Source organism: Pan paniscus, chromosome 11 (genome assembly GCF_029289425.2).
Source record: "Pan paniscus chromosome 11, NHGRI_mPanPan1-v2.0_pri, whole genome shotgun sequence".
Classification (NCBI taxonomy): domain Eukaryota; kingdom Metazoa; phylum Chordata; class Mammalia; order Primates; family Hominidae; genus Pan; species Pan paniscus.
This window is the reverse complement of record NC_073260.2, coordinates 122,076,145-122,220,323: the sequence shown is the minus strand read 5'-3', so window position 1 is coordinate 122,220,323 and position 144,179 is coordinate 122,076,145. Positions and strand designations below refer to the sequence as shown.

The 144,179-nt window shown below is 38.8% G+C and overlaps 1 long non-coding RNA gene across 4 annotated transcripts; it reads right to left on the bottom strand.

Moving 5' to 3' along the window:
* Positions 1-58,398: 58,398 nt before the first annotated feature.
* LOC106635092 (uncharacterized) lies at positions 58,399-143,317 on the bottom strand. 4 transcript variants are annotated; one of them, XR_008619804.2, is made up of 8 exons: positions 143,194-143,311; positions 133,238-133,357; positions 130,926-131,048; positions 129,840-129,945; positions 89,817-89,859; positions 65,035-65,164; positions 62,416-62,559; positions 58,399-61,529 (listed from the first exon to the last, which is right to left on the bottom strand). It is a non-coding gene; the product is annotated as an uncharacterized LOC106635092 (long non-coding RNA). The 4 variants fall into 4 exon arrangements; XR_008619801.2 differs by lacking the exons at positions 65,035-65,164; positions 89,817-89,859; XR_008619802.1 differs by lacking the exons at positions 65,035-65,164; positions 89,817-89,859; positions 133,238-133,357 and having other exon boundaries at positions 143,194-143,317.
* Between the last annotated feature and the right edge of the window lie 862 nt (positions 143,318-144,179).

Genomic DNA, 144,179 nt, shown 5'->3' with positions numbered 1-144,179 from the left:
GGTGACGTTCGTTTTTATTTTCAGGATGGGAAATTGCGGAACTTGTGAGAAGAAGGGCTGTCGACAACTGTTAGAATGTACACTCTCATTCTCATAGCTCAGTTAGTAATATTTGACTATTTATTAAGCAGTACAGTTTTCACAGTTTTCATTCCGAGAATATTCTATGTTAGAGTTGTGCCGATGCTGAGCATTGTGACTGAAGAGTGCTAAATCAACAGAACAGCCCTGGCTCGTAGGTTCCACCTCCCTCCTCTGTGGAACACTAGCCTCCTCCTTGGAGCACTTTCCACAGAGGAGGGAGGTGGGACCTAAGAGCCAGGACTGTTCTCTTATCCACTATCTTATCCACTTGTTAGTGAGTAAGGAGAACAGTCCTTATCCACTATCCTTGCCTTGCTTAGCTGACAAGGATGATGTGAGGGTTAAATGAGAAGACAATGCTTAAAGTGCTTTAAAAACTCAAAAGTTTTGTAAAGATATAAGTTGTTGCCTTTAGCAAGGATTTTTAAGACCTAGTACAATCAAGCCAAACTCCTTAGAGTTGGAATTCACCTGATAATCAGTTTTGCTTAAGGATTTTGTAGGCATTGCTGAGCTCTACCAAAAGAAAGGGACAAAGCATGATTCCTACATTCTGAGAGAAATGTAGCATTTGGGGAGGCAGAAGGCGGCCTTATGGATTTCAAGCCTGACAAGTGGGTCCCAAAATAATATCCCCTGGCCATGTTAGGATCTATCATTTCAGAGGCTCAACCATATTGTATGGGACACCCCCAAAACATTCATACAGATATACATACACACACATACATGCATAGATGTGATTTTGAGAATGGAAAATTAAGTTATGTAAAACAAAACTTTAAGTAAAAGCAATTTAATTTTTTAAAAAATCTTTAAAATATCAAACAGGTCACATGATAAAAATGAACTACAGTCTAAGTGAAAATAGAACTTGGGAAATTAAGAAGAACCCGAACGAGTTTTATATACCATGTTCTCTGACACGTTGCAATTAATCTAGAAATCAATAGCAAAAAGAAAATTAGAAAATTCTTGTTAATATAGAAACTAGGAAATCTACTTCCAAATAATCTATAGGTCAGAGAACAAATTATAAAATGAAAATAGAAAATATTTTTAATTGAGCAATGAAAATGACTTTATTGCCTTTCTGTAAGGGGAGAAAAGTGGCAGCATTTGGAGATTTGTAATTGTAAATTCTTCTTTTAGAAAAAAATAAAGGCTGCAAGTTAATGAAATATAATTTATCTGAAGAAATCAGAATAAAAGCTAAATAAACTCAAAGAAAGAAATGAAGATAAGATTAGAAACACTTTAACAGTTACACACAAAATAAAAAGAATCCACAAAGTTAAAAGTTGGATTTTTGAAAAGATTAATAAAATTGAGAAATTTCAGGCAAGACTGATAAAAAAGAAACAAAGAACACAAATCGTGAGTATCAGAAATGAAAAAATAAATATTTAAAAGGTGTTGCAAACATTTAAAAATGTAATAAGTGGATACTTGTTATGTAAATAAGTAAATAATTTATATAAGCAAATAACTTTATATAAACTGGAAACACTTAACAAAATGATCAAATTCCTTAAAAATGTCATTTATCATTATTGTCTTAAGGAGAAATAGAAAAGCTGAACAATTCTAGAACCATTAATGAAATGGAATCAGAAGTCATATATCTTCTTACCAAGAAAGCCATTGGTGGATTCCACCTCAAGTCTTAAAAAAATAAGTTTTAAAATATAATACAAATTCTTTTTTACAAGATAATAGAAAAAGATGGAACACACTCTAGGGGTAATTCATACTATACCCCACTGCTTCTCTGTCTTGGAATTATACCATCTGGAATGCAAATGGCCTACAAGAGAAAATATGGAGAAGGTGCAACCACTCTTATAGGACGTAGGCTATAAGCGCATATTCTTTGTACCCATATTTCTATTGGTTAACATAACTGCAATGGAAGTTGAAAAATACTGTCTCATATATAAAAAATGTCAAAATGGTATGGTATAAACATAACATGTTTTCATCACATGATACTTACATTTTATGAAAATAACTCTCTTACTAGAGCTTTACAAGGACAGTAATAAGAAAGGAACACTACAGGCCAACCTCCCTCACTAATATAGTTGCCAAAATCCTAAACAAAATACTAGCAAACTGAATCTAGTAATATATAAAAAAGATAATGCATTAGGACCAAATTTGGTTTATTCCAGAAAAGCAAGGTAAGTTTCAAGATTGGTTTGGAATTAATGTAATTAGCCACCCTAAGATATTAATTTTAAAAATCAAATAATCATATCAATGAATAAAGAAAAAGCTTATGATAAAATGCAATATCACTTGTGATTTTTTAACAAATCTTTTAACAAATGAGTAGTAAGAAAGGAACTACCTAATTCAGAAAGAGCATATAGAACACTGTTCAGCAGATACCATGCTTAATTGTAAAATGCTTTATTTCCCTTTGAAATCAGAAGCAAGAAAGTAACTGTTATGACTACTGTTATTTCAAATTGTACTGAAGATCCTAGTCAGTGCACTAAGTCAGAAAAAGAAAGTTTTAACAGTTGAAAACAAATCTCCCACCATTGTGGGTGTTATAATCTTTATCTCTAAAATAAAAAGATACATAGAAAATTTCTAGAATTAACTTGAGACTCTGGCAAGTGTCTAGATACACAATTTAACACAGAATCATTTATAGTCCTATAAATCAGCATCCAAGATAAATTTTTAAAAAGTAAACCAGAATAACAACATACACATAGCACCTATAATGAGAAAGGAATTAAGCTTTATTGAAAAATTTTAAAGATGATAATAAATATAGACATACTATGATCATGGAGTGAATGACTCAATACTGTAAAAACTGTCAAATCTCCCCAAATTGATTCATAAATTTAATAGAACTTGTGGAAGTTGGCACGTCAATTATAAAATTTATATGCAAGTACAAATAGCCAAAAATAGTCAAATAGACTCTTGAAGAAGAAGAACAATGGAAGGTGTTTTTCTTCAAGAATGGGAAGAATTGTTTTATTAGTTTTCACAACTTATTTTACACTTATTAAGACAGTATTATATTGGTGTGGAGATATACACACCAATAATACCGATATGGTGATTCTGTGCCAATGGAACAAAATAGACAACCTAGAAAGCACATCCGTGCACACATGATCCCTACATATATGAAAGAGGGGCCCTGAAGAAAAACAGGAAGGAAAGTATTGTCAGTAAATTCTGTTGGGACGAATGGGTAGCAGTACTGAAAAATAAATGATTGGATCCCTATGTCACAACATACACAAATAAATTCTAGTTGAAGACCTAGTACGAAAGTCAAAGCTATAATGCTTTAAGGAGATAATATAGGAGAGTGTCCTCAGGGTAGGGGAGAACTTAAGACACAGTAAAGCACTAATCATAAAATAAAAGACTGATAAATTTGACTACCTTAAAAATCAAGAACTTTTCTTCATCAAAAGGCAATATAAAAGGCGTGAAAACAAAAGCCATAGAATGAGAGATGTGATTTGCCTTACACATAACTAACAAAAGGCTAGTAACCAGAATTTATAAAGAACTAGAAATCAATAAGAAAAACATAAATTGTTAGGAAAAAGGGTAAGAACTTCAGATAATAAGAAAATTCAAGTGGACAATAGGCATATGAAAAAGTCCTCAATCTGTAATTACGAAAACACAAGTTAAACCACAGTGAGATAAGTTTACCTCCAGGCATCCTTAACAAACTGGCAAATAAAACCTCATATATTTGACAGTATCAATGTTGATGAGAATGTGGACCAACAGTTGGAGTATAAGTCTATAAAACCTTCTGGAGACAATAGATAGAGTGATGTCAACAAGAAGGTTTACTCGAGATGCCTGGCATTTGTCCCTCTCATAACAAAGCAGCAAGGCAATGAATAAATAGCTAAGCTTTGACTGGAGTGTTGATGCCAGGCTGCTGGAGTGCATCAGGTGAGTAGAGACACACCTGTGGTGATCAGAAGTCCAGGACAGCAGTATGGAAGCACCTGAACTGTGTAGCCCCATCTCCCTCACCTAGATCAAATCTGCCTAGAGTTAGGAGGCACTTTCCTTTGGGAGGTGTGGAGGAAGGTAAGCAGAAGATCTCCACCAGCCCACATTACCACCACAAACACCTACAGTCCTTACGACAGGAGAATCCCACAGTCGCCCAGTTTGAAGAGGTGCTGAGGATTCATGCAGCTGCATTACCCTGGATTGGGAGGTCAAGGTTTAACTTCTCTACCCCTCCACCCATTCCCTGTGGGCCATGCTGCTGCAGCATGGTGCTATCTTGAGACCAGAGCCACCTCTGGAGTGTGCCCTGCTCTGGAGACCAGTAGGCACTGTACTTCTCCAGCACTGGAATCCTATCCTCATACTACTGTGCCTATACCAATAGCTGAACACCACAATCCCAGCAGTGTGGAGCCTAGGCCCAGGATTGAGTATGAGGCTGATCCTACACAGCAGAGAAACCAACTCCTGCCACACTTACTTCCAGCCAGAGGAACAGACTGGCAATCCTGCCCAGAGTAAGGCTGCCTTTGGGCAAGAGAGGCTCTCAAGCCTCCAAGCGGCTGACATGCTCCCAGGCCAGCAGAATGGTAATGCACCTGGGCCCAGAGCCTGAGAAACAGCCCTGAGGTACCCCAAACCCTGCAGACAGGCCTATGAACAGTCCATCAGCCCTGCATCTACAATCAGTCTGAGAAACAGATCTGTGGGCTGCCTCTACCAGAAACTCCCTTAGGCTGGCCAAGGAGCTGTGCACACACACCCTAGGACTGAGAAATAACTCCACAGGCTGCCCCTGGTGGTCAAGGCCCCAGGCCAACCAAGCAGTGATACACCAGCATCCTGGACCCATGAAACAGCTGGGTGGGCCACCACCCACAGACAAACCCCCTAGACCAGCCAAGTAGTCATGCAGCTATGTCCTGGGCTTTAGAAACAGTCTCGTAGGTTGCCCCCAGCAGACAAGACCCCAGGTTAGCTGAGCAGATGTATGCCTGCATACCAGGCCTGAGGAACAGTCCCACAGGCCACTCCTGGTGGGCATTCCCTTAGGATGGCCAAACAACCATGGACCTGTGCTCCCAGTCAGTGTAACATGCCCATGGCCACAACTCCAGTGAGCCAGACCCCAAATTGGCTGATGCATCATGTGCACACCTGTGCTCCTAACCTGAGAAACAGCCTAGTGAGCCTACCCTTGGAAAAGCCACACCACTTCCATCACAGATGCTCTCAGCCTAGGTCACTGAGAAACTCACAAACATCACTACTGTCGATTACAACTAAAGACACTACTTGAAGACTAAACTACTGAGTCTACCTAAAACCAAGACCAACACATGCCACCAAACTGACACCCCAAGACCCACTCATCTGAGTAAGTCATTCCCTATGAAAACTCCTCTGCAAAATTGGAAGAGGTGACTTTTCTCTTAGATGTGTAGAAATCAGTGTAGCAATATGTCAACCATGAAGAAGCAAGGAAGCATGTAACCTTCAAAGGAAAACAGTAATTCTCCAGTAATAGACCTCAATCATAAGAAAATATATGAAATTCCAGAAAAAGAATTCAAAATAATAATCTTAAGAAAGCTCAGTGAGATACAAAAGAATTCAGAATTCAGATAAACAATTCAATTAAATCAAGAAAATAATTCATGATTTGAATGAGAAATTTAGCAAAGAGATAGATGTCATAAAAAAGAACCAAACAAAAATTCTAGAACTGAAGAATTTAGGGAATAAAAATAAAAAATACAATCAAGCACCTCAACAATAGATTATACCAAGCAGAAGAATTTCTGAACTTGCAGACAGGTTTGAAATAACACAGAGAAAAATAAGTAAATAAATGAATGAAAAGAATGAAGAAAGCCTATGAGATTTATGCAGCACTATTTAGCAAATAAATATTCATATTATGAGTATTCCAGAAGAAGAAGAGAAGAAATAAAGGTGAGAAAAACATATGTAATGAAATAATAGCAGAAAACTTCCCAAGGTTTGGAGAGAGATAGACATCCAGGTCTAGGGAGCTCAAAAAAACCCAAATAAATTCAACCCAAAGAGGTCATCTCTGGGACACATTATAGTCAAATTATCAAAAGTCAGAAAGAAACAAGGAATTTTGATCCAGTAAGGCCAGATTTTTTTTTAACAAAAAAAAAAAAAAAAAAAAAAGAAGAAACAAAGATTTTTAAGAGCAGCAAGAGAAAAGTTTCAGGTCACAAATAAAAGAATCCTCATTAAACTAACAGAGGACTTCTCAGCAGAAACCTTAAAGGCCAGGAGAAAATAGGATAATATATTCAAAGTACTGAAATAAATAAACTACCAGGCAAGAATATTATACTTAGCAAAATTATCCTTCAGAAATGAAGAACAAAATCTTTTGCAGACAAGCAAAAACTGAGAGAATTCATCATCACTGAAACAGCCTTATGGAAAATGCTCAAGGTAGTCTTACATCTGGAAGTACAAACACCATCATGAAAACATGTAAAACTGTAAAATTCACTGGTAGAGTTGACACACAAAGGAGAAAGAGAATCTAACCTTATCACTGCAGAAAAGACCCAATAACAAAAGCAAACAATAAGAGGAAGTAAGGAACAAGCGATTAATAAAATATCCAGAAAATAATCAATAAAATGACAGAAGTAAGTGCTCATCTATCAAATTTTGAATGAAAATTTGAAGATATAGATTGGCTGAGTGGATTAAAAAAAGAAGAACCAACTATAAGCTGTCTATAAGAACTTATCCCACCTGTAAAGACACATATGCTGCAAATGAAGGAATAGAAAAAGATATTCCATGCAGATGGACACCAAAAACAAGTCAGAGTAGCTGTCCTTATAGCAGATAAAACAGACCTCAAGTTAAAAGCTGGAAAGAGACAAATAAAGACATTATATGATAATACAGTGATAAATTCAACAAAAGAACATTTCAATTATAAATATGCATACAACCAACACTGGAATGCCCAGGTATATAAAGCAAATATTATTAGATCTAAAGGGAGAGATAGACCTCAATACAATAATATTTGGGGACTTCAGCATCCCAACAGATCATCTAGACAGAAAATCAACAAGAAACACTGAACTGAAACTGCACCATAGACCAAATCAACCTAACAGACATTTACAGAACATTTCACCCAATAGCTGAAAAATACATATTCTTTTCATCAGCACACAAAACATTCTTCAGGATTGACCATATGTTAGGACACAAAACAGGTCTCAAAAAATTTTTCAAAATCAAAATCATATGAAGTATCTTATCTGACCACAATGGAATAAAACTAGACATCAGTAACAAGAGAAACATTCAAAACTACACAAATATGTGGACATTAAACAACAAGCTCCTGAGTGATCAATAAGTGGAAAAAGAAATTGAGAATAAAATTTGAAAATTCCTTGAAACAAATGAGAATAGAAACACCACATACCAAAATCTATGGGGGCAAAGCAAAACCATTATTAACAGGCAAGCTTTTGGCATTTAATGTCTATATCAAAAGCCTAGAAATATTTCAAATAAACAACTTAATGAAGCGCCTTGACTAACTAGAAAAGCAGGAACAAAACAAACCTAAAGTTAGTAGAAGAAAAGAAATAATGAAGATTAAAGGAGCAGAAATAAAATTGAGACTAAAAATTGCAAAAGATCAATAAAACAATAAACTGTTTTTTAAAAAAGATAAAGTAAACAAACCATTAGCTAGACTAAGAAAAATTAAAGAAGGCCTAAAAATCAGTAACAAAAAGGAGATGGCATACTGAATGGCAAAATGAATACTACAGAAATACAAAGAACCATTAGAGAGTACTATGAATGTACATACCAATCAATTTGAAAATCTAGAGAAAATGGATAAATTCCTGGACACATACAACCTACAAAAATTGAACTAAGAAGAAACAGGAAACCTGAACAGACCAATCACAATTAACAACATTGAGTCAGTAATAAAAAGTCTTCCAACAAAGAAACATACATGAATGGATGGCTTCACCATTGAATTCTACTGAAACTTTAAAAAAGGATTAGTACCAGTTCTCAAACTACTCCAAAAAATTGAAGCAGAGTGATTTTTTTTCCAAACTTATTCTATGAGGCCATCCTAACTTTATTATCAAAAGAAGACAATGATGCAACAACCAAAAAAAGGTCCAATATCCCTGACAAACATAGATACAAAAATCCTCAACAAAATAATAGCAAACCAAATCCAACAACATATCAGAATGATAATAACCATGATCAGATGGGACTTATCCCAGGAATGCAAGGATAATTCAACATTTGCAAATCAATAAACATCATACATTACACCAATACAATAAGGGACAAAACCCATAATCATCTCAATAAATACAGAAAAAGCCTTTGATAATATTTAACATCACTTTATGATAAAAACTGATAATAAATTACATATAGAAGAAAAGTACCTCAATATAATAAAGTTCATATATGATAAATTCACAGCTAACATCATACTAAAAGGAGAAAAATTGAAAGTTTTTCCTCTAAGAACTGGAAAAAGACATATTGCCCACTCTCACCACTCTTGATCAACACAGTGCTGGAAGTCCTAATCAGAGCAATTAGGCAAGAAAAAGAAATAAAAGATATCCAAATTGAAAAGGAAAAAATCAAATTGTACCTTCCACAAATAACATTGTCTTATATATAGAAAAATGGAAAGATTCTACCAAAAAACTCTTAGAAAAGATAAATGAATTCAGGAAAGTTGCAGGATACAAAACTAGCATACAAAAATCTGTAGCATTTCTATACATGAACCACACAATGGCTGAAAAAGAAATCAAGAAGGCAATTCCATTTACAATAGCTATAGAAACAATAAAATACCTGGGAATAAATTTAACCAGGAAGGTGAAAGACCTCTATAAGAAAAACTACAAAACACTGATGAAAGAAGTTGAAGAGCATATAAAGAAAATACTCATAAACTGAATCCAGCAGCACATCAAAAAGCTAATCCATCTTGATCAAGTAGGCTTCATCTCTGGGATGCAAGGTTGGTTCAACAAATGTAAATCAATAAATGTGATTCATCACATAAATAGAACTAAAGACAAAAACCACATGATTATCTCGATGCAAAAAAGACTTTCGATAAAATTCAACATCTCTTCCTGTTAAAAACTCTCAATAAACTAGGTATTGAAGGAATATACCTCAAAATAAAAGCCATCTATGACAAACCCACATCCAACATTATGCTTACTGGGCAAAAGCTGGAAGCATTCCCCTTTAAAACTGACATAAGACAAGGATGCCCTCTCTTACCACTCCTATTCAACATAGTATTGGAAGTCCTGGCCAGAGCAATAGGCAGGAGAAAGAAATATAGGGCATCTGAAGAGAAAAAGAGGAAGTCAAACTATCCCTCTTTGCTGATGACATGATCCTATGTCTAGAAAACCTCATAGTCTCAGCTCAAACGATCCTTCAGCTGATAAACAACTTTAACAAAGTCTCAGGATACAAAATCAATACACAAAAATCACTAGCATTTCTGTACACCAACAACAGCCAAGCCAAGATCCAAATCAGGAATACAATCCCACTCACAACAGCCACAAAAAGAATAAAATACCTAGGAATACAGCTAGCCAGGGAAGTAAAAGATGTCTACAATGAAAATTACAAAACATTGTTCAAAGAAATCAGCGATGACACAAACAAACAGAAAAACATTCCAAGCTCACGGATAGGAAGAATCAGTATCATTAAAATGGTCATACTGCCTAAAGCAATTTACAGATTTAACGCTATTCCTATCAAACTATCAATGACATTCTTCAAAGAACTAGAAAAAACTATTTTAAAATTCATACAGAACTGAAAAAGAGCCTTAATAGTCAAGGCAATCCTAAACAAAAGAAGAAAGCTGGAGGCGTCACGTTACCTGACTTCAAACTATTAATGTACCGCAGGGCTACGGTAACCAAAACACCATGGTACTGGTACAAAAACAGATGCCTAGACCAATGGAACAGAATGGGGAGCCCAGAAATAAGTTCAATATTACCGATTTTTAGAGAAATGCAAATGAAAACCACAATGAGATACTATCTCACATCAGTCAGAATGGCTGTTATTAAAACGTCAAGAAATAACAGATGCTGACAAGTTTGCAGAGAAAAGGGAATGTGCATACACTGTTGGTGGGAGTCTAAATTAGTTCAACCATAGTGAAAAGTAGTGTGGTGATACTTCAAAGAGCTAAAAACAGAACTACCATTCTACCCAACAATCTCACTCCTGGGTATACCACCAATGGAATATACATTATTGTACCATAAAGACACACGAAAACATATGTTCATTGCAGCACTACTCAAAATAGCAAAGACATGGAATCAACCTAAATGTCCATCAACAGCAGATTGGATAAAGAGAATGTGGTACATATACGCCATGGAATACTATGCAGCCATAAAAAGAATGAGATCATGTCCTTTGTAGGAACATGGATAGAGCTAGAGACTATTTCCTTAGCAAATTAATTCAGGAACAAAAAATCAAATACACGTGTTTTCATTTAAAGTGGGAGCTAAATGATGAGAACACATGGACATAAAGAGGGGAACAACAGACATTGGGGCCTACTTGAAGGTAGAGGGTGGGAAGAGGAAGGGTATCAGAAAAAATAACTATCCAGTACTAGGCTTAGTACCTGGGTGATGAAATAATCTGTACAACAAACCCCTGTGATATAAATTTACCTGTACAACAAACCTGCACTTGTACTCCTGAACCTAAAATAAAAGCTTAAAAATATAAAATAAATAAATAAATAATATAAAAGAAATTGAAGAGGACAAAAGCAAGTAGAAGGACGTCTCTTGCTCATGAATCAGAAGAATTAATGTTAAAAATGTACACCTTCAGCAGGTAAGAAGGGGGAGGATTTATTGGGGAATAAACCTGGGTAATACTGATTATTAAAAAATAGAAAAAAAAATATAAAATGACCATACTACTCAAAGCAATCTACAGATTCAATGCAATCCCTATCCAAATACCAATGACATCTTTCACAGCAATAGAAAAATTTAATTCTAAAATTTGTATGGAACCACAACACCTTGAATAGCCAAAGCAATCCTGAGCAAAAAGAACAAAGCTGGAGGTATCACACTTCCATACCTCAAAATATATGATAAAGTGGTAGTAATCAAAACAGCATAGTACTAGACTAAAAACAGACACATAGAATAATAGAATAGAACAGAGAGCTCAGAGATAAATTTATGCACCTCCAGCCAACTGATTTTTGATAAGAGCACCAAGAACACACATTGTAGAAAGGATGGTCTCTTCAATAAATGGTGCTGGGAAAACTGGATGTCTATATGCAGAATAATAAAACTAGAACACCAGCTCTCACCCTATACAAAAATCAACTTAAGATGTATCAGAGACCTGAAACAATAAAACTACTAAAAGAAAACATAGGGAAAACGCTTTAGGACACTAGTCTGGGGAAATATTTTATGATTAATGCCTCAAAAACTCAGGCAACAAAGGCAAAATAAACCAATGGGATTATATCAAACTAAAACCTCTGCACAGCAAAGAAAACAATCAACAATCAACAAAGACAATCTACAGAATGGGAGAAAATATTTGCAGACTATTCATTTGACAGGGTATTGATACCCAGAATATATAAGCAACTCAAACAGAACTCAACAGAAAAAAAATCCCAAAAAATACAATTAAAAAATGGACAAACGATCTGAATAAACATTTCTCAAAAGACATACAAATGGCCAACAAGTATATTAAAAATGCTCAACATCATTAATCATCAGGAAAGTGCAATCAAAACTACTACGAAAGAACATCTCACCCCAGTGATGTTTAGTATCAAAAAGACAAAAAATAACAAATGCTGCCCAGGGTGCGGAGAAATGCAAAGGCTTATACACTGTTGATGGAAATGCTAACTAATACAATTACTGTGGAGAATATGGAGAACAGTATGGGAGTGTCTCAAAAAACTACAAATAATTCTACCATATAATCTAGTAATCTCACCACTTAGAATTTATCCAAAGGAAAGAAAATCATAATATTGAAGAGATATCTGCCCTCCCATGTTTATTGCAGCAGCAGCACTACTCACAATAGCCAAGTTATGGAAGCAACCTAGATGTCTAACAAGAGAAAAATGGATAAAGAAAATGTGATATATACACAATAAAATACTATTCAGTCATAAAAAATGAGTGAAATCCTGCCATTTGCATCAACATGGATGGAGCTAGAGGACATCATATTAAGTGGAATAAGTCAGGAACAGAAAGATAAACACTGAATATTCTCACTCCTATGTGGAAGCTAAAATAAGTTGATCCCAGAAGTAAAAAGTAAAGAAGAGGATACTAGAGGCTGGGAAGGGAAAGGAGAAGGGAGGGATAGGGAGAGATCTGTTAAAGCAGGGCTTCCCAACCTTTTTGGCACCAGGTACTGGTTTTGGGGACAACAGTTTTCCACAGATGGTGGGTGGGAGATGATTTCAGGATGAAACTGTTCCACCTCAGATCATCAGGCATTAGATTCTCATAAGGCACACACAACCAAGATCCCTTGCATGTGCAGTTCATAGAGGTTGTGCTTCTATGGGAATCTAATACCACCACTGATCTGACAGGGTGGAGGTCTGTTGGTAATGCTTGCTCACCCACTGCTCACCTCCTGTGTGAAGCCCGGTTCCTAACAGGCCACGGATTGGTACCAGTCAGTGGCCCAGGGGATGGGGACCCCTATTTAAGGACAGAAAATGACAACTAGATAAAAAGAATGTGTTCTACGCCACTGTAGGATGACTATAGTCAACATAATATATGTTTTCAAACAGCTATGACGATAGGAGGATATTGCATATTTCCAGCAGAAATAAATGATAAATGTTTGAGATGATGGATACGCTAATTGTCCTGATCTGATTACCATACATTATATGTATCAAAATGTCATTATGTACCCCATGAATAGGTATGACTACTGTCAATTAAAACAAACAAACAAACAAAAAAACAGACGAACAAAAACCCTTTGGAAACAAACCTGGAATGATCTATTAAAGTTGAAGATAACACATATCCTATGACCCAGCAAGTCTATTCTTACATATATACCCAACAGAAACCCATGTAAATGTGCAACAGGACACTTGGACAAGTAATCTATTATAATTCTTTCTTATACAGTAAAAAAAAGAGGCAAATCTAAACTATACTGTTTAACAACATGTAGGAGAAAAAGAAAATAAGGACCACAAAAGGCAGGATAGTGGTTACTGATGGAGAAGAGAGATGAGGTTATCAGCAGGAAAGGCATAGGGGAGACTTCCAGGATGCTGCCAATGTTCCTTTTCTCATCTAGGTTGGGGCCAGCATATCAGTCAGCGTTCTCCAGATAAATGGAAATAATAGAATATCTATCTATCTATCTATCTATCTATCTATCTATCTATCTATCTATCTATCTATCGTCTATCTAACTAGATATGGAGAGAGATTTATTATGAGGGAATGGCTCACACATTTATGGAGCGTGAGAAGTTCCACAATATGCTGTCTGCAAGCTGGAAATCTAGGAAAGCCAGTGATGCAATTCCAGTTTTAATCAGAAGGCCTAAGAAGCAAAGAAACTAATGATGTAAGCATCAGTTCAAGGATAAGTGAAGATGGATGTCCCATCTCAAGCAGGCAAGCAGGAAGAAAAAGGAACAAATTCCTCCTTCCTCTGCCTTTTCTGTTCTATTCAGGCTCTCAGGAGATTGGATGATGGCCACTCCCATTGGAGAGACCATCTACTCCTCTGAGTCCACTGATTCAAATGCCAATCTCATCTGGAAGCTCCCTCACAGATACACCCAGAAACAATGTTTAATCTGGACACCCTGTGGCACACTGAAGTTGACACATAAAATTAACCATCACAGTCAGCAAATTTCTTCTGAAAAGGGTGAGGCGGTAGTTATTTTAGGCTTTATAGGCCATATGGTTTCTGTCACAACTACCCAACTCTGCCATAATAGCCTGAAAGTAGACATAGACATTATGCAAAAGTATTGGCATGGGTGTATTCCAATAAAATTCACTCACAAAAAATGGCGGTGGGGTGCATTCAGCCCATGGGCCATATTTGTCAACCCCTGTTAAAGGTAATGTGGGTGTGCTCTATGCAATTTGTATATGTCATATGTCACAAAAAGAAATGAAGGACTCAGATCTAAGAAAGAAATTTAGCCCAAGTGCTACGTTTGAGGGTTGTAGAGTCAGAAAGCCAGAGTGTGACTTGTGCCTTATCTACTCACAAAGTACTGGGCCTTGGGCATAATGTACACCTGTGAACTAGAGTCATGGTAGCACCCATCTGTTTTGAGGATTAACTGATGGATAAGGTTAGGTGTTTAGTAAAACTCCTAGCACATATTAGCTCAAGATTTTTTTTTTCCTCTCAGATAAGAGGGTCATTAAAGTATGTTCAACCATACTTACCAAGACTTTAAGGACGTACTAGTTTCTTGCTGTAGGCAAAAATTAGCTCTTACAGAAGAAATTTATGGGAGAATAGAAAATATACATAATCCCTTCTATACATAATGTGGAAAAATCACAAGTAAACATAGTATGCTGCCTACTATTTCTTGGAAAGCATTTTTTCCTTAGCATACTTTGGGTGCTAAGCAAAGGACTTGTAAAAAAATATTAAAATGTATTCCATATGTAAATTATAAGAGGAGAAAATAGTGTGAAGGGAAAAGTTCACTCCTGATTCTCAAACCAGAATGACTATGCTTTATTCCTCAGGGAAGTCTTATTGAAGGGGTAAAACCTGACCATTTACAAAAGGGTAGGCTTTCATAGTAGGCAGAATAATGGTCCCTGGGGTTTCCACATCCTAATTCCCTGAAGCTATGAATATGTTACCTTACGTGGTAAAAGCTGTAATTAAGCTAAGGATCTTGAAATGGGGAGAATAGTCTGGATTACCCAGGTGTTTTCAATGTAATCATAAGGTTCTTTATAGGTGAAAGAGTGACGCAGAATGGTTGGAGCCAGAGAGAAATTTGAAGATGCTATGCTGCTGGCTTTAAAGATGGAGAAAGGGACTCCAAGCCAAGGAACATAAGGCCTTTAGAAGCTGGAAAAGGCCAGAAATGGATTCTCTCCTACAGCCTGCATAAGAAACACAGTCCTGCAGTCATCTTAACATTAGCCCAGTAAAAATCATTTCAGACTTCTGACCTTCAGAGCTCTACCATAAACATGTGTTGTTTTAAGCCACTAAGTTTATGATAATTTCTTAGAGCAGCAATGAGAAACTAATAGAACTATAAAATGGATAGTGTGTTCAGTTGGGCTAAACGTAGCTCCTTAAACTGCCCTGCCATTTTATTGTGCATTTTTATAATTTATTCAAAAAGTGCTTATTAATGACCTCCTGAGTAACAGGCACTAGAGTTATAAAGATGAATAAACTTAGCCCCAGTCCCCAAAGAGCCTACAATATAGCAGAGTTGGAAAACTGTCTAGAGTTTCTGCACATCTTGTGAGCAGAGGTACTGGTTGCCTTTGTTCAAGACTATTATTTCAAGGATTTCTGTCTGTATAATGAACAACTTTGAATTGTAAAGATAGTATCTCCCTCCAGAGCAAAGGGCAGACATGCTTACAGTTCAATGGGAAAGCTTCAGGATCCCTAAGCTCAAGGTTCCTGTCTTGACAGGCAACCTTGACAAGACTTGTGTGAATATATCATCTTGTCCTCTTTGTGTCACCCTGTGGAAACTGGGATTGGAAAATCATCTCAAGAGATTGCTGACACTCTGGCTGCTGCTATTGCTGCGTAACAAACTTCCTATTTTTCTCTAATCCAGCTATTTCATGTCTTCTTTTAGCATCCATGATGTGTAGTAGGTTAACTTGTTAGTTTGCAAATGGAAAAATCTCACATCCTTCACAGTTCTTAACAAATAGTAAACAAAACAATGCACACATCTTTATGAACATCATGGGTCAGGGTGTCCTAAAAATGTTTATAATAGAAATGGAAAAGAAAGAGGTACTATGTGTATTAGGTACTTTATACATATTCTTATTAAGTTTTCATACTACTCTGTAAGATTTAACAGCCATCTAGATATCCTGTTTACTTATGATTCAGATAAGAATGGCCCACCACACTCCAATTATCTCCCCCATTACATGTCCTTAAGAAAATCCAGGGCACCCAGAAGATTCCAGAGTAGTGGTTCTTTAAGGGAAGTAATTTACCCCCGATATGGTTTGGATGTTTGTCCCCTCCAAATCTCATGTAATGCGATCCCCCATGTTGGAGGAGGGGCTTGGTGGGAGGTGTCTGGATCATGGCAGCTGATCCCTCACGAATGGCTTAGCCATCCCCTTGGTGATGAGTGAATTCCTGCTTTAGTAGTTCATATGAGATCTGGTTGTCTAAAAGAGTGTGGCATCTCCTCCCTCCCTCTCTTGCTTCTGCTCTAGCCATGTGATATGCTGACTCCCCCTTTGCCTTCCACCATGATTGTAAGCTACCTGAGGCCCTCACCAGGGACAAATGCTGGTGCCATGCTTCCTGTACAGCCTGCAGAACCATAAGCCAATTAAACCTCTTTTCTTTATAAATTACCCCATCTCAGGTATTCCTTTATAGTGACACAAAAAAGACAACTACACTGTCCATTTGGCAATGACTGAAGATGTTTTTGATAGTCACAACTTAAGGTAGGGGTATTAGTGGTATCTAGGGTGTCAGGAATACTGCTAAACATCCTACAATAACTATGACAGCCCCCATAAATACTCATCTAGTCTGAAATGCCAGTAATGCTGAGGTTGAGAAACTCTGCCCTGGAGTAATATCATCTCTGACTCTCATTTCTGCCTGCATTGATATCTTTTGCCTGGTTTTTTATCCACCAATGTATTTATCTCATCTTGGCATGTATCCAAATTTCCATTTCTCCCTCCCTAAAATAAGGTCATTACCAATGTAAGCCTATTGCATGGAGGAGAAATTTTACTAAAGATTTATAGGTATGAGGTAGGAGGTTACAAAATTATATCAAAAGAAAATAAATTGAAGAGCATATTAGACAGCCCTGCTGTTAATGTCCTGTTAGTCCCTGCACCTCTGGACTCGGGCTTTCTCACTGCCCATAATAACGGTTGCCCTTGTCAACTCATGCAACGCCTTAGGCTTTCACCATCTTACTGGTTCCAGTCTTCATATATCCCCTTCCTAGGTTGTACCTAGGAACTCCAGGTTCCTCTCACTCTATTATGCAGCAACTATTCAATTCTCTCAATTCTCTGCATCTAAACTCAGCTTGAAGCCTTTCTTTAGGCTGTCCAGTGGTTTTCAAATTTGAGCATGCAACAGTCACACACAGCTTGCGGGCAGGGGCAGATTTGATTCTGTAGGTGTGGTTGAGAATTTGCATAACTTAAAAATTTCCAGGTAGTGTTAATTCCTCTGGTCTGGGACAACACTTTTAGAACCACCATGAAACAAACAAACAAAAAACAAACAACAACTAAACAAAATACACAAACCCATCCAAACAATAGAGCCATTATTTCTGTAGCAGGATAAAAAAACCCTACAGAAAACTTGACATGAACGCCTTTCTCTTACCTTGATCCATGCACTTCAGAAGACAGTAGTAATTCTGTATAGCGTTTGCCACCCTTCTCAGTTATACACAGAAGAGGAATTGGGGGCTCAGAGAGGTTAAGTAACTAGGAAACTATGACCCAGAGCCCAGGTCTGTTGGATTCCGAAACTCCTGCGTTTTGTAAACGAAGATTAGGTGTTTGCAAGTGGTTAAATGGGATGTGAGAAACATTCCCCACTTAGGATCATGCACAATTTGTTCAATGGTATGAAGCAGCTTTTGTGGTACAATTCACAAATATATCTCAGGAGTTTATTTAAAAATAGTTCATATTCAGTAATAGGAATATGAACCTTCACTGCAATGTTTCATTATAAGTAATTTCTCAGGAAAATTATGATAACAATGCCATCAAATGAATGGCACTTGACAAGAAGCTGTGAAGTTGTCCTCAATGACAACCAGTAAATCTATATATGCTATAGCATTCAGAATACCTATAACTAGTAGATCTATAGATGTTAGTGTGTGGGAGAAACCCGGCCTGAGATGATTGATGCCCCTACAAAACCTTTGGGAACTGAGGCATAATTGCCCTCACAATGAAGACTGAAGAAGTTACAAGATGTCGAGACTTCAGGTGTATTTTTCAGAGAAAAGAGCCTACTGATGCTCCTTCCTCTTGTTCCCCGAAGAAACAAAGGTGAAGTTTATGTTTGCTACTGGAGCTTTAAGTTTACTGCTTGGCTAGTGTGGTCTAATCCTGGCTGGGAATGCTGCTGGTGAGATCTCATCTTCACAATTCAGAACACGGTACTTCTTGGAAAGTACTGGTTTCAGAACTGCCTGAGATGTTGCTTGGGGGTTGTTTTGTCTTTATTCCTGACAGGTTGCTGTATCAAATCAAGCTTATACACAATGTTGACTGCTAAGATAAAAAGCAATTCTTGTGATCACAAAAAAGTCTGTCTGCTGGGCAGAAAGTAAAACAAACAGCACAGAGGTGCTTGACGATGGCCAATAAGTGATCATTTGTATGAAGTACAGAATGCAGTGTTATTTGATGAACATGATGTTCTGCATGCATCCGGCCATAATTTAGGAGGTATTTGCTCAGGTATGACTTCGGATGTGCACTATATGCTACATAGAGTCAAACACACTGGCTTTGGTAAGGCCTGAAATATAAATTAAACAAAAACACAATGACTAATAACAGTGATGCTCCCAACAGGCTTTCTTCTTCTTTGGAAATTTCTTAGGGTCTGGCTTATTTCAGTGAACACAGTGACCACATTTTCGACTAACCAATAAAACCCAGAGCAGAGGAGAGGATTATACATGAGTTTCCACGGACAAGAAAAGTCAGAGAGGAAGTAGGGGAAAAAAAGGCATGGAAAGATAAAAATTGAGAAAAGTTCAGGGTAGAGGTGGGGGCGTATTATTTTCCTGTGCTTGCCATAACACAGTACCACAAACTGGGTGGCTGAAGCAACAGAAACTGTCTCACAGTTCTGGCAGCTAGAAGTCTGAAATCTAGGTGTCAGCAAGGGAGGTTCTATCTGAGGGCTGTGAAGGAGAATCTGTTCCATGTCTCTCCTCTAACTTTTTGTGGACCTGGCCATCTCTTGCCCGTTACATGGTGCTTTTCCTGTGTCGTCACATTGTATTCCCTCTGTGCCTATCTCTGTGTCCAAATTTCCCCTTTTAATAAGGATGCCAGTCACATTGGATTAGAGCCTACGCTAAAGACTTTATTTCAACTTGATGAACTCTGTAATGACCCTATCTCCACATAAGGTCACATTCTGAGAGCCTGGGGGTTAGGACTCCAGCATATCTTTTTTTTTTCTGGAAAGTGGTGGAGAATAGAATTCAACCTATCACAGGAAGAAAGAAAGAACTGTGGGTAGGCAAAACTCTGAAGTCACATTGCACCTTTGTGCAGTGCCCAGTCTGCACAACTGAACACTACAGCCCTACCAAAATGGTTCTTTGAACTCCATGTCCCCAGTTTCTTATAAGACAGAATTCTCCTTTTTAAAAGCTGGTAAAATAAATGGAAGTGCCATGAAGAATTTGCTAGGTTTTGGGTTACTAAAGTTATTGACCTCTGCAGATTTTTATTTTGCTCTGTATGTAGCCATAGGGGACACCATTAAATGAGATGAACAGTACTATTTACCCATCAGTCTCATTTCCAAAAGTAAAAAAAATAAGCCAAATTGACAGATTTTTAACACTCATAGGTCCTATCATCTCCTATATGGTAGACATGTGTATTAGGTCATTCTTACATTGTTATAAAACCTAAGACTGCGTAATTTGTTTTTTACAAAAGAGGTTTAATTAGCTCACAGTTCTGCAGGCTGTATAGGAAGCATAGTGGCATTTCCTTCTGGGGATGCCTCAGGAAGCTTCAAGTCATGGTGGAAGGCAAGGGAGAGCAGGCACATCACACAGTGAAAGCAGGAGCAAGAAAATGAGGGAGGAGGAGCTACACACTTTTAAATGACCAGGTCTCATGAGAACTCATTCACTACCATGAAGACAAGCAGGATGGTGCTAAACTATTCCTGAGAAATCCACCCCCATAATCCAATCACCTCCCACCAGGCCCAACATTGGGAATGACATTTCAATATGAGATTTGGGCAGGGACACAGATCCAAACTACATTAACATGTAAAATGAAGAGAAGTCTGGGATTCCAAATTAGCTCTTCTTGGCTCCCTGCTTTTCAACTACACTGCAAAAATGGAGAGAATTTTATGGAAAAATAAATATTTGTTTTTAAAATGTATTTGAAATAATTAAAAGGGTCCATAACCTGACTGAAAGCCCAGACTGAAATGGCAGAGCCACACAACAGAAAAGTCTTCCTCTCTAGGTTCCAAAGGAAACATATGTGAAAGAGTGCAAAGGAAACAGCTGAGACCAACCTAGGTTTGTCAAGCTTTTCTTGTGTTTGTTTTCTTTTCCAATTTCTTTGTAAAAATTACTGAAGTCATAGATATTTGTTGCAAAACATCAAACAGAACACTTGTGTCAATGAAAAAAAAGCAATTTTTCTTCCTCTCTCATTTTTAATCCATCTTCCCAGGAAAAGATCACTTTCCCAGGTTAGTCTAAATACTTCTAAACATTTCCCTGCAAAATCTATATATTATATAGGTATGCAATTTTGTGTTTTACAAGCAAGATCATGATATATGTATCATTTTCTCATGCCTATTTTAGAAAGTATGGCTAACACCCTAAGAAGAAAGTAAGAGTAGGAACCTACCCATCCCCTACACTATGTCCCAGAGAAGACCCAGTAGTGGTGGGTATATTTTCTCATTGTCTATTCTCTGTTCACACACATTTGTTTTGTTTTACTTATTCTTGATGCTCTCAAGTGCTATCCTTTTTTTTCTTGTTGTACAAGTAATATATGCTCATAGGAAAAGTAAAACTTAGAACATGAGCAAAAGAAGAAAATAAAAATCATCTCAAAATCTACCTTTCCTAAACTTTAGTCATTGTTTACATTTTTGTGTATACCACAAAGACATTTTTCAAGTACTTCAATTTAAACAGAAAAGGATAAATACCACGAACACATCTCAATAGATTTGTTAAAAGCTCAATCCAGTTTGGGTTATGTACACAAGACATCTACATGTGGCTTTATTTTTGTCTTGACTCAAGAGGGGAGAAAAGGTAGAGGAGTTTTCACAGCTTAATATTATCACAGAATCAGCATTTAGGGAAATTTGTCATTTTCTTCCCATCTCTTCACTTCCAACTCCATCATCCCCTTCCCCCCACCAAGAGCTTTTCAGAGAATGTGACATTTGCTGCCTTTTCATCCCTCAGAGTTGTTGTTTAGATTTGTTTTTTTTTTTTTTAAATCAGATTAAAGCAAAACGTACTTAATAGCACTTCCAGGTCAGCAGTGCAATTTCTTGCTTGAGAGCAGGGTGTTTGTCCTCACTGACATTTAAGAGGCAGATCTCTGTTGAGCCTCTCTTAACACCCAGAATTACAGTCTTGAATTTTCCACACACATCTTGTCAGGAAAATCTTTCAGGGGCATTAAATAATTACTACTGATTTACACCAACATTTTTCTGGCTATAAATATTTGTTACTTAAACATTTTCGGAAAATAAAGAAAATATAGGAATGAAAATCAAAGTCATCCATAATTCCACTTCCTTGTGATAATCATTGTTACTTAACATTTTAGTGTGTTTCCTGTCAAACTTGTTTTTATGTGTATATATATATACACACACACATTTTAATCACAATCTATACGTGATTTCAACGGCTATATGGACTTTTATGTTATAGCAACTACTATTGTGAATGCTATTGTTTAAATAAAAATTTTAAAACTCAGCCACATTAAAAAAATCTCTCACCAAGTATTAACACGTCTTTCATCAGTTTATTCCTATCCTGATTACCTTGATTCAATTATTCTTATGCTCCTCATCTTGGCTTGTAGCCAAAACCCTAGAGTCCCCAGGTAGGGTTTCAAAGACCTCAATAGACTCTCCCTTCCATCTTTCAGACACAGACTTTGATTTTTTGTTTTTTGTCTTACTCACAGTTTTGGGAGGTTCATTTTGTTTTTCTTCTGCTTTTTAGCAACACCAGCCAATCAAAGGTGTGTTTGCCTTTGCAGGGGTCCCATTAAACTTCTAGTTCCAAAATGAACTGCCTCCCTGCCATGACCTGCAAGGTGGCAGAAAATATGGAAAGCTTAGCTTATCTCTGGTCTCTTTATCTCTCAATTACCTATTTAATCCCAACAAATTTTATTGCGTGTCTATGAACCACAGGTTTCTGTAGGCACAGGGCTACAGCAGTAATTAAGGTCCCTACCAGCCTGGTGCCTCCTGTCCAAAACGCTGTGCTGCTTATTCCACTGTAAGCTGCTTAAAAGCAAGATCTATGACTGTTCCATCTGGGCATCCATCAGCTCCTGGCAAAGTTCCTCTGTCACGGTAGTAACTTAATTCAACAGCAATTGGCCAAATTAGGGAGTGAAAAGCATATTGCTTAAGAAAATAAATCAGTTGGGCTGGTCACAGTGGCTCACGCCTGTAATCCCTGCCCTTTGGGAGTCCGAGGCAGGTGGATCACGTGGTCAAGAGTTCAAGACCAGCCTGGCCAACATAGTCAAACCCCGTTTCTACTAAGAATACAAAAATTAGCCAGGTATCGTGGCGTGTGCCTGTAATCCCAGCTACTTGGGAGGCTAAGGCAGGAGAATCGCTTGAACCCGGGAGGCAGAGGTTGCAGTGAGCCGAGATTGCGCCACTGCAGTCCAGCCTGGGTGACAGAGCAAGACTCCGTCTCAAAAGAAATCAGTTTTGCCACAATCTTCATAGATTTATTTCTTTGAATGTGGGCAAATCAGTTCTGGTAAAAATACAAACCTCTCTAGCAGGAGTAACATATGAAAAACGTCTCAGCCATTAATAGGTTAGTGACAATACATTTTCCGGCCAACTGACTTCCAAATTTGAAATGGGAGAGAAAAAGGAGAGAACATCTGCTTTGGATCATGAAGAGGTGTTTGGGACAAATATGGGAGTAATTTGGGAAACCCAGGGATCAAAATGTGGTGCCTATGAGGGTCAAAGTGAGGGACAAGAGAACTTAGAGAATCAACTTTACAAATTTCACAATTTCTATTCAAAATTCTTACAAAAAGACAGAAACCAGAAAATATGAGATATGTTTTCAAAGAGCTTCCAGCAGTAACTAAGGAAGTGACAGATCACATGCCTGGATCCATTTGGGAGCTGGGAGACAAAGACAAAGTGAATGAAGTTTCTTCCCCTCCAATCCCACTGCAAAGATCCTGCCCTACAAACACTTATCCTCACATTGTAATATATTTGCAGATTTACAGAAAGTAACCTAGTGGGAAATTCTCTTTTAAGCAATATTTAGCTGCTTGAAGTCTTGGTTTTATGAAAGCCAGAATGTTGGCAAACTGAGAAATATGATCAATGGGGTAGAAGCCACAGCTTGGAGGTAAGCTGAAATGTGATGGCCTTTTAAATAGTCCCTGTAATTTCTCCTTAATTGAGATCCTATTTGTTAATCATTCATGTAAACGTTAATGGAAAACATGCAGAATCAATTTGCAAGTACTGGCATTCATTTAAAAATCTATAAAGGTAATTTTACCATAGTGACAAAAACACACAATTCACAATTACAGACCCTAAATATATATAGTTTTTAAATTTGGAACTGAATTGATGTGAGAACTTAGAGTATTTAAAAAACTAGGTAGAACAAATTTCAGGCAGTATCTGGTAAATTTCCAGAGGATTTATTGACTTGCTAACTTAAAACTGGAGTTTCTTAGATTTTACGTTCCTTTTGGAAGTTTTTGACCGTCTTTGGCTGGTTTGTAGCCTATCATTTCAAGTGGCCTTATCTCAGTGTCCAAAGCAAGAAAACAGATAATGAAAGAAAAGTAACATCTAGAATTTTCTAGAAGACATATATGTATGTACATTCATTCACACAGGTATGATAGACAAGCAACACAAATAGTTTTATATTGCATTTATTAAAATAACATAGTTTAAGTAGGGTATCTGTTTAGAGCATCAGACTATCTAAAATTCAAATTTAATTACTTTGTTTCCCTACTTTAAAAATATTATAGGGATCCCCATTGAATTTGGATTAAAGTTTAAATAAATGGCATACTATATCCATCATAATTTATTATTTAGCCTTATCTCCTAGGCAACCACCATCCTTACCATGAGCCCTAGGTGCCCTTCTTTTCCTGGCACAAAGGGCACTTCCTTCAGAAAGTCTACCCTGAATTTCCATATTGGGCCTAGGGCCTCTTCTCTCTATTCCCCCATTACAGTCTGTATAGCTGTCTTATTCATTAATGTTACTAATTATACTATAATAATAGTAATTAATATTATTCAATAGTAATATGGTTCCATGTCAGTCTTTTTCTCCAAACTGTATGTTCTCCAAGTATGTGGACACAGTGGCTCTAGGACATAGCCCCTCACAGTGTAAGTTCAAAATAATTACTTGTTAAACTGAATAGAACTACATTTATTAAAACACTTATTGTATATAAGTGGATAAACACTACCCAAGTGAAGTGGACACTAAGACGATTTTCCCGACACTGGGCAAATTCTCATTTGGATAGGCCACCTGTCAACATGTACACCTGAGCTAGAATAAAGAAGGACTGGGGACAGGGCAGAACTGGAACTGACAGGTGCCATGTTTTTCTGTTTCTTCTCTTGTGTCTTGCCCTTTTATCTCTCCTGCTTCCTGTACCATTTTTCACCTCAACACACATGCACTCTCAGGTACCCACCATGGTAAAATGGTCAACTGCTTATTAGACCAACTCTTGTCTTGAAAGAGGGAAGGATTTAAAGGCTGACTGGCTTGTATGCAGAGCTGGCTTAGATTAGGGGACACATTTAAATACCTTCAAGAGCTAAGGAGGAGAGGTAACTATGTGAAGAGTATTTGTATTAGTCCATTTTCATGCCGCTGATAAAGACATACCCGAGACTGGGCAATTTACAATAGAAAGAGGTTTAATTGAGCTTACAGTTCCACATGGCCGCAGAGGCTTCACAATCATGGCAGAATGCAAGGAGGAGCAAGTCACATCTTACATGGATGGTGGCAGGCAAAGAGAGAGCTTGTGCATGGGAACTTGCATTTTTAAACCCATCAGATCTTGTGAGACTTATTCACTATCATAAGAACAGTGCAGGAAAAACCTGTCCCCGTAATTCAATCATCTCCCACTGGATTCCTCCCATGACACGTGAGAATTGTGGGAGTTACAATTCAAGATGAGATTTGGGTGGGGACACAGCCAAACCATATCAGCATTGAACTCAGATTAAAAAAACAAAAATATTTGCAAACCAAGCCAAATAGGACTGACTGTATTTCACTGGCTGGCTGCTAGTTTGGGACCTCTGGCTTTAACTATTAGTGAAGCTCCAACAGTGGACTCAGGAGCCAACGGCTGGGAATTCACATCACAAATGTAAAGAATTTTAAGGCAGAATGCATTGAAAGAAAGAAAAATGAGGCCCTGGCATAAATATGGTTGAAAAGATATGCCTCCTACATATCAAATAACCTTTGATTGAAGGTGGTGGTGAAACACACACAAATACATACCATTTCAAAGACCAAGGCTTCTGGGCCCACATGCTTGTAGATCCAATCATGCTGGTTCTCTATTTTGTTAATTCTTGATTGTCTATGTTTTTTTATAGGGCATCATATGTAAGCTGAATGGGCTAGATATTGGGATGGAGAAATGAATAGAAATGATTACTGTCCTCAATGACTTAATGGAATTGTAAAGGAAGACAGACATTTATATTTTAAAATGTACTAAAATGTTAGAGGGAATAGTAAGGTCTACAGAAGAGTGTCATTTCCACCTTAAGAAGCCTCCCTGAGGGGATAAGCCTTCTGCTGAATTTTTACAGATGAATGAAGTTTACTAAGGAGATGGGGGGGAGGGCACACAGAGACAGAAGTTTGAACACAGTTGCTTAAGCATGAAAATGTCTTAGAAGAATGTGGGGGAACTATGAGTAGTTCTGCAGAGCATTAGAAATATAGAGAATGATAAAAACTAGAAAAGCAAATAGAAAACAGATAATGCAGGCCTTAGAGGTCAGGCTACAGATTTTGAACTCTATTCTATTTTTTTTTAAAGGAGACTATTTGAAAGTGTGGCAGTATAATTTTATTATTATTAATTTGCATTTTCCATTTATACCTACCCAATCCACTGCAGTCTCCTTTCAAGAAGACAGCCTGAGCTTTTCTCTTCCCTTGCCCTGGAGCTTTGGCAGGGCCAAAGGAGAAGCTGTTGGAAGAATAACGTTCTTTGTGCATGTGTTCAAAGACTCTGTCTTTGGGGGAGATTGTGCTCAGTATCCTGGCTGGGGAGAAGAGAGAGAAGAATGCCTGGGAGCAAGACAAAGACTCTGTCTTTGGGTGAGATTGTGCTCAGTATCCTGGCTGGGGAGAAGAGAGAGAAGAATGCCTGGGAGCAAGACAAAGACTCTGTCTTTGGGTGAGATTGTGCTCAGTATCCTGGCTGGGGAGAAGAGAGAGAAGAATGCCTGGGAGCAAGACAAAGACTCTGTCTTTGGGTGAGATTGTGCTCAGTATCCTGGCTGGGGAGAGAAGAGAGAAGAATGCCTGAGAGCGAGAGACAGGAGAGAGAGACGTTTCTTCAGGTAGAGAAGGGACTAAGGTTGGCAGTTCACCAGAGTCAGGGATGCAAACCTGGTGACCTAGATAGTGAGAACTCAGACAGGTGATTCCGAGAAGCCTGCCCCAGGCACTGCTGCTTCTTGCTAGGCAAATGCCTCAGTTGGCACAGTAGCTATAGAGATGTCAACACGTCAGATGCCATGTAGGTTTGGAAAGTGAGGCTATCAGTGGCATCTATGACAGCAAATTAGAAGCTACGTTCATTTTTTATGGGCATCATGTAAGGTTTCTGGACTACTCTAGGCAGAGGGAAGAACTCCCATTAAGTACTGATGGAATTTTCTGCCAGCTATAAAAATTGGGTCTTAGAGTTAGATTTAATTTGATTTTTAAAAATGTGATATCTTTAAAATCTGTAGGATAAAATGTATGTATTCACCACAAAGTCTTTTATAAAGGAAAATAACATGAATGGGCTTGAGTTGTGACAGGATAATGTTCGAGAAAATTCACCTGGCATCCATGAACTTTATTGCAATTTGGGAATCAGATTTTTCCAGAAACTGAAAAAGGTGGATGAGGGACCAAAGATAAAATCCACAAAAGAAACAGAACGTCAGTCTTTAAGAAAGGTCAGCCCCTCCCAGATGGAAGAAGTATATTCTAAAGTCTGTGCTTAAGGAATGAGAGCTCAGAAATGGAGACCAGCATTGGTCCCACTCTCAACAGCTAAGGAAATGATGACACTAGTGCAGCCTTCTCCACATCAGTTCAATCTTACGGACATCTGTGTCCACTAAAATACATTTTAAAAGTCTTACATGTGATAATGGATCTAAAAAAAGCACCACAGTGTCCTAATCTATTTTCTGTTGCTATCACAGAATATCATAGACTTGGTAATTTATAAGAAAAAAAAGTTACTTAACTCACATCTAAAGACTAGGAAGTTTAAGACCATGGTGCCTGCATCTGGTAAGGGCCTTCTTGCTGCATCATAAGATGGCAGAGAGCACAAGGAAGACAGCCAGTGAGAGCTCACTTTTATAACAAAGTCACTCCTGTGATAACAAAGCCATTCCTGTGATAGTGACATTTATCCACTTGTGAGGGCAGAGCCCTCACTAATCCACTAATCCACTCATGAGGGCAAAGAGATGAAGATTCCAATACATGAACTTTTAGGGGACACATTTAAACAATAACACTTAGTATTATTGGATCCAATCCATGCTTTCAGGGATAAAGTACTGTTATTCCTATTTTAGAGCTAAAAATATGAAATCCCAAAGAGATTACAATTTTTTAATTAAATTATTTTTTCAATAAATATGGACTGAGTTCCACCATATTCCAGACACTCTGATAAGAAGAGTTTGGAGAATTCTAATGATGGGAAACAAATATATAAGTAAGTATTTATTACATATATTGATAAGTGGTATAGCATGTTTTCCACTTTTCCTTTGAAGTGTGTCTTCCCCACATAACCTTGTATCTCTGAGAACTTTCCACTCTCTGCTCAGTACTGACCTCTGGCAGACATATTTTTGTGATTTAATGCAACATTCTTCTTTTAATTGATTGTGTCTGGCATCATCACTAAACTGAAGAGTAGCCAGCTAAATTCTCTCTTCAGAGAATTTAGAATTGGGCTTGAGAAATAGTCAGTCTGAGCTGGTCTCTCAAGTCAAAGACAGTTCTAGTTAATGATTTATTTCTATGAATTTCATCAAAACTTTTAAATTAATCACATAAAGTCGTTCAGAATAACTTATCTTTTTAATATCTGTAGCATCTCTGGTGGTGACCTCTCTCATTCCTAATATTGGTTATTTGTGCCTTATCTCTTTTTTTTCCAGATTGCCCTTGCCAGAGATTTGCTAATTATATTAGCTTTAAAATAAAACAACATTTGGTTTTTTCATCTTATTTGTTTTTGTTTCTATTTAATTAAATTCTGTTCTTATCTTTATGATTTCATTTCTTCTATTTCTTTGGGTTTATTTTACTGTTTTTCTTTCTGAAGTTTTGAGATGTATACTTTGCTCATTAATTTTTAACCTATCTTCTTCTCTTATACAAGCATACAAGGCTATAAATTTCTAGGTACTGTTAAAATTGCCTCCTGTATGGTTTGAAACTGTTTTGTTAGAATTAAGTTGAAAAGGTTTCTAATTTCCCTTGTAGTTCTGCTTTGAACTTTGGGCTATTGAGAAGAATATTTCCTAATTTACAAATATATAGAAAAATTTCCAGATATCTTTTTGTTACTGACTTCTGGCTTTATTTCACTCTGGTCAGAAAACACAGTTTTAAATGCTCGGAAATTTGTGAAGACATGCCCAGACTATGGTCAATTTTTGTGAATGTTACATGGTTGTTTATAAAAAACAAAGGTATTCTTCAATTCTTGAGTACTATATTCTATAAATACGCATTAAGTCAAATTTCTTAACCATGTTGATCTTCTATATAGTTAGAGCTTTGCTTTTTGCTTTTTATTTTGGTCCTTTTTGTTTTGCAAATTCCCAAATGAGGTGTAATGTTAAAAACCTCCCAATATGATGATAGATTTGCTTATTTCTCTTTAGATTTTGTTTTTTTCTGTTGGGAACAGGCCCCCCAAAATCTGGCCATAAGCTGGCCCCAAAACTGGCCATAAAAAAATTCTCTGCAGCACTGTGACATGTTCATGATGGCCATGATGCCCACACTGGAAGGTTGTGGGTTTACCGGAATGAGGGCAAGGAACACCTGGCCCACCCAGGGCGGAAAACCGCTTAAAGGCGTTCTTAAACCACAAACAATAGCATGAGTGATCTGTGCCTTAAGGACACGCTGCTGCTGCAGATAACTAGTCAAACCCATCCCTTTATTTTGGCCCATCCCTTAATTTCCCATAAGGAATACTTTTAGTTAATCTATAATCTATAGAAACAATGCTTATCACTGGTTTGCTGTCAGTAAGTAGGTGGGTAAATCTCTGTTCCAGGCTCTCAGCTCTGAAGGCTGTGAGACCTCTGATTTCCCACTCCACACCTCTATATTTCTGTATATTAAATGTATATTTGATTTAAAGATAATTTTGTCTAATATGAATATACTTACACACTTTTTTCTGATTGTTGTTTATATGATACAAATTTTCTATTCTTTAACTTTTTAACCTTCTATATCCTTTTATTTTGGGTGCATCTCATAAATAATACATACTTGGATTTTATTTTTTAGTAACCCAGTATGACAATCTTTCTTTTTTAACTAGAGCAATTGGTTCATTTACAATGAATATAATTAGTCACATACTCAGATTTTTGTACCATCTTATTGTGTGTTATTTATCTTCATCTGTTTTGTTTCTTTTTGTCTTCATTTCTGCCTTCTTTTGTATTAACTAAGCATTTTATTCTTATTTCCTTTTGTTCCTGAACTTCCTTCAAGGTTATATACTCTACTCATTTAATGTGTAGGCGACAATTTACAATATACATATCTATTTACCTTATCAAAATTAAATTTAATCAATACCTTTACCATTTCCCTTACAATATCTTGGAACTTATTAATTCAAGTAAGTACTACCATCTCCCAACTAAAATGTTATTTTATATCATCAATTTTTTTGAATATTTTACATACTACTACTTTCTTTTCTATTCTTTCCTACTTGCATATAATACTTTCCATTTTAGATCACTCTTTTCAGACTAATGAGCATCCTTTAAAATGTCCTTTAGTGAATATCTATCAGTGACAAACTTTCAAATTTTTGTTAGAATTATGTTTAAAAGGTTTCTAAACCTCTTGTTAGAATTAAGTTGAAAAGGTTTAAAACCTTTTCAGGAGGTGAATTAGAAACCTTTTCAACTTAATTCTAACAAAACAGTTTCAAACCATACAGGAGGCAATTTTAACAGTACTTAGAAATTTATAGCCTTGTATGCTTGTATTAGAGAAGAAGATAGGTTAAAAATTAATGAGCAAAGCATCCATTTCAAAACTTCAAAAAGAAAAACTGTAAAATAAACCCAAAGAAATAGAAGAAATGAAATCATAAAGATAAGAACAGAATTTAATTAAATAGAAACAAAAACAAAGAAGATGAAAAAACCAAATGTTGTTTTATTTTAAAGCTAATGTAATTAACAAATCTCTGGCAAGGGCAATCTGGAAAACAAGAGATAAGGCACAAGTAACCAATATTAGGAATGAGAGAGGTCACCACCAGAGATGCTACAGTTATTAAAAAGATAAGTTATTCTGAACAACTTTATGTGATTAATTTAAAAGTTTTGATGAAATTCATAGAAATATATCATTAACTAGAACTGTCTTTGACTTGAGAGACCAGCTCAGACTATTTCTCAAGCCCAATTCTAAATTCCCTGAAGAGAGAATTTAGCTGGCCACTCTTCAGTTTAGTGATGATGCCAGATACAATCAATTAAAAGAAGAATGTTGCATTAAATCACAAAAATATGTCTGCCAGAGGTCAGTACTGAGCAGAGAGTGAAAAATTTTGTTTCCCTTACTGTTGAAAGACATTGTAGATTGGTAAAGAATTCTAAGATTGGACATTATTATTTTTCTGCACCTTAAGGACATTGCTCCACTGTATTCTAGCTTTGATTTTTATTGTTCCTAGTCAGCTGTCAGTCTGTTACTCCTAGAGGGTAATATATAATTTTTCTCTGGATGTTTTCAGATCTTATCTTTGTCTTTAGTATCTTACAGTATTTCTATGCCGTGCCTCAGTGTAGATTTATTTTTATGCATTCTGTTTGGAACTCACTGGGCTTCTCAAAAACAAGAACAAACTATAGATTAGGCATTCCATCAATTGTGGAAAGTATCCCATCATTATACTTTCAAATATTGTCACTATCAGATTCTCTTTCCTTTCTTCCCTGAAATAGAATTAAAAATGTTTTTTATGTATTTTAAGCTTTCTTAAGTTTTTCTTCAAGTCTTTTAATCTCACCTTCCTTTTCCTATTTTATATTCTCTCTATGCTTCATTGTGGATTTTTTTTCACATTTATCTTCCAGTTAATTAACACTCTCTTCAGCTATAACTAATTTACTGTTTAACCTGATGACTACGTTTTAAAATTTCAAGTATTATATTTTTCACTTCCAGAATTCAGTATGGTTCTTTTGCATATCTTCTTGGTTATTCTTTATAGTTTTTTTGTTCCCTATAGGTAGTTTTAATTTTATATATTATAATTTAATCAGAGTAGGCCTATTTATTTACATTGTGTCTGTTAATGCCAACATCTGAAATATTTAAACCTCTTTGCTGTTATTGCTGTTCTTCTTTTTCATGAAGCATTATTTGCTTATGTGCTTAAATTTTTGTGTTTGTTGCATACTTTCCTTGGAAAATTCATTTCTAGGAATTCTTTTAAGATTGTGATAAAGGCACATTTGTCTCAGAGAATTTGCTTTTCTTTTGCTATGAATCCGTAAGTCCTACCAATTTGAGATCCTTTTTTTTTTTTTTTTAAGAGGAAGATAATGGTTGTGATTTCTTTGGACAACCTGGGTGATTTTAGGCTTCAAATCTGCATAAAGTAGTTTACTTCTTACCTGTTCTTATTTGAAAGTATAGTCATTGGGGGTGTTCTGGCATTATAGGAGATTACACATTAGACTCCCTAACTTGAGAAGGTCTGGCCATTATCTTCTATCCCTATTGTATGTGATCTCAAAATACTTAGACTCAAGTTTATCATATGTGGAAAGTGACATCAGCGAAATGGCAGAATATTTTCTCTGGCTCCAGTCTAGAGAAATTGAGCTAGCAACTTACCACAGACAAGAGTACCTTCGTGAATATCCCTGAATGTGTGAGAGAGGCTGAGACACCCACTTGGACCACAGAACTGAGAAAGGTACATTCAAAAAGTAAGAGTTTTCACTTTGACTACATCATCTTTCCCTCAAGCCAGCACAGCATCACCCAGCACATCACTCCTGGGCCCATGGTTTCTACAGTGGGAAAAGAGAGTGGGAAGTAGAAATTCAGTTTCCTCACCACTCCCCCCATGAGAAACATTGAAAGTTTTGTTGGGGCTAGACCAGGTGGGTTCAGTTAAAAAACAAAGAATAGGGGTAAGGCTCACAGCAACCAATGTGCAAATCTTGGCAGTGGCTCTGCATTATGGCAAAAGAAGGCATTCCACTAGAAAAACTAGCCAATAGCAGCACTCCACAAGAAGCACAGCTGACAAGTCTGCCAGACTCCAGTCCCTACTTAGCTTCTCCACCCAGCCCTGGTGCTCTGCATAAACCTTCTCTAGATTGGGGGCAAGTGCACATTCATGAATATCTGTAGAAGGGAACATCTGGCCATGCCAAACTCCAGTGGCTGAGCAGCAATCCTACATACCTCTGGTGCTTTTCTTAAGCCTTCCTCAGGCAAGGAGGCAAGTGCAGGTCCTGGAATATCTGTGGAGGGGTGCAACTGGCCTGAACAATGCCAGTAGCTGAGTAGCAACCTCACTCAGCCCCCAGTGCTCCCATTAAGTCATCCCTAGGCCAGGAGGCAAGGGCAGATTGCAGATTAGTGACTATCTGTGGAGGGAAGCATCTTGCTTCACCCAACCTCTGGCCCAGCACATCCCAAGTGGCCAAGGGACAACACCATCAATCTTCAGTACTCTCTTTAAGCCTTCCCCAGACAGGGAGTCATGTACAGGACCTGGAATATCTGCAGAGGAAATCATCTGACCCAACATAGTTTCAGCAGCTATGTAGTGCCCCACCAAGTATTGGCACTCTGCTTTAGACTTTCCTGGGCCAGAAGGCAAGTGCAGGTCAGCAATTAGCTGCAAAGAAAAGTATCTGATCTTGCCCAACTCCAGCTGCAAGCAGTGACCACACAAAGCCTCAGTGTTCTGCTTAAAGCTTCTCCAGGCCAGGAGACAAGTATGCATATATGCACATCTGTGGAGCAAAGCCTCTGGCCCAGTACATCCCAAGTGGCTGAGCAGTAATCTTTTTTTTTTTTTTGCTTAGTTGTCTATGTACTCATCATTAATCTCTACTCTTAGCCAGTTGTCTAAATCTACTCTTAATACATTCAGACACATAAGATACTAATTTCATCTTCCTGAGTAATCATTCCCTAGAGACTTCCAACCTCTTTCAATCTGGACAGATTGTCCTTACTGCTCAATTGTCCTTTCAAGAGCTCTCTTTACCATTACCCAGTGGATTCTGTTTTCCCTCAATCCTGTATGAATCTTCTGTTTCCTAATCTTGTGTTCATTTTGGTGGAGTACATCTTTGATTAATTTTCTGAGAAAAAGGGCAGGTAGGTACATATTTTGAGACCTTGAATGTCTAAAAATATTTTTAACCTAACCTCATATTTGATTCATAGTTTGAGAGGGCAAATAATTTACAGGTTATTTAAATATTTTTTCAAATATTTATGGCATTTTTCCTTTGTGTTCAATTCCTATAAATGCTCATATATTTTTGTCTCATTCTTACTCCTAAGGAGTAACACTTTGGGTTCCAACAGAAAATCTGGAGTGATTACTGCAATCTCTTATCTTTGGTGAACTATAACTTTTGTCTCTTGTGACCACATGAAACTGCTAAAAACTCTGCACAGCTTCTCAGCCTCTCAGCTACTTATCTGTACTTAGGTTTTCAACCTTTTAGCTACCATTTTCTTTTTTTTTTTTTAATTACACTTTAAGTTCTGGGATACATGTAGAGAATGTGCAGGTTTGTTACATAGGTATACATGTGCCATGGTGGTTTGCTGCACTCATAAACCCATCATCTACATTAAGTATTTATCCTAATGTTATCCCTCCCTTAGCCCCTCACCCTCTGACAGGCTCCAGTGTGTGATTTTCCTCTCCCTATGTACATGTGTTCTCATTGTTCAACTCCCACTTATGAGTGAGAACAGGTAGTGTTTGGTTTTCTGTTCTTGTGTTAGTTTGCTGAGAATCATGGTTTCCAGCTTCATCCATGTCCCTGCAAAGGACATGAACTCATCCTTTTTTATGGTTGCATAGTATTCCATGGCATATGTGTGCCACATTTTCTTTATCCATCTAACATTGATGGGCATTTGTGTTGGTTCCAAGTCTTTGCTATTGTGAAATAGTACTGCAATAAACATGCATGTGCATGTGTCTTTATAGTAGAATGATTTATAATCCTTTGGGTATATACCCAGTAATGGGATGCTGGGTCAAATGGTATTTCTGGTTCTAGATCTTTGAGGAATCACCACACTGTCTTCCACGATGGTTGAACTAATTTACACACCCATCAACAATGTAAAAGTGTTCCTATTTCTCCACATCCTCTCCAGCATCTGTTGCTTCCTGACTTTATAATTATCGCCATTCTAACTGGCATGAGATGGTATCTCATTGTGGTTTTGATTTGCATTTCTCTAATGACCAGTGATGATGACCTTTTTTTCATATGTTTGTTGGCTGCATAAATTTCTTCTTTTGAAAAGTGTCTGTTGATATCCTTCACCCACCCTGTGATGGGGTTGTTTGTTTTTTTCTTGTAAATTTGTTTAAGTTCTTTGTAGATTCTTGATATTAGCCCTTTGTCAGATGGATGGACCGCAAAAATTTTCTCCCATTCTATAGGTTGTCTGTTGACTTGGATGACAGTCTCTTTTGCTGTGCAGAAGTTCTTTAGTTTAATTAGATCCCCTTTGTCAACTTTGGCTTTTGTTGCCATTGCTTTTGGTGTTTTAGACATGACGTCTCTGCCCATGCCTATGTCCCGAAAGGTATTGCCTAGGTTTTCTTCTAGGGTTTTTATGGTTTTAGGTATTACATTTAAATATTTAATCCATTCTGAGTTAATATTTGTATAAGGTGTAAGGAAGCAGTCTAGTTTCATTTTTCTGCATATGGCTAGCCAGTTTTCCCAACACCATTTATTAAATAGGGAAACCTTTCCCCATCGCTTGCTTTTGTCAGGTTTGTCAAAGATCAAATGGTTATATATGTGTGGTGTTAATTCTGAGGCCTCTTTTCTGTTCCATTGGTCTACATATCTGTTTTGGTACCAGTACCATGCTGTTTTGGTTACTGTAGCATTGTAGTATAGTTTCAAGTCAGGTAGCGTGATGCCTCCAGCTTTGTTCTTTTGGCTTAGGATTGCCTTGGCTATACGGGCTCTTTTTTGGTTCCATATGAAATTTAAAGTAGATTTTTCTAATTGTGTGAAGAAAGTCAATGGTAGCTTGATAGGAATAGCATTCAATCTATAAATTACTTTGGTCAGAACGTACATTTTCACAGTATTGATTCTTCCTATCCATCATCATGGAATGTTTTTCCATTTGTTTTGGTCCTCTCTTAATTCCTTGAGCAGTGGTTTGTAGTTCTCCTTCACATCCCTTGTAAGTTGTATTCCTAAGTATTTTATTCCCTTTGTAGCAATTGTGAATGGGAGTTTGCTCATGATTTGGTTCTGTGTCTATTATTGGTGTGTAGGAATGCTTGTGATTTTTGCACATTGATTTTGTATCCTGAGACTTTGCCGAAGTTGCTTCTCAGCTTAAGGAGATTTTGGGCTGAAACGATGGGGTTTTCTAAATATACAATGATGTCATCTGCATACAGAGACAATTTGGCTTCCTCTCTTCCTATTTGAATACCTTTATTTCTTTCTCTTGCCTGATTGCCCTGGCCAGAACTTCAAATACTATGTTGAGTAGGAGTGGTGAGAGAGGGCATCCTTGCCTTATGCCGGTTTTCAAAGGGAATGCTTCCAGCTTTTGCCCATTCAGTATGATATTGGCTGTGGGTTTGTCATAAATAGCTCTTATTATTTGGAGGTATATTCCATCAATACCTAGTTTATTGAGTGTTTATAGCATGAAAGAGTATTAAATTTTATCAAAAACTTTTTCTGCATCTACTGAGATAATCGTGGTTTTGGTCACTGGTTCTGTTTATGTGATAGATTACATTTATTGATTTGCGTATGTTGTACCAGCCTTATATCCCATGGATGAAGCAGACTTGATCGTGGTGGATAAGCTTTTTAATGTACTGCTGGATTCGGTTTGCCAGTATTTTACTGAGGATTTTCGCATCAATGTTAATCAGGGATATTGGCCTGAAATTTTGTTGTTGTTGTTGTGTCTCTGCCAGGTTTTGGTATCAGGATGATGCTGGCCTCATAAACTGAATTAGAGAGGATTCCCTCTTTTTCTATTGTTGGGAATAGTTTCAGAAGAAATGGTACCATCTCCTCTTTGTACCTCTGGTAAAATTCGGCTGTGAATCCATCTGGTCCCATGCTTTTTTTTGGTTGGTAGGCTACTAACTACTGCCTCAATTTCATAACTTGTTATTGGTCTATTCAGGGATTCAACTTCTTCCTGGTTTAGTCTTGGGAGGATGTATGTGTCCAGGAATTTATCCATTTCTTCTAGATTTTCTAGTTTATTTGCATAGAGGTGTTTATAGTATTCTCTGATAGTAGTTTGTATTTCTGTAGGATCAGTGGTGATATCCCCTTTATCATTTTTATTGTGTCTATTTGATTCTTCTCTCTTTTCTTCTTTATTATTCTGGCTATCGGTCTATACACTTTGTTATTGTTTTCAAAAAACCAGCTGCTGGATTCATTGATTTTTAAAAGGGATTTCCGTGTCTCTGTCTCCTTCAGTTCTGCTCTGATATTAGTTATTTCTTGTCTTCTGCTAGCTTTTGAATTGTTTGCTCTTGCTTCTCTAGCTCTTTTAATTGTGATGTTAGGGTGTCGATTTTAGATCTTTTCTGCTTTTTCTTGTGGGCATTTAGTGCTATAAATTTCCCTCTAAACACTGCTTATCTGTGTTCCAGAGATGCTGGTACATTGTGCCTTTGTTCTCATTGGTTTCAAAAAACTTTTTTGTTTCTGCCTTAAATATGTTATTTACCCAGTAGTCATTCAGGAGCAGGTTGTTCAGTTTCTATGTAGTTGTGTGGTTTTGAGTGAGTTTCTTAATCCTGAGTTCTAATTTGATTGCACTGTGGTGTGAGAGACTGTTTGTTATGATTTTCATTCTTTTCCATTTGCTGAGGAGTGTTTTATTTCCAATTATGTGGTCAATTTTAGAATAAGTGTGATGTGGTGCTGAGAAGAATGTATATTCTGTTGATTTGGGGTGGAGAGTTTTATAGATGTCTATTAGGTCCACTTGGTCCAGAGCTGAGTTGAAGTCCTGAATATCCTTGTTAATTTTCTCTCTCATTGATCTGTCTAATATTGACAGTGAGGTGTTAAAGTTTCCCACTAAGATTGTGTGGGAGTCTAAGTCTCCTTGCAGGTCTCTAAGAACTTGCTTTATGAATCTGGGTGCTCCTGTATTGGGTGCATATATATTTAGGATAGTTACCTCTTCTTGTTACATTGATCCCTTTACCATTATATAATGCCCTTCTTTGTTGATTTAAAGTCTGTTTATCAGAGACTAGGATTGCAACCCCTGCTTTTTTTTCTTTCCATTTGCTTGGTAAATCTTCCTCCATCCCTTTATTTTGAGCCTATGTGTGTCTCTGCACGTGAGATGGTTCTCCTGAATACAGCAAACCGATGGGTCTTGACTCTTTATCAAATTTGCCAGTCTGTGCCTTTCAATGGGGGCATTTAGCCCACTTACATTTAACATTAATATTGTTATACATGAATTTGATCCTGTCATTATGATGCTAGCTGGTTATTTTGCCCATTAGTTGATGCAATTTCTTCATAGTGTCGACGGTCTTTACATTTTGGTTTGTTTTTGCAGTGGCTGGTACTGGTTGTTCCTTTCTATATTTAGTACTTCCTTTAAAAGCTCTTGTAAGGCAGGCCTAGTGGTGACAAAATCTCTCAGCATTTGCTCGTCTATAAAGAATTTTATTTCCCATCACTTATGAAGCTTAGTTTGGCTGGATATGAAATTCTGGGTTGAACATTCTTTTCTTTAAGAATGTTGAATATTGGCCCCCACTTTCTTCTGGCTTGAGGGTTTCTGCAGAGAGATCCACTGTTAGTCTGATGGGCTTCCCTTTGTGGGTAACCCAACCTTTCTCTCTGGCTGTCCTTAACATTTTCTCCTTTATTTCAACCTTTGTGAATCTGATAATTATGTCTTGGGGTTGCTTTTCCTGAATTTGAATGTTGGTCTGTCTTGCTAGGTTTGGGAAGTTCTCCTGCATAAAATCCTGAAGTGTGTTTTCCAACTTGTTTCTATTCTCCTTGTCACTTTCAGGTACACCAATCAATCGTAGGTTTGGTCTTTTCACATAGTCCTATATTTCTTTTCATTCTTTTTTCTCTAATCTTGTCTTCATACTTTAAGTTGATCTTCAGTCTCTGATATCTTCAATCGATCTTCTGTTTGATCGATTTGGCTATTGATACTTGTGTATGCTTCATGAAGTTTTCATGCTGTGTTTTTCAGTTCCATCAGGTCACTTATGTCCTTTTCTAAACTGGTTATTCTAGTTAGCAATTCCTCTAACCTTTTATCAGGATTGTTAGCTTACTTGCATTGGGTTACAACATGCTCCTTTAGCTTGAAGGAGTTTGTTATTACCCACCTTCTGGAGCCTATTTCTGTCAATTCATCAAACTCATTCTCTGTCTAGTTTCGTTCCCTTGCTGGCAAAGAGTTGTGATCCTTTGGAGAAGAAGAGGCATTATGGTTTTTGGCATTTTCAGGCTTTTTGCACTGTTTTCTCCTCATCTTTGTGGATTTACCTACCTTTGGTTTTTGCTCTTGGTGACCTTTGGATGGAGTTTTTGCATGGTCATCCTTTTTGTTGATGTTGATGCTATTGCTTTCTATTGTTAGTTTTTCTCCTAGCAGTCAGGCCCCTCTTTGCCGGTCTGCTGGAGTTTTCTGGGGGTCCACTCCAGAACCTGTTTGCCTGGGTATCACCAGAAGAGGCTGCAGAATAGCAAAGATTGCTGCCTGTTCCTTCCTCTGGAAGCTTCGTCCCAGAGGTCACCCGCCAGATACCAGCTGGAGTGCTCCTGTATGAGGTGTCTGTTGACCTCTGCTGGGAGGTGTCTCCCCATCAGGAGGCATGGGGGTCAGGGACCCACTTGAGGAGGCAGTCTGTCCCTTAGCAGAGTTCAAGCACTGTGCTGGGAGATCCGCTGCTGTCTTCAGAGCTGGCAGGCAGGAATGTTTAAGTCTGCTGAAGCTCTACCCACAGCCATCCCTTCCTCCAGGTGCTCTGTCCCAGGGAGATGGGAGTTTTATCTATAAGCCCCTGACTGGGGCTGCTCCCTTTCTTTCAGAGATGCCCTGCCTAGAGAGGAGGAATCTGGAGAGCATTTTTTTTTTTTTTTTGATGGAGTCTCACTCTGTCACCCACACTGGAGTGCAGTGGTGCAATCTCATCTCACTGCAACCTCCACCTCCCAGGTCCAAGCAATTTTCCCACCTCAGCCTCCCAAGTAGCTGGGATTACAGGCACCTGCCATCATGCCTGGTTAATTTTTATATTTTCATAGAAATGGAATTTCACCATGTTGGCCAGGCTGGTCTTAAACCCCTGACCTCAGGTGATCTGCCTCCCTCAGCCTCCCAAACTGCTGGGATTACAGGCGTGAACCACTGTCCCCAGCTGAGAAGTGATCTTGAGATCTTGCCTAATCTCAGAGCTTAGCACATGGCTTTGCTCATCTACAGATTCCAAACAGCAGTATTACCTAGTGAGAGAAGACAATCTGTAATTCTGCTCAGAGGCAATCACAAAACTTAGCTAATAGCTCTGCCTAACTACAGAGTCCAGCCAGTGATCTCATCAAACTCTAGAGCACAGCCAGCATTTCCATTTGACCTCAAAGCAGTCAGCAGTACAGCCCAGCTAGAGAATCTCACAGCAAGGCCTGCCTGCCAGGACTTGCCACCAGCTGGGCCATCCAGAATCCCAGGCTAGACTAAACAGTGAAGGTTTATTGCTACTGAAGAAAATTAGCAAAGACTGGAAGAGGTAGCCATTTCTTCAGATGTGTAGACACTAGTGTAAGGTTTACAAAGATCCAGAGAAATATCACACCAAAAAAAGCAACTAATAAATCTCTAATAATGGACCCTGAATAAATGGAGATCTATAAAATGACTGACAAGGAATTTAGAATGATTATCTTAAAGAAGTTTTGTGAACTAAAAGAAAATATCGATAGAAAATTAAATACAATTTGAAAAACAATTTATGAAGAAAAGTGAGAAGTTTGAAAAAGAAACAGAATCATTTTTTAAAATCAAATAGAATCCTAGAGATAAAAAATACAACAACTGAACTGAAAAAAATTAATAGAAGCTTCAACAGCAGACTTGATTCAGCAGAAGATATTATTGTGAGCTTGAAGGCAGGACATTTGAAATTATACAATCAGAAGAGCAGAAATAATGAAAAAAAAAAGCCTATGTGAATTATGGGTCACTATCAAAAGAATGAACATTTGCTTCAGATTTTCAGAAGGAGAAAAGAGAAAACAGGGCCCAGAAAGCATATTTAAGTAAACAGTGGCTGAAATTTTCCCAAATCTGGGGAAAGATGACAACATTCAGGTAAAGGAAGCTCAGAGGTCTCTAATTAAATTCAACCCAAAGGGAAGTTCACCAAGACACATCATAATTAAATTATCAAAAATCAAAGACAAAAATTCTGAAAGCAATAAGAGATAAGAAAAATATCAGATTCAAGGGAGTCTCAATACATCTATCAGCAGATTTCTCAGCAGAAATCTTGCAAGCCAGGAGAGAGTGGGATGACATATACAAAGTGCAGAAGGAAAAAAAACTACCAACTAAGATTACTTTGCCTGGAAAAGCTGTCCTTCAGAAATGAGGAAGAAATAAAAACTTTCCCAGATAAACAGAAACGATGTCAGTTCATCACCATTAGACCTGTCTTACAGGAATAGTTAAAGGGATTCCTTTAGCCTGAAACAAAAGTCCAAAGTGATATTCCGAACACTAATACTGTAAGGGTGATATATAAAGCAATTTTATCTCTATTACCAGGGTTGTAAAACAAAACTATCAAAAACAACAGTAGCTACAATAAATGGTTAAAAGATACAAATTACAAAAGTATATACATATTGACACTTAAATCATAAAAGTGGGGGAGGCAGTAAAAGTGTAGCATTTTTGTATGATTCAAGTTAAGTTGTTATCAGCCTTAAATAGCCTGTTATAAGTATAATATATTTTCTGGAAGCCTCATCGTAAACACAAAGCAAAAACCAGTAGTAGTTGCACTAAATATAAAAGGAAAGTGTTCAAAGCATAGCACCACAGAAAATAATCAAACGACAAGGGAAGACAGCAAGAGAGGAAAAGAGAAACAAAAGATCTACCAAGCAACCAGAAAACAAATTACAAAATGGCAGTAGCAAGGTCTTACCTGTCAATAACTACCTTGAATGTAAATAGATTAAATTTTCCAATACATTAAAATTTCCAAATTTTCCACAGAGTGGCTGAATGAATAAAAGGAAAGAACAAACTACCTATATATCGCATACAAGAGACTCACTTTACTAGCAAGAACACACATAATCTGGAAGTGAAGCAATGAAAAAAGATATTCCAACACAAATGGAAACCAAAACAGGGCAAGGGTAGCTTATATAAGACTGATACTTATATCAGACAAAATAGATTTTAAGTAAAAAAACAGTAAAAAGGGACAAAGAATGCCATTATGTAATGGTAAAGGGGAAAATTCATCAAGAAGACATAAAAACTGTAAATATATACGCACCCAACATTGGAATACCTAAATATATAAAGAAATTATTAAATTATCTGAAGGTAGAGATAGGCCACAATGCAATAATAGTAGGGTATCTCAGTACCCCACTTTCAACAATTGACGGATTATCTAGACAGAAAATCAATAAGGAAACATTAGATTTGAAGTTTATCAGATTTGATACATGCCCTCAAGGCAGAAGCAGCTACCTCCTTTCTCTTGAATCTCTCTGAGTTCTGGGCTCCCAGCTTCCCTTAGATTTGGTCCTGATAACTATTTTTCCTTTCCTCTTACCTCTTAAACATTTATCAAAAGATGTTTTCTATATTTGATCATTCATTTTTAGTTCTCAGCATTAGAAAGGTTATTACAGATACCAGAAAAAGTCAAATGTATTACCAGAAAAAGAAGTCTCACTTTAACTCTGGAACGGTAATGGCGGCAGTGGCGGACCATCTGCAGCACCTGCTGCCATCACGCCTGCAGCAGCAGGGAGGCATGGCCAGGGCTGCACACTCCGTGGAGCTGGTGGGAGGTGGGCACAAGTGGGAGCCCCGCCCCTTCCAAGTTGGGGTGGGATGTCCCCTGGGGCCGCTGCAGCCACCCAAACCATGGCTGCAGAGCCGACTTCCCACTCCAGGGAGCAGGCAGGAGCCCTGCCCTCTGAGCGCGGCTGCAGTTGCCCAAGTCATGGATGCAGATCCAAGTCTCGCTGTGTTACTGGGGGGCCAGGAGCAGGAAGGAGCCCTGCCTTCCCAGGTACAGACGCAGCTGCCCAAACTATGGCTGCAGACCTGGACCTCCCTGCACTTTTTGGGGCCCAGAAGGTCCCCATGCCCTTGCAGGCTCAGAGGTGCCAGCTCCCACTGCCTGGCTTCTCCCTGCTGTCAGTACCTGCTCCATCAAAGCAAAGTCTGGCTCAGCCTAGGTGCCATGAACAGCAGCGAGAGGCAGACAGATTCCTGAGTGGAAGGGGGCAGGTTCCCATGAAGCCCCACCTTCAGGCAAGGGAGGGCCTGAAGGCTGGGGGCTGGGCTGCCAGTCCCACCAACGGAATGGGAGCTTGTGGTGCCTTTTCTGGGCACCGGTGGCTGCCCATGGACCAATCAGTGCACACTTCCTCCCCTCTGAGGCCATATAAACCCCGGGTTCAGCCGGAGCTGAGCAGATGTCAAGATGACCAACAGCAGAGAGGAGCTACCCACTCTAAGGCCTTCTCTCTGCTAAGAGCTTCAGAAACTTGCAGAGACGTCGGGACTACCAGCTGCAGAAAGGCATAACCCACTCCAGGGCCTCCTCTCTGCTAAGAGCTAAACATTCGTCAGGACACCCTGGCTTTGGAAAGGGGCTACTCGTTGCGGTCTCCTCTGAACTATTCTATCACTCAATAAAGCTCCTCTTCATCTTGCTCACCCTCCACTTGTCTGAGTGCCTCATTCTTCCTGGTCACAGTACAAGAACTTGGGACCCGTTAAATAGCAGGACTAAAAGAGTTTTAATACAAACAGGGCTGAAACATACCCCTTCCTCACCATGTTGGGGGCAAAGAGAAGAAGAGAAGAGCTGCAGCCCTTTGGGGAGCCCAGACCTGGGAGCTCCCTGAGCCAGGGATGCGACTCTCTCTTTGTAGCCCTGCAGTTCCCAGCATCTCCAAGCTTCCAAGCACCACTGCATTCCCCAGTGCCAACTGGCGAAAATGCTTGCAATGCACCTGGTTCTGCTGCAGCCTCACAGAGAGCCGGTGCCCGTGCCAGGACCTGGAACTGCCCACACATGGCAGCAGCCAGTGTGTCTGACCATGCGCAGTGGCTGGACCTCATGCTTGCTCACACACCCCTTGCCACTCTGCCACATGGTTCACCCTTGGTAGGCGTGGGATCCAGGCCAGTAGCATAAGCTGAGTGCAGCCTGTTAAGCTGAGTGGGCAGAATGAGCCCAGCAGGCCCAAGCAAAGGCATCGCTGGCCACAGAGGTTTCCGGCCAGAAAAGTAACACCCAAAGATCCTCTAACAGTCATTTAGCTGTTATTCCTTGAAGGTAATTTTTTGATGTCTTTGAAATCATGGGATAACCATTATTTCCTTAAAAAATTTCAGATATTACTTTAATATTTGTTTAGTATTTATTGAATTCTATTGTTGCTATGTCTAGTATATTGAAGTTTTAAGTTTCATTACTGCATTCTGTGCTTAGTTGTCTTTAAGACTGTTTATCTTTAAAATTATATTAAAACACAGCTTTAGCTATATCTCCTTTTTTTATTATTATTATTATTTTTTGAGACGGAGTCTTGCTCTGTTGCCCAGGCTGGAGTGCAATGGCGAGATCTCCACTCACTGCAAGCTCGCCTCCCAGGTTCATGCCATTCTCCTGCTTCAGCCTCCTGAGTAGCTGGGACTACAAGTGCCTGCCAGCACGCCCAGCTAATTTTTTGTATTTTTAGTAGAGATGGGGTTTCACCATGTTAGCCAGGATGGTCTCGATCTCCTGACCTCGTGATCCGCCTGCCTCGGCCTCCCAAAGTGCCTTAGTTTTGATATGTCCACTTTTCATTATTATCCAGTTAAAACATTTTCTAAAATTCATTGTTTTTTTTATCCTATGTGATATTTAGAAGCATATTGCTTAATATCAAAAGATTTAGGGACAATAAAGTTATCTTTCATGATTGATTTCTAACCTAGTTTCACTGCGATAAGAAAACATTATTTAAATTGTTAAAATGTGTTCAGGCTCACTTCATGGGGAAGCATAAAGTTAAATTTGGTAAACAGTTCATACGTGTTTGAAAATAATATATTCTATGGTTGTTGGATACAGTATTTTATACATGCTCAAGTTTGTTAGACTTGTTGTTCATACGTTCACTAATCTAAACTAATTTATCTCTGCTTGTTCTATCAGCTATTGAGAAATGTCATGGACAGTTTCTACTCATGGCTGTAACAATCCTCATCTCTTGGTACTCATGTCCTTCTGTGATCATCTCCCCCTAACTGTGGATTCGACCAGTGACTTGCTTCTAAGGTATAGAATATGGTAAGTGATAGGATGTTACTTCCAAGATTAGGCTGCTAAAAGACACATGCTTTTGTTGGGCTTTTGCTTGCTCATTTTGATGGACGTAGGCCCACCATATGGTGGGCTTCTTTTTGTGGGGGTTCTTATGGCAAAGAACTGAAAAAGGCTTTTGGTCAACAACCAGGGAAAAAATAAGATCCTAAGTCCAGCATTATTCAAGGAGCTGAATACTGCAATAACCACACTGGAAACAGATATTTCCCAAGCTGAGCCTTGAGATAAGATCGCCCTTGGAGAGACCTTAAGTCAGAGGATGCAACTAAGCTACTACAAGACTCATGATCTATTGAAACTGAATAATCAGTATTTATTGTTTTAAGCAGCTAAGTCTTGGGACAATTTGTTCTGCAGCAATAGATAATTAATACCAAAGAGATTCAATTATAGAGTTTTCTGTTTCTTCTTTTATTTCTTTTTTTATAAATAACTTAATTGTGGTAAATATTCATAGGAGAAATTTCCCATCTTAACCATTTTTACTGTACAGTTCGGTGGTGTTAAGTACGTTCACACTGTTGTATAACCAATCTCAAGAACTCTTGTTATCTTGCAAAACTGAACTCTATACCCATTAAACAATAATTCTCTAGTACCTTTCCCCCCGGCCCCTGGTAACTTTTATCATGGAGATACAAAGAGATGTATTCACATATATACAAAGTAGCAATTCTACTTTGTATCCCTAAGAATTTGACTACAGTAGGTACCTCTTGCAAGTTGAACCATACTATATTTATCTTTTTGTGACTGGCTTACTTTACTTAGCATAATGTCCTCAGGGTTCATCCATGCTGTAACATGTATCAGAGTTCTTTTCCTTTTTAAGACTAAATAATATTCCACTGTATATAAATACCACAATTTTATGGATATATACTTGTATACACCACATTCATCTGTTGATACGCTCTTCGTATATACTTGTATACACCACATTCATCTGTTGATACACTCTTCGGTTTTTTTTCCACATTCTCATTTTTGTGAATAATGCTGAGATGAACATGGATGTAGAAATATCTTTTCAAGATCGTGCTTTCAATTCTTTTGGGTATATACTCAGAAGTATATTTAATTCTTGAGGAACCACTGTACTGATTTCCACAGTGGCTGCACCATTTTACATTTTTACCAACAGTACACAAGGGGTCCAATTTCCCCACATCCTCACCAATGCTTGTTATTTTGTGGGGTTTTGTTTTATAGTAACAATACTAATGAGTGTGAGCTAAATTCTGTTACTTTTTTCTTTATATATTTTGAAAAAAAATTTTTGAGACTGACTTTCGCTCTTATTGCCCAGGCTGGAGTGCGATGGCATGATCTCGGCTCACTGCATCCCCTGCCTCCTGGGTTCAAGTGATTCTCCTGCCTCAGCCTCCCGAGTAGCTGGGATTACAGGCGTGCGCCAGCATGCCCAGCTAATTTTTGTATTTTTAGTAGAGACAGGGTTTCTCCATGTTGGTCAGGCTGGTCTCGAACTCCTGACCTCAGGTGATCCACCCATGTCGGCCTCCCAAAGTGCTGGGATTACAGGAGTGAGCCACCGTGCCTGGCCTTGAAATTCTTAATAAGAGCATACGCATTTAAATTTTCATGAATGATTGACTCTTTCATAAACATAAAATATCCCTCTTTCTTTTTAATAATACTTGTTGCTTTAGAGTACACTTTGATAGCTGTCTGATAGTAATAATGCAATACTAGACTGCTTTTCATTGACATTTGCATGTATATATTTTTGTATTCTTTTACTTTCAAATTCCCTTTCCTTATGTTTAATGTACAGCAGATAATTAGGTTGAAATTTAAAAAAAAATAGAATCTGATAATCTTAAACTTTTATAGTTGAATTTATTTTTATTTTTATTGATATAGATGGGGTTTTGCTATGTTGCCCAGGCTAGCCTTGAACTCCTGGCCTCAAGTGATCCTTCCACCTCAGCCTCCCAAAGTGCTGGCATTACAGGTCTGAGCCAGCATACCCAGCCTCCATTAATATTTAATGCAATTATTGATATATTTTTATTTTAATCCACCATCTTCTGTTTCTCTCTGTCCATTTTATTTTAAATTTTGGTTTGTTTAATGTTATTATTTTCACAATTTCTACTTGATTCTTTTCCAAATCTGCTTTGTCTTTTTTTTTTTTTAAATAGCATCCTCTTCTTTCACTATGGGTTTTTTGCTTTAGTTTTGTTATCATTTGAAACATATTTATTTATAATTTCTTGAAGCTTGCTATCTCAGTTTGGGGAAGTGATTACTAATTCCCCATCACTCTGTCAATTCTTTTTTATGATAGATGAAGTTTTTCATTATATTATTGACTTTAATGCATTTCCATTCATTTAAAATTCTTGTAGTCCTTACCTGCTATTATTTTAACACTAGAAAAATTTATTATAAAAATTTCCTGAGAGCATTGTATTTTATGATTGCATATTCATAAAGTGCTCAGCTCAAGCAGAGTTCTATACAAGCTTCTCTGTTAAGGTATGAGAGTGTGACCAGGCTCTTTGTCTATCTTCCTTTGCAAAATATAATCTCATATTGATTATCACAGTCATTAAGTTTGTGCGGAATTATTTCATCTTCCTCTTCTGTGAAGCATATGGTAGGACTGTCATTCTCCTTTTTAAATTTAGGTGTGGCCACATGGCTTGCTTTGGCCAATAAAATGTGAGTAGATGATATGCCTTTGCGGTGGAAGCTTTAAGAGCTAATGTGTGCTTCATCACATTCTTTCCATTCTCCCACAGAGACTGACAGCATTCCTGGTGGTGTTGCTTTTTAAAGCTTAGATCCCAGAAAGAGATTATGCAGAGTAGAGTTTCTAGTTGATTTATGGTTGAAATGGAGTCTGAGAAACAAATCTTTGTCATGTAAGATTGTTTTTTGGGGCTGCTCGTTATTGTAACATAATGTAGTCTTTTTTGATTGATACAAGGATCAGCGGCACAGCTTATTTCTTACTGTATTCCCACATGTTAGCACAAGGCCTGGTACAGGAAGTATTTGTGATTTGTTGAATCAAATTTTAGAATCAGAGATCTTCAACGCCTGTGGTGACAATGCAAAGATGGGGGCTGATATTCTGTGCCATTTAGTCTTGAGTTCTCAATACATTCCATTCATTTTTCCAGCTGGAGGGACGAAGAATGACATTTGACTTAGTCGCAAATGGAAATCATTTTGTTTGGTACAAAGCCCATTGGAAAAAGGAAGACAAAGGGCATTTCTTTCAGTGGTAACCTGCTACTGCATTTCCTGTAAACACTAAATATTCTCCTCTGTTAGCCTATGAGAAATGGTGCTAGGTGGGAGAAGAGGCAAGGGTTTTCTTGTTTGTTTGTCTCTTAGCTCAAAAGAATCAGGGGAGAAATCTCTTCTAATTACAGAGTTGTGTGCTTTGGAAGGACTTTTTTATTCATTAAGTCTGCCCACTGCCTATAAGTAATCTATCTTGGAAAAGATGTTTTATTCTTAGAAGTATGAAACCATTTTTGGTCTCTGAAGCAAGATGATTGGATCCACCAATAGAAAGTCATATTCTCTTGGTCAGATAAATATTTTATGCAGTTTATTTTTCAAATAAGTAGAGCAGTCATGTTATTTACTATCTAAGCATAGAGACATTTGATCATGAAAGAGGGCACTGTTACCATTTATACTAGGACAACTAGCATAAAATGGTATTTTCCTGGGCAAACTAATGAACACCTTACAAATAAGGCCACTTATGAATGTAACTTTCATAACATGTAATCAAGTCATTAAGTACCTTATTCTGAGAAGAGCCAGCTGACCAGGAGACCAAAACGCCAAGAGAAGGAATGTCATCCTCAATTAAGCATTTCAGTGAGTAACTCATGATTCCATTAGTTGATTGTTACTAAACTTTCTTAAGATATGCCCTTAGTGAAACCTTTTACACCAGCGTACAAATGCATGGACTATTTGCCTGAACTAGAAGGTCCTTCCCCCTCAGCAACCCCTGACTATAAGACCCAGACTAAATGTTATTTCCTCTGAAATGGCTTCTTCACCATTCCTGGATGTGGCTAGTCTGTGATAACTAGGTTTCCCCAGCACACTGTAAACACTTCTACAGTAGTACTTTTCACATTATATTATAATTCTTCATTTATGTCTGTCTTCCCTCATGGGCTGTTCAAGGGTAAAAACTGTGTCTTATTTATTTTTGTGTCTTTCTAAGAAAAGCTTTTTTTACTCAGTGTAATTGTTCAATACATTATTGAAAGAATGAATGCAGAGAACTACTTATTTAGAAAAAGAAGTTTATGCTAACAAGGCCTTCTCAGCTTGAGCTTGAGATAGAAGGAATAAAAAGAATGAACTGATTTACCAGCTGTTTCCTGATTCATAAGGAAAGAAATATGGAGTAATTCTGAGGTGGGAGGCAGGGGAGAAACAAAGCATAGTTCATTTTAATTACATTTGGCTGTGGTACCGTTTCAGGATAGAACTCACAAAGCTGTAACTGCTAGGAGCTGTGTATGTATTGCTTAAGGGAAAACAAGATGATGTACTAATCTTTAAGATATTTTAAAAAGACTCTTTTGTGGTACATTGTCTAGAAGTGAATGTAGGTTATATCCCCTCCAGTGGTAACTACAGAAATTAGAGATGCTGAGAAATCATGTGGTCAACCCTCCCAGCATAGTATGCACAACGTCACCTCAGCCGTGTTTATGTAGCTCCTGTGACTTCCCAGGAGTGTGCAGAGCTCCTAGCAGAGCAAAGAAGGCTGCTTTGGAAATCTAAAGCAGACACTTGGCTCCTACTGCTAGATGGCCTTGGTGAGGCATTGGGAATTGACAGATGTTAAATTGGCAGCACAATTCTCCAACCTGGGAGTTAAGGCTAAAGCCTGAAGTATTGAGAAGCCATATATATTTATGTAGAGAGGAGGGACCTCTCTTGAGCCAAAAGGAAGTGGGTGGGTAGGGGTTCTGTTTACTTTATTAAGCTGTTTTGCAGGATTTGGGGAACCAATTTCATTGAAGCATGTGTCAGGACAGGGCAGTCATTCTCAGAGTCAAGTAGTACTGTCAATAAATAATCGCATGGGGCCAGAGACTGGTGGGATTACTTTAGGTTCTAAATCTGGACTGACACGTGAATAGTTAGAAGCATGAAATATCCATGTTTCTCCCCAGGACTAGAGTTTTCATAGCTCTAGGATATAAGGAGGAGTTCTGGTGACTACAGGAGGCGGTGACAGAAAGAGATACATAGAAACAGCAACATACATTTCTCCCTACACTGAGTCTGTCTCAGCCTCTACCATTCTTTCACTCTATTCCTTCAAAAGTATGTTCTAAGCCCATAGTACTGTGCTTAGCAGTGCAACATTAACGGTAAAGAAAGCACTGGCTCTCAAGATCTCCTGGCCTAGTGGGGAAGGCAGCCACATAAACAGATCACCATCATTCACCATGATATGTAGGCTATTGGAAATGTGTATAGGAGGTTATGAAAATATAATGGAAGGAGTTGCTGATTCTGTGTGGTTATAATCAGGAAGAACTAGAGTTTAGGGAAGGCATCACATATGGCTCCCCATTATAAAACCCAACCCTCTTGGCGTGGTATTCTGGCCCTCCAATGTGTGTCCCCGCCAGTTGAAATCTCACCACTCACCATGCCTAACACCAACTCTGCTCCATCCAGAGTCTGCCTGAGTCTCAGCTTTGTCCTCTTTGTTCCCTGGCTGGAATGTTGCATTTTTCTCTACTGACCTAATCTTATCTGTTAAAAGTCAGCTCAAGTCCTACCTCCTCCGTAAGTCCTCTTCTGAGTATTCTAGCCCATAGTCAATTGCCCATTCTTGACTCATTGTTTGGAATTCTACCTTGACACTAGATTTTATCTTGCATTGTGACATCTCTTATATTGCTATATACTGCTTCTAGTATTGATTTAATACACATATGTTTCTCTTCTCCCAAACTAAAATTAAAGACATTCAATGGCAGAATGCATTATCTAATATTCCGTATATACCAGTGATCCCCAAACTTTTTGGCATCAGAGACTGGTTTCGTGGAAGACAATTTTTCCATGGACCAGGGAGGTGGGATGGGATGGCTTCGCGATGAAACTGTTCCACCTCAGATCATCAGGTATTAGATTCTCATAAGAAGCACGCAGCCTAGATTCCCTGCCTGGGCAGTTTACAATAGGGTTCCCACTCCTATGAGAATCTAATGCAGTGGCTGATCTTACAGGAGGCAGAGCTCAGGTGGTAATGCTTGCTGGCTCCCTGCTCACCTCCTGATCTGTGGCGTGGCTCCTAACAGGCCACCAACAGGTACCTGTCTGTGGCCCAGGGGTTGGGGACTCCTGATATAGGCCTTAGTAGAGTGTAGGACACAGTACTCAGTAGATACCTGTTGAGTAAATGAACATAAGAATTTTGTTACTTGGGAGAGATTCAGGATAAAATTGTCTCTCTCTCTTTTTTTTTTTTTTTGCATCCAGATTCAATATGGAGTGTGAAGCCTCTTCCTGTGGCTATGAATTTGGGTAACATTAATTTTTCTTTAAGACTATCCATGCATTCCTCCATCTACCAAATATTTACCTAAGAGTTTACTATTAACCACTACTTGGTGCCGAGAAACAGGTGAATTTGCCAAGAGATGGAGTTCTCAGCTGGAAGTAATTTTTCCCCAAACTTCTTTTTTTTTGTTTTGTTTTGAGGCAGAGTCTCACCCTTTTGCCCAGGCTAGAATGCAGTGGCGTGATGGGAATGCAACCTCTGCCTCCTGGGTTCAAGCGATTCTCCTGCCTCAGCCTCCCGCATAGCTGGAGATTACAGGCATGCACCACCATGCCCTGTTAATTTTTGTATTTTTAGTAGAGATGGGGTTTCACCATGTTGGCCAGGCTGGTCTTGAACTCTCAGCCTCAAGTAGTCTGCCTGCCTCGGCCTCCCAAAGTGCTGGAATTACAGACGTGAGCCACTACACCTGGCCTGCCCTCAAAATTCTGGAGGCATTGCCCAATTATTTCTATTAGTTTGGCGCAAAAGTCACTGTGGTTTTTACCACTTAAAGTAATGGTAAAAGCCACAGTGACTTTTGTACCAACCTAACAACTTTCACTGTGACCGAAGTCAAATGCTATTTCTGGTTCTTGATATTTTATGTGAGTCCTCTTTTCTTCCTAATTGATCCTCAACGTTTTGGGGATCCTCTATGTGTCCCTGGTATCAATGACTCTCTACCTTGGTGTTTTTTTTGTTGTTGTTTTCATTACGGTAAAATACAGATGAAATAATTTACCATCTTAGCCAGTTTTAAGTGTACAGTTCAGTGCATTAAGTACTTTCACACAGGTATGCTGTTAATTTTAAATTCAGTTTTAAGCACTTAGTGGGACCTTTCCCACTGGAGATGTACACTCTTATTTAATAATTTCATCCTCTATTTTCTCTCTTTTCTCTTTCTGGAATTTCTGTTAAACAGATGTTTGATCTTCTGCACTACACATCTAACTTTATGTCCTTCCTATCATCTCTTTAATCATTTGTTCTACTTTCTGGGGTTTCTTTAACGTTTTCTTTCAGTTATTTACTGAGTGTTTTATTTCTATATTTTACTTCTCTGTTTTTCTTGCTTTGAATGTATTTTAAAAATAGCATCCCATTATTGTTTCATTGATGTAAAATGTTATATTATTCTCCAAGAATAGTAATCATATTTTTTGAAATTTTCTTATAGGCCCTTTCTTTCTTCCAAGTACCTTTTGTCTTTTTCTGTTTGTTTAGTTTGGGGTCTCTCATTTTAGAAAAGGTTTCCTTAAATATTAGCCATCCCTGGCTATCTCTTCTTGGCTAAGAATCTGTCACCAGGAAGCTGAATGGATGATCTATGTACATTGGACAGGGATGGTTTGATTAGTTAGAAACCCAATAATTTTCTTGGCGAATTGCTTGCAAATATCCGTGGGTTTTCTGTTGAGTCAGGATGTCAGCAATCTGAAAACCCAGCAGGATAGGAACAGAAGTGGGGATCTCACCGTTTACAAGGTAGGCTTTTATTTAATTACTGTGCTTTTTAGCACAGCATTCCACTATCTCCTTTGCCTCATGTGCTTAACTCTGGGAGCTCTCAGGTTCATATTCCCAGTAAACCTCTCACCTCCTCTAAGCATGATGTAGGGAAGGCATCAGGCACCACCCTCTTCTTATATAGATTTTTGACTAATCATTCCCCACCTCAATGTCTTCTAAGGACCCCAGTGCCCCTCATTTCTGAGACTTTCCATATTTTTGCAGCTTAATCAGCTTATCTCCTCTTCAATCTTTCTCCCCTATGCTAAGTAGGTTGCCATGTGTGTATTACTTTGTATCTCCAAATTTTTTTGAAATCTATCATCTACTTTCATGTTCTATTCCCATTTCCTTCATAATTTATGTTTTTTATTATCTATTATTTTGGAGATTTTCTGGATGGAGTTGACATTCACCTGTGTCTTTATCTGCTGTATTTAACTGGCAGTCCTTTTCCTTATATTGGACTTTAGCTTTCCCCTACAGACTCTCCTGAAAGTTCCCCTCACCCTTGTCTTCCACCCTACAGCCAATGCTACAGTATAAGGTTACCATATTTAGCAAATAAAAAAACAGTTATTTCAAACTTCAGATAAACAAAGACTACATGCAACATACTTAATCTACAAAAAACATTATTCATTGTTTTTCTGAAATTCAAGTTTAACTGGTCATCCTATTATCTTATTTCAACTTGTCTTTGTTCAAGCTGTTTTAACACCATATAGACTGGGTGGCTTATAAACAATAAAATTAAGTTCTCCGAGTTCTTAAGGCTGCAAGTCCAGGATCAGGGTGCCAGCATAGTCAAGTTCAGGGGAGGTCCCTCTTCTGGGTTGCAAATAGTCAGCTTCTCATTGTAACTTCATGTGGTAGAAAGACAGCGAGAGAGCTCTCTAAGGTCCCTTCTATAAAGGCACTGATCCCATTCATGAGAACCACACCCTCATGACGTAATTACTTCCCAAAGATCTCACCTCCTAATGTCATCACCTTGGGCATAAAGATTTCAATATATAAATTTTGGGGGAACACAAACATTCAGTTTATAATATAACTCTTCTTGGAGAGGAACTTCTCACCCTAGTTTTGGCTTCATAGTACCATAATTCATGTGTCTATCACACATAATTCTTATGTCTAACCACATAGCCAGCACCTGAGTAGCCCTTCTCTGTTCTCTTACCACCACAAGAAAATAGTACTAGACATTACCTGTGGTTCAAGAGCTTCTACACTCTACCAAAACAAGATGGGTAAAATGTCTGCTCTTCACATTTTGCTTATGCTAAGCTAAAGGCTGTGAACTGCATCATTAAAGCTTTGGAGAATTCTCAAATATTTTCAACAGTAAACTGACTGTTTACTGATCAGATTCGGATTTTTAAAAAATCATGCTGTGGCGTAAAGGGTGACAAGCCTAGGAGCTGAGAGACCTTTGGATGACTATTGTAGACAGTAATTCAAGCAAGAAAAGATAGCATCCTAAACCAGGGAAGAACAAGTGAGAAGGGAGAAGAGAAAATGCAAGGAAAATTAAAGAGGTATAAACCACCACCAGATTCAGAAATTGAATTACTGTGTTGAAGGGAATGGAGGTATTGAGTAAGTGCTGAGTTTCTGGCTTAGGCAAATGATGGTAAGTAGAGCCTTTCACAAAAAAAAAAAAAAAAAAAGAAATTCAGGACAAGAACAGATTTAGGGGAGGAGATTACCATTGTTTCTCTCCTAAATGGTTCTCATTTACACAGCAGGAGGGGGATGTTCTTCCAGGAATTATGAATGTCTTTGGCCTTGTTCCAAACTCCCAGCAAGAAGAAACCACAAAGATACATCCAGCTTACTGAAGTCTTTTTCAAATGGTTGCTCCTATTCTGACCCTGAGCTCAGCTGCTGGAGGAAGACCTTGCATTTCCCACATGCAAGCAAGTGAGGGGCCTTCTCACATGATGGTCCTGTCTTTTCAACCAGTGGGTGACAGCTATTGGCAACTGTCAGCTCAGCAACACTGGAAATAGGCTGTCCTCATTTTGCTCTGGTGCATGGTGACCAGCAGGAATGGCAGGGGCTGTTTTGTGCTCAACCTGAGTTGAAGTAACCCATCCTGGACTGAGATCTGATAGCACCAAATGGGATTGACTCTCTGGAGGGACCATTTTCTTACCAACTGAGGAGTTTGCCCCTTTGCTTTCTCTCTTAACTTTCAGATGACATCATTTGCATCAACTTCCCTTACTGCACTATCATCCACTTAGAATAATTGTCAGGAATAGTTCATCAGCTGTAAGCAGCAAGCACATCTCGCTTCCTGGGGAGCTGGAAATAATGTAAACTCCTCTGTTGTTAATTTTTTTTGACCACGCCAAATCTCATTATTGAATCAATTGAGTTGATTGAGAGTTTAACATTAACTTTAATGCTAATTCTTTGCCCTGTTAATAGTCAAGTCAATACAGGCACCTGCTATCTCTGTTAAGCTAATGAGGCAAGAAAAAGGATGGGAAAGATGGCAGGTGAGATCAGTTCTTCATCCCCTGAGTCTCTGTGTTGTCCAGGCAACTTTCCTGCAACTGTAAATGGCAGTGTTTTGCTTTCCAGTGTTTCTTTCCTTTGTACTGTGTTAGCAGACTGCCATTCCTTTGGGAATGGCCCCTCTACTTTGTCTTTCAAAGAGTGTGCAGGATGAACTCGAGCAAACAGTCTTATGGCAATTGCAGACATAGCTACTCCATCAATTTCTATTGTTTTTGATTCAACCTGTTTTTGAAAAAGTGTGGAGTTGGAAACACAACTTGGTGTGTTGCACAAAGCAACAAACGGTTTTAGTGCCTGGGAAAAGGGAAGGTACAGGTTTCAAGACACATTTAAAGAACTTGGGGGGTGGTGGAAGGAGTAGGCCATTCTGAAACTCATACCTCTAGCTGAAAAATTCTAATCTAATGAGTCTATAAAGAAGCAAAAAAAGAGTTTGTGAAAATTGTAGCACTATGAATTCAAACAAACATTATTATGACTAAGTTTGCCTTATCAGGGGAATTGTTAAACTCAAGTCAAAGGACAGGGAAATAATACATAATCAACCAAATAGATTTTTTAAAGTGGATAGCTTAGAATACAGGATATCAGTGGAAGCAGAGACATTGCACCTTACTTATAGGAATGCAGGAGAAAAATAACATTCATGCGCCAATGTGGGCTTGTTGCTAGTATGTTTTTTAAACAGCCCAACTTTCATGAAGTATTTAGGGAACATAACGAATTAAGTTTAGCAGTCAAATTCTTTCTCTCCGTGTGTGTGTGTGTGTGTGTGTGTGTGTGTGTGTGTGTGTGTGTGTGGCGGGGTGGGGAGCAGAATTATTCATTCTCTGAGCCTCAGTGTAGTCCTCTGAAAAGTGGGTGTGATTCAAAGAGAAAAAGCCATGAAGTACTGAGCATAGTGCCTGGCACTTCCTAGCCACTGCATTGGTATTAATTTAGGAAACTTGCCTACAAAGACCATGTCCTTTCTACTTCTTCAGTTCACCAGCTGAAGCCCATCACACACCATTCCAGCTTCCTCTGTTTCCTTCTGGGTGGTGTTTCCTAGATCTTTGCCTCCCTTGTTTTTTGTTGCGGGCCAGGCACAAAGCCACCTGGCTCTGGATGGTGGAGACTTGGTTATTTTCCAGGCTGCTTTGAGGATTCCCCAGGAGGACTATGTCAGAGGTGCTAATGAGTCTCTGTTTAACCATGACTGTGCACTCCCCTGGCAATTGGGACAGAGAGAAACACCTTGCACAACAATTAGCTTTTCACAGCCATTAGCAATTTGCAGTCATTAGCACCATAGAAACACTGCAAATAACACCCAGGAAGCAAACACCACTGTAAGGCGGGCTCCTAAGCTGCATCAGCCCTCAGCAAGGCAGGAGTCTGAGAGCCCTAAGGTCCCCTGTGCCCACTTACTCCAGCAAATGGGTTTTGTGATTCAAAGTGCCTCTGTTCCTTCCCGTCATATCTTTGAAAATGGCTCTATCAAGCCCATTATTTGTTTCAGTGGGACATAAATCTTTCAGAAGAAAAGTCCAGAAGATGTAGTGCATAATAAAGCGATTGTGAATTCCCTCAAGACCAAGAATCCTAAAGGAGTCTGGAAGGAGTGGTGTGAATAATTGAAATTTGAGCGGAGTGAAACTCCAATGCAATGCATTGATTTAGCTCCAAAGCTGTTCATGGCAGCATTGCTAAATACCAGAACCATCTATATCTCTAACGGTAGGGATTGGTTAAATAATTGTGCTATACCCATTGAACTGAACATAATGCAGCCTTTAAAAATAATATTCTGGAATTTACAGGCAGATTATATCAAAAGGTTATAAAACTTTATTAACATTATTTCTTTTTTATTGTAAAATATGATATGCACCTTCTAAAATAGTAGTGATGATTGTCTCTGTGTGCTGGGAAAGGAAATGGATAATTTTTAATTTTTAAATTTTGCTGTTCTATGTTATTCTTCTAAAACAAGTACAGATGTATGTGTAATCCTTTTAATTAGAGAGAGGGATAAAGACAGCAGAGTGAGAAGGTAAGCCCTGTCTGGTGTAGTGAGTTTAACATACCTAAAATAATTTTAAGTAAATATTTTATTGAAGCATAACATATATACAGAAAAAAGACACCAATAATAAGGACAGTTTGATGATTTTTCATAAAGTGCATAAATCCAGATACAGAATGAATCTTAAATACCATGATGGTTATGCTTGTGGCTCCACAAATGTCTGCATGGTGAACAATTACAGTAGGAAGTCAGCTGAGTGTTGAGGAGTCAGTGATGCAAGTTCATCAATTGAAAGCTCATTATGGTAATTGCATTAGTCTGTTTTCACACTGCTACAAAGAAATACCCAAGACTGGGTAATTTATAAAAGAAAGAGGTTTAATTGACTCACAGTTCTTCATGGCTGAGGAGGCCTCAGGAGACTTGCAATCATGAGAGGAGGAGAAGCAGGCACATCTTACATGGTGGCAGGAGACAGAAGAGAGAGCGTGTGAAGGAGAAACTGTCAAACACTTATAAAACCGTCAGCTCTCGTGAGAACTTACTCACTATCACGAGAACAGCATGGGAAAAGCTGCCCCCAGGATCCAATTACCTCCCACCAGGACCCTCAACACGTGGGGACTATAGGGATTAATTTTCGAGATGGGATTTCGGTAGGGACACAGAGCCAAACAATATCAGTAATGCTGGAAGGAAAGGTGGTAAATCTCCATTTTACAGGTGCAGAAACTGAGTCCCTGGGAGTAAGAGTAACTTGAATCCCATAACTGCTAAATGGAGGAGCTGAGATTTATTCCCAGTCAGGCTCTGGAATCAATGCATTCCCAAGAAGAAAAAATACAGCTGGGGCAACTAGAGAAGGCCAGGGCATCTCTAAAAGCTTGATGACCAGAGAGTAGGAGATAGGGAAGAGCTGTGTCAGGGAGGGCTGGAAGGCTTGTCTGTTAGGAAGGAAGGGCAGAAAATCCGTTCCTGGCAATTTCTACAAAAATCAGACCAGTGGGGGAAACTAATAATGCTAAGTCTGGTGCCTTTGTGCACTTATATTTCATGTGGACCTGAAAGGTGGCCTTGAGGCTGATGGAGCAGAGATGCAGAGCACAAGAGCTCTGACCTCCTTCAGAAGTCATGGTTAACTAAGAAGAATGGGGTCTAAATTATTTTTATTTTATTTTATTTTTTTGAGACAGAGTCTTGCTCTGTCACCCAGGCTGGAGTGCAATGGCACAATCTCAGCTCACTGCAAACCTTGCTCCCAGGCTCAAGCAATTCTTGTGCCTCAGCCTCCCGAGTAGCTGGGACTAGAGATGTGTGCAACCACATCTGGCTAATTTTTATATTTTAGTAGAGACGGGGTTTTGCCATGTTGGCCAGGCTGGTCTCAAACTGCTGACCTCAAGTGATCCACCCACTTCAGATTCCCATAGTGCGGGATTACAGGCGTGAGCCACCGTGCCCAGCCAGAAAGGGAGTTAATTTATGTTTTCTTTATATTTACTAATACATAGGGGAGAAAGGTAATACTCATAATCCTCCCACGTAGAAAAGTGGCCCCCCAAATCTTCACTGAATGATCAAACTTCTTTTCCTTTGAAATAGGTGTTCTGGGGGAACCATGCAGAGGGCACACTCTGGGCAAGGAGTGCCTCCGGAGAACACAGGATACATGTTAAGGACCTTAGGTGATGAGAGCAGAAAGTCACCTTCCAAAATGAACTCAGCTGGGGAGGGACCAAGCTTGGAAAGTTTTTATGGAAACCATTTCATCAAAGATATATATCTAGGAATTTTGTTATCTTAATTAACTCAGAGGTAGCACCATACTATGCTAAGAGGACTGGGTGTAAGACTTGTAATTACCTCTCTTTAGGCCGTTAACCCTATTTGGTTACTGTAAGCTTTTCAAGGATTGAGGCCGTGTGGTTGGTCATCTCTATATGCCCAATGCATAATAATGTGCCTGGTAGATAAGAGACATTAAACAAATGCTTACTGAATGCATAAAACATGTGTCCTAGATATTCTAGGCTAATGCCACTTTAAATAGTCCACTGATTATGTACACTCGTTTGAGTTCAGAAACATTGATCATCAGAGAGTTAGGTCTGAATGTGACTGATGGAATTTCCGGGAATTTCCAAGAGATACTTCTCAGCAGTAGCCACTATACCAGCCATTTTTCATATTCCTCAATCATTCATTCATTTTAGTAAAGGTACAATCAGACAGAAATGAAGAATACTCCAGAAGTGAAGGAAGCGAGAAATTTATAGAACCTGAAATTGGTTCCTGGTCTTCATATTTCAGCAACTTCAGAATTTTTTTTAAATCCTCTAAGACCTTTTTAAACAGTCATTTATTGAAGTCTTACTAAGTAGCAGGCTTATACTCAGTGCTAAGAATACAAAAATCAGTAAGACAGAACACACAGATCTGAAAATAGATAAATTACAATCCAAGTTGGATAGTGTTTGTATTATGTAGGATGTCTTCAGTTGCAAGTAACAGAAAAGAAATAATGGCTAAAAAAAAGAAATTTTTAATCATCTCACAAATCATGAAAGACTAAAAGTAGATGGGTCCACATTGGTCCAGCAGTTCAATGATATCATAAAAAAAATCCAATACTCTGTCTTTTCACTATTCTATCCTTTGTCCTTGGCTTATTGCCTCATGGTCACAGAATCGTTGCTGTAGCTCCAAGTAACATGTTTGCACACAGTTGCATTTAAGTCAGGCAGGAAGGAACTTACTGTTTCTCTTTATAGCAGGAAACAAAAATCTTCTGAGATAAGCTGACCAGTAGACTTTTTCTTTGGTCTCATTGGTTAGAACTGGGTCACTTGCCCATTCCCAAATCAATCATGAGAAAAGGGGAATGGGATTGCCATGGTTGGCATAAGCCAATGATGCTTTACTCTCTCAGGCTGGAGGAAGGGGCTGCATCTTCCTTGAGCATGTTGCTACCACCTAAAAAATTGGATCCTATAACCTAAAGAAGGTGAAAAGAAGAGCAGAGGAGAAGTTAACCAACGTGTTTGCCACAGGGTTAAGCACAGAGTTGAGTGAATCAGTGTACCTTATTTTTTCTAATTTGATGCCAAATCTTCAGCTCCACCTCCCTTACCTAGCATAAGGCCAACAGCCCAAGGCTACAAGAAAACCTGGCCTTTCCCTGACACTGCCTTGGCCTTGATTGCCTCAGTGCGGAGAGCAAAACAAGCTGTCAGACTCAGCTCCTGCCCTATCCTTGAGCTCTAATAACCTCAAGCTTTTACAATTCCAACCAAGTTTAAAATTCTAGCTTGTTGATGTGAGTGGGAGTTTGGAATGCTGGAGAGGAAGGGTGAAAGTCAGGTCAACAAATGAGATTTGAAGTGGTTTTCCTTCCTCAAACGCAAGCCTCACATCAGGACTCTGAACTCAAATGGCCTCTCCTGAATGAGAGGGAGGGGGACACATGTAGGGAAGGCCAGGAGAGCCCAGCCATGGGTGTAGCTGAATGTTCTTTCAGAGAAAAAACAAGATTTCTCTCCCTGAAGACCACTGGGTACTGCTTTCAGAATTTACATAAGTGAGAAATAAGGTGCGATCTCAATCTGGGGAAGAAAGTTAAGGAGGTGATTGGAGGAGGACTCTGTGGAGGATGTGGCTTTGTTCAACACATCCGTAGACACTGGTTTTACAAGGCCACGATCGATATGCTACTGATATATGATAGATGATATGATTGATATGATACAATATGAGTTAATATAATACAGTAGTATAGCAATTCAATATAATGATACCAGTAACTAAAATTCATTGATCATTCACTGTGTGATTAACACAATGCAATGTATTATCCTTACAGGACTACTCATAATCATACTTACAGGCAAGTTTCATTATAATCCACAGGCTGAGCAAAGTCACTCTGTTAAACGGTGGACTCAGGACTCAGGACTGCAGGGCTGTCTGCCTCTAGAACCCTCCTCTTCACCATTTTGCTATTTTGCTTCCATTTGTCTCTTTCCTACCTGGGTGTTAATGCATATAGTAGTGAAAAGGCCAAGTGGTGACTACAGACAAAGACACTAAGCAAGGTTAAGTGAAAAACAGCTCATTGGAATAAATATTTCACTAGCTAGAAAAAATGAAAGAAATAACACCAAAAAGTTATTTTAAATGTTCAGAGAACAAAATAGTTAAAAGTTTCTTGTTTTAAAGAGTTCAAGAAAGTAAAAAACATAAGAGGAAATACAGTATTGATAGGAATTATATAAACAGATGAACTTCTTTCTCCATCATAGAATGCATGAACATTTATGTGTGTATTATCGAGATTTTGCAATTCCCTTGTGGTTTTTTTGGCAGTCATTCTCTAGCCTATATAGTTCACTCTTTTTCTAACTAACTCAAACACTCACTTTATTCTTTCATTCATTCATTTACCTAGTCATCCGTCAGATGTATATTCAGTCTCTTCCACGCACTGGGTACCAAGGAGGATAATGGAAGCTTAAGAATAAAGAAACACTGTCTCCTGCCTTAAATGGGATGGAATTTAGTATGCTCAAAAGGCAATTTTCCCCTTCAGATCCCCCTCAGACTCACTCCATTGCCTGTGAATGGTCCTGTGCAATAGAGAGAACTCCTTTAGCCCTCTGGCATGTGGTATCGCCGTACTGCAGGGAGTTGCCTATCTCTGATTTAGGACTGGAAGTGGAGGTTCAGAAGATGAGAAAATGTGGAGAACAGAGGACAGTAGATATGTTCCCTGTCTGTCTGATTGAAGCAAATTCTGGTTCAGGAACCCCCTGGGAAGTTCTATGACTTCAATATCCTATGGGATTTTGAAAACATGAAAGCTTCCTGGAATTGATCAACCCATCTTGGTTCCTTAAGATCTCCCTTCCACCTACTGGGAGGCACTAAGCTAAGGGTAGGGTAGGTACATGGGGCAATGTTTATTTCCAACCCCACTCTAGAGCTAACCTCTGCTACTGGATGCCTGAAACCACATGCCTGATTGTAGCCTTTGGCTTGACTCAAGAATCCTAATGAACCTCTCCAGCACATTTCTCTGTGTACTGGAGAACCAGTGATGAACACTATTCTTGAAACATCTCTAGAATTGTCCATACTTCTTTTCTGTATGACACCTCTTTTCATTTGGTTGTTTTCTTTTAAATTTTATTTTGCTAAAACTCACAGTGAGGTAGGTTTACATTCTCACAAAATATAATACAGGCAATCAAGAGATAGTCTAGGAGCCTCTCTTAAGGCTCCTATTACACACAGCCCCCAAGTACTGGGACCCCTTCAGACCATCTCAATTTTAGGAGGTGTTCCCAATCACTAACAATGGCCTGTGTCAAAATGGCTCCCCATAGTGATAGCCAACGTCCTGAGCAGGTGTCTATGTCTCAGGCAGCTGGTCTCTGTAAGGGGTATCCAATTATGATGAGGCTCCAGGAAGACGTATATGGGTGTGATGAGAAGGATGATGGAATGGGACCCAGGAGACACCCCACAACCACTATCACCAAAGCCTGGACATTTGTTCCTGCCCATTTCTATGCCCATATTTCCTCCTTTGCAAAATAAATAGTTCAGACTAGAAGAGGCCTCAGGTCCTATCGAGCTTAGATGATTGATGACCTCCTGAGTACTGTAAGTGTTATCTGCTTTGGCAGTTTGCACTAAGAACTGGACTTTAGAGATTTGGCACACTCTGATGTTTGTTCAGTTGGTAAGTGTGCTCAGTTTTTGTGGCATGTGTCTACAAAGCACAAAAGCCTTGGTTTCTCTGGACTTCTGAAGTGCAAGAGATTGATAGCAATCCCAGCCCAGTCCCAGGGAGAGACGCAGAAACAACGCTGTGAAAGGTTACTTTGGTCTCTATGGGAACCACTCTGTGCCCTTGACAGAGAAGACAGCTTGGGGAAGGGAGGCACATCCGAGAGCTCTGAAGCCTGGGCAGAACGCCCCATGGGCCCACAATGCCACGTACCTGTGAATGGAGAGAAGGGAACAGGCAGTCCCAGTGTGCATATTTGGAATCCAAAGTCCTATTTGACCTTAGATATTTGGAAGTAGGTGGGACCTGGAAATGCTAACACCCAGAGGCCGTGCAGTGTAGTGGAAAGAGAACTGGCTTTGGAATCAGAGGTTCTGGTTTGACTCTCAGCTCTGCCCTTACTAGCTACGTGACTTGGAGCAGGTCTCCTAACCCTGCTGAGTGTGGGTTTTCTTGTCTGTCCAGTGAGAAGCATTAGGTTTTTCCTGATGATCTCATAGGGCTGATGTTTCTGGTTACTTTTCCTGCACACAGTGTACAACCCCCGCCCCCCGTGATGCGTCAGTCACAGTCTAACAACAATATTAAGGAAGGATAATGATAAAGTTAATTTTTGTGGAGAATATAACATTGATGATATTGCTACCCACTGTTGCATTCTTAATATGTACTAGGCACTCTGATAAGGACTTCAGAAACATTAATTCATCACCTGAGATCACATGGCTGGTAAATCACATGGCAGAACTAAACTCAGACAGCTCTGACTCCACAGCCAAGGTCTTAACCCAGTGCGTGGTTCATCCCTCCTAGGCCAACAACCAGATTTCTTCCAGTCCTGGCTTGTAGAGAGTGAGAAAGATGTACTGGCTTGTCTACTCACATATTAACAAACAAACAAACAAATAATTAAGCAAATCAGTCAAATCCTTTAAAAGAGTCAAACACAGCAACTTTGGAAAATCATATGTTAAAAGATATTTATGGATCAGATTAAATAAATAAATAAATGTATGAAAAAAATGTGATTCTATTTTCACTAATGGTTAACCAACATTGCTTATTGCCTATGTATGACCTTTTCTTTGGCTTGTATCAAACAGGTATTTGTCCCACCCATCCACCCAGCTAAAAAAACAAGCAAAAAAAAGTACTGAACATCTTCTCTGTACCAAATATCCATGAAGTGCTCAGATTTAATGGTGATTGAGGTGTTTCTGCCCTCAAGCATCAGTCTAACCAAAGATACAGACAGAAAATTCAGTAGAGTATGACAGTGCTTTGATAGGGAAATAAACAGGGTACTAAGGACAGACAGAAAATTAGAAGTTAATTCAGTGTGAATATGTCAGAGAAAACTTCCCAGAAAAGGTGACAGCTAGGTTGAGTGGGAGTCAAACTGTTGGTAGGAAGGGACATGGAGAGGAGAGAAGGGGAAAGACATTTGGGAAGTGGGAGTGTCTTATGTGATGGACAAGAGGCACGAGAAGTGTGACCCACTCAGAGAGCCAAAAGAAGTTCACAGTGGCTGAAACATAGAGTCTAAGGACTGGAGAGGTGACAGCTGAAACACAGGCCATATCATGCAGGGCCACATAGAGTTTTGAATTTTATTGTAATCACACTGAGAATTAATTGAAGGGTTCAAGCCAGGGCCTAAGGAGTGGGTTATAATCCCATTTGTGTGTTAGGAAGATGATTCCGGCCGCAGCATGGAGAATGGATCTGTGGGGGGAAAAAGGGGTGGCTAACAGAACATAGGACTAGTTACAGAGTATTGAAATAATCCAGCCAACAGATGAAGATGGCCACCCAGGTACTGCCAGTGAGAATGGAGAGAAGTAGATACCACCTGAACACTTAGCAGAACGAGGCACGTTTAGCAATTGAATGAAGGTAGGGTGAAGGAGGGCATGGTGTGAAGGATGCTGTGTCTGCTGGTCCCCTCAGTCCCCGAGCAAAAGGACTGATTTTTTTTTGGTTCCAGGTTCTTTTCTGGTTCAGATAACATGGCTCTGTGTCCCCTAATTTTTGACCCATCAATCCATACTTTTCGACATCTCTCATCTGTTCTTTTGCCCCATATTTCCTTCCACCTCCCAGTACATTAACTAGGGCAATGTGAACTGCTGTATCAAAGCCAAAACTCAGTTGTTGACACAATAGAAGCATATTTCTTGCTCATGTAAGAGTCTTCTCTGGTCATTCAGAGGCTTTCTTCCATATGTGGGTTTAGATAGGAGGCTTCCTTCTGTTGCATGGTTTGCCATTCCCTGGGGCCTGAGTTCTCAGCATTTAGATGGTAGAGGGGCAAGAAGGTGGAGAAAGTGTCTTTATTACTTAAAACCCACCTACACCTCCATTCATAAGAACTTACCACATGAGGAGGGAGCAGGAAGATTTGCTCAACATCAAGCCACCTCTGTCACACCCAGCCTGCCTAGGTTTTAACTCCTTTTTTTTCTCTTGTCTTTATTTATCTCCTTCTCCTACGATCTGACAGTTGATCACTGGAATGGTTGTAAACATCTTCATTCATCTGGTTTTGATGTAGAAGGAGGATGACACTTCTCAAATGCATCAACAACGGAGAAAGAATAATTCACCAACTACTTATCACAAGGTAAACCCATGATCATTTTTCTTCTGCTGAGCAAAGAACACCTAAGAGACAGGAGACCTGGCTTCAAATTCTGGCTCCATCAATAACTTACAGCATGACTTAAGCAAGACACTTCACTTCTATGGACCCCAATTTTCCCATCAGTAAAATGGATGGAGTGTGCTACACCGATATTTCTCCAAGTGTGTTCCAAAGAACATTAGGTTCATGAGGTGCTCTTTGAAAAACTCTTCTATGGTCAAATAGATTTGGGAAATACTGTGAACTTTAACCACTGCTTTGAGGACAGCTGAGGCTCATAACAATAAGAGAGGCTCTGATAACTCCTATGCTGAGGAAATCTGCTAGACTTTAACCTGACATTTCCTAATCTTGAGAGGTGAAATTTATATATTCAAGTATTAATCTGTTATTAAACTGTTTTACCACTCATGAATTGGTCAATGGTACAGAGAAGCTCAGATTCCAGTGAGAAAAATGAATTATCTCAGTAACTAAGACTCAGAGTAAGGGAAAAAGAGGGAGAGCTGAGGACTGACATGGGGAAAAAGAAACCTTTTATGCATTGAGAAGCTGCAGGAAATCTTTCATGCATCGAGAAGCTATGAGAAAGCTCTGCACCAAGCCAATGTGTCCCTCTTCTATGTGGGTGACCTGCAAACTGCCAGCGACTAACCCATGGAACTTTGAGAGTCTGGATGGAAGTGATGTTTCTCATTGCCCATGAGATTCTGCCTAAACCTCTCACCTGTTCCAGATGGACCATCTCCTGTAGACAAGCTGCTGATGTAAAGGTCCTAGACACTCATAAGTCACTCAGAACAAAAAGGGATTTGGCCACCTTTTGAGGGGAGGATGATAATGAGGGGAAACGCCTTCAGATCAAGGTGGGGCAGGTACGGCCAGTTGGAAATTCCCTTCTGAGCCAGGAAAATGGTGGTGATTTCATTTCTATTTATGTTGTTTAACCATGAGACATCGTAGTAGATAATGCTTCCTTATACCATGTTCTCATACTCAGCTAGATCGTTTGCAGCTATGGTGTCAGTACCAGAAGCTGGCAGCTTCTCTCTCAACTATCTCTCTTTTTCTCAGCCTGAGGATATTTTTTAGCAGAAGCATGTTCTACAGCAAGCAGACACAGCTCAGAAGTGTAGGAAAATTAATACCTCCAAAGGTAGTCTCCAGCCAGAGGGAGATGCAAACTGGTGGATACAAGCCTCAGTCCCCCTGTACTCGTGCAGGGTAATTTTGAAGTATACTCTACTTTTTTCCGAGCATCTTCAGCAGAGCTGAGCTCCAATAGCCTATATTAGTAGTTCAATTTTTATTGCACCTGTCATTGGCTTTTCTCCTTTCTGCGTCTTAATTTCTCCATTTCTCCACTTGTATTTCTCGAGATAAACACCCAAGTAAACTACCTGAAGCCAAAACTGTGTATCAAGTTCTGCTTTGGGGGAAACCCTCACAAAAATAAAAACATTTTCATGTGGCACTCCTTAGGTAATCACAAAGTTCCCTCTTGCCCTAAACTTCAATGCTCACTCCTTTGGTCACTCTCAGTGGCCAACTCTGAGCCAGTCCCCATTTCACCAGGAGTGAGAGAATGAAGACAAGTTTGACCACATTTGGATTTTTTTTTAAATGATACTTTAAGTTCTGGGATACATGTGCAGAACGTGCAGGTTTGTTACATAGGTATACATGTGCCGTGGTGGTTTGCTACACCCATCAACCCGTCATCTGCATTAAGTATTTCTCCTAATGCTATCCCTCCTTTAGCCCCCCAGCCCCTGACAGACCCTGGTGTGTGATGTTCCTCTCCCTGTGCCCATGTGTTCTCATTGTTCAACTCCCACTTATGAGTGAGAACATGCAGTGTTTGGTTTCCTGTTCCTGTGTTAGTTTGCTGAGAATGATGGTTTCCAGCTTCATCCATGTCCCTGCAAAGAACATGAACTCATCCTTTTTTTTGCTGCATAGTATTCCATGGTGTATATGTGCCACATTTTATTTATCCAGTCTATCATTGATGGGCATTTGGGTTGGTTCCAAGTCTTTGCTATTGTGAACAGTGCTGCAATAAACATGTGTGTGCATGTGTCTTTATAGTAGAATGATTTATAATCCTTTGGGTATATACCCAGCAATGGGATCGCTGAGTCAATGGTATTTCTGGTTCTAGATCCTTGAGGAATCGCCACACTGTCTTCCACAATGGTTGAACTAATTTACAGTCCAACCAACAGTGTAAAAACATTCCTATTTCTCCATATCCTCTTCAGCATCTATTGTTTCCTGACTTTTTAATGATCGCCATTCTAACTGGCATGAGATGGTATCTCACTGGACCACATTCTGATTTTAGCTCTCCTAATTACTTAAGGTTAAAAATAGTCTTTACTGCAGTGAACCATTTTTCCAGAGAAGCCCAGAGCTTGTGAGAAGACCAGGGAGTTGTGAGCTGGTTTCTGGGACATTTTAATAACTTAAAACAGAAGTGCACATATTTTATGAAACATCTTCCAATTATCTTTAATTTTTATATATAACAGCTTTGCTGAGCTTTAACAGCTTTATATAATTCATATACAGAACAGTTCACCTATTTAAAGTGTAGAAGTCAAATATTTTTAACATATAGAATAATGTACAACCATCATCATAATAAATTTTAGATCATTTTCATTACCTCCAGAAACCAATTAACCAAACAAACAAAAAACCCATACAATTCACAGTCTCTCTCCATTTTTCTGCAAGTCTCCTAGCCATAGGCAACCATCAAGTGACTTTTCATCTCTATAGATTTACCTAATTTGGACATTTTATATAAATAAAATCATACAACGTGTGGTCTTTTGTGATTGGCTTGTTTTTCTTAACATAATGTTTTCAAGGTTCATTCATGTTGTAGCATGTATAGTACTTTATTTCTCTTTGTGGCCAAATAGTATTCCATTGTACAGATATACCACATTTTATTCATTCCTTCATCACTTTATGGACACTTCGGTTGTTTGCACTTTTTGGCTATTATCAATAATGCCGCTATGAACAGTCATGTACAAGTGATTGAGCGAACATATGTTTTTATTTTTCTGGGATATATACCTAGATGTCCAATTGCTAGGTACCATGGTAACTCTATTTTTTGACCTTTTTAGAAGCTGCCAGACTGTTTTCCAAAACAGATGTAACATGTTCTATTCCCATTAGCATTGTATTAGGGTGTTAATTTCACCCACACTGTTTAAAAATGCCTTTTTAAGGCTGGGCTCAGGGGCTCATGCCTGTAATCCCAGCACTTTAGGAGGCTGAGGTGGGCGGATCACTTGAGCTCAGGAGTTCGAGACCAGCCTGGCAAACATGGCAAAACCCTGTTTCTATTAAAAATACAAAATATTAGTCAGGTGTGGTGGTGGGTGCCTGTAATCCCTGCCATTCTGGAAGCTGAGGCAGGAGAAACGCTTGAACCTGGGAGGCAGAGGTTGCAGTGAGCTGAGATTGCACCACTGCACTCCAGCTTGGGTGACAGAGCAAGACTCCATCTCAAAAAAAAAGCTTTTTAATTATAGCCATCCTAGTGGGTATGAAGTGGTATCTCATTGTAGCTTTGATTTGCAATACCCTGATAACTAATTATGTCAAGTACCCTTTAATGGACTTACAGGCCATTTGTATATCTTCTTAGGAAAAATGTCTATTTCTACTCAATTTTTAAAAATTTTATTTATTTATTCTATTTCAATACCTTTTGAGAAACAGGTGGTTTTTGGTTACATGGATAAGTTCTTTAGTGGTAATTTCTGAGATTTTGGTGCACCCATCACCTGAGCAGTGTACACTGTACTCAATGGGTAGTCTTTTATCTCTCACCCCTTCCTACCTTTCTCCATGAGTCCCCAAAGTCCGTTATATCATTCTTATGCCTTTGTGTCCTCATAATTCAGCTCCCACTTATAAGTGAGAACATACAATATTTGGTTTTCCATTCCTAAGTTACTTCACTTAGAATAATGGTCTCCAACTTCATACAGGTTGTTGCAAATGGCATTATTTCATTCCTTTTTAACTCTGAATAGTATTCCGTGGTACATATTTATCACATTTTCTTTATCCACTTGCTGATTGATGGGCATTTGGGCTGGTTTCAAATTCTTGCAATTGTGAATTGTGCTGCTATAAACATGTATGTGCAGGTATCTTTTTCGTATAATGACTTCTTTTCCTCTGAGTAAATACCCAGTAGTGGGATTGCTGGATCAAATGGTAGTTCTACTTTTAGTTCTTTAAGGAATCTCCATACTGTTTTCCATAGTTGTACTAGTTTACATTCCCACCAGCAATGTAAACGTGTTCTCTTTTCACCACATCCCTGCCAACATCTATTATTTTCTGATATTTTGATTATGGCCATTCCTGCAGGAGTAAGATGGTATCACATTGTGGTTTTGATTTGCATTTCCCCGATCATTAGTGATGTTGAGCATTTTTTCATATGTTTATTGGCCATTTGCATATCTTCTTTTGAGAATTGTCTATTCATGTCCTTGGCCCACTTTTTGATGGGATTGTTTGTTTTTTTCTTGCTAATTTGTTTGAGTTCCTTGTACATTCTGGATTTAGTCCTTTGTTGGGTGCATAATTTGTGAATAATTTCTCCCACTCTGTGGGTTGTCTGTTTACTCTGCTGATTCTTTTGCTGTGCAGAAGCTTTTTAGTTTATTTAAGTCCCATCTATTTTCTTCGGTTTTGTGGCATTTGCTCTTAGGTTCTTGATTATGAAGCCTTTGCCTAAGCAAATGTCTAGAAGGAATTTTTCAATGTTATATTCTAGAATTTTTATGGTTTCAGGTCTTATATTTAAATATTTGATCCATCTAAGTTGATTTTTATGTAAGGTGAGAGATGAGTATCCAGTTTCAGTCTTCTACTTCTGGCTGGCCAGTTATCCCAGCAGCATTTGTTGAATAGCGTGTCCTTTCTCCACTTTATGTTTTTGTTTGCTTTGTCAAAGATCAGATGGCTTTAAGTATTTGGCTTTTTTTCTGGGTTCTCTATTCTGTTTCATTGGCCTAGGTGCCTATTTTTATACCAGTACCATGCTATTTTGGTGACTGTGGCCTTATAGTATAGTTTGGAGTTGTGTAATGTGATGCTTCCAGATTTGTTCTTTTTGCTTAGTCTTTCTTTGGCTATGCAGGCTCTTTGTTTCATATGAATTTGGGGATTGTTTTTTCTAGTTCTGTGATGAGATGGTGGTATTTTTATGGGAAATGCATTGGAACTCTAGATTGCTTTTGGCAGTACCTCTAGATTGCTTTTGGCAGTATCTCTAGATTGCTTTTGGTAGTATGATTATTTTCACAATATTGATTCTACCTGTCCATGAACATGGGATGTGTTTCCATTTGTTTGTCTCATCTATGATTTCTTTCAGCAGTGTTTTGTGGTTTTCCTTGTAGAGATTTTTCACATCCTTAGTTAGGTATATTCCTTGGTTAGGTATATTTGCAGCTATTGTAAAAGGGATTGAGTTCTTGATGTGATTCTCAGCTTGGTCACTGCTGTTGTATACACAGCAAAGCTACAGATTTGATTACCTTAATTTTGCATCCTGAAACTTTGCTGAATCCATTTATCAGTTCTAGGAGCTTTTGGAGGAGTCTTTAGGGTTTTCTAGGTACACAATCATATCATCAGCAAACAGCAACAATTTGACTTCCTCTTTACTGATTTGGATGTCCTTTGTTTCTTTATCTTGTCTGATTGCTCTGGCTGTGATTTCCAGTACTATGTTGAATAGAAGTGGTGAGAGTGGGCATCCTTGTCTGGTTCCAGTTCTCAGGGAGAATGCTTTCAACTTTTCCCCCATTCAGTATTATGTCAGCTGTGTGTTTGTCATAGATGGCTTTTATTGCATTAAGGTATGTTCCTTCTAGGCTGATTTTGCTGAGGATTTTAATTATAAAGTGATGCTGGATTTTGTCAAATGCTTTTTCTGCATCTATTGACATGATCATGTAATTTTTGTTTTTAATGCTATTTTTGTGGTGTATCACATTAATTGACTTGCACATGTTAAAGCATCCCTGGTATGAAACCCACTTGATCATGGTAGATTATTTTTTTGATATGCAGTTGGATTTGGTTAGCTAGTATTTTGTTAAGGATTTTTGCATCACATTTGTCAGGGGTATTGGTCTGTAGTTTTCTTTGTTTTTGCTATGTCCTTTCTTGGTTTTGGTATTAGGGTGATACTGGCTTCATAGAATGATTTAGGGAGGATTCTCTTTTCTTCTATCGTGTGGAATAGCATCAATAGGATTGGTATCAATTTTTCTTTGAATGTCTGATAGAATTCAGCTCTGAAATCATCTGGTCCTGGACTTTTTTTGCTGTTATTGGCAATTGTCTTATAATCGTTTCAATCTCTCTGCTTGTTATTGGTCTGTTCAGCATTTCTATTTTTTCCTGGTTTAATCTAGGAGGTTTGTATATTTCCAGGAATTTATGTATCTTCTCTAGGTTTTCTAGTTTATAGGTATAAAGGTGTTCATAGTAGCCTTGAATTTTTTTTGTAATTCTGTGGTATCAGTTGTAATATCTCCCATTTCATTTCTAATTGAGTTTACTAATGTCTTCTCTCTTCTTTTCTTGGTTAATCTCGCTAATGGTCTATTAATTTTATTTATCTTTTCAAATAATCAGCTTTTTTGTTCCATTTATCTTTTGTTTTCTTTTTTGTTTCAATTTCATTTAGTTCTGCTCTTACCTTTGTTATTTCTTCTGCTGGGTTTGGGTTTGGTTTGTTCTTGTTTCTCTAGTTCCATGAGAAGTGACCTCAGATTGTCTATATGTGCTCTTTCAGACTTTTTGATGATCATTAAGGAATAGGTTATTTAATTTCCATGTATTTGTGTAGTTTTGAGGGTTCCTTTAGAAATCAATTTATAGTTTTATTCCACTGTGGTCTGAGAGAGTACTTGATGTAATTCCAATTTTAAAAAATTTATTGAAACTCGTTTTGTGGTCTATCATATGGTCTATCTTACAGAATGTTCCCTGTGCTGATAAAAAGAATGTATATTCTGCATTTGTTGGGTAGAATGTTCTGTAAATATCCATTAAGTTCATTTGTTCTAAGGTATAGTTTAAATCCACTGTTTCTTTGTTGACTTTTTCTCTTGATGACCTGTCTAGTGCTGTCAGTGGAGTACTGAATTTCCCCACTATTCTTGTGTTGCTGTCTTTCTCATTTTTTAGGTCTAGTAGTAATTGTTTTATAAATTTGGGAGCTCCAGTATTAGGTGCATATATTTAGGATTGTGACATTTTCCTGTTGGACATTATATAATGTCCCTCTTCATCTTTTTCAACTGCTGTCGCTTTAAAGTGTTTTTTGTCTGATATAAGAATAGCTATTCCTGCTCCCTTTTGCTGTCCATTTGCATGGAATATTGTTTTCCACCCCTTTACTTTAAGTTTATGTGAGTCCTTATGTGTTAGGTGAATCTCTTGAAGAAAGCAGATACTTGGTTGGTGAATTCTTATCCATTCTGCCATTCTGTATCCTTTAAGTGGAGCATTTAGGCCATTTACATTCAGCATTAGTACTGAGATGTGAAGTACTATTCTATTAATCATGCTATTTGTGGCCTGAATGCTTTGGGTTTTTAAAATTTTATTGTGTTTTTGTTTTACAGATCCTGTGAGATTTATGCTTTAAGGATGTTCTATTTTGATGTATTTCAAGGATTTGTTTCATGATTTAGAGCTCCTTTCAGCAGTTCTTGTAGTGCTGGCTTGGTAGTGGCAAATTCTCTCAGCATTTGTTTGTCTGAAAAAGACTGTATCTTTCCTTCACTCATGAAGCTTAGTTTCACTGGATACAAAATTCTTGGCTGATAATTGTTTTGTTTAAGGAGGCTGAATATAGGGCCCCGATCCCTTCTATCTTGTAGGGTTTCTGCTGAGAAGTCTGCTGTTAATATAATAGGTTTTCCTTTATAGATTACCTAGTGCTTTTGCCTCACAACTCTTAAGATTCTTTCCTCATTATGACTTTAGGTAACCTGATGACTATGTGTCTAGGTGATGATCTTTTTGTGATAAATTTCTCGGGTGTCGTTTGAGCTTCTTGTATTTGGATGTCTAGATTTTTAGCAATGCTGTGGAAGTTTTTTTTGATTATTCCCTTAAATATGCTTTCAAAACTTTTAGATTTCTCTTGTTCCTCAGGAATGTCAATTATTCTTAGGTTTGGTCATTTAACATAATCCTAAACTTCTTGGAGGCTTTGTTCATTTTTTATTCTTTTTTCTTTGTCTTTGTTGGATTAGGTTAATTCAAAAACCTTGTCATTAAGCTCTGAAGTTCTTTCTTCTGCTTGCTTGATTCAATTGCCAAGACTTTTCAGTGCATTTTGCATTTCTATAAGCATGTCCTTTATTTCCAGAAACTGCTGTTTTTTTATTTATGCTATCTATTTCACTGAAGATTTTTTCCTTTGTATCTTGTATCATTTGTTTAAATTTCATTAAATTGGACTTCACCTTTCTCTGGTACCTCCTTGATTAGCTTAATAATTGACCTTCTGAATTCTCTTTTTGGCAATCCAGAGATTTCATCTTGGCTTGAATCCATTGCTGGTGAGCAAGGGTGATCTTTTAGGGGTGTTAAAGAACCTTGTTTTGTCATATTACCAGAATTGTTTTTCTGGTTCCTTCTCATTAAGGTAGACTATGTCAAAGGGAAGACCTGGGGCTCAAGGACCACTGTTCAGATTCTTTTGTCCCATTGGGTACTCCCTTGATGTAGTGCTCCCCCAATTTCCCCAGGGATGGGGTTTTCTGAGAGCCAAAATGTAGTGATTGTTATTTCTCTTCTGGATCTAGCCATCCAGCAGAGCCACTTGGCTCCAGGCTGGTACTTGGGGGTGTCTACACAGAGCCCTGTGATGTGAACCATCTTCAGGTCTCTTAGCTGTGGATAGCAGCACTTGCTCTGGTGGAGGTGGCAGGAGAGTGAAATGAACTCTGTGAGGGTCCTTAGCTGTAGTTTTGTTTATTGCACTAGTTTTGTGCTGTTTGGCCTCCTGCCAGGAAGTGGAGGATCAAGAGAGGATCAGCTGTGGTAGTATAGGGATGATCAGGCAGTGGGCAGTGCCCTAGAGTTCCCAAGGGAGCTCTTTGTTTTTGGCTACAAGGGCAGGTAGAGAAAGACCATCAGGTGGGGGCAGGGTTAGGTGTGTCTGAGCTCAGACTCTCCTTGGGTGGGGCTTGCTGTGGCTGCTGTGGGGGATTGGGGAGTGGGGGTGTGGTTCTCAGGCCAATGAAGTTATATTCTCAGAGGGATTATGGCTGCCTCTGCTGTGTCATGTATGTCACCAGTAAGGAAAGCTGACAGTTATAGGCCTCATCCAGCTGCTATGCAGCCCAAAATGCCAGTCTCACTCCCACCATACCCCCTCCCCAACATCACTGGGTTGTTTCCAGGCAGCAGGTGAGCAGGGCTGAGAACTTGCCCCAGGCTGCCAACCTTCTGGCTATGAAAGTGAGCGGGGCTTTCAGGTTTCACACTTCCTGTCTGCCATGGCTTCTGTGCTGTGTCTGCACTCCAGATTCATCCCCTCTCCCAAGTTATGCCCAGGAAACTTTGCATTCAGTTGAAATTGTTACAAAGTTCAGCTGGAAGCTTCCCTCTCTCTGTGGTCTTTTTCCAGTTCCTCTGGCAGCCCCCCACAAGGACCTCTGTGAGACAACATCAGAAATGGCTTCCCTGGGGACTGTGAGAGCCCACGGGGCTCTTCCTGCTGCTTCTTCTATCCCTGTATTTTGCTTGGCTCTCTAAAATTGTCTCAGCTCCAGATAAGGTCAAATCCTTCTCCCCTGATCTGGACCTTCAGTTTCCCCACTGAGGGTGTATGTTTGGGAGCAGATGATCCTCCTTTCACATTTTGGGCACTCACAGTTTTTGGGCTGTCTCCTAGGACTGCAGGAGCAACCTGCTCCCTTCGAAGTGTCTGTGGATCCTCTCGGCTTTCCTGGTACGTTCCTGCAGCAGTTCTTGGAGCAAAAGTTCATGATGTGATTCTCCACATAGTGCTCTGTCTCTCCAAGTGGAAGCTGCAATTTGGTCCTGCCTCCTATTCACCATTATCCTAACCTCTCTGATATGAAGCTTATTTTTGCTGGATACAGAATTCTTACCTGACAGTTATTTTGTTTCAGGAGGCTAAAGATGGAATCCCTATCCCTTCTGGCTTGCAGGGTTTCTGCTGAGAAATCTGCTGTTAATCTTACAGGTTTTCCTTTGTAGGTAATCTGATGCTTTTGTTTCACAGCTCTTAAGATTCTTTCCCTTGTCTTGACTTTAAATAACCTGATGACTATGTGCCTAGGTGATGATCTTTTTGTGATGGATTTCCCAGGTGTTCTTTGAGCTTCTTGTATGTGGATGTCTAGATCTCTAATAAGGTCAGGGAAATTTTCCTCAATTATTCTTTCAAATAAGTTTTCCAAACATTTAGATTTCTATTCTTCCTCAGAAACAACAATTATTCTTAGGTTTGGCCACTTAACATAATCCCATTTTTTTGGAGGCTTTGCTCATTTTTTAAAAAATTCCTATTTCTTTGTCTTTGTCTAATTGGGTTAATGTAAAAGCCTTGTTTTTGAGCTGTGAAGTTCTTTCTTCTACTTGGTCTAGTCTTTGTTGAAACCTTTGAGTGCATTTTGTATTTCTCTAAGTGTGATTTTTATTTCCAGAAGTTGTGATTGTATTTTCTTTATGATATCTATTTCTCTGGAGAATTTTCCATCCATATCCTGTATTTTTTAAAAGTTTCTTTACATTGTTTTTCACCTTTCTCTGGTGCCTCCTTGAGTAGCCTAATAATCAACCTTCTGCATTCTTTATCTGGCAATTCAGAGATTTCTTCTTGGTATGGATCCATGGCTGGGGAGCTAGTGTGATCTTTTGTGGATGTTATAGACCCCTGTTTTGTCATATTACCAGAATTACTTTTCTGTTTCCTTCTCATTTGGGTAGACTATTTCAGTGGAAAGGTCTGCAACTAAAAGCCTGCTGCTCAGATTCTTTTGTTTCACAGGGTGATCCCTTGATGTGGTGCTCTCCTTCTCCTAGGGATGGGGCTTTCTGAGAACAGGACTGCAGTAATTGTTATTGCTCTTCAGGGTCTAGCTACCCCGCAGGGCTATCAGGCTCCAGGCTGGTACTAGGGAATATACAAAGAGTCCTGTGATTGATTCGTCTTCAGGTCTCCTAGCCATGGATACCTGAATCTTCACTGACAGAGATAGCAGGGGAGTGAAGTAGACTCTGTGAGAGTCCTTGGTTATATATATGTTTAGTGTGCTGGCTTTCTCAAATGCTGGCTATGCTAGCAGTGAAGTTGTCATGTGGACACACTCAGGACCTCTGGTTAGCCAAGATGTTTCAGACAGTGAAATTAGCTATTGTTTTCTCCTTCCTGGGATCAGGGTTATTCTGCCATGAGGTGCTGTAATAGCCTGAGTTGGCTGGCCTCTAGCCAGGAGGTGGTACTTTCAAGAGAGCACCAACTAAGGTAATAGGGAGATCTAAGCTTGCCCTAAGTTGGCCAGGGTAAGTCTTTTGGTTTCTCAGGAAATGGGCTGGGCCATAAGGCTCCCAAGAGTTTCTATCTTTTGTGTTCAGCTACTTGGTCTAGTAGCAGACCAAGATAATTCTCTGGGTCAGAGCAGGTAGAGAATTACCATAAGGTGGGGACAAGGCTAGGCAGTTCTGCGCTCAGACTCTCCTTGGGCAGGGTTTGCCATGGCCATTGTTGGAGAAGGGAGGTGGTTCTCAAACCAATGGGGTTATATACCAGAGGGGATTTGGGCTGCCTCTGCTGTGTCATATAGTTTGCCAGGGAAGTAGAGGATAGCCAGTAGTGAGAGGCCTTACCCAGCTCCCATGCAGTTGGTGAGGCCTGTCTCACTCCTGCAGCGCCCCACTCAGGCCTTGCTCCACGCTGTCACCTTCCCCATTGAGAGAGCAAGTACAGCTTTTGGACCTCCTCACTCCCCATCTGCCCACTCTGTTGGCAGCAGCTCCTGCACCCATATCTGCAGAAGTTCCTGTTTGTCCCCTGGATTCTGCTCAAGAAAATGTGTGCCCAGTCAAGAGTATTATTAATTTCAGTTGGAAGCTTCTTTTTCCTTGTGAGCCCTCCCTAATTCCACTGGCTGCCTTCCTTATGGGTCCCTGTGAGATATAGTCAGGAATGGCTTCCCTGAACTCAAACTGGAGACTGGAAGTGCCTTCTAGGCACTGCTTCTACTTATTTTTATTTTATTTTATTATTATTATTATTTTTGAGACAGAGTCTCACTCTGTCACCCAGGCTGGAGGGCAGTGGTGCAATCTTGGCTCACTGCAACCTCCGCCTCCCGGGTTCAAGTGATTCCCTTGCCTCAGCCTCCTGAGTAGCTGGGAAGCTGGGATTACAGGCATCCACTACCACACCCAGCTAATTTTTATATTTTTAGTAGAGACAGGGTTTCACCATGTTGGCCAGGCTGGTCTTGAACTCCTGACCTCAGGTATCCACCTGCCTTAATGTCTACTTTTATATTTCATGAGGTTCCCTAAATCTGTGTCAGCTCTAGATAAGGTTAAATTCTTCTCCTTTGATCTAGATTTTCAGATTCCCCAGTGGGGATATATGCTCTGAGGAAGGTTTTCCACCTCTCACACTTTGGGAACTCACAGTTTTTTGCCTGTCTTGTGGAATTTGCAGTGGCCTGCTACTTCTTTCAACTGATCTGTGAATTCTTTCAGTTTTCCTGGTACATTCTGGCTGTCATTCTTGGAGCAAAAGTAAGTTCAGGATGTGAGTCTCTATACACTGTTCTGTCCATCCAAGTGGGAGCTGCACATTAGCTCTGTCTCCTATCTGCCATCTTGTCTCCTCACCCTTTGTCTATTTTTAATTTTTTTATTATTGAGTTAAGAGCTCTTTATCCCTTATCAGATATATGATTTGTGAATATGTTCTACTATTTAGAGGATTATTTTTTAACTTTCTAATATGGTTTGGCTTTGTCCTCACCCCAATCTCATCTTGAATTACAGCTCTCACAATTTCCTTGTGTTGTGGGAGGGACCCAGTGGGAGATAACTGAATCATGGGAGCAGTTTCCCCCATATTGTTCTTGTGGTAGTGAATAAGTCGTACGAGAGCTGATGTTTTTATTAGGAAAAACTCCTTTCACTTGGCTCTGACTCTTCTCTTGTCTGTCGCCATGTGAGATGTGCCTTTCACCTTCCATCATGATTGTGAGGCCTCCCCAGCCACGTGGAACTGTAAGTCCATTAAACCTCTTTCTTTTGTAAATTGCCCAGTCTCAGGTATTTCTATCAATCAACAACATAAAAATGGACGAATACACTTTCTTAATGGTGTCCCTAGTGGCTCAAAAACGTTTCTTTTTTAACTTTTAAGTTCTGGGGTACATGTGCAGGATGTGCAGGCTCATTGCATAGGTAAATGTGTGCCACCGTGGTTTGCTGCCCATCATCTAAGTATTAACCCATCACCTAAGTATTAAGGCCAGCATGCATTACCTATTTTTCCTGATGCTCTCCCTTCCCCTGCCACCTCCTCCAACAGGCCCCAGTGTATGTTGTTACTCTGCCTGTGTCCACGTGTTCTCATTGTTCAGCTTCCACTTATGAGTGAGAACATGTGGTGTTTGGTTTTCTGTTCCTGTGTTAGTTTGCTTAAGATAATGGCTTCCAGCTCCATTCATGTCCCTAGAAAGGACATGATCTTTTTCCTTTTTATGGCTGCGTGGTATTCCATGGTGTATATGTACCACATTTTCTTTATTCAGTCTATTACTGATGGGCATTTAGGTAGATTCCATGTCTTTTTCATTGTGAATAGTGCAATGAATATACATGTCCATATATTTTCAAAACAGAATAATTTATATTTCTTTGGGTATATACCCAGTAATGGGATTGCTAAGTCAAATGATATTTCTGGTTCTAGGTCTTTGAGGAATTGCCACACTGTCTTCCACAATGATTGAACTAATTCACATTTCCACCAACAGTGTAAAACATTCCTATCCCTTCATGGCCTGGAGAGCTTTTGCTGCTTCTTGATTTTTCAATAATTGCCATTCTGACTGACATGAGATGGTATCTCACTGTGGTTTTGATTTGCGTTTCTCTAACAATCAGTGACGCTGAGCTTGTTTCATATATTTTTTGGCCGCATAAATGTCTTCTTTTGAGAAGTGTCTGTTCATGTCCTTTGCCCACTTTTTAATGGGGTTGTTAATTATTACTTAATATATAATTTTATGTCTTTTAAAGGAGTTGAGAGAGGAAAAGAAAGCAAGCATATCAACAGAATATACATTCTTCTCAGCACCACACCGCACCTAATCCAAAATTGACCACATAGTTGGAAGTAAAGCACTCCTCAGCAAATGTAAAAGAGCAGAAATTATAGCAAACTGTCTCTCAGACCACAGTGCAATCAAACTAGAACTCAGGATTAAGAAACTCACTGCAAACTGCTCAACTACATGGAAACTGAACAACCTGCTCCTGAATGACTACCGGGTACATAACGAAATGAAGGCAGAAATAAAGATGTTCTTTGAAACCAATGAGAACAAAGACAAAACATACCAGAATCTCTGGGTCGCATTCAAAGCACTAAATGCCAACAAGAGAAAGCAGGAAAGATCTAAAATTGATACCCTAACATCACAATTAAAAAAACCAGAGAAGCAAGAGCAAGCACATTCAAAAACTAGCAGAAAGCAAGAAATAACTAAGATGAGAGCAGAACTGAAGGAAACAGAGACAAAAAACCCTTCAAAAATTCAATGAATCTAGGAGCTGGTTTTTTGAAAAGATCAACAAAATTGATAGACTGCTAGAAAGACTAATAAAGAAGAAAAGAGAAGAATCAAATAGACGCAATAAAAAATGATAAAGAGGATATCACCACCGATCCCACAGAAATACAAACTACCATCAGAGAGTACTATAAACACCTCTATGCAAGTAAACTAGAAAATCTAGAAGAAATGGATAAATTCCTCGACACATACACCCTCCCAAGACTAAACCAGGAAGAAGTTGAATCTCTGAATAGAGCAATAACAGGCTCTGAAATTGACGCAATAATTAGTAGCTTACCAACCAAAAAAAGTCCAGGACCAGATGGATTTGCAGCCAAATTCTACCAGAGGTACAAGGAGGAGCTGGTACCATTCCTTCTGAAACTATTCCAATCAATAGAAAAAGAAGGAATCCTCCCTAACTCATTTTATGAGGCCAGCATCATCCTGATACCAAAGCCTGGCAGAGACACAACAAAAAAAGAGAATTTTAGACCAATATCCCTGATGTGTTCATCAGGGATATTGTTGTTTCGATGCAAAAATCTTCAATAAAATACTGGCAAACCGAATCCAGCAGTACATCAAAAAGCTTATCCACCATGATCAAGTGGGCTTCATCCCTGGGATGCAAGGCTGGTTCAACATATGCAAATCAATAAACATAATCCAGCATATAAACAGAACCAACGACAAAAACCATATGATTATCTCAATAGATGCAGAAAAGGCCTTTGACAAAATTCAACAACGCTTCATGCTAAAAACTCTCAATAAATTAGGTATTGATGGTAAGTATCTCAAAATAATAAGAGGTATCTATGACAAACCCACAGCCAATATCATACTGAATGGGCAAAAACTGGAAGCATTCCCTTTGAAAATGGGCACAAGACAGGGATGCCCTCTCTCACCACTCCTATTCAACATAGTGTTGGAAGTTCTGGCCAGGGCAATCAGGCAGGAGAAGGAAATAAAGGGTATTCAATTAGGAAAAGAGGAAGTAAAATTGTCCCTGTTTGCAGATGACATGATTGTATATCTAGAAAACCCCACTGTCTCAGCCCCAAATCTCCTTGAGCTGATAGGCAACTTCAGCAAAGTCTCAGGATATAAAATCAATGTGCAAAAATCACAAGCATTCTTATACACCAATAACAGACAAACAGAGAGCCAAATCATGAGTGAACTCCCATTCGCAATTGCTTCAAAGAGAATAAAATACCCAGGAATCCAACTTACAGGGGATGTGAAGGACCTCTTCAAGGAGAACTACAAACCACTGCTCAATGAAATAAAAGACGATACAAACAAATGGAAGAACATTCCATGCTCATGGGTAGGAAGAATCAATATCGTGAAAATGGCCATACTGCCCAAGGTAATTTGTAGATTCAATGCCATCCCCATCAAGCTACCAATGACTTTCTTCACAGAATTGGAAAAAACTACTTTAAAGTTCATATGGAACCAAAAAAGAGCCTGCATGGCCAAGTCAATCCTAAGCCAAAAGAATAAAGCTGGAAGCATCGCGCTACCTGACTTCAAACTATACTACAAGGCTACAGTAACCAAAACAGCATGGTACTGGTACCAAAACAGAGATATAGACCAATGGAACAGAACAGAGCCCTCAGAAATAATGCTGCTTATCTACAACCATCTGATCTTTGACAAACCTGACAAAAACAAGAAATGGGGATACAATTCCCTATTTAATAAATGGTGCTGGGAAAACTGGCTAGCCATATGGAGAAAGCTGAAACTGGATCCCTTCCTTATACAAAAATTAATTCAAGATGGATTAAATACTTAAATGCTAGACCTGAAACCATAAAAACCCTAGAAGAAAATCTAGGCAATACCATTCAGGACATAGGCATGGGCAAGAACTTCATGTCTAAAACACCAAAAGCAATGGCAACAAAAGCCAAAATTGACAAATGGGATCTAATTAAACTAAAGAGCTTCTGCACAGCAAAAGAGACTACCATCAGAGTGAACAGGCAACCTACCATGAATGGGAGAAAATATTTGCTATCTACTGATCTGACAAAGGGCTAATATCCAGAATCTACAATGAACTCAAATAAATTTACAAGAAAAAATCAAACAACCCCATCAAAAAGTAGGCAAAGTATATGAACAGACACTTCTCAAAAGAAGACATTTATGCAGCCAAAAGACACATGAAAAAATGCTCATCATCACTGGCCATCAGAGAAATGCAAATCAAAACCACAATGAGATACCATCTCACACCAGTTAGAATGGCAATCATTAAAAAGTCAAGAAACAACAGGTGCTGGAGAGGATGTGGAGAAATAGGAACACTTTTACACTGTTGGTGGGACTGTAAACTAGTTCAACCATTGTGGAAGTCAGTGTGGCGATTCCTTAGGGATCTAGAACTAGAAATACCATTTGACCCAGCCATCCCATTACTGGGTATATACCCAAAGGATTATAAATCATACTGCTATAAAGACACATGCACACGTATGTTTACTGTGGCACTATTCACAATAGCAAAGACTTAGAACCAAGCCAAATGTCCAACAATGATAGACTGGATTAAGAAAATGTGGCACATATACACCATGGAATACTATGCAGCCATAAAAAATGATGAGTTCATGTCCTTTGTAGGAACATGGATGAAGCTGGAAACCATCATTCTCAGCAAACTATCGCAAGGACAAAAAACCAAACACCGCACGTTCTCACTCATAGGTGGGAATTGAACAATGAGAACACACGGACACAAGAAGGGGAACATCACACACCAGGGCCTGTTGTGGGGTGGGGGGAGGGGGGAGGGATAGCATTAGGAGATATACCTAATGTTAAATGACGAGTTAATGGGTGCAGCACACCAACGTGGCACATGTATACATATGTAACTAACCTGCACATTGTGCACATGTACCCTAAAACTTAAAGTATAATAAAAAAAAGAAAGCAAGCATATATTTTGGGGGGGTTGTTATATTAACCAGCTAATTTGCTGTTTCTTGTTCATCTTTTCCTATAGTTTTCAGTGAGCATATGGTGTCCTTTCCTTGCTATAATACAGCTTTGTCCACCTACCTCCTTTCTGCTGTTATGATCAAGTATATTATATTTCTACATGTTATAGGTCTGCAATATAATTACACACATATTGCTTTATACCATATTTTTTTAAGTAAGTTAAGAGAAAGGAGAAGAAATATGCATTTATGCTATCTTTCATAATTACATAATCACCTCTCTTAGTGCTTGGTTTCTTTATGTAGATTTAAATTACTGTGGTCACTTGCTTTCAGCCTGAAGAACTTCCTTTGCTATTTCTTGTAAGGCCATTTCTGTATTGTAGCAGCTTTAGATAGTGATTTTTCTCTTTTTCCTGTGCTTGTTCATGTTACTTGCTTATTTATTTAGTAACTTGGGTAGGGTGTTTTATTAAGTCCATTTCCCATGCAGTGTGAAGCCTCTGATGTCATTCTTATGAGGGTTCAGTCTTGGGCATGGGCATAGTCATCCTGGGATGACCGGTTTTGGCAGGCTCTCTTTGTCTCTATTTCTTATCTGTCTCCTAAACTGTATGTCTCTGTAGCACCACATCCAGCTGTTAAGTTTCATTAATTGCTGGCTGATGACTCCATTTTTTAAAAATAATGTGCTGGTGCATAAATTGCTTCACACTCTGATCCAATTAAATTTGGGTGTCTTGGCAGGGCCAGGCTTTGAGGGTTTCTCTGACCACAGAAGGACTCATCTTAGAGTTATCTCTTCACCTGCTTTATCTGGTAATACAGCTGGCTTATAGTTTTGCTTGTTGCTCTCATGGAGCTACCAGCCTCTCCTTAATTGCTTATTACCAAAATCTCCATGGTCCTTGAGAGTTCCTTTAGGATTGAACTTACCCACACTTTGTTCCAAATAAATTCAATTTCTTCGGGGGAAGCTTCTGCATCTTATGTTATTTTGACTTGCCTCTTCATCTGGCAAAATCTCTGAACCACTGCTCTGGAGATGACAGCAGGCAAAATCACCCACTTCTCTTGGAATACCATGTTTCATGAACTGAGCACTGAGCAGGGGCAGTAGCCTCTGGTCTTCTCAGCTTGCCTCTTCCAGTATGGAATATTCTCCTTATGAAAAGATTGGGGTTAAGATAATTTGGCCCAAGTTTTATTACCCTTCTGTACCTAGAGTAGAACCAGTGAAATTATCATTGGAGCTGGGTAGGTGAATGAAGTTCCTGATGTCTTGGCCACACTTGCCTGGAAACTAGCCTTCGTAACATGCAGCTCGGAGAGGATAAAAAATGTTGGCAATCTCTTTATCCCAGGAGAATACCTTACCACTTGACTGGTAGCTTAGAGGAAAGGGAGCCCCTCTGGAGTGGGGCGTCTATCATGCTGAGCTTTAGGGGTAAGGGTAAAGGAGGGAGTGGATAGTGGCATACGTGACACAGGATCTCACTGTTACTACCAAGATTTAGTAGATTTTATTATTTTCTTCTTTTTTAATTTCAAAGTACTTTATTGAGAACTAAAGATTATATGTATTCAAGGTGTGCAATGTGATTATTTGATATACATGTACACTGTGTAATAATTGTCACAATGAAATTAATCAACACATCCATCACCACTTAGGCTGTACACTAGATCCCCAGACGTCATTCATCTTCTAACCGAGAGTTTATACCCTTTCATCAAATATCTCCATTTCCTCACCCCCAGCCTCTGGCAACACTATTCTACTCTCTGTTTCTCTGAGTTTAATTTTTTAGATTTCACATATAAGTGAGATTATACAGTACTTGTATTTCTGTGTTTAGCTTATTTTACTTAGCATAGTGTCCTCCAGGTTCATCCATGTTGTCTCACAGATGGCAGGACTTCCTTATTTTTTATGGTTGCCTAATGTTTCATTGTACGTATACATACACATACACACACCACATTTTCAAAAATTAATTTATCTGTCAATGGACAATTGGCTTATTAGGCCAAGGGGATATGCAGAAAACAGAACCCCCTCATGTGTAACCTTCTGCAGGCCTAAATTTTTGTGGGATGGACAAGAACCCCATTGTGATGGTTAATACTGAGTGTCAACTTGACTGGATTAAATGATGCAAAGTATGAATCCTGGGTGTGTCTGTGAGGGTGTTGCCAAAGGAGATTAACATTTGAGTCAGTGGGCTGGGAAAGGCAGACCCACCCTTACTCCGGGTGGGCACCGCCTAATCCGCTGCCAGCATAGCTAGAATATAAAGCAGGCAGAAAAATGTGAAAAGACTAGACTGGCCTAGTTTCCCAGCCTACATCTTTTTCCCATGCTGGATGCTTCCTGGCCTGGAACATCAAACTCTAAGTCCTTCAGTTTTGGGACTCAGACTGGCTCTTCTTGCTCCTCAGCTTACAGATGGCCTATTGTGGGACCTTGTGATCATGTGAGTTAATACTTATTAAACTCCCCTTCATATATATATAAATATATATATGTGTGTATATATATGTGTATATACATATATATACACATATACATACACACACACACACGCATACCTGTATCTATCTATCTCCTATTAGTTCTGTCCCTCCAGAGAACCCTGACTAATACACCTATCTTTAGCTGAACTAAGGAAAAGTCCTGCAACAATATGTTTTGCAAATATTTTCTCCCATTTTGGAGACTGTCTTGTCATTTTGCTGGTTGTTTCCTTTGCTGTGCAGAACTTTTTAGTTTTATGTAGTCCCACTTGTTTATTTTTGCTTTGTTGTCTGTGCTTTTGGTGTGCTATCCAAAAAACTATTGCCATGGCAATGTCAAGGTGCTTCTCCCTGTTTTTTTTTTTTCTAGGAGTTTTATGGCTTAAGATATTACATTTAAGTCTTTGATCTATTTTAATTTATATATATAGTGTAAGAAAAGGGTTTGATTTTTTTTTTTTTTTTGCATCTGGATATCCAGTCTGCCCAACACCATTTATTGAAGAAACTTTCCTTACATTGTGTGTTTTTGGCGCACTAGAAAAATATTAGTTGACCATATAGATTTTCTTGAATAAATATGTCTTCATTTCCTGTATGCCCTTAGGAAATTTACAGAGACTTTAAATAGGTGCTAGTTTTTAAAAATAATTTTCACCAGTTAAAGCTGTTTTGTATGGGAGCAGCTTTGAGCTCCTCACACTGTCATTTCAGAAGTTGTATCTCTCCAATTATCTGTAGAAGAAACTTAACTCATTAGGGTAAAATAAACAAATTAATGTAAATGCAAAGAGAACAAACCTGAAGTCTAACTAATTTGGTCATTACTAGTAATTATTATTTACAGATAGATTTATTTGTAGTTCATTAACTGCAAACTTGCTTCATTTGTGTGCTGTAACTCATTAATCAGAAAGCTGCATTGAATGATGGGACTCTAATGTGGTTTGACTTTTTAAATAAATTTCAAGATTTGAATATCAAATTTCAGTGGAGCATTAAATAAGCACTTTAGGGGATGGAAGAATTGGTGATTATATGAAGCAAATACTTCAGTATCTTAAGTTTCAGTGTGCTAATATACCCAGGTTTTAGTATGTCTGCACTGTACCATATCTTATGTTTGCAGGCTTAGCATAGTAAGAAATTATGTTATTTTACAGAACACACAGCCTCTGGTTTAATTAACTAAGAAATATTTATAGAGCGCCCTCGGTCTAGAAATTCAACAAATGTAATACAAGATACCTATCTCCAAGAAGCTAATTATTGAACTGTTAATATATTCTCCAAACACATCAAAAATAATTTCTAAGATATAATAGTTTAAAAACAGATGAGTGGTGCAGATGGATTAAGATGAAGTGAGGCCCTTAAAAGTTGAAGTATTTTCTGTTAAATCATTGGCTTAAGATTATAGCAGTCTTTTTTCCCCCTTTTTGTTGGAAGTCTTCAGTTTTGATGGGGTACAGTGGGGAAGGTTTGTTTCTGCTCCGTGCAGTGTTATCTGAGGAGTGGTAGGTAGTGGATAATGATTAACTGACGACTGGAGAATTTGCTTCTAATACAGCTCCCTCATGTAACTATTTAGAATTACTAAGGAATTTCCTGGATTCTACGTGAATCTTGATTTGTTTAGATGCTCCTGTGCCCCACGAAGGGAGAGTCTGAGAGTTTGCATCATCTCATCTTTATATAATCCGAATCCAAATACTTCCAGAAGAGAGAAAGTAGTTTTCTTTTTCTGTCTCCTTGGGAATAATCCACCTTGGAGATTAAGAGAAGGTTGAGTAGTTCCTGGCTTCAAGCAATTAAAACAAGGCTGAGGGGGCAGCCAAAATTATGACACTGAGTGGAAATTTTCATACGAATTACAGTAATTTCCTCCAAAGAACTATGTGGCTTTATTAATAGTCACCTGTTAGGTAGCCAAAGCTACTAGAGACTGTAGTCCATAATGGACTATGCTGATGATTTGCCTCAGAAAAAGTGTTTGCTGCCAAGGGGTTGCATTGATACGAGAGAAGGCAAGGGGTGTCAGGAAGGTAATTTAGATGAAAGCCACCACTTCTGAGAGCAATGACTACTAAGGAGAGTTCCTCCTATAGAAAGCTCCAGGGTATAGCCTCCAGTGGGAACCAACTTTAGCTCCTGACCATCAGTAGTAATGGAAGAAGTTCCAGCAGGGCTAAAGATGCTACTGTCTTGGCTGGAAATGTCAGCAGGCACTGCTGTGAGCCCCTGAAGGGAAACTATCAAAGAAGCTAAATTTGGATTCAAAAATAGGGAGCATTCTTTGGAGGTCAATGGCCCAACCTTCCCTCCTAGTGAGCATTGACCTTAACATTTATTGGAAGAGTAGACTGACATTTAATAGACTTCAATCAAAAAGCATACAGCATAGCAGAAAGAGCATGAGCCTTGGAGGCTGTTTGACATGGATTTTCATCCATGCTCTGCCACTTACTAGTTTGTGCCCATTGGTGATTTGTCTCAGTTCTTGACATCCACTAAAAAAAAAAAAAAAAAAAAAAAAAAAAAATAGGGTGCTATAGAGAGGGCTGAATGAGATAATACATGCAACAGAAACTAGCACATTGCAGGTACTCAAAATATAATAGCCAATATTGTTCTTTCCTGTGTGAATTAGAAACTGATGAAACTCCAAGGCCTCTAACCAATTATTGAGCCCTTGAATTATGTCCTGCCTCTTGTATTCTTCTAGAAATCATCTAGGGGAATGTAGTATGGGAAAATTATTAAGTAAGTACTAGAGGCAGGCCCTGTGCCTGTGAAAGCCAGCACACTGTTACATAGAGAAGGACTTGGAATCAGTCCTAGCAATTTCATGAGCTCTAGAGACCAGCATTCCCATTTTATGTATTTCCAGTGATAACTGCAGGACACATCATTAATACACTGGTGAAAGAATTGTAGTCACAAAAGATTTGGTTTCTGGAAAAGATTTTCAACATAAGTTTCCTTTACCTCATGTATAAAAGATGTAAGCCAAATTTCTCTTTTAAAAATCCTCTGCTTGGTTTATTTCCCCTTGCCCAGCTCTATGTGTAATAGCTAATGTTTTGGGGATCACTTTGCAATTCAAAATCTGAGCCTTTCAAAGATGCTTCTTGATTTGATGTTCCAGGTGGCTGAAGAGGAAATGGACTTCAAGTGATTGTTCGTGGCTTTGAAAGGTCATGATCTACTTCCTGCAGTAGGTTTAATGTGCACCTGAACTTTGGCCCTCACATTTTTCTGATTATGGAACAAAATCATACGACAGTGGCAAGTAGCTCATTCTCACGCGTATCCAATGTTCAATCAAGGCAGGGTTCAAAGCTGATGGGCACTTCCGTGATTGGCATTTCAGAAGTGCATTTATTTCAGTCCTACACTGCATTTCTTACTTAACTCCAGCGTCAAAGGAATTTGAACAATTTGGCTGGTGGGCACAAGGGAAGGTTATGCCTCACTGTATGTATAATCATTTACACACTTAGTGCTCTCAAAAATGTGTCATTCTTTCACAACTCAAATTTTGTATGATTTATCTATAAAAGATAAAGAAATTGACATATTTCAAGAAAATATTGCAAGAATTATGGATGTGAGCATTTGAAGCATCATTATACATTAACAATCCATAAAGTTTTCAGACATACTGCTATTTTGGTATAGCATCAAATCATTGTTCTAATAAGGAACACTTTTGAACATTATGAAATACTATTGGTATCTAGAGTTTGGTGCAGATAATACAATTAAAATGTTTTTATATTATCATTTATACACTCAATCTCAATGATGTAAATTCTTTTTATTATATATCCTGTTTGTTTGTTTTTTTATTTCAATAGGTTTTTGGGGAATAGGTGGTGTTTGGTTCCTTGAGTAAGTTCTTTAATGGTGATTTCTGAAATTTTGGTGCACCCATCACCCAAGCAGTGTACACTGCACCCAATGTGTGGTCTTTTATCCCTCACCCCCCTCCCACCCTTCACCCCAAGTCCCCAAAGTCCATTGTATCATTCTTATGCCTTTGAGTCCTCATAGTTTAGCTCCCACTTATGACTAGGAACACATGATGTTTGGTTTTCTAGTCCTGAGTTACTTCACTTAGAATAATGGTCTACAATTCCATAATGAAGTAAATTCAGATGTTTAATTACCAAATATTTATTAAGAGTCTGTTTTGTGTCAAGCCCTGAACTAGCACTGCATTTTAATAAGGTCTCATTCTAGCTGTATGTACAGACAACAAATTTTATACACACAGATGCAATAATTAGATTGTTATACATGCTATGAGGGAAGGAGTGTGCAGGGATGACAAAGTTTATGAGGTGATCTACTTTAGATAGAACAGTGAAGGAAGAACTCCCTAGGACTAAAGTGAAGTCACATATAAGGTGAGATCTGAAGAATGAGAAACCAGCCAATTTTTTCACTTTGTTTTGTTGGCTTTTAATTTTTGTAGGTATATAGTAGGTGTATATATTTGTGGGGTACATGAGGTATTTTGATAGAGGCAATGCAATACATAATAATCACATCAGGGTAAATAAGGTACCCATCACCTCAAGCATCTATCCTTTGTGCTGCAAACAATATAATTATACCCTTTCAGTTATTTTAAAATGTACAGTTAAATTATTATTGACTATAGTAATCTTGTTGTGCTTTCAAATACTAGTTCTTATTCATTCTAATTTTTGTACCCATTAACCATCTCCACTTCTGCTAACCCCTTCACCCCCACTACCCTTCCCATGGTTCTATGTTTTCTCACATATTATATAGGGGCAATCATAAAATTCACTTAGCATCATTCTGACACTCCTCCTTGCTCATGCTTCTCTAGTTACATTATGTAGTTCCTCAGCATGCCAAACTCTTCCCTTGCCATGATTCTATGTTGTTTTTCCTCTGCCTGAAACACTTTTCCTGCTACTCTTCAAATGGCTGGCTTCTCCAAAAAAATCAATGAAATAAAAACTTCATTTTTTGAAAAGATAAGCAAAATTGACAAACATTAGCTAGGCTAAGAAAAAAAGAGAGAGGATCCAAATATGTAAAATCAGAGATGAAAAAGAAGGCTTTACAACCAATACCACAGAAATTCAAAGAATCATTAGTGGCTTCTACAAGGAACTGCGAGTCAATAAATTTGAAAATCTAGAAGAAATGGATAAATTCCTAGACACATACAACCAAGATTGAACCATGAAGAAATCCAAAACCTGAACAGACCAATAACATGTAATGAGTTCAAAGCCATAATAAAAAGTCTCCCAGTAAAAACAGGCCAGGACCCGATGGCTTCACTGCTGAATTCTGCTGAACATTTAAAGAACTAATGCCAATCCTGTTTAAACTATTCCAAAAAATAGAGGAGGAAGGAATGACTTCAAAGTAATTCTATGAGGCCAGTATTACCAGGATACCAAAACCAGACAAAGACACATCAAAAAAAGAAAACTACAAGCCAATATCCCTGATGAATATTGATGCAAAAATCTTCAACACAATACTAGCAAACTGAATTCAACAACACATTGAAAAGATCATTCATCTTGACCAAGCATGATTTATCCCAGGGATCCAAGGATGGTTTAACCTACATAAATCAATCAATGTAATATATTTTATATCAACAGAATGGAGATCACAAACCATAGGATAATTTCAACCAATGCTGAAAAAGTACTTGATAAAATTCAACATCCCTCATGATAAAAAAAACATAAAAACTGGGTACAGAAGGAACATACTTCAACATAATAAAAGCCATATATGATGAACCCACAGCTAGTGTCATACTGAATGGGGAAAAACAGAAAGCCTTTCTTCTAAAATCTGAAACATGGCAAGAATGCCTACTGTTACCACTGTTATTCAACATAGTACTGGAAGACCTAGCTAGAGCAAACGGACAAGAGAAAGAAATAAAGGGCATGTAAATTAGAAAGGAAGAAGTCAAATTATCTTTGTTTGTAGATAATATGATCTAATATCTGGAAAAACCTAAAGACTTCAAATTGAGCCTTCTCTACAATTTGACTCTCTCTCAGTTAGGTCCTGGGACTAATTTTTACGCCAATAGGCCTTCTGCCTATAGTAATAAAGGGTCTCTTTAAGTGCTGTCAGAGAGGTCTTTTGGTTTTGGGTACATTATGTCCTGAATTAGTTCATTATTCTTTGCCTAAAAATATTACAGAGGTATCTCTTGAGGCAGATACTTTGCAAGATGATAATATTCCTTCCTCAAGATTTGTCCCCCTCCCATCATGGCATTAACCTTGTTGGACTGGTTAATATTAACCGTAAGCAAACTGATGTAAAGTAACTTTTCAAATACTGTTTCCAATTTCTATATCCAAAATGTTTCCATTGCTCAACACATTTTTGAAATTCCATTTATGAAAAATCTCATATTTGTGCAGTGCTTATGTGGCTCTGAATGTCTATAATATTACTTTTTGTGATGGATGGATGATTAAAAGATTTTTGAAGTCCAGAAATAAGATTAGATTTGCACAATACTTACTGTGACCTTTACCCAAATAGGTCCTTTCAATGACAGTAAAATTTGGTAATTTAGTTCTTAAATGTCCTATTCATGTCAGGTCATTAAGAAGTCTTTTTTTTTTTTTTCTTTCTGACCCACCTCCTAGCTCTGCTGTAATACTGTCAAGGTCTCCTGGGATAGTTGCTCTGTTTTACTTGTAAGGGCTGTACATTTTATTGGTGGATGAAGTGATTCATCCACATGCCAAATACAAGCAAAGTTCTTTAGCATGACAGATGTTACACAAAAAGAGAAAACACTTGGAATAAATGGCAACATACAGGTGCAGCTTCCTTAGGAGCTTTTCAAATCCGGAAAATACTGAGTTAGGGAAAAAAGAGTTTAGTGCACTCAGTTTGTAGTTCAACCCATTTACTAGATTATCCTTTTCTATACCAAATAATATTGAATAATCAATCTGCATAGCACCAAATGGCTTCAGAGAATAATGGAAACATATGTGGGTCACCTGTGGAGTAACACGTTTTTTTATGTAGCATCTTAGAATTAGAATTGTCCCAACTTGCTTTGTGAGAGCAGGAAGCACTCAATAAATACTTGGTGAAATGAATCCAGGTCAGACTATGTCCCCAGTGCTGGGATACAAAGGTAAATAAGACACATTCTACCCTGGAGGAGCTCAGAGTTTGGCAGAAAAATCAGAGATGCTAACAAAGGAGGATAATAAACTATGATATAAGCAAGGTGCTGTAGGAATCTAGTAAAGGGGAAGATTGTTAGGTGGAATCAGGGTTTGCAGGAAAGGTGATGCCCTTCAAGATCCGCTAGGTAGAGAAACAAGGGGAGATAGGAAAGAGAAGAGGGATTTCTACGATGCAACTATGAGGTTTCAATGAGGAAAAGCACTGAGTATTTTCATGAGATTCTATATAGTTTGGTTTGAAGGAAGCATGAAGGTGCTAAAAGGAGGACAATAAATTCGGTCTATAAAGCAGGTTGAGGTCAGGTGTGAAAAGCACCATATATGATTTATGGTGCTTTTGTGACCATACCCAAAGGAGTTTGGATTTCATTTTCCCCATGGAAAAGTCAGTTTTTACATTTCCATATTGCCTACAGGACTAGGTTTTCCAAAGACTATTCCTGGCATGCTAGTTTTATAGGATGTTAGTAAGAGTTATACCAAAACACCTATGCAGGTTTTAGTTGAAAGGGGAAGGATAATTGTCTGGCACGGACAGTATGATACAGTGGTTATGAGAAATAACATTTATAGAGAATTTTTTTCTGAAACATGTACAGTCCATCCAGCTCTTAGATAGCGTAAGTTAAGCCAAACTCGACTGCATACTTAAACCCAATAGTCTGCCTCTTCCTAGAATGGATTTTACCATTCTGCTCTTCCACAAGATGAGAATGGCCTATGTTGAGAATTGTAAGAAGAAATGGTTTGATTCAACATTTGTGAGTGCTATCTTCAAATAGCTGGTTCGTCTTTATCTTAGTGTGTAGGTGCTGTAGTTGATTGTGTATCTGTTTTTGCCATAAACACTAGGAATCTTAGAGCCAAATTTGTGTCTCCCTACCAACAGAGGATCCTTAGAACATTCATTTTGGGGTAATAACTAAACCCAGGATTTTTCTGACTTAAACCAGTTATATTCCCTTTGCTACAATGCCTTCATCTATTTATTTGATTCTATTGCAAGCATTTTGCAACCTCTCTCTGATCCTTTTGTGGGGGAAAAGCTGAGCTTAAGAAATGTAATGAACATATATCACTTACCACAGCATCTGGCATACAGTGCCTACTAACTAAGGATTTGTTTTTAATATGATGATTTTTTATCAACCCCACCCATTTCATTTCGCAGTCCTCCCCTATTGACAGAAGATGAAAAGAAGCATATCTGACTATCAGAAATGTTTTTCAAATTCTACTTTCATGGTCTCAAGTTCCATTAAGCACATTAATAGACAAATATTAGCCAAGCAATTACTGATTGCAAGGCCCTGAGCTTTGTGCCATGAAGGAGACAAATCAATAAGTCAAAGAGGTAAGTGGAGCTTCTGATCTGATAAGGGATGTATGATATTACTATGTGTCTCAGGATCCTCATCTGTAAAATGGGAATAATAATATAACCTACCCCATGGAGTCACTGTAAGAATTCTGACTTCATACATGTAAAGTGCAAATATAGTGCCTGGCACATAAGTACTCAGTTAATGTCATTTATTTCATTAGTTTTTATTACTGTAAATTATCTTTGTGTGCAGGCAACACCAGAATATGCAATCATTAGGGGCTCTGTGTTCAGACATAGGGGAAATTACTTCCAGCTCAAGCCGTTCAGGAAGGCTTCCCAGAAGTGGTAGGATTTGAGTTAGTCTTGAAAGATGGAGAGAATTCAACTAGGCAGAGAGAAACGTGGACATTGATCCTTGTGGGATCCCAATTTAAAAAGGTGGAGGAGGGGTTTATCCCCTTGGAAGAGACCTCACGAAGGCAGGGGATTCATGAAGGGGGCTAGTAGGTGGCAAGCCAGACAAAGGCTCCTGCCTCCTCTTCCCTAAAGGCTCACACCATCAGCAATGACATCCTGCCTCTTCACGGGCCCTCCCAAACCATCCCCAGAAAGAAAATTGGGTGCTATTTTCTGAAAAACCTCTCAGCATCCTTCTGCATCCTTTAAGTACCTTTTAGTCATTAGGAAAATTACTTCATGGTGTGGTAATTATAGGGAGCTACAGACACCCTGTCCATTCTCCCACTAAATTCCTACACGCAGACTGAAAAAAACTATGATTCTATTTCAGGCAGGCGAGTGCTTTGGAAAGAAAGTGCAGGAAATGTGAAATGAGAAGGTGGCAGCAGAATTCCCATCTGTGCAGACATTGAAAGTCCTTTATTACAGAATGTGAGAGAGAAATCCGGCAAGTTGTGGCAGTGAAGGCTGGACTGGCTCCAATGTGCAGGCTGCAGAAGGCAGCTGCCAAGATGGCTGAAGCTATCTCAGAGACAAGGGTTCCAGGCTTCTTACCCACATTTATCTGTTTGTTTAAAGAGAGAAAATGTATATTTTTAAAATATCCCATAGTCTGATATTTATAGACCTCTTAAAATTTGGAGGAGAAAAACGTCACCAGCTCAAAGACGTTAATTTGGATAATTAAGCACAATTCTTGTAGCAAGAAGAGGAAAACCAATTTTAAACTGCAACGGTGATATGTGAATCAATAAGGTCTGTGACAGATTTGATTGATGTGTGCAAGCCAATAAGCTTATACCCATTGAAGACAGAAGCCTTAAGAGCTGACGGATGGAGATAACAAGAAAAGAGGAAAATTCCAATTCTAACTTGATTATTTATACCCTGAATTATTCCAAATTATTTGCACTTTCTGAAATTCAAGTTGAGAAATCAAACTATCCAAAGAACACCTGCTGACACAATTGAGCATCACCTTTCTTAAAGCAAATGCTAAACTCTGTCTAGGAAGATGGTTTTTCTTTTACTTTTCTTTTCTACCATCCAGCACCATTCTGAGTGGGGAAAAGAGCATCAATCAAGCTGGCGATGGACTTGAGTCAAACTCACACTCTCCATTTCCATCACTATCCTGAACGCCACAGAGAAATATGTTTCACAAAGGGAACTTTCCTCAATTAAAATTTTACGGAAGTATAAAATACAGACACATGCATAAATCATAAACATACAACTTGATGAATTTTTACAGTGTAATGATGTCCATGTATCCAGCACCCAAATCAAGAAATAGAACATTACTGGGGTCCCAGTTGCCCCCTATCAGTTACTCTATACCTTCAAGGTAACTACTCTCATGATTTCTAATACCATGGATGTGACTTTTGCCTGCTTTTGAGCTTATATGAATGGAATTATACATCATTGACTCTTTTATGTCTGGCTTCTTTCACTCAACATTATGTTTGTGAGATTCATTCATGTTGTTGCATGTAGTTGTAATTCATTCAATCTCATTGTTGTATAGGATTTATTTAAAGTGACATGATTTACTATCCATTCTACAGGTAGTAGACATTTAGATTATATTCTGTTTGGAATTAACTCAAGTAATGCTTGTGTAAACATTCTTGAACATATCTTGCAAATATTAGGATTATACCCATAAGCAGAATTGCTGCATAGAGTTTTGAGTGCTTGCTATTTACCGAGCTAGGCTAGATGCTAGAATAAAACCACAAAAAGACCCAGTCTCTGCTTGCAAGGACCTTGGGATCCAGGGAAGGACAGAGATGACTGACAAATACTATTCCATGTTCATAGGAGCTATGCACAAGAGTATCTTGGGCTGGATGGGGGTACAGTGGAAGGTGGTGGAGTCAGGCGAGGCTTTCCAGTGGAAATGACACTCAAATGGACTTTTGAAGGATAAGGAGGCATTGGCCAGGGCACAAAGTGCAAGGGCAGAAGGAACAGCATGTAGAAAAGCAGAGATGGGTGAGAAAGCAGGTCAAGTCCAGAAATCTCCTGTTATGCCATAGAAAGAGGTGGGAAATATGTGGTAAAGATGAGGGCTGAGTAGATAAGTTGGAGTCCTATCACGAAGAACCTTGTTCACCGTCTAGGAAATACATACATAATCCTGAATGTGATGGGAGCTACAGAAAATTCAAGAGACATGGAGTGACCAGATCCACTCTTTCTGGTGGTTATATGGAGTCTGGACTGGAGAAGGAGAACCTACAAGCTAGAAACTGACGAGAATGCATGCTTTGTCTGGAAACAGGAATGAGGTATGGTATCTTAGCAAATAGAAACTAGGTGATTCTTTGAGGAAAGTCTTGCTTTGGCCCAATATCCAAGCCAAGAATCTGGATGGCTTCTAATGGAATACAGAGTGTTGCGGGGAGAGGGGAAAGGAGCAAGGGAGGTGTGTGTATGTGTGGGTGCCAAGTTTCAATGTGCAGAAACCACACACAGTAATTCATGCAGAAAGCTTTTGGGGCCAGCAGGCCACCTGCTGACATCCAGACTGGTGCAGGCAAGGAGCCCTCTGCTTGAAAGCGGAAAGGGAAAGCATATGTGTGGGGAGTTCAAGCCAAAAAGCAAATTCACTACAACATGAGTCTGCAAAGTGGTGCCAAGATCTCATAGCAGCTTTCCGTCCCCTCTGGAGACCGAGATGGAATGCTGAGTGGAGATGAGCAAGGTCTAATCCTGCCCAGCTCCCTGCTGGAGTCACAAGAGGATTCTAGAAAGTCTCGTTGTCACTGATTGAAATAATAAATTCAGTAGGAATATTTTATGTAAATTTTCCTAAAGTGGTGGCTTGGTTGCAGCCCAGAAACTTGATGTTAGGACTAAGAATGGAAATTTGATATAGCAGAGAAGTGGGTAAAATAAAATATGACAGAAATATGCTACTTTATTAAGTTCAATTTTACATTTAAAAAATAAAATTATTTCTAGTTTTTATAAGTATAAAATTGGTAATATATTAGAAAGTATAAAAGTTCATGAGAGTTGAAAATATTTGCCCCAAATTCTACTGGCCAAAGAAAACAAGTTGGAAGAGATGTCTTCTTGCCTGCCTGCCTTTCATCCTTTATTCCTTTTCTTCCTTCCTTCCTTTTTTCTTTCTTTCCTTATTTTAATGTATACATTCCTACATAGTTGTAATTGTAAAGCAATCTTTATCTTTTGCCATAATTGGCATAATCTCATCTTATTAAAAATTTTTTATGACCTAAGTTTATATTTTATTTTTATTAAAATATTACAATTTCCTTGCAAAATGTAAAAGAAAATGCTATGCAAAAAGCAAAGAAAATAAAAACCACCATTGTCTTCACTACTCAGAGATAATCATTATCAATTCTTACTACATTTCTTTCTTGACATTTTATGTGTTCTTGTCAACAATTTAACAAAATTATTGTTTTTTATATTTAATTTTGTAATTTTTATTATTGCCTATGTATTATGGACATCTTTTCTAACTGTATCCCATTGTATAGCATCACATTTTATTTAAATAATTCCTATTTTTGGACACTTAAGATATCCCAATTTTTCATAATATAAGAAATGCTATTCTTGTCCTAATTTTAAAATATATAAATATAAATACACACACATACATACACACACACACAGACTTCCCATGGAATTGCTCAGCAAAAAAAAATTTACATGAATTTTTAGGGCTTTGGCTACATACTATCAAGTTTTTATCTGGAAAGTACATACCAACTTATACTACCAGCAGCAAAGTAATACCCATTTCTCTACAACTTCACCAACACTGGCTATTACTAATCATTAAAGAAAAACTATGTGGTATTCTGGTGGGTGACAATGAAATTATCTCCTTTATTACTAATGAGGTTAGATATTTCTTTATGTGTATATGGCACATTTTTATTTCTTCTTTTTTTGAACTGCCTGTTCAAAGCATAATTTTTATACTGGCATAGTTCTGTCATGTGGATATACCATTGTTTATCTAAGCATTCTCTATTCAAAGGGGAAAAGCAAAGTATATGTTCGAGGAGTTCAAGCCAAGAAACAAATACATTACTATATGTGTCTGGAACAATATAACAAGATCTTACTGCCTTCCAACCCTTCTAGAGACTTCCAGAGTTTTGCTCGTCATATATAATTCTGGAATGAACATCTTTGAATACAAAGGGTTTTTGTATGTGTATGTTTGGGGTATTTAAGATAGATTCCTGGAAATATTGCTACTAGTTCAAAAAGTATGGCTATTATGAATATACTAATTGTACCCAGTATTACTTTAATGCAGAATTATCCTTTATTATAGCAATTATATAAACAACCATTAGTCTGAGAACAGATGTCTATAAAGGCAAAGTAGACTAAATTCTGGTACTAGCAGGTCAAGGTGTTCTTTTGTATTTGATATGAAATATCAAGTAAGATAGGAAGCATATCTTGCCAAAGGTTCCACAAGCATGGGGTCATTCATTCATCTCATCATACAAACACACAGGATTCTGGAGTTATTAGCCAGAACAACATGTCCTTCAATCCTAATCATGCAGATGTTAGTGAAGACGGAAGCAGAAATGGAACTGTGAGGTCAAAGATGTTTGTACTAACTCCTTTTCCTTGTTCTTTTGGGATCAACTTCTGGCACTATGTAGCATGGTTACTCTAGAAATTATTGGGAAAAAAAATGCTTTAGAAATTATCCCTTCATTTTTTTAATGGGAGAGGCTGGGAAGTAAATTTAATTAAAGCCTTGAGATCAGTGTGTGAGTATACGCACATATATGTGTGCTTATGTATATGGTGGTAAGGAATAAAAGAGTTTTTACATTGTATTTTAATGTGCTTTTCAGGTGTTTCTGATGTTTGGTCAGACTTGTCTTCTGGTCGCTATTGGGCTGATGTCCCCTGTTATTCTAATAATTGTCCCTTCATATATTGTCTGTCTTTTCTCTCCACTTGCTCTTCAACTAGAATTCCCTTATCTTCACTGTTCTGCTCTTCATATGATGCATCTAGCTGTAGATTTATATATTATGCACAGGACTCAGTGTGCTTCTTCAATCTGATAATCTGCTTCTGCTTTTTATAATTTCTGGAAAATTCAATCTGCTTCTGCCTTTTATAAGTTCTGGAAAATTCCCAGCCATTTTCGCTGAAAATATTGCCCCTTCTCCATTTTCTGCTTTTGAAATTTCCATTAGACCTAAGTTGTAACTTTTAATTTAATCTTCCATATCTCTTGATTTCCCTTTTGGATTGTAGCCCTCTTTATCTTTCTCTGCAGCAGTTTGGGTAATTTCCTCAGATACAACTTTCATATCACTAACTCTCTCTTCAACCATGCCTGATCTGCTTTTAAAGTTGGCCACTATGTTTAACTTTATTCATGATTTTTCATTTTGAGTTGTTCTATTTGGTTATTTTTCAGATGTTCCTTTCTTTTTTAGTCCTATTTTTTTCATGAGAGTTTTTATTCCTCTCTTTATCTCTTTAATGAGTGTAAATATATTTAATTTCTAGACAGTTTTAGATTGTTACATTATCTCAGGTTCTTGGGGGTGCTATTTCTCTCACATGTGTCTGCTGACTCTCCCTTATTTGGATCTTTTTTTTTTTTTTTGGTTTGTTCTTTTTCATTGTAAACTTATTTTCAGCTAGAATATTTTTTCCCTGTGGCATCCCTGTGTACTTTAAGATGTGGTAGTATCATTTTAGACAAGTTTTACATTTGATTCTTCTGGAAACTCCAGTAGTTTTACTAGCTTGAAGTAATTATGACATCTACATTAATATATTCATTTGAGATTCCTGTACTATGCAAATAGTGTAAAATTTGGATTCAATACCTATGCACAGCACAGATTTGTTTTCAGAGACAGAGTCTTGCTCTAACACCAGGCTGGAGTGCAGTGGCTCAGTCATAGAAGTCTACAGCCTTGAACTCCTGGGCTCAAGCAATCCTCCTGCCTCAGCCTCCCAAGTAGCTGAGACTATAGGTGCACCACCAAGACCAGTTAATTTTTTTATTTTTATATTTTGTAAGGATGGGGTCTTGTTGTGTTGCCCAGGCTGGTCTTGAATTCCTTGCCTCAAGCTATACTCCCACTTTGGCATTTCAGAGCTCTGAGATTTTGTAAAGATTGGGTCTTGCTATGCTGCCCAGGCTACTCTTGAATTCCTGGCCTCAAGTGATTCCCCCATCCTGGCCTCTCAAAGCTCTGGGATTACAGGCATGAGCCACCATGCCCAGCCAGCACAGGTTTTTAAATTTCCATTTATTGTGGGGAACTTTTTTTCATCCAGATATCTAATCAGTGAGAATTTTACCAGTTGCTTTCTAGTACACGAACAATGTGTTTTGTAGTCCCCTTGTATGAGGGAAGCAGGTATTCAGTTCTAAGTCCTCACCTTTCACAGGCCCAAGGTTAAGTCCTTTATTATGTATGTGTGTTAAAGCCTAACCCATAGCTGTTAGATCCTATAGCCATGTCTAATATCCTCTGTACTGTTCTGGTATCAGCTCATGCATTTACCACATTGACTATAAGATTCTTCCTTATCTGTGGCACATGGACATTTCCTCTTTTTTTTTTTTTTCTTTCTGTTTACCTGTCTGTCTCTGTTTCAGCTACGTATACAAAATAGTTTTGTTTTATCCAGCAGTTCTGTGTGCCTCAGCACATAGAAGAATTTCAGTATGCTAAGTAGGTGGAGCTAGAAAGCTATGTCAGTCAGGTTTGTAGACTACTGACTGGTGCAATAGAAATACATGACCTTTGGAACTGAAACCTGAGACTGAGCTGTGACTTCACCACTTACCATCTGAGTAAGCTGTGCCTAGTCATTCAACCTCTCCAAGCTATATTTTTCTCATCAATAAAAAATAGATAATGTTAGTATTGATCTTCATTACATGGTTTTCCTTATTGCTCTAAATTCACTTTTATTTAAATTCAAACCATTTTCTCCATCCCAATTCCTAGAAAAGCTAGAGAAGATTGCAATTTTCTTATATATCTTATTCAATATTTTCCCTTATTAAACAAATATGTTATGAAGGAATAAAGCAGTTATTGATTGAATGATCTTATTACCTTTCCTCAATGTACTTTTCACATACCAATGGACTGAAAAAAACTCTGATAGAAAAAAGACCTAAAATAGGAAAGAAATGATAAATTCCATTTCTTGGTAAATATGCAAGGATGGGGTTGGGGTGGAGTTACATTTCTGTGGAGTTTCACCCCTCACAGTTTTCATCTCTCTTTCTCTCCCTGGAGAGTGCCAATGACTGAAACCTTATATTAGTTTAGACGTTCTGCTTGGATACATGTTTAAGAGCCAATAAATCTGTCAGAGTAGATTTCAGGCTGAGACAAGGTGAATGGCCTCACAGTAATTCTGCCAGCGCCTCAGGGTACCAGGCAACATAAGCAGAGAGGTCACCAAATGCCTGCTCACCCCATGCCCAGGCGCAGAGATATTCCACATAGGAATATAAGGACCTTTCCCAAAATGTTGTGTTTGGCATGTGGTAAAATTCTTTGTCAAACAGCAGAGCAGTCCGATAAGAAAACAAAAACAACAACAACAACAACAACAACAAAAAAAAAAAAAAAAAAACAGAGCAAAAAATGAAGGCACATAGAAATAACAGGTCCTCTTAGTGATTCTGGTGGTTTGTAAACTCCACGTGAAAGTTATTATTTATCATGGAAGGCAATGTGGAGGTGTACACACCCAAAAGCTATCCACTTTTACCCCATAGACAGACTTACACAAAAACACTAGGTTGTCCGTGGCAGTTTAATTTTTTTGTTTTTACTTTCTATAGCTTGTTTCTAGTAATGAAGACCTATAGGTACTGATCTACAGGGATTGCAAAATTAAGAAGCCAATTCCACCAATTATTTCACAGTGTGCCTTACAGTCAACAAGCCAAGTCCTACTGCATAGGACTTCCTATTGGCATTTTTTTATATCTAACTTTTAAAATATGAACAGATAGCCAAGAATTATCTGACATTTCAAGAAAGCCTCCAGCAGAAAAGATAGAGACATCAAATCAGAAGGAAGGAAGAAAGGAAACTCAAAAGAAACAGAGACAATATACTAAAGAAGAAAACTTTAATCAAACTATGTTTAATGGTCTCAGAGGTATAAGATAAGCTATTTATCCTTAAAGTTAGGATGCTAGTAAGAAAAAAAGAAAAATAAATGAAGCTTATTGTTTAAAAAATAAAATGTTCTTAGAAATTTAAATATGATAACTAAAATTATGTGTGCATGTGTGTGTAAGATTTGGAAAATAAAGGTAAGGAAATATCTCAAAACATTAAGAAAAAGTAGAAGGCAAATCAGAAGAAACTAAAAGTCCAGTGCAGCAGGCCCAACATCCTACCAATAGGATCTATTAAAAAATATGTCAAGAGAAAGATTATGGGAAAATTTTTTGGACCTGAAGAACGTGAGTCCCCAGATTGAAAAGTCCTATTCAGCAACTAGCACAAGAAATGCAAAAAGACCCAGCTCCGTCATAAAACTTCAATACACCAGGAAGACAGTAAAATTTTCAAGAAAGGAAACAGTAGGTCACATACACAGGATCAAGAATAAAATGGCAGTCAATACTCAGTACTAGCAAGGAAAAATACAAATGTTTTCTGACATTTAAGATTTAAGAAATCTTGACCCATGCACATTTTCTCAAGAAGTCTTCTAAAGGATGAGCTTCACCTAATGCAAGAAAGACAAAACAATATCCAGAAAATAAGGAATCAACACAGGAGGAAGATGAAAGAAATTCCCTGGACAATAATGAAAATAAGTCTTAATAAGATAACCGTACATAGGTTTAGAAAACAAGCAACACAGATACAACAAGAGTCCAGAGACATACGGAGAAAGAGCTCCATTAAAAAAAATTCAACTAATTGGATTAGGTGGTACAGCTGCTAATATAGGTAGTTATACATTGGGATACTGTATGTCTTGTGCTTGGGAACACGAGTGCAGGAGTCAGACTGCCTGGGTTCGAGTCCTGGCTCTGCCACTTACCATCTTATGTGAGCCAATTAATTTCTCTGTGCTTCATGCTTCCCATCTGTGAAATACAGATTATAGTTACCTACCTTATAGAGTTATTATAAAAAAAATTAAATGCGACACTGATACTGTGATGAAAACAGTGTCTTGAATATTGCTGGATGTTAGGGGAAGCAAAGACAGTAACACGTACAGAGAAAACTAAGTCATTTTTTTAAATGAGTAAACTATCGGCTCTAGGAAAAAGGATAATTGAACAAGAAAGGAATTGTAATGATAGTATGCTCCTTGGCTCAGCAGAAAATATTCCCATTGTTGGAGTAATGCAAATCCTGAAAATTGTGATGTAATAAACTGGAAGGATAAAGGAAGGAAAAGGGGCCTTAAGGGAGAAATCGTTATCTACCATAATAGAAGCGCGTAGAGGTAGTATTCTATTTAGAATATGGAATTAGATATTAAAATAAATGGCTAAACACATCTGAATTAATCCTCAAGGAACAGGACTTGGTTAACTGTGGCATTTGCTTAGCATAAATAAAGAAAGAAGGAGGCAAGGAAGGAGGGAGTACAGGAGAACCGGCGCTGCTGCAGTGATTCTGAAGCCCCAAGTTCTAAGAGAAGCCTCAAGATTGTAGGTCATGGTGGAAGTGCCCACCGTGGAGTCTGCACTGCTAGGAAACATTCCCAGGAAGGGAAGAGCCTTCTATTCCACGAACCCATAACATGGGTCTCCGTTACCCTGAAAGGGTTTTTCCTGTCTGGAAAAGGAACCTGCAGAGATAATCTAATTGTGAAGGAGGGAAAACTTTTTGTTTTTACCTCTTCTACCTAGAACATGAGTTAAGTTTGGCTTGACACTACAATCACCCATTAAAAAAAAAAAAAAAAAGAAAGAGTACATTTTGGTTTGAAATAGTATTTCCTAAAACAGCAAGTCACAGTACTAAAAATTGACATTTAATTGCAGGTAACTGACATGTAAATAAAGGGATAAATATCCCTGTTGTGCTCTGAAATTAAATGAATAAAAAAGGATTCTGCCAAATAATCATTAAAAAGATGAAAGAGAAGGCATGCAGGTTGCCCGCGTAAGGATAACACTTAAGTGAGGCCTGAGTTTGTCTGAGCTGCACATGATGTTTCAAAGCCATGGCAAGCTGTGAACAGCCTGAGGGTTGTGAACATCCGGGTGCCATGACACTTTTCTACATTAGTGACCCATCACCGGGTGGCGCCTCCATCCTTGGGCAGGACCTGTTGAGGTCCTCAGCACTCACACTGTCTTTAAGGGCTGCACAAAAACCACAAGACGAGCCAGCATGGAGGAAAACAACTTATTAGGCATTTTCCTGTCTGGGGTACAGATGTGTTTGGATTTCAATGAAGGAGCTGAAACTTCAACAGCTGAGCTAGAGACAGCTGTTCCAGAAACCCAGAGGGAGACCTAAAGGTCTTATTTTGTGTTGTGTCTTGGCAACACTCCTTGCTATTGCTGACCCGTAGCAAAGGGCCAGTCCTTTGTGATAGGCCTTGAGGCGATCATATTTCCAGCTGTGTCAAGAAGCAGCAGTGTGACACAGTCACAGGAACTCCTTGCTTGGGTCACAGAAACACCAAGACACCACCTAAGCATGAAATCTCACACAAAATATAAGCAAGTAGATATTTTATGACAGCTATGGGAAGTGACGATTTTTTAAGAAGCAAAATAAATGCAAATGAATTTTTTTTTCAACATGTAAAATTCTGAGCCAAATGGCGTTGGATTTATAATTCCCAGGGATTTTGGTGCTTTCAGTAATGAGCAGGAGCATGGAGTTTGGGGGGGTTTAAATCCTTTAAGTGTTTCTCTATAAAACCAATTCATGCCATGCCAGCTTTTCTGTCCTAAAAAAGTATTTCAGTTTAATTTCTCACTTTTTCCCCTAGGTTAGAGCAATGTTTTTTTGTTTTTGTTTTTGTTTTTTTTAAAAAGCAGGGGCAGGGGAAGGGGAGAGATTGAGGAAGGGAACAAATACTTATGAAGTTCCCATCTTGTGTGGGCATCGTGGGAGAAACTTTGTCCACATAATCATAAAAATTCTCATAATTCTAAGCCAGGAATTATTATTATGATACCCATTTTAAACATAAAGAAACTGAAACTCACTGTAAAACATGTTTAAAATCACAAGGCTAATGTGAAGCAGAGCTGAGATTAAAATGAGGTCTGTTTGAATATTAAATCTATACCTTTTCCCCATATCTGCATCCCAGTGTTCATTGCAGCTTTATTCATAGTAGCCAAGAAATGGAACCAACCTAAGTGTCCATCAGTGGATGAACTGATAAAGAAAACATGTTCTATATACACAACATAATACTATTCAGCCTTAAGATAAAAGGAAATTTTGTCATTTGTAACAAGATGCACAAAACTCGAGGACATTATATTAAGTGAAATAAACCAGGCACAGAAAGACAAGGCACCATCTCACCTATGTGTGGAATCTAAAAAATTGAAACTCCTAAGAGCAAAGAGTAGAATGGTGGGCACTGGGGGCTGAGGGAAGGGTGAGTGAGGAGATATTGATCAAAGGTTATAAAATTTTAGTTAGACAGGAGGAATAAGCTCAAGAAATCTATTGAATAACATGGTGACTATTGCTATTAACAATTTATTGTATACTTGAAAATGGCTGAGAGTAGATGCTAAATGTTATTACCACATACGAAAAGGTAGGTGAGACAATGCATATGTTAATTAGCTTAATTTACCCATTCCACAATTTACACATATTTCAAAACATCATGTTATACATCATGAATGTATACGATTTTAGCATACATATACATACATACTAAAAATTAATAATTATTACTAAAGGAGGTATAAATAAGTGAAGAAAGAAAGAAAAACAACTATGCTCTTTCCTTTTGACCATGTTTCTTCTCATAAATGTCAAACACAGACCTTTGCTTTCTCTTATGCAATAAGGCAGCGCTGTCACTAACAGAGGTAATACGTTCCTTTTATTCATGTAAGCCATATAGGATAGTCCATAAATTAAAACCGTGAGAATAAATGTGCTTATCTCTAGTTTATCAGTTAAGATTCCTGCTGTGACATATTTCTCTTTTGCCAAATATTCTAAAATCTTCCTTATTCATTGCTTCTCATCTTGCCCAAGTAAAATTGGCAAGCACTGTTATCCTCACTTAATAACACAAGTTACCCAGGGAATAGCCTGGATTAGAAGCTATGATGCCCACAGCTTATGGATAAGCACTCCGAGTCTTCTATCTGGACTCAGTGAAGAATTCAGAGGTCTATTTGGTAGAAATTCAGTTAAGAGTCTGGCAGATTTGATTATTTCAGAGCCACGGTTTCCAGGACACACTACCTTTGCCTGTTTTCCTTCTCTGATTGCTTCTTTTTAGACGGAATTTTCCTATTCCCCTAACCTTTTAGAATTGGTATAACATACAGTTCTGGTCCCAGACTTCTCCCTGATTATTCTCTTTCTTCATTTAGCCAAAAAGTATTTGAGCTTCTATTACATGTACATGTCAACTGCCTTTTGACTTACAGGCCTATTTCAGCTCCTACTGTGGGTCTATCTCCTGTTAAACAACAAGCTCTTCCTTCAGTGTCCCTCAACCCTAAGGGTGATAGCAGCTTCTAGCTGGTACTAATCGCTAGGCTACTCCCTACTCCTTGTAGGGCTTTCCAGCTTCTCCACCATCCTTTTAACCAAGTATCTGTATCAAATCCAATCTGTATGAAAGACCTAGGAGGCTATTTTCCTGGCTGGATCCTGATGGGCACAAACAGACAGCATTCTTAGTTACAAACTATAGAAACAAACTTGGCATTTTGGCAGGAAAGAAATATAAAGATATTGGAGAGCTCAAAGAATCTCTAAGAGGATCAAAGAACCAGGCTGGGAGACCACAAGGGAAGGAGCAGTGCTCAAAAATCTCAGAGTAGAACTGTTCCGGCAAAGCCACCATTACTGCCATGCTCCATGTCTTCGGTTGCACCACATGTCACCAACACTGGATTCTGGAAGCTACCATTCAGATTGTTGTATCTTCCACCATCTGTCAACAGAATCAATTCTGGGCTTTCCTACCTCTTCACGACATTAGCTTCCAGTTTAGAGACTGAGGTGGGTATGCCTGATTGGCAAAGTACGGGTCATGTGCCTAATCCTGGCTGCAAGGACAGCTGGAGATGCAAGTGTATCTGACATTGTCAGTTCCTATCATGGGAGATGGGCTCTTCATAGGCAGTGACATTCCCTAAAAATAGTACAGGGATTTAGATGCTTAGGCGACATTTTATTTTGAACAGACCCTGAGACAAGGATTGAAGTATAAATGGAGGAGGGGAGATCCCAGGAATCACTGGTAAGGAAGGGGGGGAAGTAAGACAAAAGAGAAAACAGTCAATGGACAGTAAATTATTGATCAGGTTTCCACTATGGGTGACTAGAATTAAATACCACTGGGGAGATTCTGGGAGTCAGTGTAGAACACACACCTTGGAGCGGTCCCACCCAAGGGCCAGGGAGCTGGGGTACTTATCCACCATCTGTTATCTGACACTGTTGAAAGCATCTGGGAGGCAGGGTTCATTCCCTCACATTCCCAGCCTCTCTTCCTCTTGCATGAGCTGAATGGGCCTCAACATTCAGAGGAAACTTTCAGACAAATAAATGTAGGCACTGGCAGTTGAAAGTTGGGCAGGTGTGATCTGGAAAAGAAAATGGAGGTGGCAGGACACCCACCACATCTGCTGCAGGAGATAAGATCCACAGGGACCTGGAACCTGGGAGCATCAGGGGTATATCAGTAAGCAAGAGAGAAGCATTCCTGGCCTCACTAAGCTGGGGGCCTCCTGGTTCAGACATGTGAAAAGGAAGTCCAAACAGTGTGCAAGAGCAACAGAGGCAATACAGGGAACCAGAGCTACACTTCTGGCCTCCAAGCCCCACAAGCATGGGGTCAGCATCCTAGTCATTTTTCAACCCCATTGCCTGTAGTAGTATATATTCAATACATGTTTTCTGGCCCTACACTGAATTGTCAGGCACATTCCTGATGCATTATATTTATTGTCTCTGACTATTACCCAATAAGGAAGGTGTGCCCCCATTTTACAGTGGAGGAAGTTAAGGCACTCCTAATTCCTCCTAACTGCCCTACTACTAACATCCTTCATATCTCAGCTTTGATGTAATCTCTCCAAAAGGCCTGCCTGCAGCATGTGCCCCCATCTCCAAGCTGAGGTTATCTTTATCACAGAACTTATCCTCTGTTTTGTAATTGGCAACTCATTCTCATGAATTTTCATGAGCAGAGCTCTTTAAGAGCAGGAACTGTGTCTGTGTTGTTTAGCAATGTATACTCAGCATCTAGGCTTATGCTGGCACATTTAATTTGCACCAATCATTTTTTGAATGACTTGAATAAGTGACTAAGGCTCAGAGACATTAAGTAACGTGACCAGTCACAAAGCTAAGAGGTGACACAGCTGAGGTTTGAACTATAGTCTGTCTGACCCCTAAATCTCTCCTACATTTTGCTGAGGGGTAAGCAACTTAATCCATTTACAGCAACCAGAAAATTTAAGTTGGATTAAATGCTTGTATTTTAAGCTCACAAGTAATGGGTAGGGAGTCTAAGAACTTCTCATAATCATCGCGTTGAGGAATTACCAAACAGAACTCTGGACCCAAAGCTAGAAGAAGGTTCCTAGAGGACAAGACTCCTTATCCAAACTTTGCCTGGGCTGGACAACATTTAAAACTCTCCCTTAATTTAACATTTTAAGATTCTAAGGTTTTTAACCTAATCTCGCGGTAAAAGGAAAATTTTTCCCTCTAGCACCAATAACTAATCGACCTCATCAGCTTACTAAAATAACTTTAAAATATTAGAGATAATTTTAAGGCACCTGATATGGTTTTTTATGCCCCTTTAGACATTGCAGAAAAGTCATCTCAAACTCACACTTGTCAGACATACGCAGAGCCACATTCAAAATAAAGAGGATGGGGGGAGATACTGGTTTGGACATCAAAGGAATTCTTTTTCTGCCTTATTTATCCAGACAATATTCTCACTCCTTCATTTTTGCCAAGTCAATGAGAGCTATCCATCCTCTAAGCATGCATTTCCCACAGACCCTCAATTCTAAAATGGCCAAGAAGCAACATCGATTCAATAACAGCCTTTTGGTACTGGGGGTGGGGATGGGAGGTGGAGGTAGGGAAGTGAGAGATGAAACAGACAGGAAACATTCAATGATATGTTCACTGAAATTACAGTGCACAAATCCTGATTTCAGAATGCTAACATGCAGCACTAAGAGAGCCTTACAATTGAAAAAACATGCTAATTAAACAGAAAATTGTCACATGATATTTATAAAGTGCCTACATATTTTGTCCAGATGATATTTCTAGACATAACTAAAAAATAGTGGGAACAACAAAAGGAAGTTTCACATAAATTACATGTTTTGAGGAGGTAAAATGCATTTTTAAAGTTCCTTGAAGAGTTTAAGGTGTTCAGATTTGTTTCTGAAACTAGCAAATTGAAAAATTACCAAACTAATCAATACATATATACATATATAATAATGTGGGTGCTTGGATAATCAGTGTGAGCTTTCTTGGTAAAAGCTGAAGTAGGGGTTAATTTCTACTTTAGCTCTTTTTCTTCTGGAGAAAAAATATGTCTGTGCCCCATCAGCTTTCAAATGAAAATCCCTACATGCAGCAAATCAAATTAACAGTTAATCAGTCATCCCTTTGACTTGATCACTGATTCAGAAACTCAGAAGTGAACACTGCGTTGTATTTCATCTGTTTTTTGCCACTTCACTAGTTTCTAGCCGAGTCCTGCCACAGCACTTATCAACAAGACTGAAATAACAGCCAATAGCGAAACACCCTTGTGAAAGGATCAGCATTTCATGAATCCCTCAGGGATCTCAGTATACAATCCAAGATATCACAATGAGAATCAAGAGCAGGAGAAAAACATTTTGATTACCAATTTAAAAGAAGGTGTGAAAGAAAACACTAAGATCAAGAATACATATAAGAAACTTACACGGTGTAGCGGAGGGATACAAAATGTATGGCACTGATACTCTGGTGCCCACTCTTATGCCCACAGCTAAGCCCCAATCAACCCCAGAGCCAGATGCAGCCTCAGAATCTATCTTAACACATTTCTTCAAAAAGCCACTCCAGATAATTGGCCCTAGAATCAAGATAGAATTCTTTGCTCCTGCCACTGAAAACTGAATTATTTCAAGCCATGATGGCTCTCATATATATTGGAGCCTGGCTACACTGAGCTACTTAGTCATCTTTAAATGTACTGTGAAACTTCAAGCCCTGTGCCTTTGTTTTTTCTGTGCCCTACCTGGAAATATCTTTTCTCTACTTCTCTACTGGTGGAAATCTTATTTTTTGTGGCTCCATGCAACAATTTCCTCTTTTGTGAAGTGTGCCTCATTCATTGCCTCTAACCATAATGAATTGTTTGTAGTTGTTTATTTATTCCACGAGTTTCAGTGAGAGGTACTTGGGCAATCTGAAAGAAATATTATAACCAAATAATGATAATAATAATCACTATTATTATTATATATAACATATTTATATAAAAAATTCATTTCGGTCAAAACACAAAACTAAAGAGGAAAATGATAAAATTTATGAACTGGAATTCCTTTCCCTATTTTTAAAATAAAGCTGCGCTTCTACTATAAAGTCAGTCAATATATAAAAGTTTAGTGTTAACCTGCATCCCTATTGTAAAATGTAACAAGCAGACAAATTCAAATATAATATCACTTTGTCCTGGGGTATAAAAATTTCTATCAATGCAGAATATCTTACACCACAAAAATTATGTCAAGGGTTAGCAAATATGTCTAGTTCAGCTGTTCCCACACTGGACTGATAACTCAGAAGTGTTAAGATTCTATATTTGAAGAATATAGATTTCCTAAGTCTCATACTTAGCATATGAACAAGATCTTTAGGGTGTGGGGCTCAAGAATCCATACTTTTTTTTTTTTTTTTTTTTTTTTTGAGACAGAGTCTCGCTCTGTCGCCCAGGCTGGAGTGCAGTGGCGCAATCTCGGCTCACTGCGAGCTCCGCGTCCCGAGTTCACGCCATTCTCCTGCCTCAGCCTCCCCGGTAGCTGGAACTACAGGGGCCCACCACCACACTCGGCTAATTTTTTTTTTTTTTAATGTATTTTTAGTAGAGACGGGGTTTCACCGTGTTAGCCAGGATGGTCTGGATCTCCTGACCTTGTGATCCGCCCACCTCGGCCTCCCAAAATGCTGGGATTACAGGCGTGAGCCACCGCGCCCGACAAGAATCCATACTTTATAAAAGCTCTCTTAGGTGAACTGGCGAACTGCTAGGTTGGCTATCTTAACTGATGATTTTTATAATAAATGTCTGAGCTGGGGACATTAGTAAACATTCCTTACAAGTGTAACATAAATGAATATACACATTCAGGCACACAATATTTGGATTCCATTTATGTTGTTAATTTCAGGGGAGACATAGACTGTCAGTTCATTCATTTTGCTATTTTGGCATTGTAATTATGGGAGAATGGCTGCTAAAGGTTTCCAGTCTGACAAATTTCTGAAGAATCAAAAATTGATTTATCTTAAGATAAATGTTTCATGTTTGTCTTCAATCTAAACAAGAAAACATTTGGGGGCAAAACTTTGTTAAAATTCAATTTAACTGATTTATCTAACCATGTATAAAAGCTGTTTTTCACATGTTAAAAGACAGTGTGAAAGTATGGGTTTTTCATTTTGTTTTGTTTTACATGTCAATATTAAAAGAGCTTAATTTTTAAAATTTCTGTTACATGATGACCTTAACTTCTTAAGGAAAACAGGAAAAAAAACATGTGTATGTCCCAAGAAATAAAAATTTACAATAATAGTGTTCTTAAAAAGTAGAATCCCTGAAGACGTAATTTACAGCTCGTTTTGGGCTAACAATTCACACCATAAAATAAAAGGAAATTCTCATCTAGTGGACTCCATTAACGATGTTTTCTGACAATCCTCTAAGCACTACTCTATGGCTAATCAATAAATACAGGGTGATCAGTCTCCTGTTAATGGTCTAGCACACATGCCCTAGTTGGAACCAAAGACATCAGGGATACAGATGAATGAGTTGACTCCAATTCTAATAAATAAATAATATGAGAAATGAATCCAACTTTCAGACGACACAGTAAGTTCCACACAGCCTGTAAAAAGCATAGCTGGTACACAGGAAGGACACTAATGTGCATTGAAGAGAACAATTTGAAATTCCATTGCAAACATTCATTTTCATGAATTTCCTTTCTGTGCTTTATCTTTGTTTGCATTTGAGGAGTAAGCTTAGAAACAAAAACAAATAATAGCAACCTACCAGCTTCCTGGGTCAGACCAAGCAAAGGCAGACTTTCACTATGCCTGGAAAATGTCAATTTGCCTTTTAGGTTAAAATAAATTTGACAGTGCACTTGGAAATTAATTTTAAAATCATCACTGTGCTAAGCATGGGAAAGATAATACTCCATTACTAAAATTATTTGGCTTACTATGTAAAAATACAGCTCTCATAATGTATGAATGTGGTTTTGGAGTAGAGTTGCAATTCTCACATTCAGCTGTGGCAACTAAGAGAATCTGGATAATTTTTTATATTTGCACTGCAAAATTGTGGCACAGATAACACTGGAAAGGAGGACTTATTTTGGCTATTTGCATTTTCCAAAAATGGTCACATTAATATTTCTGATTCCACATGCTCTTCCAGAACTTGTTACTTGTTCATCAAGAAGTAGAATCTACTTTTTCCCTCCTTGGATCTGGATGATGCATTGTGACTACCTTTACTGAGAGAATGTGGAGGAAATGATGCTGTGTGACTTCCAAGAATAGATCATAAAAGTTGTCTAACCCAAGCATGGTGGCATGCATTTGTTGTCCCAGCTACTGGGAAGGCTAAGGCAGAAAGATCACTTGAGCTCAGGAATTCGAGGCTGGCCTGAGCAACATAGGAAGAAATCATCTCTAAATAAATAAGTAGGCAAGGTGTGGTGGCTCATGTCTGTAATCCTAGCACTTTGGTAGGCTAAGGAGGGTGGATTGCCTAAGTTCAGGAGTTTGAGACCAGCCTGGGCAACACGGTGAAACCCTGTCTCTACTAAAATACAAAAAATTAGCTGGGCGTGGCAGCATGCACCTGTAGTCCCAGCTACTCTGGTGGCTAAGGTAGGAGAATTTGCTTGCAGGCAGAGGTTGCCATAAGCCGAGATTGTGCCACTGCACTCCAGACTTGGTGACAGAGCGAGACTCCATCTCCAAAAAAAAAGAAATAAAAATAAAATAGAAAGTTGATACAGCTTCCACCGGGCTCTCTTGGGACACTTGCCTTTGGAACTTAGCCACCATATTATGATGCAGACAAACAGCCACATGGAAGGGCCACATGTAGATGTTCTATATAGCCACAGCCACATGGTGGTCCCAGCCAACAGCCTGTACCGACCACCAGACACATGAACGAGTGCCCCTGAAGATGATTTCACCCTTTAGCCTTCTGGTCACTTCATCTGATGTCATATGGAGCAGAGACAAAATGTGCCCCTAGGCAAATTGCAAACCTGTGAGCAAAATAAATATTGTTGTTTTAAATTACTGTATTGGGTGGTTTGTTGCGTAGCAACTGAAATACATATCAAGTGTCTTGATTTTGTTTTATCTTCTCTACCATTTAAGTAACTTTTTACCAGGAAAACAATTCAACAATCATTTCACAGTGATTCTATCTGTAATAATTCATACATGGCAGTACCTGACTCTCAGAGCTGCCTTGCATCCACTATGTGTTTGGTCACTGCTTGACCAGCATCATGTGAGAGCTATGTTTGTTCAACTTATGCAATGTAAATTCATTTTCCAAAGAATTATAAAAAGAATGCATACTCATGAAAATTCAAATTTTACAGATTTTTAGTTAAAAAAAGCCCTGTTTGTTGCCTAAGACCCCCTCAATTCTACATCTTTCAGAGGTAATTTCATCAAATCTAGTATGTATCCTTTCCAAGCCTTTTCTACTTCTCTACACCTTTGCACACACACAAACACAAAACATACACACACAGACATACACCTTAAGTATATATCTTAGACATTTTCCCCTAAATATTATGAGTTTCTTTTTGATACATTGATAAAGCAAGCCTATTGATAATAAATATTAAGTAATTATAATCCAGATATTAAGAGAAGAAGCAGCAGCAGGAGGAGGAGGACGAGGAGGAGGAGGAGGAGGAGGAGGAGGAGAGGAGGAGGCGGCGGCGGTGTGGGAGGAGGAGGAAGAGACCATTTTCTGAGTTCTTACTATGGGCCAGGCACTATGCTAACCAGTTTGTGTGCACTACTCTAGTTAATATACTGCCTATTAAGTGAATACAAATCTTTAAAGAAAAATAGTTCAGAAAATAAATTCAGTACCCCCCAAATCTTATTGAGTTGCCTAGATGCATTACTATCCCCTTATACAAAGGAAAAAGAATCCCAGAAAAGAAAATTTAAGCCATGTGATATGTGCTTGGAAGATGTCTGCTGCCCAGAGTAGGGTTAATAACACGGGATTCTTCAATTTTCTTTTACATAAAAATTACTCCAAAATCTAGACTCTAGGCCAGACCTCTACTCTGAATTCTAGGCCTATATATTTAACCCATTTGACACATCCACTTAGATGTCTCAATTATCCAAACTCATTATGCCCAAAACTTCTGATTTCCCCCTGCTGCATGTGCACACGTGCATACACACACGCAATGGTGTTCTCATACTTTCTCTCTGGCATTACTACCCAGCCAGTTGTGCGAACTCAGGACTTGGCAACATATTATTGGACACTAACCCTTATTAACTCATCTTAATTTAGAGTCATAAATATCTCTGAAATCTTTCCCCTTCTTTCCATTTTTATTGCCAACACCCTAGGCCAATTTACAAGCATCTCTTACATAGACTACTGTAATAGACTATTCATCGCCTCCCAGCTTTCCATCCAGGTCAACTCCAATCTTTTCTCTGTGTTGTAGCTACAGTGATATTTTCAAAACACAATTTCATCATTTTAATCCCAGGCTTAAAACTCTTCAATAGATAACCTCTGCTTTTGGGATAAAGATCCACATTTTTCTCATAGCTTTTAAGCCAAGAATGGTTCATGCCTACCACTTCAAACTCAGCACATGCTCCTTTTCCTCTCACTGTTCAGCCACAAAGCCTTCTTTTATTTTCTTCAAATACACCAAGTTTTCTCCCACCACAGGGCCTTTGCATGAGCTATAACTTCTATCTGAAATGCTCCTCCTTTCCACGAGTAATCTTTTGCGCCTTCAGCTCTCAACTTAAATATCAGTTTTCCAGTGAATACTTCCAATAATTTCACAAACTAGTTTATATTCACTTATTACAGTCTATCGTAATGCCACATTTCCCTTCTTCACAGCCCTGTCATAGTTTGAAGTTGCACTTTTACTAAAGTAATATTTTAAATGTATGTCTTCCCAATTTGACTGTAAGCTCTTGGACAGCAAGGACCAGAAGTGTGCTGAAGCCAGCTCATACTGGCTCACATTTGCTTAATGCACCCATATCTTCTTACACTGTAGAACATCGATAGCTTGAAATTGGCTGTAGTGGGAGTATTTACACCACAGAAATGGACAAATACCAGAAATCAGAGTTTTTGTTTTTGTAAAGCCAGGTGTTAAACATCTACCAGCAAGAACCATGCTTGCCTTTGCTTATTAATGTATCACCAGCACCTAGGACAGTGTCCAGTACATGAAAGCCTCTCAATAAATATCCATTAAATAAATGAATGAATGCTCTAATTATAAGTTCAGCCAGCATTCTAGTGGATGCCCTCTTGCGATGAATGTGACCTCTTGGTTTTATGAATGAGAATACTTCCAAAATGCAACTCCTATTTGTTGTTTGTTTTCAGACATTTCTTTATTTGAATAACTACCCTCTGTCTGAGTCTCCAGAGTCAATGACATAGTTGAAACATGCAATTCACTGAGAGCACAGTTCCCCAGTGGTCAACTGATCATGCTATAATACATTTAAACCTTATAACCAAAAAGGATCATCCTTTCTCCCTCACCCTTCCCTTTTTCCAGGATTCCTAGAATAACTGAGTCAATAAATGGAATAATTGAGTCAAGAAAATAAAAGAATATATCAGGAAGCATAAATGTACTATAAGTATATGTGTGTATGCATGTGCACACGAGCACACATGGGCATATGTCAATCTTTTTGGAAGAATCTACATATATAATGAATAATATATTATTTAAACAAAAATGGTGGGAGGGTTGGTGGGAGATAGAGGACGAAGTAAGTAAAATGAAACATAAAAAGGATAGCCATCCAGGGTTTGTCATCTATGAAGGAAGAAAATCATACCTGCAAGATGGCTGCCTCCAAAATTAACCAACTACCCAGACAAATATAAGCAACTCATGCACTTAGGCCTAAAACAGCCAACGCAGTGTGACAATGATCAGATAGGGAAGCAAGACAGTCTGAAGAGTAAAACTGTGGACATTATTTAACCCTTAAAACCTGCTCCAGGCTTCAGGTCACTGACAATAATCATGATTTATAGAATGATAGATGTCTACATGGCACTTCCCCAAATTCCATCTCTGTGTAAAATATAGATGTTTTCCAAAGCAGACTTATCTTTTCAATTAACGTTTTGTGGGCTCCAAGAAATTCTATTGGGTAAGGCTGAATATGAAGGAGATGAAGGATAGCAGTATTGGTACTGGTTGATTCTCCAATCGTTCTTTAAGACTGGTGAATTCCAATGCTGGGCTAACAAACGAGTATTTGGTTGAATTCTTTTTTCTTTCTTTTCCTTTTTTGTGAAACCCCAGGAAATGTTAGAAATCTCTGTTCTGTTTATGTGAAAAAACTCATTAGTGTATTAAAAATAATGATGTGGCTTTTGCATGAAATATATATCACTGCTGGAAAGTAGAGACTCCATGATTGCTTGCTTCTGAGACATATCAATAATTTCTACCACAGAAAATGCAGCTTTCATTCTGGTGGCATTTCCAGAAGCAAAGGCACTAGAAAAATGCAAGGAAGTCAAGAGAAGCCTTGTATTCTTCCGTAAAAGTCAAAGAGAATGAATTCAGAAAATGTCTAAGAAAATTTCTAGCATTCCAAATCCTTTTCAGGTCAGCAAAATAAATTATCTAGACATCTTAAATAAAAGAGTAGAAAAAAATCAAAGCACAGCACATTTCAAAGTCCAAGGGTGAGTCAATATTAGAGAAACCTATTAGAATAATTCACTAAATTACAAGGCAAAAGAGAAAAACACCTTTTTCCTCCCACCCCTCTTCCCTTTCTGAACAACTCAGCCCAAAAGTCATTAGCTAGCTCCAAGAAGGAGTTGGTGGGGAAAGGGGGCATGTTGGAACATGAGTGGCATGAGAAGGGCATGTGCAGGGTATAGGACATAGGAGGTGTATAGAAAATTGGTTTTGTATAAGGCTTTGATCACATAAATACCTATCTAAAGGAAAATGGAAGTTGAGTTTCTTACTCTCAGAGAAGAGTTACAAATAAGGGAAAGGGAGAAAACTAATATAGACACACAGAGTTGTATTAGAGTAAAAGTACCAACATTAAGGCATTTTTAAAATATATTGAAGGATGGATGGACAACTAATAGGTGGTTAGATATGTAACATAGAAAATCACCGACACATGAGTGTGTACACATAAACCTATATCTATTCTTTAGCTCAGTCCAGTAGGAGGGGCCTGGAAGCAATGACACCTAAAGAACAGTGAGCGTACCTTAGACATTAAATTGTCGTTTCTAAATATCACCTCTATTGAAAAGACCAGGGCTTTTTGGAAAAAATAGATGATTCTAGGGCCGGGGTAAGCTGAGTACAAGATAAACCTGGAGGAGCATCTTCTTTTACCAGAAAATAAGGAAGTGCTCAAAGAATGAAGGGGACACACCACAAGGACACAGAAACCAGTTTGAAGGTGCTCCCACTGGCCTAACCTAGGATAATTTGAACACTAAAATAGATAATTTCAATAATGGATCATAACTTGACAAATTAAATATGAAAGTATGAATTCATACCAATATAAATGAACAAATGTTTGAAGAAAAGTGGGACATTTATACAATCTCAAAGTAACTTTCCACAAAACAAAATGATTTCAAAGGGGAAAAATTAACTTTATGGGACAGAAACGTGACAGATAACATCTTAAGCAAGCAAATTGAATATCACCAGTAATGGGATAAATCTAAATCATAAACCACTTGGTAAGATACAATGAGAAGAACACTGTATCCATCCTGTGATATTTGGGCCAAAATGCAGAACCTGAATCTAATAATGAGGAAACATTAGACAAACAGAAGTTGAAGATCCATTTATACAACAACGGGCATGTAATTTTTAAGTGTCAAGGCCGATAAAGTTAAGAAAAGGGTGAACAATTGCTTCATATTGAAGGAGACATATGACAACTGAGTGCAATATACAATTCTTATTTTTGAATAACAGATTTATTGAAATAAAACTTATGTCGCAGAAAAGTCACCCTTTCAAAGTATACAATTTAAAATGTATTGGCATATTTGCAGAGATATGCAGGAATCCACACCATCTAATTTTAGAATATTCTCATCCCTCCAAAAAGAATTCCCATACCCAATGGCCATCACTCTCTAGTTCCTCTCCCAACACCCCCTAATCTATAGGCAACACGAATCTACTTCTAGTCTCTATGAAATCTTAAAACATACTGGCAAATTGTTCAGAAAAAAACAGGCTTTTTTGTACTGTACTCACAACTTTCCTCTAAGTTTAAAATGGTTGAGAGACAGAAAGAGACAGAGAAACATCACATTCACATAAACAGATGCTGAAAGATTTTTTTAAATAAAATTCAGCATCTACTGTTGATTTTTTAAATTGTGAAAATGTCAGAATAAATGGACATTTCTTTAACAAATATGTATTTACTTTGATAACTAAACCAAAAAGCCAGTATCATGCTTAATAATAAAACACTAAGCTATTCCTATTAAACTCAGGAACAAATCAAGATGCCCATTATAACCACTATTATTCAGCATTGTTCTGGAATTGCTAACTAATGCAAGACAAGAAGAAAGGATGGGCTGGGCGCAGTGGCTCACGCCTGTAATCCCAGAACTTTGGGAGGCCGAGGCGGGTGAATCACGAGGTCAGGAGATCGAGAGCATCCTGGCTAACACAGTGAAACCCTGTCTCTACTAAAAATACAAAAAAAAATTAGCTGGGCGTGGTGGCGGGTGCCCATAGCCCCAGCTACTCGGGAGGCTGAGGCAGGAGAATGGCACGAACCTGGGAGGCAGAGCTTTCAGCGAGCTGAGATCGTACCACTGCACTCCAGCCTGGGCAACAGAGTAAGACTCCACCTCAAAAAAAAAAAAAAAAAGATGGGATTCAAATATTAGATTTAAAAACTATTTACATGAATATGAACGTTTAGCAAGCTCACCATTAGGTAATAAATATTAGATTGGTGCAAAAGTAATTGCGTTTGTGTTTTTGTCATTGTGGCAGAAACCAAATTACTTTTGTGCTTTTGCCATTATGGCAGAAAGAGCAAGTACTTTTGTACCAATTTATTACACAAAAATATATAACTTTCCTAAAATCAAGAATAATCTAGTAGTGGAATCTCAAAATCAAAGCAATTAAATTCATGGAGATGGAGAATAGAAGGATGGTTAACCAGAGACTGGGAAGGGTAGTGCGGGAGCTGGGGGAGGGTGGGCATCGTTAATGGGTACAAGAAAAAGTAGTTAGAAAGAATGAATAAAACCTAGTATTTGATAGCACAACAGGGGGACTGTAGTCAATAATAATTTAACTGTACATTTTAAAATAACTTAAAGAGTATAATTGGGTTGTTTGTAACACAAAGGATAAATGCTTGAGGGGATGGATACTCAAGCCTCCGTGATGTGATTTTGACACATTGCATGCCTGTACCAAAATATCTCATGTACCTCAAAAATATATACATCTACTATGTACTCACAAAAATTAAAAACAAAACAATGTTTAAAAAATAATAATCTGATAGGAGACACAATCCAGAACACATTCCAGTCATAATGAAATAAAAAACTAAAAAGAAAATCATGCATTGGGAAAATTATTCGGGATTAATAGCCTTTGCACTTAAATAACTATTATAAATCGTTAAGAAAAATAAAAATGTTCTGATAGAAAAGTTTATTCCCTCAAAGAAGAAATTTAAATGGCAAAAGACAAATTTTAAAATGTTCAATCTCACTAGTTATTAAAATGCAAAATAAAACAATGGAACTCCATTTGTTTTTGTTCATCAAAGTGTCAAAGGCATTTTTTAATGAATGTGGGTGCAGACTGGTCCTGTGAAATTACTGTTAGTGATAATGCATTCTATTATTAAAACTTTCCTAAAGGACAATATGACTGATTATACTAATAAGCTCAAAAACCTTAATTATCCTGTCTTTTAACACAGTAATTTTACTTATAGGAATCTACCATTTTCAAAAATGTATATAAAATTTAGGTACCTGGTGTTTACAAACGCACTGATTAATAACAAAAAACAATCAGAGACAACATGAATGTCCAATAATAGGAAACTGGTTGAATAAATTGCAAAAATTTCAATGTGATTAAATATCATCTAGCTAATAAAAATGATGTTGTTCGAAACATGTTCACAAAAGATTGTTCAAGGCCCTTATAAAATGTAATCAATAATCAATGCAATCAATCATCCCTATGCCTAGAAAAAAATTGATTTTTATATTTCAACACATTAAGAATGGTAATTTTGCTTGCTCATAATTTCTAAATTTCTAAATATTTCATAATAAAAAAAATCACAGCTTCTTTAAAAAAAAAATCATCTCCACAATGCTAGATGCGTCTATGGCAACCAGTGAGAAAAAAACTGGGCTTTTTCTTATCAACAAATTTCATTCTGAATCTGAGGTTTAATGTAGCTGCCAAACAACCAAGATGCTTGAGGATTCTCTGGCAGAAGTAGGGAATCAATAGCTAGATAAGTAACAAGCCCATTTTATTCTTTCATGTTTGGAGAAAGCTTGGAACATTGTGCTCAATTAGAAGAGGGGCACTTAAGGGACATGATTCCTGGGAAATGCCAGGGAGTTCTGTGTTTAACAGCTAAGTTGATGAGTAGGTTTAATCCACTGAAAAGAAGGGTTAAGAGTAATATAAAAAATTTTCTTCAAATTTCCAAATGACTGTCAAGAGAAAGAGGTATTAGACTTATTCTTAGCAGTTCTAAAAATAGAACAAGAACCAATGTACAGAAATTGCCCAGATAGCTTCTAGGGACAAGACAAACTGTTCCAACAATAACACTCACTCCACAAAGGCAGAGGAGGTGAAACACAACAGAGATCTTCCAGCAGGGGCTTCTAATGACTCATTAGGGCTGTTGCAATATAGATTCCAGCCTTGGTAAGAGACTGTAGCAGACACGAGGTCTCTAAGACCTGGCAACTCAAAGTGCAGTCCATGACTGGCAGCAGTGACATCACCTGGGAACTTGATAGAAATGCAGATTGTTGCCCCATCCTTACATCTAATTCATCAGAATCTACATTTCTAAAGAACGTGACTTATATGCACATTAAAGAGTGAAGAGCAGATGTGGAAGAGGTCTTCCAACTGCAGCCTCCATCCACTTGGGTTCTTGGGTTCTCCTGTCGCTACCCCTCTTTCACCTAATCTTACATGACCTACCAAATCCCCACTGAATACATAATTCATTAAAGGCAGAAGACCTGTGGGTGGTTTGGAATAGAATAATGAGCTTCCAAACCAATGTAATCTGATGAATGACTACATTGCTTATTAGTGAGAATTTGGGAGGAGAGGGATTCCACTGAAATCCATTGACAGGTAAATGGATGTGAATGCAGCCACGTACAGTCTCCTTGGGCCCAGTGATTCAGACCGTGTGAAGGGCTCCCACCTTCCTATGATTCTCATTCATCATTCTTACTCACCTCCTGGCAGCAACTGTAGGCTGCCCATCTACTCTTTAGGATTATCTACAGAGGAAAAATGACATTTTGCCTGCCAACCAGCAAGTGTGCATTCATCAGTCCTGTCCTCTAAGAAAGTCTATCCTCGTGGATGTAAACCTCCAACTGTCGGCAGCTGAGAGTCCAAAACGTCAAAGAAATAAATAGTGGAAAAATAACCAGACGTCATGTATAAGTCAAGGACCAGAGCATTTAATGGCAGCTGGATGTTAAAGAATTGCAAGACCAGGCTTCACTTCTCTTGCAGCTTCATCTTCTGCCAGTCCCTAATTCATAATGCTTTATGAAGAACCAAATGCTTCCAGTGCCTAGAAATACCATGTCTTTCATGCCTTTCCTGTTACTTTCATCTGGAGGGCCCTTTAGACCTGGCTCTGCCTGGACAACATCTGCTCATCCTTTAACACTCAGCATAGGCTTCACCTGCTCTCCTGGGCAGGAGGACAGGCTGCATGACCTGCTGCTTCTCTGAGTTCCCCCTGTACCCTGTTTTAACCTCCACTGTGTCACATAAGACCAGTTCTGTTCAATAGAAATAGAACAGGAGCCACTGGGCGCAGTAATCCCAGCACTTTGGGAGGCCGAGGTGGGCAGATCATTTGAGGTCAGGAGTTTGAGACCAGCCTGAACAACATGGTGAAACCCCATCTCTACCATAAATACAAAAACATTATGCAGGCATGATGATGTGTGCCTGTAGTCCCAACTACTCAGGAGGCTAAGGCAGGAGAATCACTTGAACCTGGGAGGCAGACGTTGCAGTGAGCCAAGATCGCGCCACAGCACTCTAGCCTGAGCGAAAGAGTGAAACTCCGTCTCAAAATAAAAAAGGAAGGATATATAACAGGAGCCACATAAATTTAAAATGTCCAGTAGCCACATTTTTAAAAAAATCTAAAGAAACAGGTGAAATTAATTTTAATTGTATATATATATATAATTTTTTTTTTTTTTTGAGACGGAGTCTCGCTCTGTCGCCGAGGCTGGAGTGTAGTGGCGCGACCTCGGCTCACTGCAAGCTCCACCTCCCGGGTTCATGCCATTCTTCCACTCAGTTTAATTGTATATTTTATTTAACTCGATATCTAACTGATCTAGTTATCATTTTGACAGGTAATCGACACCATGTTAAAACAATTAATTAGATATTTTACATTATTTTATCAATAATAACTTGTTAAAATCCAATGTGTGTTTTACACAAAGAGCACATCTCAATTCAAACTAATCACATTCTCAGTGCTCAGCAGACACATGTGGCTGCTGATGACTATGTTGGACAGTACAGCCTTACACTGAAATAATCAGTTTCTGGGTTTGCCTTCCCTTCTAGAAAGTATGCTGCTTAAGGGCTAGTCAATGTCACATGTGTGATATCATCAGTGTATCTTCAGTGCCTTACATATATGGAGCATTCATGAAATGCTTGCTGAACTGAACTGACCTGAAGGTACTTTGAGAGAAGGTAGAATTTTAGCACCTGCTCAAATGAAGAGCAGCTTATGCATACTTACGATAATTATGATGACGGAAATGACAGATATTTTTTCTTGAATGATGTTCTATGCTTTTTAAATATATTATCTCATTTAGCCCTCACAATGACCCTACATACCATATACCATTATTATATCCATTTATGAAAGACAAAACATTCCCCAAATTATACAGCTACTAAGTGAAAGAGCCAGAACTTTTTGAAATAGAGAAAAACAAAGTAAATAACATTAATTACACGTACACTCACCCACCACAATAAACCAAAAGTTGAAAACAAGCTACTCCACATAAATTAAAAGTCCTCTCCAATATGGAAGACTTCTCTGAAATTTCATTCACCAGCTCCTGCAATATCTTTTCCAGAGCCTGGTGATCTGCTGAGTTTTCCCTTATGCAGGACCTACTTCTTTACAGATTTCTGAGCCAGACATTTCTGGCTTGGTATTTAATACCTTTCATACTCTCCTTCTATATTTGCATTCTGCCTGTCTGGTCAAAATGGCAGAGCTTTTCACAAACCACTCCAGTGACTAAAGTCACCTTTCTCAGGTCCTCATCTTCTCCCAAAATAGTGAGAAACAGCAGTGTATAAACTGCTTTCCTCTTCCTGCCGCCTGAAGGACCCCGCAGTCTCCCTCACATGGCCTGTGGGGGAGGTAAGCAATAATTGTTGACATGTGCTTTTGTTTAAGGGAACTGGGCTGAACTGTGCCTAAGAAAAATGATGCAGATCTTAATTTTTTTTTTTTTTTTTTTGGTGTACAAAAATCCCATTATCTCTAAACCGCAGGAACCAGAGCCACATCTGGCAAGGGAAATAAAGCTGGAGATGTAAGGAAAGAGCAGATTAGGAGAAGCCTTGAAAACAGGCAGCTGAGTTTAGATTTGAAGTGGTGGGAAATAAAAATCCCTTAAGGGTTTCTGAGCATGGGAGTGATGTGATGAAAACAGTGATTAAAGAAGATGAAATACAAGCAGGACAAATTGAAGGGAGGGACTAGAGTCTGAGAAGAAGCAGTGATCTAGGCTCAGGGGAAGTGGAGGAGGGAAGGGTATTTACTAGAAAAGAGGTCCAGGATCCTATACAAATTAATTAACATGTGCCCACCCCTAATTCACTTTACTACCAAGTTGCTACCCCATCTTTTGGCGGGTTTTTTTTTTTTTAATGCTTTTCCTATATTGGGAAGGCAAAAATAAACCCAGGAGGAAGCAAATATTTTCATTAAAATGATAATAAAATGTCATCCCTATGAATATAAAGGTTTAACCGAGTACCCTGCTGAGCAAATGAGCTTTATCACAAGCATGTGGAACAGTGTGCTGGGCTGAAATGGATTTCAGAAAAATTTATATTAGAGCCTTATTCACAGAATTAAACAAACACAATGAAAACAAAGTAGTTTTTTAAAGCAGCTTCCTGCCATGAAGGCAATATGACAGCACAGAAATGGCTGCCCTCAAAGGGGCAACTCCAGCCCGAGGGCACACCTAACTCCTTGCCTTCAAGGATGCCAAAAGCATCCCATCCAAGCCAGGTTCTACGTGGCAGGAAGAGAACATTGACACTCAGATAAACAAACACTGTTTGCCTAGCCCCTACTCACGAAACTTTATACCATAAGCCATCTTTAATTCTGGCTGCAATTTTAAATGGTCCAGAGACGTAAAAATTACTTCCATTTGTTTAGATCTGGAAAGAGCCTTGGAAGACATCTAAACCCACCATTTAAGAATATTTTTAAGCTACACAACCCTTTTGCCAATTCAATCTAATGGATACAGAATGGATCAATATTAAAATGGAGCTCCTTGGGTAGGGACTGTGGTAAAAGACCCAGAACTCCATCGACTCATTCTCTCCCATTACCTGTGTCTACCTCTACCCCACAACTTACCCACACTGTGGCAGACCCCCATAACTCTCCCCAGGGCTGCAGAGAAAGGAGCCTACAAAATACGGAAGGGTCTACTACCTTTTATGTGTGTGGTTTCTTGTGACAGATGAAAAATTGAAACCCAGAACGTTTAACACAGGACTTCCATTTCCAGCAAACTAAATAACCTGGAAAGCCTCCTTCTAGAAATACATGGAATGCTAGCTAAATACAAATATCCATTTAAATTCATAAAATGAACTCACGTAGACAAACTTATCAGTTTGAAAATGGGAACAACCTATGATCCAGCAGGTCCATGTCTATGTATGTATCCCAGAACTGTTTTTCAACTTGTCAGTGAAGATGCATCACTGGGTCATAAAACTCTTTCCTAAATTACAATGGTGTATGAAATAGTCCAGGTTAAACTGAATTAGAGGTTAAGTGTGGTGGCTCACACCTGTAATCTCAGCCTTTTGGAAGGCTGAGGCGTGTGGATTGCTTGAGCCCAGGAGTTTGAGACCAGCATGGGCAATGTGGTGAAATCCCATAAATTAAAAAAAAAAAAAAAAAATTAGCTGTGCGTGGTGGCACACACTGGTAGTCCCAGCTACTCAGGAGGCTGTGGTGGGAGGATCACTCGAACCTTGGAGATCGAGGCTTCAGTGAGCCATGATTGCACCACTGCACACCAGCCTGGGTGACACAGCAAGACACTATCTCAAAAATAAATAAATAAGTAGGCCAGGAGCAGTGGCTCACACCTGTAATCCCAACACTTTGGGAAGCCAAGGTGGGCAGATCACTTATGGTCAGGAGTTCAAGACCAACCTGGCCAACATGGTGAAACCCTGTCTCTACTAAAAATACAAAAATCAGCCGGGCATGGTGGCATGTGTCTGTAATCCCAGCTACTCAGGAGGCTGAGGTAGGAGAATGGTTTGAACCTGAGAGGCGGAGGTTGCAGTCAGCTGAGATCGCACCACTGCATTCTAGCCTGGGCGACAGAGCAAGACTCTGTCTCAAAATAAAATAAAATGAATAGAATTAGAATTAAGTAGAAAATAAAGATAAATATTATTCTGAGAAACTTTTGTTCCATATATGCATACATGTACATAAATGTAGCACATGTATGTGCTGGGTTTCCATGTAACTGTGTGGACAAAACATTTTGAAAAATGCTATTGTAGAGAAGCTTTTGTATGTTAGGAGAAGGAAATGTACAAGAACACTCACTGAAGCATTCTTTATAATTGTGTAAAATTAAAAACAATCTAAGTGTTCATCAACAGAAGAACAGATAAATATATAGTGGTCTGTTCATGCAACAAAGCAGTTCAAATGAATGAACTAGAGCTAAATCGTTGAGATCTTATGCTAATTAGATAACAAACAAATGGTAGAATATGTGTGGTGTGCTTCCATTTATTTTAATTTTTAAAAAATGCAAAATGACAGTACATATTGTGGAAAGGTGCATGTGCATGCAGAAAAGGTCTGAAAGCATGTACATGCAAGATAGTGTTTATCTCTGGATGGAAGGAAGGGAAATGGGATTAAGAAGCCTGCAAAGAACTTCAACTATGTCTGAATCAAATCCATCAAAATGTTAGGATTGCCTCAGACTGGGTGTTGGGACACAGAGTTTTGTTATTTCATTCTATTTTTTTGTTGATTAACTTCCTATGTCACCTGCGTCCATGAACTACGTGAGTTCATTTTATGCATTTGCACATTTAATGTTTTTTAAAATCACTCACCTAGGGCCAAAAAGCTGATTCGCAGAGTATTCTAGACTAAACCGAGGGCGGGATCCTAAGTGATTCGCAGTCTAGTCTTCTTTCCACATGGCTGCCAGTTCATGATCTGTTTGCAAATGAAAGGATTTGCATCATTTGGTCCTAATCTTAGTAATTTATTTTTACCTGAGAGATGATGCTCCCCACAGTCCATCAAGGCCACATCTGCTCTGGCAAGAAAGTGCACAAAGCACATTTGCTTTGTGAAGGCTGAGCTGTTACTTCACAGCTTGTCACTTGGCTATGTTTCCCAACTCCACTTGTGCATTGCACAAAATGCTAAGCCACTGAAAGGTCAGTAGAGAGATGATCTAAACATGCAAAAAATATCAGCAGAGACAGAGAGAAACACAAAAGGGAGGGAAGGGACGAAAAAACAGCTTTGAATGGGAAAATACACAAACATAAAAAGCAATCAAATTAAAATCAGAATATTACTGAGAAACCACAAAATAAGCATCAGGTGGGAGTAACTTGAAAGAGTAGCATTTTTATAGCCTTGGATCACAGATACACAAACTAACAGAAGGAAGTTCGTTAACGTTTGTTTTCGTCTATCTGAAGACGAAAAGACAAATGATACCTTGGCAACAACTGGAGAATCATAACAGAGAGATTTATGGTGCTTTGGAAAAGTTCAGGGCAATGGTTTTTATCATTGGCTCCTTTACACTCTTCAAGTTATATAAAAGGCTCTTCTGTTCCTTCTTTCAGACTAAATAAATACATAATCATAACTTCCAGGTCAGCTTTAGCTTTTCAGGTGGGTGAGTTAAAGCCTTCTGCTTTGTTGAGGGGGGTGGGGGCAGAGGGGTGATACTGGCAGAAAATGAAGATAACCCTTGTTGTATAAGGTCCAGAGCAATCATTCCCCAGAGTTAAGTAAACTGGGCCAGGTGCGGTGGCTCACACCTGTAATCCCAGCACTTTGGGAGGTCAAGTCGGGCGGATCACCTGAAGTGGGGAATTTGAGACCAGCCTGACCAACATGGAGAAAACCCATCTCTACTAAAAAATACAAAATTAGCCGAGCATGGTGGTGCATACCTGTAATCCCAGCTATCTGGGAGGCTGAGGCAGGAGAATTGCTTGAACCTGGGAGGCAGAGGTAGCCGTGAGCTGAAATCACGCCATTGCACTCCAGCCTGGGCAACAACAGCGAAACTCCGTCTGAAAAAAAAAAAGAAGTAAACTGTATGTGATTCTGTCTTTTGGATACCTCTCACCCTGGCATGCCCACCGAGTCCATGAACTATGAACATATTCCTTTTGTACTCCTGGTGAAAACTCAGCTCTGTGACAGAATTCCTTCGGTTGTCTCAAGAGCAAATGCAGCAGCAGCTAGTATTTATTGAGCACTTTACTCTCCTAAGTTTTTTACCTCATTTAGTCTTTACCTTCTCAGGAAGGTACTATAACTAGCTCCCTTTTATAGATGGAAAAACTGAGATGCAGGAAATTTAAATAATATCGCTCAGGTCATCTAAAGCGACAGAACCAGGAATTGGAGTAGCCAGCAGATTCTAACAGCTTGAGCTTTTCAGTGCCACACTATCCTGGGAGGTGGTATTTAAGATAAGGAGAGGCAGCTGCTGAGATGACAGCACCAAATTATGTTAGCAGCCATGAGGCCCTTGCTCCAGCTACAGTGGTTCTAAGAGGGAAGTATTTACATGCCAATGAAGGTGAGTCACTAAAACTCAGAATCCTTTCTTTAGAATTTCTAGCAACCCACAATATCTGCATCCAGAATAGGGTAGAGACTTTTAGAGCTCCTATATATCTTGCCCTACCCAAGTTATGGCTAATTTCCGCTATACCCTCAATCCCCAGAGAATCAAAATGGAGATGGGCTTGGAAATGATATTGAATAAAAGGCAGAAGATTGAAGCCTGAGCTCAGGATTGCCACTTACTAACTGAATGGACTTAACCTTTCCGGGCCTTGTTTTCCTTGTGTGTAAAATGAGAAAAAATAATGCCCACTACATAGGATGGTGAGAATCAAACCAGACAGAGGCATGGAGAACTTTGATGGCACATATTGTTGACATGCAAGGATTTTTTTTCTTCGTCCTATAAGTCAGAGGGCACATTACAACCAAATTCTATAAACACCTATGACAGGGCCATGTGAATCCCAAAGAGCCTTCCTTTGCAGTATTATTATTAACCTTGGTCAGGTCATGTTCCTTTTTTTTTTTTCATCTGTAAGAGGAGGGATATTAATCACTAAGGTTGCCTCCAACTTTGGTATTTTGTGGTTTTGTGTTCGGGGTGTAGGAAAACCAAACCCAGGATTTCTAAATGGCAGGTTGGGTACTTCTAGGCAACCTTACTCTTCTAAGGGGAACAATCACGTTCCTCACATCCCATCACTCACACAAGAAATCTAACATCTATTATAATTATAGTGGTTCCAATGGCCAGCAAGTTCAAGTGTTAGAGAAAAGAAAACTGGATTGTCTACCAGAGGTGAGTGGATATCCCATTTCACAGGCAACCTGTTAGATGTTGGGGTGGTAGCATTCTGACACTTTTGTTCTGGGTTAAGCCAGACACACAAGGAACGCAGGACATTGTGACCTTTGAGGGATCTTCTAGCCCTGTGATCTCATGTGACTGCTTCACTGATAAGTATCACTTGAAACTGATGTCAGGTATGACCAGCCCAGGGCCCTTGCAGGCTTCCTGCCTCTCTGCAGGGTCTCTACACAGGGGACTCTCAAGCACTAGACAATGTCAACAGGGGCAGTCATAACTTGAGGGGGCAACTGGAGCGTGGTCCTGTAGCATTTGTGTGCTAGCTGAATGCTCTCCCAGTCCCTCCAGAGCAGGGCTGACCCCATTCCAAGGGAAGCTAGTCTCCTGGAGAGCGTAGGAGCTGCGGCTGAGAATGATGGATCCACTCTCAAAGGGAAAGAACATGAGGGAATCGGTCACTCTGTTCAGAGAGTCCACTACATAGACCACCCCCAGTGGTCTCACCCCCTGGGCTCTGCCAGCCTCAAGCAGGTGGCGGGACAGTTCACCTATGCAACATGAAGCCCAGTTAGCAGCCCGGAGATTCATCACGATGCCAGTAGGCTGAGTTGCTGGCACATTACCATGAGACGAGCATGGGTAGCCTCCCCAGGCCCTGTGCAGTGGGAACCCACTAACAGTTCCTTCTCGGTCTCCAGCAGGCCATGCTCATTTCTGCCTTGGCCGTTCCCTCCTGAAATATTTGGTCCTCAGCCTTGCACAGCTGGCTCCCTTCTGCAACTCAAGTTTCATTTCAAATATCACTTTCTTAGGCCTTCCATGGTCACAGCCTCCCCAACCCTCTATCACACACCCTGTTTTGTATTTCTTATAGACCTTTTCAATTTCTGAAGTGATCCCATTCGTTTTTCGTGTTTATTTTCTCTTTTCTCTTTTAGAATGTGAGCTCAATTAGAACCAAGACCCTCTCTGTCTTCACCAATCAATCCTCAGCACCTAGAAAAATGTCAAGCAGATAATGCAGAGTCAATAAATATCAGTAGAATTAGTTAGTTAATTCTATCTAGGACAGGTGTGCAGTGGCATGAACAGGGTTTCTCTCTTATGCCCTAAAGCAGTGGTGAGATTTCAAGACTCCAGGGTGGCTTGGTAGATACTTTTGAATATCTAACCATTGTAGGTGCCATCCCCTGTTCTTCTATCCCATTAAAGATCTGAGAATCATTCTCTGAGCCATAGGAGTTGGCTCCTGGCACCCGTTTTTACTATATAATTTTCTCACTTAGGAATGTTTTTGGTTGCAGGTAAAGGCAACAATAACAACAACCTATTAAAGTACACTGTGATGTCAACAAATAGGTTTTCATTTTTCTCAAATAAGAACAAATCAGGAGGGATGCTGTCCAGTGTCAGTAAGGCAATTCAACCATACAGAGACCTTGGCTCTTTCTCTTTTGCACCCTCTATTCTTAGCACACAGCTTTCCTCTCATACTTGTCACATCATGGTTACAAGATGGCTGCTGAATCACCAGGCATCATGCCTGCATTCCAGAGAAGGAGAAAAGCAAAAGGAGACAGAGCCATGCTTGGTAAATCTGTTGTTCCTTTTTATAGGAAAGACAAAAGCTTTCCCAGAATCACATCCAACTAACTTCTATTTATAACTGCTACATTAGAATTGGGTCACAATGCCACTCTCAACCAATTACTGACAAAGAAAAATGGGATTACTATGACTGGTTTACACTATCACAATTCATCCTCTGGGACTGCAGTGGGAATGTGTCTTCCCTGAGATCAAGCTGTTGTCACACTCTTCTGAACAAATTGGGATTCTAACAGAAAAAATGAGAGAGACATGGCCATTAGCTATGCTATAGCTAAATGAACTAGAGTGGGGATTTGACCAATAATCGGGCCTATACAATTCTCTTTGCCAAGAATTACAGCTGAGACACAGACACAGAGAAAAAGGCAGATCCCCTGCACCATTGTGTTTCTGAACTTTGAGATGTGGTTGCTTAAATTCTTTAAACTTTATCAGATGCTTAAGTATTTTACTACCCTAAAAGTGTCTTCTTTATCAGATGCTTAAGTATTTTACTACCCTAAAAGTGTCTTCTTTTCCCGAAGCAAGTTCAAGGTGGTTTCTGTTATTTAAAACCAAAGGGTCTTTGTTATAGGAGCATCTAACTACAAACATTCTGTGTGGCCCAATCAGGCTGTGCTGCAGGGTTTATATAGGGTGTCAGACAGTCATTCACACCTCCCTCAGGAACAGCAGGGTCCTTTGCACCAAACCCTCTTCTCCTCCTGAGGTGACCGGAACATTGTAGACATTATGTCATCAGCCCGACAACATGCTCCTTTCCCCTTTCACCTTCAGACAGCATTTGCTGAGGTCCCAAGTGAACAGAGAGGCCTTTGGACACTAAAGGCCTGTGTTGCACAGAGGGATGGAGGTTGTACAACAGCATCCACACTAACTAGCGGAGCACTGGGACTGCTGAGATGTCTCATCACAAGTCCATGATAAAGGCCAAAAACACACCGTACCTTGTGATCATTAGCCCAGTGCTCTATTTCTTTTCTAAACCACCTGATTATCTAGGTCAAACACAAATACATTCACACAGTCATCCACACCCCCTCACACAGTCATCCACACCCCCACAATGAGGAAAGACTGTAATGTGAAAAGCCTGCCCAGCCCAGCTTAGGATTCCCTTCCTGCTAATAGCCACAAGGAATATTTTGGGGCCGATTATAAGGATTATCACTCACCTGTTCTATAAGGATATCTCCATAGATCTCTTGCTCTGTCATCTCTGAACCTGATCTAAATTATTTGTTAATGTATATCTTTCCCTGACTTACGCAAATTTTAGACAGGGTTTCTCAAAATGTGTTGCTTGCAACTTACGGGTTTTATATGAACAAATGGTTCTGTCAGATAACTTTTGGAAACACCTGGTTAAAGAAAGTTAAACGGCTTTTTCATTGCCAGACATTGCAAAGCTGTCAATATGCTAACATGCGTGATGAATATCTAAGAAAGGGATGCAGTATGTGGCATTTTCCAAATTTGTTTAATCACTTAATGAAAGTTTTTTTCTTGACATATATGAAAGGCTGATGATCTAAGAGGTGAGCATTGGGAGACACTGCTGGTGGGGAGGAGTGCAGGGGTACATCCTAAAACCTCCTACCTCTAAGTACCAAGAGACATATTCTGTGACTTGGTTTAGTAGGTAAGGCCCAAACTTAGGTGTTCCCTAGTAAATATTGCTAGACAGTTAGAACTGCCACTTAGCACACAGCACCTGAGTCCTGCATTACAGCTGCTATACTGGGCAGAAGCACATTGCTGTGTGAGGGGAGTATACTGTGTTCTTGGACTAATCACGTTATTTCTCTCAGCATTAGGTTCCCCTCCTTGAAAATAAGCATTTTAGGCCATGTGAGAATGGGAAGAATGAAGTCATTATTGGAGAGTTTAATACCCTATTAGTTTTCTTCTGTTCCAACCTTTAATCCAAGCAATTTTGGTTGATGTGAGGGTGATAGGCCACATTGGCTTCAGTGACCTGACATGAATTAAAAACTTATTTGTCTCGTCTAGACCCACTTTCCTGAAAAGACCACTTGGTACAACATAAAAATATCCTGCCTACCTACATGCAAACATATCCCTAAATATCTGGCACTGATTCCGTTGCCTCCTAAACTTTATATGCTTCAAGCATCCCTGAACTGACAACATGATTTCAGGAGAATTAAATGCCTGGATTGACAATGGTTCTGCCAAAGCTTCATCTGTAGGACATCCAGAAAGAAAACCTCCTTTCCCTGGTAGGCTATTTTTCAGGGGTAGAGAAAGTCAAGTCAAAGAAGAGAATAACTGAGCAAACTCATTTATCATCACAATTTAATAATATAAACTGCAGTTCATAAAATAAGTCTGAGAGAATTTTGTGTCTAACTCTAAAAGTTCAACATTAACAGCCATGTGATCATAAAAAAAATCATTGTTTATCTTTATCCCCAAGAGGAGTATGTTCAGGTTATATTAATAAGGATCATAACTTCTCTAAATTTACTTTGGCCTTATATTCCCCTAAATGGAATCATTTGAAGTGTCTGAGAAAAGTTCAGGTTTTAACCACATCCCTGTCTCTTAGTTCTGTGAAAGAGGGAATGGTCTCTGTAGCAATGGGAACAAGAATATTAAAAGGCACAGTAGTGTAATAGGAAAAAAATGAACAAGAGCATCAGAGGACCAAGATTCTAGTCAGTTTTCAGACAGTCGATGTGCTTAGGGTTTGGACTGTGTCCACCAAACAATTCATATGTTGAAGTCCTAACCCTCAGTACCTCAGAGAGAGGGTCTTTACAGGGGCAATCAAGTTAAAATAAGGTCATTAGAGTAAGCCCTAATCCAGTATGACTGGTGTCCTTATAAGAAGAGGAAATTTGAATACAAACATGCAAAGAGGGAGGATAATGTGAAGAGACACAGGGAGAAGATGGCCATCTACAAGCCAAAGAGAGAGCTCTGGAACACATCCTTTCCTTACAGCCCTAGAAGGAACCAATCCTGCCAACCCTTTGACTTGTGGATGCTCCATCTCCAGAACTGTGAGACAGTAAAGTCCTGTTGTTTAAGCCACCCAGTTTGTGATACTTTGTTATGGCTACCCTGACAAATTAATACAGCTGTTTTCCTGGGTAAGTCTTTTAATATCTCAGGGTCTCAGTCTCCTCATCTATAGCATTAGGGGGTAGATGGCCTTTGAAATTGCTTTTATCTATAAAGGTTAGTGATCAATGATGCAGGTAGCCTCTCTCCAATTCTCTTGAGATGTACACAAGTACCATCTTCTGAGACAAGCTTTCTGTCTTATCTATGGATCAATGAATTATAGATGGGTTGAAACCAGCTTTGATTATCCCATCTGGCCACCCTAATTTATAATTCAGTAATGACTTTAATAGGCAAAATAAGGAGGAAAGGAGGCTCGCAGTTACAAACTGTGAGCTACAAACTCACAGTTCATCTCTTTTCACAAGGAATTCATCATCTGGAAAAACTTACTTCTAACAGATTCTAATGGAGGTACTAGGGTGGGGCTCAGGCAAAAAGATCAATAACAAATGTAAATTTTATGATGTTGTTCTCCATGGCGGAACCTCTGCCAAGCAAGCAATAAAAGCACACACTTTGTGCTCTCTTCACAACCCATTTCTGGACTCTCTGTCACTCAAATGTTTATCATGAAAGAAAATGTGTTTCAGGCACAACTATTAAACTTCTGAGTGTTACTATCCTGTTCCATCTCAGCAATAAAACAGATAATAACAAGGACTTTTTGCAACATTTATCAACCTCTCATCCGCATGTATCATCTTGGTAAAATCCCAAACTATTAATGCTTCTTCAAAGCCTGGAATATAGTATTAATGTCAGAATCATAATGGGTAAGAGGAACATTTTGGCAACAGAAATTGTAATTCTAAATGCTGTAAAACAGAAATAATGTTCTAGCTCCCCTTCTCTGTACCTCATTGAATATATACTTTCCTGCCAAAGGAAATAGGGAGATAAGCATCCTACTCTATAATAGAATTTTATCATTGCAAACCAGGGTCACCTTCTTAAGTAGCTGAACAGCTGGCTTAGCATCAAGTATACTAAAGCAAAACTCAACATACTTTGCAAACATATATCCACCATTTAAATGGACACTGCTTGTATCAGTCAGGATGCCAGTGAGACAGAACACTCATATCAGGATAATTCAAAGAAGGTTTATTTAATAAGGAACTTTTTACAAGGGTGTATTCAGGATGTAATAGAACCACAATGGTTTGCAGGCAAAAACCAAAGATTAGAAGCTGAAGTGCTTACACCACCCTTATGCACAAGGAGACAAGAAGGAGTTGCCAGAATCGGGAAGAAGAAAGTCATGTTGAGAGGACTGCCTAGAAATGAGACACAGCCCAAGGTGGGCTCCCAAGGAGTGAGCCAGGTGAATCAATACCCTGATTTTACTTACCTCCCTCACTTCAGTTTCCTCCCAGGACACCCCGTTGTTCAAACCCAATTACAGATGGAAAAAAGAGTGCCCATTAATGTGTTCCATGAGGGTCAGCCTCTAAAGACCAGAGTGAGTAGATTTGGAGGGGGTGATTGGACAATATACAGCATAGTGCTAAATAACCCAACAAACTCACTGGGATACTATTTGTAAATTTCGAGAGTAGAAAGATGTCTACTCTTGTTCACCACTTTATTCCCAGCTATGCCATTCCAATACCAACGAATTCTCTGATTCTCTTGTTACCAGTGGAATGTGTCCAGGTTCTGGGCATCTTGAATGAAGAATTGCTCAAAACGCACAAAACAAGGAAGGAATGAAGGAATTTATTGAAAATGAAAGCACACTCCACACAGTGGGAGTGGGCCTGAGCATAGGGGCTCAAAGGCCCCGTTACAGAATTTTCAGGAGTTTAAATACCCTCTAGATGATTCCATTGGTTACTTGGTGTACGCCCTACGTAAATGGAGAGGATGCAGTAAAGTTACAATCATTTACTCAGTGTACACCCTATGGAGAGGATATTTCCTGTCATAGCTGAAGTATGAATCGGCCTATGTCCCCTGCCTCTAGACCCTGTTTTCCTGTCTAACTCTGAAGCCAACTGGGTGGCAACAATTCAACTTGATTCAGACACTAGCTACCCAGAGTTAGCCTAGACCACACACAGTAAGGCTTTGGTTCCATAAGAAGCCCTCACTTTAGATGCTAGCTGTACATGATGTCTCCAGGCTACCTGCACTTCTGCCCAGTCTACCACAAATTTGGGGGTTTCCACAACCACTCCCCAGGTTCAGTGGTTTGCTAGAATGACCGACAGATTCAGAAAAGCTATCTACTTTCAATTACACTTATTATAAAGGACACAATTCAGGAACATCCAAATGGAAGTGATGCATTGGGCAAGGTATGGGGCAGGGAGAGGACACAACTCTTCCGTGCCCTCTCTGGGTAAGACACCCTCCCAATATGTCAATGTAGTCACCAAACAGGAGGCTCCCTTAGCTTTATTGCTTCAGTTTTTATGAAAGCATCATTACCACATAGACAGTATTTACTAAATCATTTCCCACTGCTGATTGAACTCAATCTCCAGCCCGTCTACCCTCTCTGGAGGTGGGGAGGAAGGCAGTGCAGAGCTGACAATTCTAACCCTATAATCAGGTGGTTGGCTTCTCTGGTGACCAACCCTTATCCTGAAGCTATCTAAGCATGGCCCTCTTTAGTCACCTCATTAGCATGCAAAAGACACTCTATCACTCAGGAATTTCCAAAGGTTTTAGGAGCTCTGTGCCAAAAACTGGGACGAAGACCAAATGCCTTTTTTTTCTCATGTTACAGCAACACATTGTACCACACAGGGCCTGGCCCATAACAGACACTCAATATTTTCTCATGGATGATGCAGTCTTCAGTAGGGCCACTCTAGGCTTCTTTCTTCATTCTTTCCTGCCTTCCTTTCAAGGTATTAGTGCATCCGTTAAGCCTAAATTCTACATGGTTTTAAGATCCACGTCCCCCTCTGGCTGGATACCTTAAGAAGACAAACCTAGATGGCTCCCTGAACGTTAGGGCAATTCATACCTCTTGACATCCCAGGCATAGGTAGACTCAAAGTAAGATCTTTTAGAAATGGAAACTTAACTATTGATAGATTAGCTTCTTCGGTCTCTTCACAGTTTCATCTCTTCCATCATCAACCACCAGGCTCTTATGTCCTTAAAAAGAGGAGGAAGCTAAGGGTGGACATTTTCTGGGGGTGGTAGGATATTTTGTCCTAATGTCATATGTTGTACATCATGCCACCAAAAAGAATGTACATTCTGGATGGTTACACAATGATATGAGTTCCACCTTATTCTTTAAAAACTCCAAATGATCAACATTTTACATATTACGGGGGGAAATTACATTTCTACCAGGAGAAAATGTGAAACCAGGAATGAGGAAAACAAAGGATGTAGCAAGGCTATTCTAAATCAACTTGAGAAAATGAAAGTGAAAAATATAAACCCATTCAGGGCTAACATATCTTGAAAATATGATGTGAAATTTCGAGACTTAATTAGGGGTAAGGGGAAAGAGTGTTGAAGTTTTGTACCTGTCAGCAGAGCAAGGTGTCATTCTGATGGACTGATAGGTTTCCCTATGGCTAGTAATGGCTTTCTAACATTAATAAAATGGGCAAAGCTCTATTACCAAACTCTGGGTTCTCTACCTGAAGAGTTATCCAATGGCTTGAATGGGTCCTTTAGGAGAACACTTTTAGCCCTGCTCACACACTCATAGCCAACCTTTCTGTGGAAGTGGGGTGCCTTTCAGCCTGAGCAAAAGTAGTAAATGGATTCCTGAATTTCTTCAGTTGAGTGTCCTCTCTGGGTAATGCACCCTTTGTGCATGAGACACTTGCTTTGATCAGTAAGCACACATATCATCCCTTCAGGCACTGATCAAAAAAATGCAGCCAAGAATAGACTGTGATATACAGCTTGCAAAAGTTTGCTAGAGACTCTTGATACTGGGAAAAATTGCCTAAGGCCATTGTTATAAGCCAGTTGATCATCCTGGTTATTTAGAACAATAACCAAGTAGGGAGGGATAGACAGGTAGGTCACTGAAAGGAAAGACAGCAAGAGAGAATGGAGTGAATATCTAGGCCCCACTCAAAGTTGTACTTAATCAAAATTTCTGAAAAGAGGGACTTTTAAAAGTCGCAGCCTTTCCGCCTCCCCCCAGTCATACAGCAGCAGTAAAAGGTAAATCAATTATCCTTTGCATATCTCTAAACTATACTTATCTGGATTGGGTACATTAAAATAACATGGAGAATCTTTTCCAAATATTCTGAATCTCCTCTCTTCCCTTCGTCCCACCTCTTCTTCAGTTGAGAGCCACTGAGCACTACTCTATTACACTCAGCTACTAAAAAGAAATATATTTGGGTCACATATCTTAATTCCCTGCTGACATACTTTAATGGAATTAATATTTAACAACACACACTTGACTTAGATCAGAAATGCCTTACAGGAGTTACCTATTTGAATTTTACGTTGTTACATCTTCTGGAAAATCATAGTTTCAATCATCTGACACGTCATCCCATGTCCATTACATAAACCCTTCACAAAAATTCCATATCAGAAGAGAGGTGGTCCCCCCAGCAGAACATGTCAGTTCCTTTCTAACAGACAATGATAACGAGATAATGCAAAGCATTGCCCCAGTGTCTCAGCTGCTAGGAAACAAGCCTTTTTTTTTAAAGAAATAACTGCGCATATTGATAAGAATCCTTTGAAATGGAGCCTTGTAAGACAATGTTGTCCAATAGAACTTCCCGTGATGACAGAAATGTCCTACACCCATACTGTCCAATTCAGTAGCCAGTAGTCACATGGCTACTGATCACTTAAAATGTGACTAGTGCAACTGAAGAATAAACGTTACATTTTATTTAATGTCAACTAATTTAAACAGCAGCGTGTGGCTAGTAGCTACATTGAACAGCATGACTGTAAGGTTACTTCTTCTTTCAGACTTTGCAGTTAGTACTTACACAGAAGTAAAACAGTAGAATTTTTTTATGGCAGTTTCAATTTAGGTGCAAATACTATGTTTAAATTATAAGAGTGTCACTGTCTTTTAGTAATATTGTTTGAAAGGATTTGTGCTTAACTGGCCTTGACTATAGAAGCTTGGCTGCTCCCAATAAAGAGGAAAAGTATCACGTCTTCTCTCTAGGGCAGACTTATTTAACAGGACATGTCTCTGGTCTGGGCTGATGATAGAATTGCTCACCTTCTGCTGAACAGTGCCACCACCACACCCCACCTAAGTGATGGTAGGGAGTGGGGATAACATTTATTCTCCCCGCAGCTAGGGAGGGACCCTTCAATATTCCAAACCCACCTAGTAGAGGGAGGGCAGGAGGTGGCTTTAAAGCTTGCTTTGTTTAATTCACACATGGAGAATGTGCTGTCTGTTTAAGGAAGAGCCCAGTGGGTTTGCCAGATTTCTCAGCCTCGACACGACTGACATTTGGGTCTGATAATTTCTTTGTTGTTGGGGGCTGAACTATATTTTATTGGATGTTCAGCAGCATTGCTGGCTTCTACCCATTAGATTCCATTGCATCCTTCATCCCTCCTAGTAGTGGTAACTGAATATTTCTCCAGGCGCCGTCAAATGTCCTCTGGGGGGCAAATTCACCCTGGATTGAGAACCATTGACCTAGACAGTAAGATTTTAGACTGGAGACAACTTAAGAAAGGAGACCCAATCTAGCTTAGTTTTTTTTTTATGTTTGTTTGTTTTGTTTTGTTGTATTATTTTTTAAAATATCCAGTCCCTAGCAGATACCTGGTGCATGATATGCATTCAAGTAAACATCGCTTGGATGAATGAATAAAAAGCCACTGTTATATATTTTTAACCTTTAAAATATCTACTTCAGTGCCTAATATAGTGTAACAGCCAATGAACAAATGTTTTCTGGTCTCTCTTAATATTCTTACAGGTGTTAACAAAAAGCAAGAATTCCTACTAATGACTACTTGAGGAAGAAAAATCATAGGAAAAATAAATCTTTTGCATGCCTTAACGTGCATGAAGCCATCTTCCTGGCCTGTTAGGATTTTAAGCTAATAATATAAGTCTAAAAATATAGTCTTACCATTTCCAAAGGAAGTGCCATAATTGCAAGTGAAAAAGCAAGGCTCATTGACTTCCTCACCTCCTCTCCTCACCAAAGTTCATCTGGATGCTGGGTCAGTAAAATCCCTCCCTCACTGAGTGCGGGAGCCAGTCCTCTCCAGCACCAGACACGATCTCCAAGAGCCCAGGCTGCCAGCTTCCCTGCAGGAGAAAAATAGATGGCTCGGTTCAGTTTGTGGTTACTGAACCTTTAAGCTTCATTTGCCAGCAGGTAATGCTTTTATCTCATTTGTCACAATCAACCCCTGAAGAATAAATCTACTGCCTAATTAAAGCTAAACCCTTTGCACCTAAAATTTAGGAGATGTCTCATCTCCAAGTACATATGGAATAGCACGGCAGAGAGAAAAAGGCATTCCCACCACGCACAGATTTAAACCGACAATACATTTAGTATAATCTGCCCTTCACTGTCTCTTTACCTAAACTCTTTATGGCATTTTAAGCTTCTTGGACAAGATTTTCTATTTAATGGGAAATATCACTAAGTTCCATATCACTGGCTGTACATTTAAAGAACTGCTGCATTCAAACAACCAAAATCATTAAGGCACACTGCTATTTTTATCAGGGATAAGGTCAGAGCATTTATTATAATTAAACAAAACAGCAGAAGGAAGGAAGAGTAGTGGTTTGCCAGAGACAAATTAGAACCACCTGGGAGGTGTTTAAAAGTCCCAAGGGTCAGGCCACACCTCAGATCAATTAAATCAGTATCTCACGGCTGATATCCAGGCATTATAAGTTTTTAAAAATAAATGCTTTGGCTGGGCGTGGTGGCTCACGCCTGTAATCCCAGCATTTTGGGAGGCCGAGGCGGGCGGATCACGAGGTCAGGAGATCGAGACCATCCTGGCTAACACGGTGAAACCCCGTGTCTACTAAAAATACAAAAAATTAGCCGGGCGAGGTGGCGGGCACCTGTAGCCCCAGCTACTCAAAAGGCTGAGGCAGGAGAATGGCGTGAACCCAGGAGGGCGGAGCCTGCAGTGAGCCGAGATCGCG